Source organism: Corylus avellana, chromosome 1, assembly GCF_965113065.1.
Source record: "Corylus avellana chromosome 1, dhCorAvel1.hap1.2, whole genome shotgun sequence".
NCBI classification, from domain to species: domain Eukaryota; kingdom Viridiplantae; phylum Streptophyta; class Magnoliopsida; order Fagales; family Betulaceae; genus Corylus; species Corylus avellana.
This window is the reverse complement of record NC_142490.1, coordinates 4,627,021-4,746,478: the sequence shown is the minus strand read 5'-3', so window position 1 is coordinate 4,746,478 and position 119,458 is coordinate 4,627,021. Positions and strand designations below refer to the sequence as shown.

At 34.8% G+C, this 119,458-nt stretch overlaps 10 protein-coding genes across 15 annotated transcripts; 5 read left to right on the top strand and 5 right to left on the bottom strand.

The window, feature by feature from the left end:
- Positions 1-6,654: 6,654 nt before the first annotated feature.
- LOC132170228 (protein ALWAYS EARLY 2) lies at positions 6,655-21,982 on the top strand. Of its 2 annotated transcripts, none has more exons than XM_059581128.2 (20): positions 6,655-6,877; positions 8,101-8,226; positions 8,697-8,795; positions 9,068-9,130; positions 10,047-10,124; positions 10,897-11,065; positions 11,710-11,957; positions 12,088-12,451; positions 13,437-13,514; positions 14,333-14,613; positions 14,802-14,867; positions 15,854-16,177; positions 16,269-16,447; positions 16,551-16,833; positions 18,119-18,325; positions 19,161-19,310; positions 19,775-19,885; positions 20,009-20,224; positions 20,868-21,158; positions 21,435-21,982. In XM_059581128.2, exons 2-20 carry the CDS (start codon positions 8,122-8,124, stop codon positions 21,597-21,599), a joined length of 3,477 nt encoding a protein of 1,158 aa, XP_059437111.2. In that variant the 5' UTR covers positions 6,655-6,877; positions 8,101-8,121; the 3' UTR covers positions 21,600-21,982. The 2 variants fall into 2 exon arrangements, with proteins under 2 accessions (XP_059437111.2, XP_059437110.2); XM_059581127.2 differs by having other exon boundaries at positions 19,775-19,918.
- Positions 21,983-22,669: 687 nt separating this feature from the next.
- Positions 22,670-36,331, bottom strand: SNF4 (sucrose nonfermenting-like protein). Its single transcript, XM_059581416.2, has 13 exons — positions 35,376-36,331; positions 35,097-35,184; positions 30,430-30,612; positions 29,440-29,574; positions 29,251-29,310; positions 28,685-28,774; positions 27,526-27,663; positions 26,931-27,072; positions 26,694-26,861; positions 26,107-26,170; positions 25,943-26,012; positions 23,417-23,534; positions 22,670-23,336 (listed from the first exon to the last, which is right to left on the bottom strand). The coding sequence occupies exons 1-13, from the start codon at positions 35,498-35,500 to the stop codon at positions 23,245-23,247; spliced, it is 1,473 nt and encodes a 490-aa protein (XP_059437399.1). The 5' UTR covers positions 35,501-36,331; the 3' UTR covers positions 22,670-23,244.
- A 3,357-nt stretch (positions 36,332-39,688) lies between these two features.
- On the bottom strand, positions 39,689-52,604 carry LOC132170729 (cysteine-tryptophan domain-containing zinc finger protein 7). The gene is made up of 13 exons (XM_059581815.2): positions 52,056-52,604; positions 49,827-49,899; positions 49,598-49,719; positions 49,157-49,516; positions 47,495-49,056; positions 46,612-46,964; positions 44,092-45,980; positions 43,817-43,974; positions 42,596-42,756; positions 41,629-41,789; positions 40,485-40,713; positions 40,012-40,362; positions 39,689-39,917 (listed from the first exon to the last, which is right to left on the bottom strand). Exons 1-11 carry the CDS (start codon positions 52,146-52,148, stop codon positions 40,516-40,518), a joined length of 5,130 nt encoding a protein of 1,709 aa, XP_059437798.2. The 5' UTR covers positions 52,149-52,604; the 3' UTR covers positions 39,689-39,917; positions 40,012-40,362; positions 40,485-40,515.
- Positions 52,605-55,389: 2,785 nt separating this feature from the next.
- On the bottom strand, positions 55,390-59,639 carry LOC132172999 (cullin-1). Its single transcript, XM_059584564.1, has 9 exons — positions 59,592-59,639; positions 59,132-59,316; positions 58,361-58,460; positions 57,587-57,772; positions 57,412-57,459; positions 57,126-57,326; positions 56,961-57,038; positions 56,169-56,249; positions 55,390-55,714 (listed from the first exon to the last, which is right to left on the bottom strand). Exons 2-9 carry the CDS (start codon positions 59,260-59,262, stop codon positions 55,634-55,636), a joined length of 906 nt encoding a protein of 301 aa, XP_059440547.1. The 5' UTR covers positions 59,263-59,316; positions 59,592-59,639; the 3' UTR covers positions 55,390-55,633.
- A 2,305-nt stretch (positions 59,640-61,944) lies between these two features.
- Positions 61,945-66,455, top strand: CYCH;1 (cyclin H;1). Its single transcript, XM_059583132.2, has 14 exons — positions 61,945-62,235; positions 62,628-62,678; positions 62,810-62,888; positions 63,017-63,135; positions 63,227-63,300; positions 63,550-63,670; positions 63,811-63,879; positions 64,112-64,153; positions 64,528-64,605; positions 65,240-65,298; positions 65,543-65,627; positions 65,820-65,908; positions 66,012-66,083; positions 66,211-66,455. Exons 1-14 carry the CDS (start codon positions 62,176-62,178, stop codon positions 66,212-66,214), a joined length of 1,002 nt encoding a protein of 333 aa, XP_059439115.2. The 5' UTR covers positions 61,945-62,175; the 3' UTR covers positions 66,215-66,455.
- A 1,439-nt stretch (positions 66,456-67,894) lies between these two features.
- On the top strand, positions 67,895-71,200 carry LOC132171742 (uncharacterized). The gene is made up of 3 exons (XM_059583133.2): positions 67,895-68,019; positions 69,862-69,922; positions 70,963-71,200. The coding sequence occupies exons 1-3, from the start codon at positions 67,957-67,959 to the stop codon at positions 71,187-71,189; spliced, it is 351 nt and encodes a 116-aa protein (XP_059439116.2). The 5' UTR covers positions 67,895-67,956; the 3' UTR covers positions 71,190-71,200.
- A 7,434-nt stretch (positions 71,201-78,634) lies between these two features.
- On the bottom strand, positions 78,635-79,019 carry NF-YB4 (nuclear factor Y, subunit B4). Its single transcript, XM_059579602.2, is given in 2 exon segments — positions 78,635-78,700; positions 78,702-79,019. Coding segments are annotated over 2 exon segments (372 nt in total). The 5' UTR covers positions 79,008-79,019.
- Positions 79,020-86,975: 7,956 nt separating this feature from the next.
- LOC132168766 (S-adenosyl-L-methionine-dependent methyltransferase) lies at positions 86,976-88,382 on the bottom strand. The gene has a single exon (XM_059579799.2). It carries the CDS (start codon positions 88,380-88,382, stop codon positions 86,976-86,978), a length of 1,407 nt encoding a protein of 468 aa, XP_059435782.2.
- Positions 88,383-92,783: 4,401 nt separating this feature from the next.
- Positions 92,784-101,383, top strand: LOC132171260 (uncharacterized). 4 transcript variants are annotated; one of them, XM_059582535.2, is made up of 5 exons: positions 92,784-92,872; positions 93,003-93,050; positions 94,782-94,880; positions 96,313-97,152; positions 98,554-101,383. In XM_059582535.2, exons 4-5 carry the CDS (start codon positions 96,316-96,318, stop codon positions 100,594-100,596), a joined length of 2,880 nt encoding a protein of 959 aa, XP_059438518.2. In that variant the 5' UTR covers positions 92,784-92,872; positions 93,003-93,050; positions 94,782-94,880; positions 96,313-96,315; the 3' UTR covers positions 100,597-101,383. The 4 variants fall into 4 exon arrangements, with proteins under 4 accessions (XP_059438518.2, XP_059438517.2, XP_059438516.2 ...); XM_059582534.2 differs by having other exon boundaries at positions 94,782-94,895; positions 96,316-97,152; XM_059582533.2 differs by lacking the exon at positions 94,782-94,880 and having other exon boundaries at positions 96,316-97,152.
- Positions 101,384-113,931: 12,548 nt separating this feature from the next.
- Positions 113,932-118,352, top strand: LOC132170715 (zinc finger protein GAI-ASSOCIATED FACTOR 1). Of its 2 annotated transcripts, XM_059581801.2 has the most exons (4): positions 113,932-114,018; positions 114,117-114,405; positions 115,654-116,050; positions 117,173-118,352. In XM_059581801.2, the coding sequence occupies exons 2-4, from the start codon at positions 114,225-114,227 to the stop codon at positions 118,140-118,142; spliced, it is 1,548 nt and encodes a 515-aa protein (XP_059437784.1). In that variant the 5' UTR covers positions 113,932-114,018; positions 114,117-114,224; the 3' UTR covers positions 118,143-118,352. The 2 variants fall into 2 exon arrangements, with proteins under 2 accessions (XP_059437784.1, XP_059437783.1); XM_059581800.2 differs by having other exon boundaries at positions 113,937-114,405.
- The last annotated feature ends 1,106 nt before the right edge of the window (positions 118,353-119,458 follow it).

The window sequence follows — 119,458 nt, the reverse complement described above, 5'->3', positions numbered from 1 at the left end:
CTAAAAGCGATTTTTGACTTAAAAGCTCTATTTTTCAAACGCAATCTCAAACAGACTCTAAATGCTATTGTTGTACATCTCTCACATAATTGGGATGACATCCTCTTTGGTTTAAAGGTTATTTTCATTATCAGCATTCTTTCTCAAACTATTCTCAACCAGCCAAACACTACAAGGCAACTTTTTATATCTTTTGTTTTTTTTCCATCATTTTATGACCCCTGCCATTCCCTTCCAACCATGAATTCCCACACATCATGGCTCGTAAATTACACGAGACAATGAATCACTGGAAGAAACGCAAACTTTCTACAACATCCAAACGTTCTACATCAGCCGAACGAATGAATTTCATACAAGTTTGCAAACAATACTCATTGAAAGAAAAGATGTTAGATATGGATATCTTGAAAAGAAGAGAACGAATTTGCCAAATGTTCTTTGGATAAAACACACTACTAAAAGATTAATTCTTTCAAGTGAAAAATAAACGTCCGCTTGTATCTATTAATTACCAAGAAATATGATCCCGACATTTAATTCCTGGTAGTTACTAATTTATACGCTAATGTGTTAGGAAGAAGTCCTTTCCTGATGTATACTCAAATATACTAGGAACATTTTTTTTTTTTGAAAGGACTACGAACGTTTTTACTATATGGTGCTTGATAATTTACGCCAATAATAGGTGTTTGTAGTGGAATTGAGATCCCCTCTAATTGTAGAAAAATTAGAGATTCTCCAATTGTTAATCGTTACTTTTTATTTTAAATTTAATAGTTTATAAAATGTTAGCTGTTTTTGTATAACCGAAGCATTAAATGTTGGCTTTTGTTTTACCGAGATTCAAATAATTTTACAAACCATTGAATTTAAAATGAAGGGTCACGATTAACAATTGAAAAATTTCTAATTTCACCTAAATTGAAAGGGATCCGGATCCGTTTGTAGTGACCCTTCATCGGCTTCAAGCAAAAAATGAATAGAATACTCCTTAATTATTCAATAAATGCAGCAAAAGGTGACCTAAATTGCAATAATGATGAGATCATAAGGCTTGTTTGGCCATTACAAGAATATTGAACAGCTCCAGTGCATTCTACGTAGGACAAAGGTTCAAATCCACACCCAAATCGTCCATTAAAGAAAAAGTACTAAATAAATAATGAAAAGGTAGTATACTTGCTTCAAGGATCTTAACGTGATTGAACATTAATTTTCCATCATTGATTAATTAGCCATGATTTTGCTACCATTTTCTATGATAAAATACAATAATATACACATTAACAGAATATGGAAATAAGCAGCGCATGCAGCAGATTTTCTTCATACAATCCATTAAACACCATTCACGTACGCCACCTACCACAAATGATTCATTGCACAGAATCTCACATTTATGTAAATTCAGAGAGTGAACATAGTTCGTGTATAAATTGAACATCGGATTGTACAGAGAAAATCATCAAGTAAAAGAATAATTTTTTTTTTTCTTTCCTTTTTCTTTTATTGTGGTTTTCTGTTCTTTAATTATTGTTGAATCAGCTCCTTTGTGTTTCTTGATTGAGTGGATGAGGAGATCTATTCTATTCTCTTGACTATTGGGTGTTCCAGTTCCACCAGTACTCTTCGATAAAAAAAAAAATAATATGAAAAGGTAATGTCCAATGAAAGTGGACAGTCCCTACCAGAGATGGACGTATATGAAGACCGGGTAGGCCATGGTTTGGAATTTGTATTAAATATACTGCAAAAAATACTAATTTTTTAAGAAAAACAATTATTTTCTGTCTTTTATTTTGCTTATATTTTCTTAACACTCAATAAATACTAATTTTATTTTTTATATGTTGATTTAATCTTTAATCTTAATATATTTTTCATCTATTTTTTGGTTCTCTGTTTTATATATTTCTCCTTCATACTTTGGCCCGTTCAATATAAATTCCTAATTCCGTCCCTAGTCCCTACAAAATTTCATTGGCTCCAAGGCAACCTTTTTATGGTATAGGGCTGTCTATTATTAGCTCTTTTTATTAATGTGTTTTGGGATTTTTATTTATGTTTTAATATGACATAAAACATAAATAAATTTTAACGAGCGAAGGCTTAAATGTTTTTTTTTTTTCTTTTCTTTTCTTTTCTTTTCTTTTAGATGACCTATTTTCTTTTCTCTTGTCAATAGCTTGTCACATTTCTATGGGACAAACTAAGTACAATCGAATCAATTATATTCCTTTTTATCTTAACCTTTGGCGCCACATGAGCCCAAATATCATATAGATGTAAAGTGTTGTAATTGGCATGACAAATCTACTTTTTCATATTGTAATCAGCATGCATATTATATAATGTCCATTACATATGTTGTGGGTGAGTCATAATAATTGTTCTTACAAGTATATATCCTTTTGCATGAGTTGACTCATGCACAATATGCTTTTATAATTAGTTATATAAAATGGAATGTTGGGAGAAAAGGCAACATCCCCCAACCGCTCCAATTTCCTTACCTTGAATGGGTCTCTGGCTTAGGGTTGGTTGGAGATTCAAAGGAATAGTTGGGAAGCATACCTCGACAACTACTAGAAACTATGAATGACAGAGACTAGCTTATTTTGTGTTGTGCGTACTTCGATCAAAATGTCTCACGATTTATTTGAAATTGTTAAATCGTAACGGGTTGAAACATATTAGCTACACAACATAATCTAGTACATTGTAATGGCTACTGTGAAAGACAAGGCATGTGACAGTGGGTGGGCATTAGGGTTGCAAAGGTTCGGCCGAGAGTGTTTTGGCAATGGCTTTGGTTGAATAGGCTTTGAGAAGATGCAAATGGGGTGTAATTTTATTAGAGTCAATTGATAGTTACAATGATTATGGGATTCCTAAATCTAAATAATAGTTGTTATACAATTCATATAAACTACCTTTGAATTTGAATTGTGTCAAATCATTTAATGGAAATAAGAAACAGTAAACTACTAAACTAGACAGTTTGAACTTGTGACTGCTTTTATAAATCAACAAATAAAAATAAAAAAGGGTAAATTGTTGGATGTGCACCCACCCAAATAAAATAACAAAAGTGCCCCTATTTTTTTTTTTTTTTTTAAAAAAAAAAAACACACATAAAAAGAAAAAAATGAAACTACAGGAGTGGCAACTGCCCCTAGGGGTGAACCACCCTTAAGGGTGCCCATGCAATTCAAGGGTGCTCGAACCACCTTGGCTACCTCCAAATCACTACTTAGGCCACTACCTGTAGTTTGGGAGTAGTCTAATCATTTTCAAACACCTACATGGAGGCGTTGTTTGACAACCCTTTTTAAAAAACAAATTTGGAATGTCTTTAGGAAAAAGAGAAAGAAAAATCAGTCAATATGATGTCATTAAGGCTCCATTTACTTTGACGTAAAATTATTTTCAGAAAATGATTTCCGTATTTTACGGTGTTTACTTCGACGTAAAATAGTGGTCAACGGAAAATATTTTCCTTTTGATCAAAAATTCTTATTTAATTTTCGGAAAATGATTTTCTGACTATAAGCATCTCATTCTTAAATCGATGGACCTTACCAAGACCCGCCCAAAACCTTGTCGGGACTTGACCGGGTCCCACTCGGAACTTGACCAGGACCCGCCCAGAACCTAATTGAGACTTGACCATGCCCCGCCAGGGACTTGCCCAGGACCCGCCCTGGACTTGCCCGGGACTCGCTTGGGACCTGCCTTGGACTTGACCAAGACTCGCTCAGGACTTGACCGAACCTGCCTTGGACCTAACCCGGACCCGCCGGGACTTGACCGAGACCCGCCCAGAACTTGCCTGGGACCCTGCTAGGACCTGCCCGAGACTTGATTGGACCTGCCCAAGACTTGCCCGAAACTTGCCTTGTCGAGTCCTGGTCAAGTCCCAGCGAGGTCCCGAGCAAGTCCTAGGTGGGTCTCAGTCACGTCCCGGGCAGGTTCCGGTCAAGTCCCGGGTAAGTCCAGGTCAAGTCTTGAGCGGGTCCCGGGCAAGTCTCGGGTGGGTCTCGGTCAAGTCCTGGTCAAGTGTTGGGCAGGTCTCGGTCAAGTCCCGTGGGGGTCCTCGGCAGGTTCCGGTCAAGTCCCGACGGGGTCCTGGGTAAGTCCCAGACTCCCAGGAGGGTCCCGGGCAAGTCCCGGTCAAGTCCTAGGCGGGTCTCGGCGGAGTTCCGGGCAAGTCCTGGGCGGGTCCTGCTCAAGTCCTGGGTAGGTCCGGCGAGGTCCCGGGCAGGTCCCTGCGGGGTCTCGAACAAGTCCTGCGCAGGTTTCGGCAGGGACCTTATTGGAAAAAATATATATATATATATATAAAAAAAAAAAAAAAAAAATCCCGTGTGCAAAGTAAACATCGTAAAATGTTTTCGACGAAAAATATTTTCAGGAAAAATAACTTTCCTGAAAATATTTTATGAAGGAAACCATTTTACATTAAAGTTGCAAATAGCTCTTTGAGGTTTTAAAACTGTTGGGGTACCATGTCAAATTATACTGTGACATGTGTAATTTAAAATAAAAATAGAAACATAAAAAAGAAAAATTACCCCTCCATTTTAATTTTAATTCTTGTTTTATATTTTTATATTTTTTGTTATAAGCTACACATGTCACAATATGGTTGGCATTGCAGCACCTTAACGGTTTACATCAAACTTTTGGATGGAAGTTGCAGCCTTATGGGCTACAAGCCTACAATCCCCCCAAAAATTTTAGAATTCTCCCTAAAATCTTTGTTTTTTTGTTTTTTAAGATATACCTTAAAAATTATTATTATTTTACCTTCCAAGCCCACCCCAAAACCTAAAATTATATTTTTGCCCCTGCGTATTGTGTTTTTGGCTTACCACAAAGAATTTTCAGTCACTTCTTAAACACTATGCAGCTCTTTTGCAACTTAATAAAATTAACTGTTGGTTTGGAATTGAGGTTTTAAGTATGATTTTAAAAATTGTGTTTTTAAAATCGCTACTTTTTAAAATCGTAAAAGGGTTTGATAAAACAATTAAACTATATATATTTTTTTATCAAATATTTGTTAGAGAAATGCTTCAGTGCAATATAATGCCCACATTTGACCCATTTTTAGTGACGTAGTAGATGGATAATCACATGAAAGGGAAGATTGAAATTTGAATTTCAATCCTCTCTCTCTCACTAAATATGGGTCAAATATGAGCATTATATTGCATTATAGCATACATCTATTTGTTATGCGAAATCGTGATTTTGATTTAAATTCGCGCATTTTCAAATAAGTACCCCCTAGCATGCTTATAAAAATCGCATATTTTTTTCTATTTTAAATTAAGTGTTTTTTAAATCCCAATGCCAAACGCCTTACGTTTTGCAATATATTTTAAAAATGTAGATTATTCTTGAGAAATCACAATCTCAAACGCACCCTAAGTGCGTGATTTTGTTTTTTTTTATTTTTATTTTAATGAAAGGCATTATCATCATTTCAAGTAAAAAAATGAGCACAATGTCACATACTCATTTTCCCACCTCAATTAATGGAAGGAGCTCTTTGCATGGAAACAAGAGGTAGAAGATGCAGAATGTCACAAGTGTTAGTTTGAAAGGATAAGTGCAAAAGAAGTGTTGGTTTTCAAAAAGTGATATTTAAAAATAAGAATTTTTAAAATGTATAATTTGAAAAAATGATTTTTAAAAACACAATTAAGTATTTGGTAAAATCTAATTTTTGCCATTAAAATTGCAAATAATGCACTTTAAAAAAAGTACCTTTTTTTTTTTTTGAAATAAAAAAGTACTTAATTACTTGTGATTTAAAAACGCAAAAAATCTGAATTTTTAAATTAAATTTTTTTAACCATACAATGCAAAACAATCTATTTTTTATGATTTGGGACAATGTCAAACACGCCATTCATAAAAGTAAGTTTATTTTCTCAAAAAACTAATATATTTTTTTCAAGTTCAAATGAAATTCTAGGAAGTCGAGAGTAACCATAGACCATTAGATTAATAAAAAAAAGAAAAAAAATGGAAAGTAAAAAAGAAAAGAAGAAAGAACTGAGATAAGAAAGAAGCATATGACCGAAAGGAGGGAGAGTTCGACCATCTCACCATGGTCAATCTAATGAAAATATATAAGAAAAGTAAAATAATAATAATAATAATAATAATAATAAATAAAGTTTTTTTTTTTTTAAAAAAAAGGAAAAATTCTATTGATTGCTGTCTAATCATGTCACTCTTCTTCAAAAATGATAAGATCGATTAATAAATTTACATAAACTTCGGCATCTCTAATTTCCATTAAAAAAGAAAAAAAAAAAGAAAAAGGGGAGTTTGAAAGGAAAAAAAAAAGTTGGGCCAAAAGTTGATTTAAAAACATACTTGGACTTGCAATTGCAAATACCAACAAAATAGCTTCCAGAAACGTGAAACCTATTGCGATATTTGTCTCCAAAAAATTTCAAATATAATCACGTGCATAACCCTCCACCCAAATCCCCCACAACACCAGTCAATCCTCGCCGTATAGATCCCCACATTAGCCACGTGTACGTCTAATACCACTCCACAATACAAACATCGTCCTCTCCCTCCTTGGACTCCCCTCACCTCCCCCCCCTCCACACGCGCACAGCACAAAACTTCAATTGGCTGTCACTCAGCGCCCCTCTTTCCTTCATATATTTAAGTTTCGCGGCAACCTCTCTGCTTTCTCTTTATCTCTCCTCTCTCTCTCTCTCTCTCTCTCTAAAACACTTTTTTGATATTTTCTTTCAGTTTCAGAGTTTTTCTCGCTGAAATCCTCTCCCTATCTGCGTATGTACATGGTTGGGTTTTCGGATCGGTTTGGAGTTCATAATCGGTGAGAGTACAGCCCGGACCTGTCAATTAGGGTTTAAATTTGAAGATTTTTGAGTTTTTTTGTCTTGTGTTTTCTGGGTTTTCGAACTCCTGCTTAAAATTTCGAATCTTTTTCGTTTTCTCGGCTTGTTTTGGCTGCTTTCAGTTTTTGAAATTTTATTTTATTTTATTTTTTGAATTGTGGCGTTTGGCTATTCGTAGTGAATTTAATTTTCGGTTTTGTGTTTGTGTTTGTGCGAGTGAGTCTCTGTGTGATTCGATTCATTTGGGGGGTTGTAGACGTTGAACTCGATTGCAAAATGCTATGTGTGGAATTGGGTTTTTGATTTTCTTTTTTGGGAGCATTTCGCAAAAATCCAACTTTTTTTTTTTTTTGGGGGGGGGGGGGGGGGGGGGCGGCTCAATGGCGACCATTGACTGATAACATGAAGACATTTGATCTTTCTTCTTCTTCTTTTTTTTTTTTTTTTTTGTTAATTCTTGAATTTGATTGTCTTTTCGAAGTGTTTTGCCTGTTTTCCGAAAGTGGGTTTCGTAAATTAGTTCTTTTGAACTGGTGCGCTTGGTTAATTTGCGACGAATCTGAATCTGGGGTCTCTGTGCGTATAGTTTGATTCATTTGTGTAGTTAGAGCTTTGAATTTGATTGTTCCGAAAAGCAGTTCCTTTGAACTAATGGGTTTGGTTTCTTGTAGAGAATCAGTATCTGGGGTTTTTGTGTGTGCGGTTTGATTCTAAAGAATTTGATTGTGAAATGTTCTTCTAAGGAATGCAATTTTTTATTCTTACCGAAACATTTCACACTCATTTTGTTGTTGGTGTTGTTTGTCTGACATTTAATTTTACAGGGGGTTTAAAAGGTAAATGGGCATTCAGATATGTGGTAAATTTGAAAAAAATTATTGCGCAAATTTTTATTTATTTTTAATTTTAAAACTAACAAAAGGGCTGCTGTGAAGTTCTTGTACTTGTTTGTGCCCCTATTGTTTGCTTGTATGCGGATCTTGCATGATACATCATTGTGGAATGTTGAGTAGCATGTTGGGATGTAATGTGATAACAATATTATTTTGTGGAAGAGAAAAGCTTGATAATTTGTAGTTAAAAGACATTATCTCTTTTTTGGGGTTGACTAGTCTTGAAAATGGAATCTGCTATACTATGTTGTTGATTTAGTTTCGTGATTACGAAAGTATTCCACTAATTTTGTTTTTGTTTATCTCAGATAGATAAATTGAAGTGTTCAATGGCCCCGACAAGAAAATCTAAAAGTGTGAATAAGCGATTTTCTACTATAAATGAGGTCTCTCCTGAGAAAGATGGTAGGAACTTGGGCAAAAGTAAGCAGCGGGTAAGTCTTGCTTAGTGAGACAATGAAAAAATATTCGGTTACCCTAGTCCTTATTCTTCTTTGTTGTGCTTTGACTCTCTATGTCTAGGTTTGGTTACACTTGTTAACCAAGTTTCATAAACCTTTGTTGGTCAGTTTTTATGGAGGGTAGAATGTAGTGTGGGCCTTTTATAAAGTTTTGAAGTATCTGATAGGATCTTCAAAATGATGGCCTCTTGTATTGGACACAATCAATCTTTGTGGCAATAGAGAGGATAATTTCAGATAGGATAGAACAGCAAATATATAGGATCATCAAATGAGCCTCTTGTTTGCATGGGAATGTATTCATGTGGGCAAACATAATTTGTTATTAAGGTCCATAAACCAACCCAGTATACAGAGATTAAGGCTTAGTTGAGTTGACTTTAAAGCTTCAAAGTGTGGATTTTTTTTTTTAAAATATTTTGGCTGCTGTATTTTATGCACAGAAAAGGAAATATTCTGATAAGTTAGGACCTCAATGGAGCAAGGAGGAGCTTGAGCATTTTTATGAAGCCTATCGGAAATACGGAAAAGACTGGAAGAAGGTATGCCTTTATTTGACATTGTGTTTTATTTACTCTTTTGGGATTTGCTTAATTAGCCATAATTGGTTGTCTTTCATTATATAAGCAGCTTCTAATTTATGTGGTGTAACTTGATATCTAATTTGGTTATGCATACATATGAAAACATTTTTCATGCTTTCTCCCCGTAATATTGTTTACAATAAAATTTTCTGTTCTAATGAGTCAATTTATAACGTGCTCCAGTTTTGTTTTTGGTCTCTTTTCTATTATTGACTTCTGTGCATATCCAGGTGGCTGCTGTAGTACATAACAGATCCGTTGAGATGGTGGAGGCTCTCTACATTACAAACCGGGTTGGTAGCATCCATTACTGTTAGATTGATTTATAACTAGAATCCGTAAAAAACAAAGCTTTCTGTAATTTAGGAGTATTATGGGTAATTATACCAACAGTTGTGTATATGACTCTACCTTTTCCTTTCCTTGCATAAGCAGTGAATATTCTTCATTTCATGCAAGCCATTTTTTAAAATTAAACACTATTTTCACCTTTCTTGTATAATCTATTGCACTTTCTTTTAATGTAATTGATTTGCATGAACTAATGATCAGGATATGACCTGGTTTAATATTTCTTTTGTTTTTTTCTTAATACTTGTCACTGCTTTGTCTTGAACGCATTCTTATAGATTTGAATAAGGGTCATGGTGCTCATTTACTTCTATTAATTGCAAGCTGGATGATTGAATCTACTAAACCTCTTGGCAGAAAATAGTTTCTTTTGCATCCTAGTTATTAGATAGTTTGGAGCGGGTTTGTCATTCAGTTAATAATTTCTTCTAGTTTCAATAGTTAGTTCTGGTGAGATTCTTGATAACTAAAGTTAATAAATTTGTATGAAATTTGATCTTAAATTCAGAAATGAAACTGGTTTGCATATGTAAGTAATTTTGGGCAAAACTTGGATGCCTAGTTAAGAAGGTAGGTGACATGAATTGACTTGATTTTTATCATTTTGTTTGGAGATTAATTCTGCAGTTGGAGTTTTGGCTTAGCTTATTCTTTTCAATGGCTTTGTACTGCTCTATCCGTTATTTTATTGTCAATGAGTCAAGAGGTTCATGATATGTATGTGCTCCAAAAATATGGCCCATATGTGTGGTCTTCTGCAAGTTTTTTAGCTCTAATTGTGTAACTTATGGATTCTTATGGTTTTGAGTGTCTTTGACTTATTGGCATTATTAACATGGGTATGCTCTTGTTTTGCAGGCATACTTATCCTTGCCAGAGGGTACAGCTTCTGTGGTTGGCCTGATAGCAATGATGACGGATTATTATAACGTCCTGGTGAGATTAGATTTAATATTTCCTGTTCAACTGAGTTTGGTCACTTTACTGTCAATCTGGTCCTGTTATATATCTGTCGATCATATTGTTAGATTCGACTTTAATTTGGCTTATATTGGTACCATAAAATAGTAGATATAACTAATGGTTTGTTGTTTACAAAATTATGTCTCTGGGTGAACATGCTAAACATCATTTTTTGGAACTGTTGTATGAGTTTCAGAATGTAAGTTAGCAGCTTTTTGGCATGTTAGCTTCTATACAATTTCGGCACTATAAATTATTTTAAATAAGATAAATTTGTTGTTGCTGGACTGCTGACAGCACTTATGTTTTCAGCTACAGTTGATTTTGTTTGTAATGTTTTCATGATGTGCTCTCTTAGGCAAAAAGGAAGTGACTGTATGTTTTCTAACTACTTTTTGATCTTTCTTTGCTGTGTTTTAAGGGTTGATTACTGTCTGATTCCTAGTTTAAATTTAAAAAGTATTGTTCCTTTCTGTTAGTTGTAAACTCTTACTGTCTGTGCTCCAACTGCTATCTTGCTATTAAATACTAGTGATAATTTTCATTTTTGCAATCTGAACCTTGGTGTTTCTATTTTCATCAATTTAAAGATGTTTTGGATAGCCTATATCATTGAATTGGGTTTTCCCTTGCAATAACTTAGTCATGAGTGAATCACCATGTTTATTGTGCTAAGTTAGCGGCTTTGCATTTTAAACTTAAGAGTATGTTTGTTTAAATCTTACTTTCATGGTCTGCAAAACAGGAAGAAAGTGATAGTGATCGAGAGAGCAATGATGCTTCAGCATCTCGGAAGCCTCTGAAACGCAAGCGGGGGAAAGTTCAACTTAGTGTCTCAAAAGATCCTTTCGAGTCTCGGTCAATTGCAACAAGTGATGGATATTTGTCTTTATTGAAGAGGAGACGGTTTGATGGTATAATTAGTTACATTATTACATAGTATAGCTGCTGGACCATTGTTCCTTCACTATTTATCATATACTTGTATATATTTTTGAGGTGCCTGTAACTTGTACTTATTTCTATTATATCAATGTAGGCATATTAGTATATAGAGAGTGGAAGGTAAAAAGAATACGTGCAGTACAAGCTTTTTTTCAAAAAGGCCCACAAAAGTGGTGCTTTTACGTTTTTTGGAGGGCTTTTTTTCGGGGGGGTGGGGGGTGGAGAAGCGCCTAATTGAAAGTAAAATGAAGCAACAAAGAGAATGATTTACATCAATTTCTTCAAAGAACAGTTAAATGAGTTTAACAGACTGTATCCTGGAATTAGATTCAGAGTGGCAGGGTATAACTAACTATCATTTCTCCTGCAGCAAGATATATTTGTCAGTTTGCATATCATGCCCATTCATTAGAATTAAGCAAAAACCCTCGTGGTTACTAACCAGCTAGACTTTCCTGCATTGTTGCTTTATTTTTTCATCTTTGCTATTTATAAGTCCGTACATAATGAACTGCACACTGAAATCTTATATAGTGTGATTCTTTTGAAAAGAGAGATCAAACTTGAATTTATTTGAAGAATTCCCCTGTTGATAGATTGAATCTTATATTAGGTACCCAGCCTCGTGCAGTGGGGAAAAGGACACCTCGGTTTCCTATTTCATATTCACATAAGAAGGATGATTCCAAATTTTATGTTTCTCCAAATAAAAGAGGTTGGAAGTCAGATATTGATGATGATGAAGTCGCACATGTGGCAGCATTAGCATTAACTGAGGCTTCACAGAGAGGAGGCTCTCCAACACCATATAGAAGAACAGAGCACACAAAATCCTCACCTGTTCAGAGCTGGGAAAGAATGGTATTTTGTTTTTCCCCTGAGTTGGGAAAGAATTGTATTTCGTTTACATGTCCCGTCATTACCTTTTTCCTTCCTTTTATTATCACGAATATGAATAATTTCTTAATCTTAATACTTTGATATGATTTAGCACATACCATCTGACATAGCTCGTGAGGCTGCCATGGATGAAAAATGGTTGGAAGGTGGTATAGGAAGTAGGAGAGCTGAAAATGGAGATTATGCAAGAGATACTTGCTCCTTGATGGATATGGAAGGTGTAGGGACGGTTAACGTTTTTCGAAAGGGGAAGAAGTCTTACAGAAAGAAAGAGAAAGTTGAAGACATTGGAAACCATCAGTATGATGATGGTGGAGAAGCCTGTAGTGGAACTGAAGAAGGACTTAACTTTGGCGCCCTTAAAGGAAAAGTTAACAATGAGGTTTCAACTGCAAAATCTAAGCGATTTTCTCCACAAGGTCAAAGGAAGAGAAGCAAGAAACTTTTCTTTGGAGGTACCTTTGTTAGTAGTAATTGTTTTATAAGTTGGTTATGGCAAGATTTTTTAACCCTTTATTTTTTTTTCAAATTCTTTGCTGGGTGGGTTTTTTTTTTTTTTAGTGGGGGTTGGGGGGTTTCTATTATTTTTTTTTTTTATTGCTATTCATATGACGACTATTTGTCCACTCAAACAGTGACTAATAGAACCTTAGTTTCCATTTTGTTTCTGAAAATTACGAATTCAAACTTTTTGTTTCTATAGTGGAGTGAAGTTGTTCCCCCTTTCTAGGAGTATGCTTTTTCCATGTTTTGAAGCTTTTATTTTTAATTGAAGTTAACGGCATAGCCACCATTTTGGAATAAGTGAATAGGTTAGTGTAGAAAGAAAAAGTGGAGGCATGGCTCGAAATTATGGGATTCAGTTTGCTGATATTGGTAAACGTGCAGACAATTATGTACGATCAATAGCCTCGTAGTTGGGGGGCTATTGAATGTTTCACCAATACCTTCTATAAAACTTGTGGAAAAGTTTCTGAATGTTTCAGAGGCATTTATCAGTAAGCTTTTATTTCTGCATATTTGATAATAGAAATATTCATCAAGATCTATCTTTCATAAATTTTATTAGAGGCTTCCCATGTATTTGGGAAACCATTTCACTGGGATTTGAATATATTTTTTAAAAGAAGCTATGTTTTGAAGCGAGCAGAGAATATGGGCAAGTCTTCTGGACTGTTAATTAGGAGGTCCAAGTTTCGAGTAAATTGGTCTATGATATTTAATAACAATAAACAGTATAGGGATTATTGCTCGATTTTTTTTGATTGATTTATATTCTAAATAGCATCATTCCACCCCCCCACCCCCCCCCCCCCCCCCATGAACATGTGTTATGTAACCATTTTTTGGTTGGGTTGAATGCTTGCTCTTGGTCAGTTAATTAGATAGCTAGATCTTCCTATAATAATGTTATAATTTTGTGTTTTGCTGTTTTTGTAGATGAAAGTACTGGCTTGCATGCTCTGCAGACATTGGCCGATTTATCTCTATTGATGCCAGCATCCACAATGGAATCTGGTATGTGATTTATGATTATAGTCTAATTTGTTTTGGAGTGATGCTGGGCATGTGTCAGTCCTCATTTGTATGTGTGAGTGAGAGAGAGGGAAATTAATTAGTTTGATTATTTGCATTTGTTTGAAGACAGAATATATGTATTGGATCGTGCACAACTAGAATCAGACAATATAATAAAGTAATTTCTTTACTTAGTGCTATATAATACAACATTTCATTGACAACCTAGTCATTTATTCCTAGAAATCAAAATTTCTAGGGAAAAATCATATTTAGTCCCTAGGGTTTAATCTAATTTGGATTTAGTCATTGGGTTTTAATTTCAAGAATAAGGTCCTTAGGTTTTGCCTAAGTTTTAAATAAGTCCCTCAATGACTTAAGCGTCAAAGTTAATTTCCCAGCTGCCACGCGTCTCGTTTGACACGCCAACTTCCATGTCAGCACCCAATGGCAATGCCATGTCATCAAGTACCAAATCATCCATCGAAAGGGGAAAAAGAAGAAGAAGAAGACCCAACTTAGAAATAAAAACCATATTCTTCGTCATCCCGATCTATGTTTGTTATGGCTCGAATTTTCGGATGATTCAATTTTTTTTTTTTAATCTTCATTTATACCTTTTAAAGGGTTTCTGTTTCAAAATTATGAAAATTGGAAGTTCATATTGGCATTAAAATTTCACTTAATGCTGTTATTGAACTTAGTTCTCAGGATTTATGCATTGTTGCTGTTCTTCTTTTGTAAATATCACTTTTCATTATAAATGATATGATCCCTTGTTTTCTCTCATTTTTTTATTGTTTATTTGTTGGATCTAGAATCATCTGTCCAGTTGAAGGAAGAAAGAACAACTTTTGATATGGATGACAAATCCAGTATACCAGAAGGTACATCTACAAGCCATTATAGAGATAAAAAAGTCCCTGGGGCAAAACAGAAGGCACTTAATGCAATTTCAGGTGTTGATGATACAACTTCTAAAAAATCAAAACTTGGGAGGGATTCCGCAGTTGATGTTAATGTTACTTTTGAAACAAAGGAACAGCTTCGGCCTGCTGATAAAACGTGGAAAAGAAAGCGCAAGCCCATGGTATCAAAGGTAACATAGGGACTGAATGTATTTGCTTCTCTATACGTATTTCTTGTTGGGGGATTTTTATTTTTTGAGGGAGGGGGGGGGGGGGGGGGGGTAACCTCTGTCTCTCTCATGCGCACACTAATACACTCTTAGTGTATAGCTATCTATCAGTTGATTTGATGATGAGCCAATTCTTGTTCAAGTTGCAGATATCAAATGACAAATCTCGAATTGATTTTCATCTAAATGAAGTTAGTGAACCATTGCTGACTGCGGTATGTGAGCAAATGCCTTTCTTTTTATTACAAGAATGTGTATTATCTCTGTGATTGATTTTTAAAAGTAAATTCTCTAACAAGTCACGATACCTCAATACTGTTTTATAAGTATGTTTTGCCTAATTGCCATATAATAATTAGAGCAACTTTGCTTTCTGTTTGGGTGATCTACACAATTACATCTGCAATTGAATTGAGCTTATCTCATACAGTTGGATGTCAGCTTGCTATGAGCTGACAATGTTACGGTGGAACTTAAATCTATCAGGTGAAAATGAGAGTAGTGCTAACATTCTTTATCTTTATCCTGCTGTAGATGCCACATCTAATATACCCCAGAGATAGTATTCCTTACTCATTGTAGATTTGACCATATATAATGCACTAGGGTCCTGCCTGGTATTCAAGCTAATTTTCCAAAAACAAGCTATGGCTGTTGGTAAATGGGCTGAACACGGAAAGTTAAAGCTACTAACTCTAGTAACAAATTGAACTGAATCTTGTGAAATGTGTTTGTTTTGTCATGGGATCATCAGTTTAAAAATAATCAAAGCTTTTGCTTCATAATGCCTTGATTTTTGTAGAAACTAAAAAGTTATCCAGTTCTCCCGAGACATTTTACTCTGCATGTAAAATTGGAGATTGTTAGTTTTCTTAAATAATAACTAGTTATACTTGTGCCAATGGATATTGGATCAAATGGCATCTCTTCCTCCAAGAAGGATGGGGGGTAGGGTCACAGGTACAGGTGCATAAGTTATTACCCATCCTGGTATCCACGAGGAAAAAAAAAGTTGTTTTCTGTTTGTCCATATGCATAAATATGTATTATCACCAAGAAACATACATTAACACTTGCACACATAGATATACATATGCATAATTATGTGTGTTCATATTTGAGAAGTCTCTGGTTATATGTTGGATGTTGATAAAGTACAAGAGGAGGCAGATGATTGTTAGCTTAAATACATGTGCTCTAGGTCTTAGCTGAAGAAGAGAGTAAACAAGTGATCAAAGGTAAATGCATGGCTCAAAGTTTTCCTTTTCCAAGACAATGGAAATCGGCCAGATCATCAGAAAGTTTCTTGGATAGTGGTCATAGAAGAGCAGAGACTGATTTAGCAGTATCAACTGCACAAGTTCCTGCTACAAGTGAAGTTAGTTTACCGACTAAACGAAGAAGCAGACGTAAAATGAGTCTACCGAGATCATCAATCTCTAAAGAGATGAAGTCTTATGACAACATTTTGAAAAATCGACATAAATACTGCGCCTCATTGCAAGACAGAGCACTCCATCTTAAAGTAAAATAGGTCCCTTCCTCTTATTTTTTAGAAACCTACCACTTTCTAAAGCTTAAAGCTTCATTATTCTTTTTTCCCATTTAAATTGCAGGAAAAGCTTTCTTGTTGCATTTCATCTCCTATGGTCCGCAGATGGTGCACTTTTGAGTGGTTTTATAGTGCAATTGACTACCCTTGGTTCTCAAAAAGGGAGTTTGTGGAGTACTTAAATCACGTTGGACTGGGCCACATCCCAAGACTAACTCGTGTTGAATGGGGTGTCATAAGGAGGTATGTTTTCAACTGAAGTTAATGTCAATACGGCTAGGCATATGACATGGAATTATTGAAAATGTTAATGACACATATTTATAGTGTTTGCTTCTAAATGCAGTTCTCTTGGCAAACCTCGGAGGTTTTCTGAACATTTTCTTCTTGAAGAAAGGGAGAAACTTAAACAATATCGGGATTCTGTGAGAAGACATTATTTTGAACTTCGTGCTGGTATTAGGGAAGGACTTCCTACAGACTTAGCCAGACCTCTATCAGTTGGACAACGAGTAATTGCTCTTCATCCAAAATCAAGAGAACTTCATGACGGAAGTGTGCTCACTGTTGATCAGGACAAGTGCAGGGTGCAGTTTGACCGTCCTGAGTTAGGAGTTGAATTTGTCATGGTAGCAGTTTCTTTCACATAAATTCATTTCAGTTCTTTCCTCTTATGTTCATATATCTTCAATATGGGAGATGTCTTTGATGCTGTTGTTTGTAAATGACATATGTGCAATTGTATTCACGTGTGCCTGACTCTGTGTGCCTGCATGTGTGTGTGCACGTGTGATACATATATAGACAGATAGATGGAGAGAGAGATTGATACTATTTGTTGCAGTAGGTGAATCCTATATAGTTCTTAGCAATTTTTCTTTTCTCACTGACTGCATACTAGGTTTATGTGCCAATGTGTTGGTGCATTTGAATTCATTTACGGCATGGGATTTGATTGCTGACAACATTTGAAGTGAGTTTAGTCTGGCTAGGGCTTCAATAGTGAGTTAGTTTATCTTATTGCCATGAGTAACATGTTATTGTGCTATATAAGTACATAAATGTCTCCACCTGCTTGCCATCTTTTCTCCATATGTTGTTAGTTATCATATGGTGCACTATAGAGCTTAGGCCATATTATTCTCTAATGAACTATCATTTTCTTTTCCTATTATACTCCCTTCTCTTGAAGAATAAATCATGGGTTTGCGTTTGTAAATGATTGCAAAGGCTGTAAGTTGCTTGTCTTTAAACTACATTTTCATTGTTTCTAAACCTTGAAATTATATTGAAAAGAATGGTGTTATAAGGAAGGATTATGGAAAGCAGAGGGCCCATTTGGTAAAATTTTGAGAAGTGTTTTGGGATTTGGGTTTTGAAAAAGGTAATAGTTGAGAATTGATTTGGCGGGGACCACATTTAAGAAAAGTTGAAAATGGTTTAGTACAATTTTGGAAGTGTTTTGTAAAAATTGAGAAATATTTTTATAAAAAAAAAAAAAAGAAAAAAAAAAAGGTAAAGTGCTGCCACATAACCACCAGTTTTTTTTAACAATATTAAGTTATTTTTTGAGGGTTTTGCAACGAGTTTTGTTGTTAGTTTTGAAGAATGTTAATGGTGGGAGCCACATCTGAAAATCCATTTGGTTAATTGGTATTTGAGAAAAGGGTTTCAATGTTTGAGAGGTGAGAAAAGAGCTTTCTAAAAGTTTAAACAGGCCCCAGAATTTTTCATTTTTCATAATTTTATGTGTCATATTTTGCCATTTTATGATTGAAATGGTGCAATAGACGGTCTGTCTAATATCTCTTGGTTATATTATGGTAAAGAAATTGCTGTCACCAATGACTTGTGTTATTGATATGGAAGCCATATATTATCTTTCTCTAATGACATGGAAATAATTCATTACAGGATATTGATTGCATGCCTTCAAATCCATTGGATAATATGCCAGAAGCTCTTAGGAGACAGAACATTTCCCTTGACAAGTTCTCTCTTATATCCAAGGAATCACAAATGAATGGAGATCCAAATATTGGAGGATCTATGATATTTTCCTCAAGTGGGCATATGGAGAAGGTTTCAAGCCCTGTGAATACTTTGGTAAAGCAGGGAAAGGTAATACTGCTTATCAGATACTCATATACGTCTATCTTGGATAATTTCAAAACTGTACGGCCCAGTACATCACAATCAACTATATATACATTTTACATTTTTTGGTTTGTCATGTTTCTTTTTTCTATATTTTTATGTTTTGGCCTTATTTTGCTTGCTCCGATTCTAGCATATTGTGATTCTGCTTTAACCTACCAAGTATGGTCACCAAAATATATGCTGCTGGACTTTGGAGAGACTAAAATCTTGGCAGTATAAGTGGGTAGCAGGCACTCATTCACGGACCACCAAAGCTACCTTTTTACCCATGCAGATCACAACGTAGGTCAAAGTGCTGACCTATCAATGGGGGAAGCTCCCAGGATACCTTTAGACCAACCAATTTATTGAATATCAGGGTTCCGTGCAGTTTTTCTGCAACCCAGTTTACGTTTAGATTATTAGAAGAGTTATCATTAATTATACACATTTTATTATTTAGTATTCTGTTTGTTAACCAAATTAACTTGTGTTATTTTCTATTCCTTGTTATAATTTTAATGAACCAGGCAGCATAACTAAAATGTACTATGAGTTGGTCCCTTTTCCTGCATGGGTTAAAAATACCTTAATTAGCTTAACTATACTTGTATGGTTCCAATGTCCTTTTTATTTTCCAAATAACAGCATCACATTATCACAACAATGTGGGAGTAACAGTTTTTACTGAAGTTAGGTCTTATTTTGAGGTTTTTTTTTTTTTTTGTCTGGGATATTCACTGCCAGAGATTGGAAGTTAAAGTTTGAACTCTAGAGTTTTCTCTGATAATATGATTGTCTCCAATATTTTGCCCAGGTGGATACAAGCCGTGCTGTTTCCCAGGCTAAGGCAGATGTTAGTGCACAACAAGCGGGCATTAGTCAGCCTTGTGTGCTGGCCCAGAATCAAGCAAGGGAAGCTGATATAAGAACTATTTCTGAGCTGACTCGTGCTCTAGATAAAAAGGTTGTACTATTTTATATTGTAGTTGATCATAGAAATGTATTTGATCTAAACAAGTTAATTCAGTTGGCACAAGGGTTGTACTATTCTGATTCTTGATTATCATGCATTTACTTGCCTTGTCAGAGCCTTTATTTGATTATTCTATCTTTGGTTTGTGAATCTGTTATAACAATGTTTTCCATTTTCTTGGCCAGTTTGCCTGGCATCTCTTAACATATTTGAGATTCTGTTCATATTGGTTTCTTGAAGGATATTTTGTTTGTTGGTGATCTTGAAGAATATATATATATATATATAAAATTTAATATTTGCTACCCATTATTTCCTAAATATTGGACATCCTCTCAGACATTAGGATCTGCCAAACTAGTTTTTGTCCATCTCTATATACAGAATTTTTTATTGGAACTCTTCCTTTGCATTTCATACTCATGCTGTGAAGCCTTTCTGTTGCTTTCGTGTAGGAAGTGGTGTTGACAGAGCTTAGGGGCATGAATAATGACATGGTGGAAAACCAAAATGATGGAGGCCGCTCTTTAAAGTATTCTGAACCTTCCAGAACGCAAATCGCCACGGTACTTGTACAGTTAAAGGAAGCCAGTGACCAGGCATGTGGCTTCCATGAATTATATTTTGCTTTACATTTTTGCGCAAGTGTGCCATTCTCTGCCTTTTTCATTGAATGTTGCTGTGTGCAGGTTTCTTCTGCTTTGCTTCATATGAGACAGCGTAACACTTATCCAGCAGATACCCTGCCTCCTTGGCTGAAGCCCCCAGCCAATTCTAGTGTCCATGGTGGCCTCACAAATTGCTTGGATAATTCTTCTATATCTCAAGAATCGGGATCTAATGTCATTGAAATTGTCAAAGGCTCAAGATTGAAAGCACACACAATGGTAGATGCTGCTATTCAGGTATGAGTACTCTCTCTCTCTCTCTCTCATGTGTTTCCATGTGAGTGTGTGTGCTGGTAAGAACTTTTTTATTTTAATTTCTTTTATATTCTCAGTTTGCATGCTATACACAACCATGTATGTATGTGGGTATCCTTTTCCTTGTTGGTTTTGAAAACTGAACAATAAATTTATGATAGAGAATGCTCAAATACACAGGCAGCTTATAGGAGCTTCTCCAAAATTTACAATCAGAAAGAATTGTGGGTCTTTTTTTTTTTCATTTCGTTTGGTCTTTATTTGGTCCGACTTTCCGAAGGTCTATTTTCAATTAATTGATGGATCCCCCATATTGCTAATCAGTAGCATGTATGCAACACACTTTATTTGTTATTTCCCAGTATGATATATGTTGTTGGGCTTGTAGGATATGTTATGTATTCTGCAGGTCATGAGTTTTTAATATTTCTGCCGGTTATGGCCTAGATCAAGCGGTTCTTATGCAGCTGTATATTGATGTATTTGAACAAACTATCCATTTTGGCACTGTTTGTTTATTTGCCTCAAAAGTTTAAGCATGTATTTGTTTATTACCTTTTTGTCTTTTTTGGATGAGAGGAAGCAGTTAGCCTAATTACACCTTATGACACAATATTCAACTCAGGCATTCACATTGAAGAAGGAAGGGGACGATGTTTTTACAAGGATTGGGGAGGCTTTAGATTCTATTGATAATCAGCAACTAACATCTGACTCTAGGGTACCAGTGGTCAGGTCTCAACAGCAGGCGAATGGCAGTCTGGGTAACCACAATCAGTTGACTTCTTGCTCATCAGAGCCCCTACTTACTAGTGATGTATCTGGTACAAAACCGTGTCGTGATTCTGATGGAAATGAGGCACAAATCCCATCAGAGCTTATCACTTCCTGCGTTTCTACGTTGCTCATGATACAGGTAATTTGGAGATTATGGTTTAACATTAATGGATTCAAGAAGCAATCTCTCTCGTGGGTTGTGTATGTGTGTATGTGTGTTATGGGACTTTGAATGCAATGCTAGTGGCAATCACTTGGTTCTTATATCTTTCTACTGCCTACAAAATATCATTTTTGGGATTACTCGTTATCATTGCTCATTGCTGTCTTTTTTTTTCAAAATTATTTTTCCTCAGCAAAGATCTATTCTTGTAAAACCTTGTTATGCTGAGTATGACTTTCCTGTAACATGCAGACTTGTACTGAAAGACAGTATCCTCCCGCCGATGTGGCTCAGATTTTAGATTCTGCTCTCACAAGCTTGCATCCATGCTGTCCTCAGAACCTTCCTATTTATAGAGAGATTCAAATGTGCATGGGAAGAATTAAGACCCAAATATTAGCCCTTGTACCAACTTGAATATTATCCTACCCTGTTTGATCTGTACAATTAACCTTGTAAGTATTATGCTGGAATCTTGATTTCAACCTCGGTTTCGGCTTTTTTCTTTCTTTCTTTTTGTTTGTGATTAGGCTAACTGGGATCAACATTTAATACTAGTGATAGTGATATTGTAATTTTAGCTTCGTTTTGTAATTTATGTTTCCTAATTCTCAAGTAGATTGACTTAAAGTTAGTAGAAGAGAATGCTACATCTTGAAAGCATCCTCCCCCCATTTCTCCTCCCTCTATTCTTTCTGTAAGGAAAATGTGACGAAGATTCTTGCATGGAACATGTGAGCCTTAATAGAAATTCTTGAATTTAGTACTTCGGACCTCTATGAATATCTTGATTTTCTTCTTGTGGCCTCCAAGTACTCTCACTTGCAGCCGAAATGCGTTCCTTGTAATTCTTCTTTATTGCACAAGAAAAGTAGTATTGTGTGGGCCGAATTAAAAGTATGATAAATACAACTTTAAATAGAAATGAAGTAATTTATTTCACAAAATGTGTATTACAAAAAGTATATTTAAGAAAGTTTATAAATATATCAAAATTGATAAATTAGCAACCTAATATATTGTCTGTCACGAGTAATACTAGAAGTCTTTCTTGTGTCATTCTAAAAATGAAGCGTTTTGTTCTAAAAATGAACTATTGTTTTAAACAGGCTCCCAACTTTTATTAACGCTCCAATGATCTCATCCTTAACAACCCTAGGAGGCAGGATCAATCTGCTCTCAACATCCTCTTCTTAAGCAACAGGGTTAAGAGGAGATCCATCACAAGCTGAAACTTTCATATGAAAAATCATTTGGCAGGGCATCCCCCATTAAATCCACCATGTCGCTTTCTCCCTCTTGGAGATGATCAGGACCATCTCTGCCCCTTATACAAATCTCTCCATTGCCTCCAGACACTTTCAGGTTAGGTAATCTTTCAATTGTGGATTGGATTAAGAACATTATTAGGCCTTCGATTTTCCTTCAAATAGATGAGAAATAAATAAAATAAAAAATTATTATCAAGGGCTTTTAAACAAGAGAAATAAACAAGCCATCTTAAATTTATAGACAATTAAAAAACCCGTGATGAATTGTCACACTTAGTAATGTTACAATAAAAACGACAACCAAAGATACTTTTTTCCTTTTTGGCCAGCGCAACCAAAGATCAGCAACTCTAAAACTGAAGTAACCAACTTTTTACGTACAGCCCACCAACAGCAAGAGGTGCCACATACGAATCACCTTTTGTTCCTTTTTTCTTTTGCCTGCCTCATTTTCTGTTAGCATTAGACACAAACATGGCAGCTGTGCCAGCCAGATGCAGGGTTGATAATAATCAGGAGCAGTGAATAAAAAAAAAAAAAAGGGCGAAAAATTGAATCCTCACAATTTACAGATTTCTTTTTTCTCTTTAAAATTTTCTATCCTAAAAAAGGGAGTGAAACTCAGAAGCATGAGGCTCGTCAAACCATGACATGGAGAGACAAATTAGACCTTTCACAATGGGAAGGAAAGCGTAGCTCAAAGATACAAGATGTCAATAAAACAATGGTACTTCCCCCAATGGCACCATGGTCAACCCAGTGATGCGCGAAATGCCAGCCAACAATTCTAGCTAACCTAGCAAGAAGTTGAACACATCACTCAATGATATTATACCTTCCACACGATTGCTGCCAGCCTCCACAATTACAAGTCTCCTAACCCCTGAAAGGATGCATGTCAACAAGCTACTACATGAAAAGAGGGGGATAACATAAAACATACTACAGAGCTAAGCAAATTACCGGGATTTGCCAACCGTTTCATCACTTCGTGCAGTGGATCAGATCGCAAACACATTTGACATCTCTGTCCATTGAAGAAGCCATGAGGAGAATTTGCATCTTGCCCTAATTGCAGTGCCTATAAATGTAGAAAACGGCAGATTCAGAGACAAGGTAACGCATACATACAATTTTTTATCTGACATGCAATTTATTAGTTTGATTCCTGATTGAAAGACACAACATTTCACATCTGGAAATTTGTGAAGAAACTACAGCAATTGCTGCAAGTCATTTGTAAGAACTGATTATTTTTCCCACGCAAATAACGCAGCTACACATTTTTAAAAATGCACATTTTGAGAATGTATAAATACGCATATTTCTCTGGTGTGTTTATATCCATTATAAATGTACTTCAAATTTACATTTGTCACCCACTGAAAACATCGACTCCAAGCGAGTTGAAAAAAGCAAGTAGAACAATTCCTTGCATTTTTGTCACAATCACTCGACTAGTACATTCCCAATGACGGTGATGGAAAATCAACATTTCTTTGAGCCTTCATGGTAAGGTAGAGAAATTTAAAAGAGATGGTAAGACCTAGCAGCTACCAGTTGGGGTGTGGATAAGCTTGTGAAGAAGGAAGCTTATCCCCAGCAAAGGAAAATGACTCATTAACGTGTTTCTCAGAAACCCTTTCCTATCCTTGGTTCAAATCTAATTTTAAATAAATGGAGGAATATATATATTGATGATGAGGAACCCTTCCAACGTAGAGCCACTTTGTGTATCCACCTATGTTGGATAAACCTTGGACTTGTGCAAAATGCCCCCTTCACATGGGTCAGTTAATCGGGTTGGGTCCAAAGAATTGTCCACATCCAAGAGGATTCGAACCTTAGATTTGATAGGAATCCCACCAAGACCAAGGTCCTTACCACTTAAGCCAACCCTTTGAGGTTTTTCAAGGATATGTTTTTTTTTTTTTTTTTTTTTTTTTATATAAGTAATGGGATTAAATACTAAAAACCCTCATAGGGTTTGAACACTTTATTTTTTCCCCCCTAGGTTTTGATTTGTATTACAAGATGTACCTGTGGTTTTGATAAAGACCAAATTGGTCCTTCCAGCCATTGACCGTTTAGTTGACTTAACGGAAGTCCACGTCACTGACATGTGTACCAATTAAAATTCGACATTTGGCATAAGTGGCCACGTCATCATTCCTAATAAAATTTTTTTTATTTAAAAAAAAAAAAAATAAAAAAATATATAAAAAAAAAAAAAAAAAAAAAAAAAAAAAAAAAGGCCACCCCCATCTGGCCGGATGGGGGTGGCCGAAACCACCCCCAAACCACCATTGGGGGTCGTTTTGGCCACCCAAAAAAAATTGGGGGTGGCTTCGGCCACCCCCATCCGGCCAAATGGGGGTGGCTTTTCTTTTTTTTTTTAAAAAAAAAAAAAAAAATTTAATTAGGTGGCCACATCATCACTGATGACGTGACCACTTATGCCAGGTGTCAAATTTTAATTAATCCATGTGTAAGTGACGTGAACTTCCGTTAAGTCAACTAACGGTCAATGGATGGAAGGACCAATTTAGTCTTTATCAAAACCACAGGTACTTCCTGTAATACAAATCAAAACCTAGGGGGAAACAAATAAAGTGTCCAAACCCTAGGGTTTTTAGTATTTAACCCTAAGTAATGTTGTATATATCAAAAAAGCGCAATGCGCCTCTAGGTACACAAAGAGTATACATAGGAAAACCCTCGTTAACCCATAAAAACCAAAGCCATAAAAGAACCCTAGACCCCAAAAGAAGCCTAAAAAAACCCTGAAACCCAACACCCATAACAGCCCTATTCTCCCAAGGCAAAGCCTAAACCACCCTACCTTTGACCCTACTAGAGCCACATCTATTAGCCTCAAAATTAATGGATATTTAGAACTAGATAGATTTAGGCAACATGACTTCCTAGACCCACTTATCTTTTGGGAGTATATTTAGGCACTTGCTTATGAGGTTTTAATAGATCGATTTTGCTGGAAAATATATCTTATGATAATAAATCTAGCTTACTCTAGTTTTTTTTTTTTTTGTATACTTGTGTACGTAGGGGCGCCTTATGTTTTTTATAAAAAGTTTCGATTACTTATAAAACAAATCTAGTTTACTGATTGTAAAACATTTAATCATGCGAATGTATCAACAGAATCATTTGATGATTTCTTCCAATGATTACAAAGATCTTTCTCATCAAATTTGTCATGCAGGGCCTAACAACATACATCAGGAAACCCAATCACCTAAACAATATAGAGTACGACACATCCCCCTCATCCAAAGCAACACATACAATTATGATAAACTTCCACTTTTCATAGAAAGCAAACATAGACACATCGAGACAATCAGGTAACAATGGAAATAAGGCTGATGCGCGTTTAACTGACAATATATCTATGTACAAAGGTAGATAACTACCATATAGCCTAAATGCCTGATGGAGTCAGATGAGTAGGTAACATTAGGAAATTACCTGATGAATACTCATTTCATCAAGATGAATATGTGCATATGCTTTATCTTTTGCCAAAGCGGTGATATCACTGAGAAGGAAATGGCAAGCGCACCTCAATATGGTTAAGGATATGGATCATTTAAATAATGCCTTTATACAAAACTAAAGAGAGAGAAGATGACCTTCGTGAATATATATCCACCAACGAGCCATTATCATCCACTATTGGTATCGAACTAACTTCAGCTGCAAAGGGAATGTGTAATAGCATAAGACAGGCAGATGATGGAGAACTATTAAAATGAAACCAGCTTGCTGCTTATCAAGTGTCATTAAACAAAAAGTGATGAAGTTAAAATCATGGAGAACAAAGAATCACATGTACTTGAATACTCTGAGCAAAGAAAAAAAAAATCCTCTATCGAATATCATTCCTCTTAAAAGTTCATTAAGGGATAAGCAGAGAAAGGATGCCTTGTCAAACTGACAAACAGTATCATTGGCACTCTCCTCCAGAAGAACCTAAAGAATAAAAGCAAACTGCAGCAAGGGAAGAACAAAGTTCCGGTATGTGATGCAGAGACTTAAGGCTAAGACTAACATGCCAATTCCTACAAGATAAAAACCAATGTGTGATTGAATTTTATTTTATTTTCCATTTTTTCAATTTTAGTCATAGACCTATTATCTAGTAAAATTTTATTATCTTTATTCCAAGAACATCAAAGCCAAAAAGCTTTTGCAGTAGTGAAAAGAGAATCAAAATCACCTTGAACCAATAAAGTTAGAGCAGCGCTAAGAGAGGCATTTGGCCTCAACATTGCAAATGGCTTTGATTCCCCAATTTTTGGAACCCACGTACCCAAAGGAATTGAACAAATCGGTTGTTGAAGAATGGGCAAGGAGCTAGAAGAATGTCTAAAATATCTGTAGATACCTGAAAATTAGGTTCATGGATTAGTTTCAAATCATTTACCCTTAAGTGGCAAACCTGGAAGAAACTTACATTTTAGTATTCCAGACAGAGAAGCAAGATGCAGTAGCTGTGGAAAAGAACTGTCCAGTGAAGAATGGATGATGGGAACCGTAGCCACCTTGTTTTGCAAAATTTTCAAAGCAACATCTTTCAGACAATCATAAGGCCCAGCCTGTGCATTACAGGAGCAATACATATTAGACTATCAGTAAGCGCACATTCCACCATCAAGATACAAAATTATTTTGAGCAAACAGACTCCAAATTCTCCCAAGCTCATGCATTTTTTATTTGACAGGGAACACTGATTATTGGGGTAGTAAACCCAATTATCTCTCTTCAGATCCCATCAACAGCAGATAAGTTAGATGCTTACAGAAGTCCCAAACTAAAGAAGTCAAAAAAGAACATGCAAATTCTGGCATCCTTAACATGTGTGCGTGTATGTGTGCTATTTTATATCCAAGTCTTTTACATGTGAATATGATAAATGCATTCATGTAAGAGCACTAACTGCAGTCAGAATGAAGTTAAGTACAAGCCTTAGGTCATACAGAAAGTGCAGAGGTAAGCAAGTCCTTTGTGTGCTACATCCTTTTGGTACAGAATCTCAAGAAGCACTTACATGAACAAGATGCCGCCGAGGGAATGATTCCCCATTGCCATCCATTGCTCCAGTAATATGTAATTTTCCCTCTTTCCAAGCTGCTATAGTATGTGTCTCAAGCTCTTCCTCCGTCAAGTTTGATCCATGATTCCCAAGCTGAAATTTAGTGGATTACACATGCTAAATGGCCTAATATATGTTCTAATATACAAGTACATGTGCTTTTGTGTTAAAATTAAAAAATTAAAAAATTAAAAAATAATAAAAGAATAAAATAAAAAAAGGGACAAGGAAAAGAGCATCCAGAAGACACACGATAAACTTAGATGGTCAAGCATTCAGTCACATAACCAAAATAGAAATAAAATCAGATGAAGACAAAAAAAGTGTAGAAAATAAAATAAAACTATATAAGCAAGTCTGTTTGATAATTCTGTACTGTTGAGTTGTGGTAGGTGAAGATGGCTATGGATCATAAACAGGAAAAATATCATGACCTAAGGATAAACATTTTGAAGAGCACAAGACACCCTAAGCATGCTATGGACGCAAGGGTTGGGTGGGATATGGGCACGGGACAAGAGACTGAAACTTCAAGGATTTTTCTAAGCATGATGTTTAAAATCATTTCCAAAATTACTCTCTTTGGCATATGAAACAAGCTACTTAGTATGTCTACCTTTAGTTTAAAGGTTTCTCAATCATGAGACCTTTTAAACAAAGTTTTATTTACCGCAGATCATAACAAACCAATTGACCAGGGGGCAGAACCCCGTCTTACCTGCGCTCACCATACAGTGACACTTGCTAGATCAGCACATGAAGAGAAAAAAGAATAGTTAAATCAATGGTCTCCCTAATATTTGTGGTAAGGTACAGGTGCTATTCTAATCTTAATTTAGAAGGTTTCACGAGACTAAGCATCATGTGCACCTTGCACATACTTGGGACCCTAGAGGGGATGCAAGCGGAAGTAAAGTTGCTAGTTTTGATGTAAACCTTCGAACATTTTACTTCTAAAATACAACAGTTTCCCTTCAAAACTATCACAGCACAGAAACATTTCCCGATGTTTCTGTCGTCAACCCTTGTATGTTTTCATTTTTAAAATACAGAAAACAATTTTCACTCAAAGCTACCACAGCACAAATAACATAGAAGTTTATTGCAGAGTTACCTCTCTCAAAATTAGGATGAAGTCCAACGCACTAAGAACTCCAACAAACTGACCCTTGCAAAGATCCCAGAGAGGAGCCACAGAAATTCCCTGGAAGTAGCTTGTATCAGCAAAGATGTACATCTAAGCTAATAATCAGCAATTTAAATGGCAAAAAGAAAGGTTAAACATCAGCAAAGATATATGTGTTAAAAGCTAACATACGAGAACACAATAATTTTTTTAAAAAAAAATGACTGTAGTTACGGTACCCTAGGAAAAGGCTAATAATCAGCAAAAGCTACAAAGCATTAATAGATCCTCTCTCTCTCTCTCCACAAAAACAGAAAAAATAAGAAATATACAGAAAAGTCAAATAAGTCATATAATAAAGAGATAAGTCAAAGAAACCTTCTTTTTATGAATAAGATAGGTCCAAGAGACTACTAATATATAACAAAAGGCAATAATATACAAAAATGTATGGGAGACTTCAGCTCCCCCCCTCCCCTCCCTGTGTGCACACCACAATCGTCTGCGTGCATAAGCTTAACTGTTCATGTGGGTATCTGTGTAAAAACAGTCACCTGTTCATAGAGAATATGAAATGCTTGCTTCACCGGTAAGTTAACATCCAGGGCAATGACCTGCAGTGTTAGACAATAAAGACTGTTGAGACAACTGAACTTGAAAGTAATGATTTTACCAAGTTTGAGGGATCAAATTCCAGTGAATTACAAAATAAATAGCTCCTAAAAGGGGTAAAGTATCCAAACCTTGCCTGACTCAGGAAGCAACTCATAAGCAGTATGTGCAGACAAGAACACGGATATACGGTGGCGAGAAACCTCTAGATCAGGTGATGATATCCTTGGAACAGCTTCTTGCAAAGTACCATGTGACAAAGTGGCCTATTTTGTATTACAAGATATACAGAAGTATTCAGACAAAATCATAACAGTGACATCAGAACCCCCCACCCACTTCCCCTTTTCATGTATGCAAAGAATCATTTTATTAAAGTTAATACTTTTTTTTATTATTAAAGTTAATACTTTTTTTTATTTTTTATTAAAGTTAATACTGAGATCCAAGAAGTGTGAACAGCTAAGAAACATTATCTTTTTTCCTTTTTTAAGTGCTACGAAGCATTATCATGATTATGAAAAATGTTCTCTAGCTCTTTGGATTGTTCTTTTGTGACAAACGGAAAGAAGCATAGTTAATTATAGATTTGACAGAGAAGGGCTTACAGTCTAAACAACTTTCTTAGGAGAATACATGTCTAGTTTTTCATTTTTATAGGGAAAAGCTATTCCCATTGCCACATTCTTGGTATTTACTTTTCCTAGATAACTTTATTTTTCCTTTCCAATTACAATACTTTAAGGTCAATCCACAACATGAAAACACCAGCATGACACAATGACAATGCTTGTCTGTATGTAAGTTGTGAACCATAGATAAAGAATGAATACAACATAATAGAATGAACATTCATGTGTTTGTTTGTTATACAATGAACACAGGTGTGTGTGTAATGACTGTTAAAAATTCGGTCCAATTCATTCCGCATGGAAGGCTATAATGGTTTACCGAAAATCCAAAGGAAAAATTAAAAAGGAAATTCATGAACCCCTTCCTTCACAAGGATGGGAAACAAATATGACACTTGGAGAGTTAGTATACTTACTCTGATGCTACAATCTAAAATTCTAGCAGCATTTTACACACAGAATTTAACTTTTAAATAAAAATTCCCTTACCACAGGCATATTGTCATCATAATCCACATCCATGTTGGATCTGCCAGGTGTCTGAGGACTAAAAGTAGAAGTAATCACATCTGGTTGACTAGCTAAAACGACGGTATTCACTAACCCATAATCCCCCCTTACAAAGGGCTGGCTCTCGTCATGCCTCCACACTCCATCAACACAAAACTTGTACTGCATATCAATGAAAACATCAATTCTGAACATCAGAAATTGGTTTGAATAAGTATCACAAGTTATATATCAACAGTAAGTATGTCTAGCCCATGGGTATAAGGGTCCCATGACCACCATTGTAGGGTGGCGACATATAAGCAAGCACTCAATAGCATTCAAAGAAATGCATGGTGCTTCTCTCTGTCCCCAACACCCATCATAGAATGTAAAACATTCCCTTCGATTTTGTGTAAGAAATATATTTTCTTAAAAAAAAATGCTAGGGGATCAGACCAACAAACACAAGTTCAATATTAAAACAAGAAAAATTGTGACATTATTTATTTAGCATAACAATGAGCACCTCTTTTTTGGGATATGTGAGCATCTTTAAACAAATTAAAACCGCCTCTTTGCGCCCATAAGAATAGACAGCAGAACCTTGATGAAATCCACTATCAAGAAGTATAAACAATATTAAGAGATATACCACACAAGTTCTTGAAACCTACAATTCCAGTGTGTAATTCATTCTACATGCATTACTATACCCATCTCGATTCCAAGGCGGATATATTAGCAGCTGGTTCCTTTCTGATTGTCAGTAAGACTAGAAATGCACAAATTATCCATATTGTATTGATACTATGGTAGAGATGGGAGTCCTCTTTCATCCTACAACTCATCCATGCCCATGGCATCATATTCACTTTGAAGCCATGTTTCAAAACGCGGCCAGTCAAAATTCTATCCTTCAGATCTTCTAACTATGTTTTTTTTTTTTTTTTTTTTTTTTTAAAATAAGCAACTTCAATATCATCCCAAGGGGTGGCCCAAGTGGTGGAGGCCTTAGTCTTAAGGTTTGCTCATTTCAAGGTCTAAGGTTCAACACCTCACAGGTGCAAACAATTTCTTGAGGCCACACCCCTGGTGAAAAGCCAGCTATTTAACCAATTCCGTGTAGGAAACTTTCAAGGGTGCGGTGCACAAGACTAAGGTTTACTCTGCAGGGGCGGGTCTGAAGGGTCTTGCCTTGGAGAGGTTCCCCGACATAAAAAAAAAAAAAAAAAAAAAAAAAAAAAAAAAAAAAAGAAGTAACTTTAATATCATTAATAAAGCGCAGAAAGGCACAACCTTAGTACACATGGAGTATACAAGAGATCTTCTAACTATGTTTGGGCTTGAGTTTATATATAATTCAATGTCATTAGAAAAGCGTTGAGGGGTACAACACTAGCACACAAAGTATATCAGAGAAACCCCTTATTAGGGAGAAAAAGAAGAACAAAAGTCCTAAAAATCAGAAAAAACAAGGACAAAAAGAAAAAGGTAGACTGTTATGCATTGCTAACCGTGTGTAAAGGGATTTGAACCTAATATTTTTTGGCTCTACCACCAAAGTCTCTCGATCTTCAAAGCTCTTTTCATTATGCTCTCTCCAAATATATCGCATTAAACACAAAGGAGCCAACCTCTAACCTTCCAAAATGTTACGGCATCCCACTTGACCTCTCCAACTCACCAACAACTCTCTCACCCCTATAGGCATAACCCAATCAACACCAAACTGATGGAAAAAACAAACTCCATAATTCTCTTGCTACCTCACAATGAAGAAGAAAGTGATCAATAAACTCCTCACTCTTCTTGTACATAAAACACCAATCGGCCACTATGAAGCTTCTCTTTCTCAGGTTATCCAAGGTAAAGATTTTCACTAATGTCAGCATCCACACAAAGATCGCCACTATCAAAGGAGCCTCAACTCTCCAAATACTCTTCCAATGGATAAAACATGATAATAGGACCTCACTTCAAACTTTCTCCTTTTGGAAGGAATCCAACATATTATATCCTCATCTCCCTACCTTACTCAGAAAGAATACAACAACTCAAAGAAAAAAGAGACCAAATCCATCTCTCATTCATATACTAGTTTGGTAAAAAATATATTTCATTGAAGATTTCCATCTTCAAACTGCATATGACTCACCACCCACGTGTCCTTACAATGTGTAATACCAAACAAATCCAAATAAGAAATCTTCAAGGGCTGTTCCCCATACCACTAATCATGTCAAAACCTAAACCTTGACCCATCTCCGCCTCATATGTAACAAATCTTAAAAACAATTCTCTCCCCTCCTTATATATTTCCATACTCCCACTTCGAAGAGTGAGGGATTTGTTCGATTGCTGGTGGTCGGGAGGATGTGCTCGAAGCGCGGTAGTATGGAAGATGATCCCTCTATGTCTTATGTGGTGTATACGGATTGAAAGAAATGCTAGATGTTTTGAGGACTCTACTAGGACTATAGAGGAACTGACTCATCTTTTCTTCTTTACTCTTTACTCTTGGATGGCCACTTGGCTAGCTCCTTTAGTAATTAGTTTTTCTGACTTCCTCTTTCACTTCTCTCCCTCCTAGGCGCTCTCTACTTATACTTCCCGTGTATATGGGTTGCGCTTCTCTGCGCTTTTGATTTATATCATTATTACTTATCAAAAAATAAATACTCCCACTTCGAAGAGCCCCGCTACCTCCTTAGAACACCAACCTCCCCTAAAACTATCATATTTAGTTTCCACCACCGATTTCCACAAAGCCTCTCTCTTCATATTGTAACGTCATAACCATTTTCCTAGTAAAGCTTGGTTGAACTGAATTAGGTTTCTTACCCCAAACCACATGATCTTATCGGAGTACAAATTTGAGACTAATTTACTAAATGGAACTTAAACTCGCACCGGTGCCGCCCCATAACAAATCTTTGAAGTTTTTCAAGCCTATTAGCCACGCCTACAGAAATAGGGAAGAGAAACAAATAATGAGTAGGCAAATTGGAAAGAGTGCTTTTTATCAAAGTCAATCTACCTCCCTTAGACTAATAAAGCCTCTTACAATCAACAAAAAGACGTTCCATTGTTTCAATAATGTCGTTCCAAATAGATGTAGCCTTGTAAGAAGCTCCCAGTGGCACACCCAAGTACTTCATTGGCAAAGATGCTACTCTACAACCAAGAATACAACTCAAACCTTCTACATCACCCACATCGCCAACAAGAACTAGCTCTAATTTAGCTCAAATTAATCTAACCCTGAAACCACTTGAAAACATAAAAATAGACATCGCAAATGACGGAGTTGTTCAAGAGTCCGAGATTTACCTAATAGGGTGGGTACATGAAATGACCTTACCTTGGAGGGGTTCCTCGTTATCAAAAAAAAAATCAGAGTATCATCTACAAGCAATAAATGAGACACTAAAAGCCCTTCATTATTCCACAACATCATTGAAAATCATGATAAGAGTCCCTATCCACTGTAATAGATATCATCCTACTCAGTGCCTCGATAACAACCACAAACAATAATGACGATAACAAATCTCCCTGTCTCAATCCAGGAGAATTGCTAAAGAATCCAGAATGAGAACCATTAATAAGAATGGAGAGCCACACCGTAGAAATACAATGTGCTATATAAGCTCTCCATTTCTCCCCAAAGCCATATCTCTTCAACAAGTATTAACAAAACTCTCAATTAACATGATTATAAGCCTTCTCCAAGTCCAATGGACATGAGAAATAATGGTAAGAAATGCTTCTTTGATGCTGTTAGTATGGATAAGAATCAGTTCGCAGCTCTTTCAAAAATTTATCAGCATAGCTTAATAACCCTTTGACTACCTACGTTTTCCATTTAGACAATTGACCCTCATTAAGGTATTGAGTTTATCCTTAATGGTAGATATCTTACATCCATTCATAATAAAAAAAAAAAATATCCATGGGCTTGAAGGCGAGTGCACAAGCCCAAGCCCTTTCCATTTCGAAAGACCAAGTCCAAGGTTCGGTTTTTTCTAAAGGGGCTCGTAAGCCCAGGACGCGCGAGTTGTTGACGAAGGTTATGCCAGAGGCTTCACCGAAAGTTGGTCCGAACTCCGGGACATCGGAGACTATGACAAAGGATTTGACGGCAGGTCCACCAATGGTTGGTCTGGTTCCGGTGATTTCGGTGGGGGTCTTTGTTCGATCTGGTCCAATGAGTTTGGCTGGCGCTAACGGTGCTAGCTCGTCAGAGGCGATCATCCAAATATCAACTAAACCTCTTATTTCGGCCTCATTTTCTACTGTGGTGGCTCGGCTCAGTGATGAAAGAAACCCTAAACTGGCGAAGAGTATTCTTCCGCGTGGCTTTCTCAACCCTTTGCCACCGGTTGCTTTGAGGACGAGCAATGTAGATTCAGGTATGGCCCCTCCTCCTACCGTTCCTAGGGTTAGGGTTTTTGGTGTTGTCTTGGATACTGGGTTGACTATTAACTATACTTGCTTGGGATTGCACAAACTAATAAATTTTAATTTTTATTACATTAAAAGTGATTACATTTTGATATTTATGTTAGAAAAAATCACAAAAATGATAGACATGAGAGCAGTTAAGACTTGAGGCTGTCTACTTGTGACTAGTATAACCATATCAATCAAAAGAGAGAATTAACCTGGTGATGTCCAGGTGTCAAGTTGCAAAGAACTTGAAATATATCATCGCATCCCTCTACCGGAGACATAGGTATACATCTTGACCACCTGTTCAGATGATAAACCCAATAAAAACCCCTATATCACACATCCAATTTATATACTAGAAAAGCCTACAAACAGAAAAGGAAACCTATACTGATCACATTAAATGAAAAACTATTCAATGCCTATAACATGAAAAATTCAGATCTGGGTAGTAATACATAGATAAAAGTATGATAATTATAGCCTCCCACCTCGTGAAAGAACCACAAAGGGACACGCTTCTTCCCCCATGACGCCACACAAATGACCAGGGAATCAAAACCGGTACCGAAACTCCACTGCTTTCATGCCCCCTATCCGGAACAGAACCGAACATTTCCACCCAAATCTTTACAGAGCCACACGAAACCGATATGAAAAAATGCGAAGTTCCACACCTCCCGACTTGATTATTCAGCCAATTCAACCACCGTAGCAATTTATCACAAATTTCACGAACCCTCCAAAAATCACACTAAAAATTCATTTCTTTTTTTTTTTCAACAGGGATCCTCCACAACTGAGCAGAGGACCCCTTATGGCTTATACATGCAGAGCCTACCAAATCAAAGCCAAACCATGCAAAACCCTATCTTTTCAGCAACCATACCATCAATCCCCAATCACAATCTTCAACCCAAAAACACTGAAAATTCCACCACCACCTCAACAATCCTCAAAACTCAGAAACCACAAAATCCGACACCTGTCAATCCCAGCACCCACTGATCAATTATTCACACCCCAAAACTCCACAAATCAAAAACCCCCCCAAAATCCCACTCGAAAATCAACCCAAAAAAAAAAAAAAAAAAAAAAGGAATTCAAAATTACTGATAATCCGAGCTCTGATCTTGACCCGAAAATTAAAATTTCCAAACCGAATCGAATTCAAGAACCCCAAATTTTGAAACTTGGCGGAGAATTAGAATGCAAGAGAGTGATTTTCTGTGCAATTAAAAAGAAATTTCGGGTGCCAAAAAAGTGTGACCTAGAGAGAGAAAAGCCCTAGTTTTGCAAAAGAAACTGAGGATGTATGGCATTGTTGGATCTTGGAATGCTTTGTGGGCTCTGAGCGAAGAATCTGAAAGGGAAAATGTCAGAGAGAGAGAAAGGAAAAGAAAAGAAAGTAAGCAAATGATGATAATAATTGCAGTAAAATTACGGAGGGTGAAGTGAGAATGTCACTGTCGTCGTTTTGGGCTCCCCAAGATTCCATAAAACCGTTTACCTTTCAGTCAACTTATTGTAGCGGCCAGACCAAAGCTAATAAGGCGAATTGGCAATCTTTTTTCGCCGTAATACATTCTTTTTACGTCAGTTTTTTCTGTTGTACGAGATATCACAGTTTTACTCTCAATTGTGCATTCGAATTTTTTTTTTTAAAAAAAAAAACATGTGTGATTTTTTGGAAGCTATAAATAGAAATAAAAAATAAGATGAAAAGAAATGTAAGGTAAATTTGGTTTTTTTTTTTAAAAAAAGTTATATGACTTTTTAATATGAAAGTATAAAAGACTAGTTGATCCAATCAATTTAAATAGAAGAGAAAAAGGAAATAGAAGATTATTAATTTCCCCTAGATTGAACGACAGGAATAAAGGGTATAATCATTAATCATATACTGCCAAGTAAGAAAATAGTATACCTCCAAAAAAAAAATATATGGTACCATCATGAGCAGTAAAAATGGGTAGGTAGAATCTAGGATTCTAGAGTGCTTGTTGCTATAATTGAATTTTGAGAATGTTTTTTGTTTTTACAAAAGTTATTTTGATGTGACATAAGTTTAAATTATTTTCAGGTGTTTTAGAAATATAAAGGGTGTATTTTTAAAGGGTGTATTTTTAGTAAAGAGTTTTGTTGTAAATTTTTTGTTTAGATAGTAATAAGAAGTGATTAAAGTGATATAAATGTGAAATAAGATTTGAATTTTTTGTAATGGTTTTGAAAATACTTTTTTTATTAAAAGTGAAAATAAAGACAAAATTGAATGTTTTGTTAACATTTTTATTTTGATAAGACAAGACAAGAGAAAAAAAACAAAAACAAAAACAAAAAGAATTAAGTAGTTTGTCGTGTCCTGAGTTGATCATCCGTATTTTTTTATTATTTACAAAAAAATAAAAAATAAAAAAAACTTGGTTTTGTAATAGATCCAAACTTAGACTTTTTGACATGTTCATACAAAGAAAGGATGAGGTAAATTTAAACTAGTGACCTCTGTTTCATAAGACGTGGTCCACAGCCAATTGAGCAACCCATCGGAGACAACCAAACTTAGACTTATCTTTTCTTCTTTGGCTGCCAACAATTATGAATTATGTAACAACAAAATTAGATGTCTTTTTCTCATAATTTCCCCATTTTGTATGTGCATTTTAAATTAAGTCTTATAAAAAATGAAATCAAGAAATAAAAAAAATGAATATATATTTATTTATTTTTTATTTTTGTACAAAATTGAACTCACCACCTTAAAGTCCAAAATTATGTGTGATGAACTTCAAAAAAGAAAAAGGAAAAAGTGTGATGAGAAAAGAAGATGCAAAGAACATCATTTTCATGCAATTTTCTGGAATTTCACTTTTCTCTTCCATTTAGGAAAGTGAGAGACAAAAGCAAAAAAAAAAAAATGTAGTGACCTAGGGAGTGAAATGGACTGCGGTGGGCTCCTCAGAAATTACCCAACCAAAAGAACCAACGGAAAGAGTGGGCTAGTTTACTGAGATGTGATGGGTTGGGGTTAGTTGGATTGGACGGTGATGAAGTGATGTGCTATGGGACCCTGAGATCATGGCCATTGATGGGTGGGCCTAAGGCTGACCGTGATTCCTGGGCCACTCCGCCACTACGGGAAAAGAGAGAGAGAGAGAGAGAGAGAGAGAGGGGGATTCTTGGGTTTTTTAAACCACAAGCAAAAGGGTTATTATTTTATTTATTTCTTTCCTTTTTTAACCTTGACCTCTACTATAGCTTTACCTTCTTTTCTTTTCTTTTTTTTTGTTGTTATTTGAGTACTTAAAAGAAGAACAGAAGAAAAAAATAATTACAAATTATATTATTGTTGTATCTTGAATTATTATTCTCTAGTTGGCAAAAAAGAGATCGAGATGAATGAGAAGAGAAAAATCAGTTTAAAACTGAACTTAATTATGGTTTTTAAGTATTAAGATAGACATTTTGGGGTTATTTATGCTTAATCAACTTTGCAATAGAAAATGCACCATTCAAATCTACAATTATCAAGAATCATTAAGATTAGTTTGCACATTTTTTTGTTGATCGATCATGTGATACCCTAAATTGTGAAATGTGTCAAGGCTCGTATTTGAAGAAATGGTAGAGCATCTACTCTTATCCTTTTCCATCTTTCCCTTTTTTTTTTTTCAAAAAAAAAAAAAAAAAAAAATCAACCATTGGATCTATCTTTACTTAAGTGGGTCCTCCAAATTTAACGGTTGATTTTTTATTTTTTATTTTTAAAAAAAGAAAGTATGGAGAATGTTAAGTCTCGCATTGGTTATGTATTAATTGAAATAAGAGTTTATAATTAGTTTAAGTAGGTTTTAAATTTTAATTATAGTGCAAATGTGACTTTTATAAGTGCTTAAAAATGATTTTGCAATATTTTCCATAATTTTCTAGTCTTATTTAATTTATTTTCCTTCCCAAGGCTAGTGGTGTTAAAGTAGAAAGCTGATTAGAAACGTTCTATTGTACAAATAGAATATCCACAATAATTTTTCTGTCGGTATTACTAAAAATTCAGACAATAAATGTAAAAATGATAATCCGAACTAGAAATGCAAGAGCTAATCTGAGCAAGTGGTAAAAAGCCCTCCCACACCAGGTTAGAATAGATGCGTCTTATAAAAAATCCTATACCTCTTGTCCTGATTTCTAACAACCCTGACCGAAAATCCGGAAATTCAAATCCTTTTGTACTACTAATAAGACATGGCTGATGGCCCCTTTGATACTTGAAGTCTAGCCATGATGTGATACGTAAATATTGGAGTGAAAACCCCACTTTGTGTTGGAAGGGTTTTCAAGCAATTTGGTCGGGTGGTTAGAGGACAGGAAGGGACCCTGATTAAAGCCCTTAATAAGAGATTCCAGTCTCATGATTAGATACTAAAAACACCTTTTCCCAAGTCATGTCTATTCCACAATCATTACTGAAAACAATGGTGCCTTTTCTAAACCATTCACCATTTAAATTCAGTGCTACGCATCTGTTTAACTACCGATGCTTCTCCAAACTCATTAAGGTTAACAAATATTTAAGAACAAAATCAATACTTCTTATATTAATTTTAAATTTTTTTTAAAATTTTTTTGTTCAATTGCTTACTATTTAAAGAAGTTATTATTCAAAACTCAGTGAACCCTCCAAGAGTTATAAGAGACACCTTCCCTCATTCTATTCTAATGAAAATCCCCATCCTTCACCGTTACGTATAGAGTTCGCACGTCCGTGCATGCATTTTAAAAAAATAAAAATAAAAAAGACCCTCCAGAATTCATGGCAAAACTTAAAACTCCTTTTGCTGTTTTCAATCACTATAATCAATGGTAAGTGAAGTATTCTGTACAGACACATGCCTTTAATTCCTTCCCTCCTGTACAAATTTTGGTATGTGTCATAATTTACTGTTTTTCCTATATACAAACTTTTCTTTTCACTTGTTTCCTTTATCAACAACTATGGACTTTAATTAGAACCAGAGTAAGAGAGACTGTGTGACAACCTGCAAAGAGTAACATGTGTCAGAATATACTGAGAGAGAGAGAGAGAGAGAGAGAGAGAGAGAAAGAGAGGGGAGAGGTGGTAAGATTACGTACCTAAAGGTAACATCATCCCCGTTATGTTCAAAAATAGATTAGGAGGAGATATTGATAAAGCTGAGCTTGAACATTCTGACAAACATACGTAAATAACTTGTGGAGCCTCAAAAACAAGGGGCAATCAGCCTCCTCAAGCAAAACTCGGCATCATTTTTATTCTCCAATTCTGTTCTTGAGCTTCATTTTCAAGAGCTGCTAAAGGCTGCATAGGCATATTACTTCCAAAAATTCTAGCACAAGTCTTGATCACAATCAAGGCTTGATGGCATTATTTAACTTGTGACTATACAGCAGCTTGATAGTATTTCTCCTCAGAAAATCATATGCAAGAGCAACATCTGTCATTACCTGCTCAGGTCCAGAAATTAGAATCGACTTCATTCCAGTTTGTCTATGTTTCCATGAAACTATTCCTCAAGCAAGGCAGCAGATACATGTCTAAAAGTTGGGGAAAGAGAACATGTTCTCACCATTCACATGAACCCTATCGCATCCGGAACTTCAACCGCTGCAAAGAGCCTCCATTGCAAGGCGTACTAGCTGTAATAGTTCCTCTACATCATGGAAGCTGAAGTCAAGGACCCTTCTAATGGAAGAGATTGCTTCCCCGTTTCCTGTGCTAGCAAGTACTACATTAGCAGCTGCAAAGGCAATCTGGGATTTCCTTGAGGCTTCCATGGCAAAATTTACATCTTGGGCCTGCATGCAGTTGCATATAAAAATCATTAATCTCATGCGTAAGGTAGTACATAACCAAATGAAATCTGATATGCCAAGATTTTTATGGAAAACAGAGATCCTGCTATGCAAGATCCAATGCACTATGGTTTAAAGACCTACAGGTAAACAAGTATGAAAAGTGGAAGTGGTACACGTCCAATTAATCTGAGCACTTGATCAGTGACACCCGATGCATCTCTAGCATTTTTATTTTTTATTTTTGATAAGTAGCAGGAATATAACACACACACACATATATATATAAAGGATAGACCTTACAAATCTATCTATGTTAATCTAAGCTGCAAATTCCCAGGTCACTTGATTTCATGGTCTGATTTTCTTCCTCTGACAGATCAAGGGGAAAGCCCATAACCATGAGAAAAGTCTACTGTGTTCTCCATGAGAAGAGTTTACATGTGTACACAAGCTAAAATAAAACATAATCCTTCCAAGGGTCAACAATTAGGTGATTAAGTACATTCAACAGGACATGTCTAAACATGGAGACATCCATTTGAATGCTAGAAGATAAAGTAAGCCATGACAAAAACTTTCCTTCAAACTTTTTCCTAATTAAAGTCCTCCAAGCACCTTAGAATTATCTTTTCAATAAGCCTGGGGCCATTGGTCAGGATAAACACGAACCCACCCACAAGGACCAAGAGGTTAACCCCTGCTCTCCCACACATGTAATGAGGGGGCTAATGTTACTTGGTTTAAAGGTCTTTGGTTAGGCACCTAAGGTTCAATTAAGCCTTATCATCCAATACCAGCAAATGGCAACATCTATTTTTGAAGATTCTTTCATCCATAGCAAAGTTTTTTTCCCCTCAAATAGGACTTTCACAATGATAAGGAAACAGACAAAAAATGATAATTGAGTATACATACAAAGTTGAGCAGCCGCACAAATTTGGGACGGTTTCTGGCAGCAATGACATGATTACCAGTAACCTGCAATGAACTGCCATCCTTGCCTACATCCATCTTGTCCATAATTGCTTGATTGTTTAAGTTATCAACATCAGAGGCAGATGATGATGGAGACTCAACTGAAGGCAGCGGAAACATAAATAAGTAAACAAAATATCAAAATACAATTCATTTCAATGACAGCTAGATCACAAACTAACTTTTCTTTTCTTTTAATTTTTTTTAATAGGTAAGCACTTGCTATCAGTTTAAAAATAAGAAAAACTCAAAAACTCAATTTCCTCAACAAACAACTTTTTAATGTCGGCTTCAGTTTCTGCACTACAAATGCCAATCCAGGAAAAAGGAAAGCCATTTTAGGCCAATTGGATTGGCCATGAACCGGGATATGCACCATAAATTAACACTTACAGTGCTGACTTGAGCTGAGCTTGGGCCTGATAAGCCAACCCAAGCCCACCCTTCGAGAAATGACACCCTGCCAAGTCAAGGCATGGCCTTTGAGGTATTACATGCATTCTGATACTTCTTTAAATCATTGGCTTACACTCCATCACTAATCAAGCTATGACCTAATTAAGGGTGAGTTGGATAACGATGGGTCCTAGTTAAAATCGTACTAATTCCATATAATTAAGAAGTTTAATCTTGACCGGATGTGCCTATATTATTTTAGGGAAAATTGCTAAATTGGTTCCTGTAGTTTGACTTTGTAACAAATAAACCATTTTTTTTTTCTTTTCAAAACAGTCAAAAAACAATTGCAAAATACACAACCCATATCTTCAGGACTCAACAAAAGAGGATTAGAGGAATTATAAAGCAAGAAAAGAGTCATCAACGGCATTTTTGTCTTTCTTTCCTAAATCTTTGTTAATCTAAAATTTCTTAATTTGGCTTCCAACCATGGCATCCTTATTCTTACCTGGAGAAACCATTTGTAGAGTCATTTGTAACTCATGTCGGTCACTGCTTGCAATGAAATGATTGGAATAGATTATTCGCATGTATGCCACTTCCATGCATTTGTATGCCAAAGCAGCAGAGGCCATGTCTTTGCATCTCTCATATTCACCAGCACAATGTCTGTAAATTTAAGAAGTTCAAAGGCTTCAACAGGCCATATGAAAATTATGATATCTAAAACAATCTGAAGGAGTATTCAACTTCAATAAGCTACATACTGAATAAATTAGATCAGCTGAAAGACTAATATATTTTACAGCAAGCATCAGACCAATATTAATTCTACAAACAAGCTATATTAATTTCTAGTTCCTTCCCCTCTTTTTTCTCTGTTTTTTCTTCTGATGGTAGATACATATATGAAGGTGTTGAAGCACTTGAACACCCAATTGCAGTTTCACCCAGATGCTTCATATTTTAGGATTTAAGAAGTGATCAAGTGTATCAAGCTTTTAACAATTTATGAGACAGCTTAGCATAGCTGACAATGTAGTTCCTGGATTTAACAATGCAATTGTCCAGTACTGGCACCTTATATTACAGTGATTTAGAGCAGTATAAACTTTAAAACAGTGTTGGCAGCATCAGAATAGACTTTGAATCAATATGCTGCTTTAATGATGTTCCATATACACCCAATTTTACCATACATCATAGACAGATAATAAAAAAAGTAAAGGAAATACAACTCAATTAAACTGTGATGCAACATTTTCTACCTAAAACATCAATCCACATACTGTATGCCACCAATTAATATTTTTTATATTTCACAAATACTTAAAATGACTCGAGGAATCACCAATTTGTCACTGTTTGGGCCTTATGACTTCCTCTCTTTGTTTTCATTCTTCTCAATCATATCATCACTACATTATTCATTATTCTGATACAGATTCATTCCAAGTTTTCCAAGTATATGACACTGCCATATGAACTAATTCTAATGCCAACAACTTAAAATAACTTCTTTGATTTTTATCATCAAAATACTGCAAAGACCTACTAGGTGAAGGGCCACTCATCTTGTGATCTATATTAAGGCTTTCATTTTTCATTTTGGTCTCCTTTGTCTTTATTTTCTTAAACTTTTATTCTTTCATTCCAAATTCTTTTTTATTCCTTAGGACGAGGAAAATGAAGCATCTTCACATGGTTTGCATTTGCATTCAGTGCTTACTCGAATAGCTTTGCAGTAGTACTATATGCTGCAGTTGATGTCGTATCTCCATATTTGGCACTCTTGCTATTACAAGGATCTAACAGCGACGCCCCATGGAGAAACTTCAGAGCTGCCTGGAAGCATACCTCAGTACTTTCAAGTCCTGACCCAGAAACCTAGAGAGCAAGTTAAAAAGTATTCAAAAAGTTAGTATAACATTAACATTTAAAGATAATAACCTTTAAAACATTTAAGACAAAACAAAGAATGAGAGCAGCAAAATATTGACAGACCTTAAGACGATCTGCAGAATGCTTAAGATCTTCTGCTTCTTTCAAAGCACTATTTGCTGCATGAGTAGAGTTATCCTTTCTTCTATGACTTGTTGAAACAGTATCCCTGATCCCATGCCTTTTACTTGTGGGATGTCTTGAACTAACATGATGAAGTCCATCTTGGTAGTCATCCTTCCCAAGATGTTGTGAATCCTTGAATGAATCACCTCCATCAGAACCATCAGCTGGCAATACACCAGAGTCACCACCATTCCCAATAGCTACTTGCACTTGATGAGTTCTTTCTGAACGGACCCATTTTGAAGATTTCTCAGCATTTTCACTCTGCAGCAGATTCTGTCTCACAACAGATTTTCCACCCTTCAGACAAATAGTATCCATTTTCCATTGTGGGTTCTCAAGTCTATCATGTTTAATTCTGTTCTCTCTTTTACGACTGTCACTCGAACATTTGCCAGCAGAAACTCTCATAACAGCATGGTTTTTCTCAACTTTGGTAGACTTATTTCCATGGATTTTGATTTTTCCCAGCTTTATGTCTTTCTTGTAAGGTGCAAAATCATGAGATTCATTCTCAAACTCATATTGCACATGATCTGACTCTTCCTTAGAGATCTTAATCCTGCTTTCATCATATTCAGAAATTGGAGTTGACTGCCTTTTTTTGGCCAGGGAAGAGGAACCATTTCTAGATTTCTCAGGAGACTTATGAGGAAAGTAATGGTCGTTAACTCTTTCCATATGATGGAAATGGTGTTTCACGCTTGGTTCATTAAAATTATGGTAATTTTGTTTGTCACTTTCAACACAATCACTCACCAAGTGTGAGTTTAGTATATTAGAAGAATGACCAGTCGATGATTTAGCTCTTTCATGTATTTTATGAACAGTCAATTTGTCCTGATAATCAAACAAGGGGGAGCCTGAAGACCCATTTTGAACCAGGGGGAAGTCTTTTTCCTTCATTAGCAACCCAGACTCGTTCCTTCCACCATCAGCTTTACCTACTAAGCCTCTTCCTGGGCTATTCATGAGAGACAGACCTACATCTGCACCGCCATCCTTCCCTGAAAGGCTCCTTGTAAAATTTTCTGGGTTGGAAATTCTCAAAGGAGAAGAACAAACCGATTCTGCAGGAGAACCTCTCAATTCAGGGAAGTTCACTTTAATTTTACCCGTACCTAAAATCATGGATGAACTAGAGGCAGCTGCAATACAAGGCTGTCCAACTTCCAAGTCCCTTCGAGAAGAATTGTTACCATCAACAGTCCACTCAGATAAATTGTATCCACCATGCCTCTCCAAACGCTGGTTCTTAAAACTTTTTCCGCCTTTGCACAAACCATTACCATCTAAGGGATTATTTTTGCTACTTGACAAAAGAATCCTAGTTACCTTACCTTTATTGCCTGGTTCACCACTGGCCATACTAGTACTGGTTTCCTTTCCTTGAAACTTTGATTCTCTGACCTTCTTTTCTTTTTGGCATTCTCTCCCACTTGACTCCTCCATCAGTATCTGTTCATCTTTAGCATGATGCCTATTACTATCTAGTTGAATTTGAGTAGCTTGCCGCTCCTTCAATTTTCTCTTCTTTCCAGCAATAGAACTCTTATCATGATCTTCCCCAGCTATAGTCTTATGAACCTGTTTCTTAGATTGTTTAACAGAAGACAATGAACCATCATGTGGAGCACCCTTTATATAAATGGAACGGATTTCGTTATATTTCTGAATATCAGTTTCAACTTCCTTCATTGACAACCCAGCAGGATCCTGGTCTTTATCAGTATAATGTGCGCTTTGTGTCTTTGCTTTCTTAAAGGGTCTAAAACCATCCAGATCAGACTGCCTCCTGCTCTTTGTTTTCAGTGACTTGCCATCACCTGCAAATAAAAAAAAAAAATGAAAAAAATCAACCATATGGCAGACTACAATAAACATTTAGGAAACGTCGGCTCAAAACAGAACCCCTAAGTAGCCATTATCAGAAATATTGCCAATACAAAACTATACGTCAGCATCCACACAGAATTGGTGGCCTAGTTTCAAATGGACCAATTTTTTTTTTTTTTTTTTGATAAGTAAGTAAGTTTCAAATGGACCAATTAAATTGGGATATCAAGCAAGATTCAAAAGTACATGGATTCAAACTATTAATTACTTCTAGTAAACAAACAAATATTTTTATTGTGTTATATAACAAATGTTGGGTAACATATATTTGGATCCAAACATCATTAGATACATATTAATAGCCTATTAACCTAGATATACACACATATATTAATAGCACCAGAATTGCAAAACATTCATCAAATAAAATTCATTAAAAATCACTAAAGAAATCAAAACATGTTTATCATAAGATTCCAAGAATTCACTATCCTAAATAAGATTTATAATGCATCAACTAATTCACTATGTACTGATACTTAAATATGGAGTTCAGGCAATAGAACTGTTTGAACAATTCATGCCAATGTTTAAAGCATGTAAGCAGTTAGTAGTTCTTACCAGATCTTTTCTCCAACTGCAGCTCCAGAGAAGATTGGCTCATATTCTGTAAACCCTTACTTTTAACAGGGGCCTGTTGATTCTTCTTTTTAAGGTTCAAGACGTCCATGTAACCACTATGCTGAGCAGCATTTGCTCCAAGTTTCTTCTTTCCACCACCAGGCACAGCGGTGAAACTGAGACTTTGGCAGTTTTGGTTAAGATGCTGGGCATTAACTGAAGTTTCTCCAGCTGCAGTTCCAACAGGATAAGTCCGCTGATTATGTTGCGTTGCAGGAACTGGAACTTGGTATAATGCATTCAAAGCATTTGTTGTCTCCTCCTCACTGAAGCTACAGCTATTCATTCCAGGCCTGAAACAGTTTTATCAGTGCAATGATCAGGAGAGAGGGGGGTAGAGCGAGAAAAGAGAGATCAAGCATTTTGGAAAATACTCTATTTTAATGGGAAATTGTTCTAACCATCTACACTGGCAACAGACTAGTTTTTTGGTACAACGAATGTAGCTTACAGTAAAACACATGTCATGACCCACTGGCTAATAGATATGTGAATTCAGAACGAAGTTCACTTATGACATGAGTCATGATCTGATCTTGCAAGCTCAATAATTTCATTTTCCAGCAAATACAAAAAAATTAGGAAATAAAGAAGAAGGACCTCAGAGCTATTGCTTCTAAAGCTTGGCCGTTTCCCTTGTTATAACACCTACCTCACCAAAAATTCATGCACTTTCATGATATCATCAATCACCAGAACATAGTTCTCAATTTGTTCATAATCATAGTTCATCAACAATTATCAGTGAAAAGTCATACAAGTTAACTTTTAATCATTATCATCACAACTGCAAAACCTTCATAAATCAAAGAAGAGAACTTACAGCCAATTAAGCATGCTACACAGCCACTTCTTTGGCAGGTGATCAGGATTTGTACCATATGGTAGAAGCCTCCACTTGTGACACTTGTCACAGCATACCCAATTTTCCTCTATGACTACTGGAGCATTCTCTGTGGGAAGGGGAGAAGGTAATGTAGTTGCATTCTTCAAGTGTCCCTTCAGATGTGCTTCAGGAAATGACAGGAAATCATTCTTTGTATTACCTGATCTCTCCTTTAGTTTCTTGCCAAATGTATATGATTCTTTCTCAAAAACCTCAGGCCTATAGTCCTTTGCCAGACCTTTACCTGAGGTTTCCTTTGATTTGTTGCTAATTGCATGGGATCCTTTCCCAGACGCCTCAAACTTATAGTCCTTTGACAGGTCTTTACCTGATGCATCCTTTGATTTATAGCTGAATGCACAGGATATTTTCCCAGATAATTGAAGATTAAAATCCTTTGCCTGATCTTTACGCCATCCCTCCTTTGGTTTGTCTCTGAATGTAAGGGATTTTTTCTCTGAAACCTCAAGCTTAGAGTCCTTTGCCTGATCTTTAAGAGGAATTCCTAATGCATCACTTACACATTCTTTCGCTACCAGTTTTTTGTTAGCTGCTGTAACACTAAGGCTATCTTTTGCCTTCCTCGAACCATTGTGTAACTTATCATCCCCTCTACTCTTGAATGGAAAGTAGCCTTCATAAGTGAGACTATCTTTTGACTCTGATGAGGAACTATCCCTCAAGCTCTCTTTAGACTTCCTGGTAGCTGCGGTATCATAATTTTGACTTCTCTTAGTCCTCTTCTCTCCCCCAAACAATGATTGTTCCTTCCCGTGAGACATTTCCACATCATCATGTTGGTGGGTGGTTTTCCTCTCACAATTCTGTTGCGCAGGAGCCACTGTTCCCCAATCAAAAACTTTGCTTCCCTTTGGCATGTCACAGTGTTCTTCAAACAAATCAAGACTTCTATCACCTTTGGTTCCACCACCTTTTTCTAGATCACGCCCTACTTTTTTATCTTTCTGAATCGTTCCTGCCAAACTATTCTTTGCAGTCTGCTTATCACCAGTCCTGCTAGCCATTGCCAAGGTTTCTTCCTCTTTTGTCATGTTCAGGGAGACAAATCTGTCCTTCGCCCTGCCCATATTGGCTTCAGATGCCATACCAGTACCATCTGCCATGTCACTACCTTTACAGACTTTATTAGATTCAGGAGGAAGCTTCAAGTTATTAGATACAATCTCCTTACTGGTTGAGGTCATAATTTTTCCTTCTTTCTTCAAACCAGCACCAACAGGATTAACAGGATCCTCATAACTCCCATTCTTCGATTCTAACGATCTCCTGTTTTTATCTCCAAACTTCTTTTTCTTCTCCCCAAGCACCTTTTTACTATGAATTTTTGAAGCAACCTCATCTTTGAAGACAGGACACCTCTTTTGAACAGGCCCAGATCTACTGTCATCTAAAAGATTTTTGTCTTCTATTAAGCAAACCAAACTATCATGAAGAGGCGATAATAGTACACCGTTTGGAATAGGAAAAGAGGTCATGATCTGCTCCATTACATTGGCATGGCAAAAGTCACAGTTAAATCATGAACATCCACACGTAGAAATACATGATAAGATAACAAAAAGGTGAAAAAAGATTCACCTTAATTATGCTGGAGGGATATTCACCCTGTTTACCAAGAGAATCTGGAGAGACCCCTTCCCACTCTGCAGGGATGCCCTCTGACACTGAAGATGGAGACATGTCAAGACCAAGATTGTTGTAAATTGAAGCCTTTTTTTCAGCTAAAACGTTGTCCGGCCCAACTTTGATCCGGAACTTCAGTGATTTTCTATCAGACTGATCAATTGGCAGTTTGAGAGGTTTCTGACTTGAGACGCAATCCCCTGAATTCCAAACTTTAGGCAAAGTGTCCACAGAAGAATTCCTTAGCTCAGGCAGTGAAAGAACAGATGAAGCAGGAGCAGGTCTCACAATAAGTGTTGAATTTCGTGGGGCACTCTGCATGATCATAATAGGCAAAGAACTCAAGTGCCTAGAATATAAAAAGGAACAAAATAAAATGAAAAACCAACCACATACCTCCAAAGGTAGGTCATGACAATGGTTGTGTTGACCTTTTTGTGGAGTCCCAGAGTGAGACCAAATAATAGGAGACTGCTGGTATGTTGGTAAAAATGAACCATACCCACCAAATCTTGCCCCTGCCAATAAGATGATCCCAAAAATCATCATTGCAGATGTGCTGATACTAAAATTTATCATATTATTGTGTTTCGGCAGATGAATCTCCCCTCAATTCAACACTTACCCAAGTTCTGTGCGGAAATTCCACCCTCAAAATCTTTCTGATACTGTCCCAAGACATCTTGAATCCTCTCATCCTACAAAAGGCAGAATAAATTGTTAATATTACATAACACATAATGCCACCAAAACATGAGATCAATAAAGAAAGCAATGACAAGAACCACTGATTGAATAAGAAAAAAGATCCATCATAACATAAAATGGGGTGTAGCAATAAGTATTTGAAAAGGCAAGCCCAGTACAAAAGCCAATTAGATATTACATCAGATGCTAAGATTGAATTTGAAATTATTTAAATCTAACCTGATACCACTTTTAAGATTAATATTTTGATATTAGGTGCATATGAAATGGTCTGGAGTCAAACATTGCCTAGTTATAAAGTTAAACTGTAAAGAACTACAATGTGGTTTCTACTCTTGAAGAATTTGCATATATCGTTTATTGGCACCTCAATATGGAATATATTCAGAAAGTACAATAGAAGTATCAGGTCGACAACCAGCTTAAGCGAAAGGAGGAGCAACACCATGTAATCTAGGATGAGATGTTCTAGCAGCATATTTGATTAAAATGAGTTCAGAAGGAGAGTTATTTGTACTTGACTACCAGATTTAGATAAAACAAATAAATAATGTTCCTCACATATCTGGAAGCTCCTTTAGTTTCATTGTGTCTCTGTGCAATGTATCTCAGTGCAGGTTGTTTATATTATTTTAAATTCTAGTCAATGTGTACCAATTTGTAAATGATGGCCATTCCATCCTCGACTATAGAGAAAAGGCTATTCCATGCTCAACATGCAAATTTGTGTCAGCACACATATCTTTTGACATATTATCTTTAAAATTATAATTCCAAAAAGGATTGGACATAGTCTTTGATAAGCTCAATAGATATTAATTACAAATAACTTCATTCAAGTTGATAGCCTTTAAATACTGAAGCATGTTAGCAGTCCTAGCAGAAACAACATCCAATATGGATGAGTTGAGGGAAGCATCCCCCTAGCTTTGACTCCAGCAAAAATAAGATCGAACTGTTAATCAAGCCAAACAAATTCGTAAATCACTTAATGCATCCAATGAAGACCAATCGTCATGACCCATGGGACGTACTAGTCATATTTGCACAATAACCCCAAAGGACTAATCACAATTGGGGCTCTCTGATAATTCTTTGAATAACTCAATTTCACCTAGCTGTTTAATGTAGGACTCTTAACACCTATCCATAGAGCATTTTTGCAATTCACATAATCCAAGGTATCACAATATCCTCTATTCAAATCCCTGACATCCTCATCAGGCCCAATGTTATGCTTCAATGATCTTAATTGTATGGATTGTGAAAGCATTACTTGGGCATATGTTAAGTCCTATATTGGATGTATATTAGATGGAATTGAACTATATAAGCAGTTATAGGGAGCCCATACAGTGATCAGTCCTTTTGATGTATCAAACAAATGTGGCTAACGTGTCTTTGGGTTGTGACAAATAACATCAGAACCTACCTAATAATGTAATGTGGCTCACAGACACAGTAGTGCAATGCATATGCTAATGAAGATAATAGGAATTTAAGTGAGGGAGATTGTGAAGTTATTGCATAGAATATGTGTTAAGTCCTACATTGGATGTGGTACTAAGTAGAACCGAGCCACATAAATTATTACAGGGGAGCTTCAATAGTGACTAGTCATTGGGACATTGCACATGTGGTTGACGTTGGTAAGAAGTCTAAAACCACACTACCAACAATGAGTCTAGGGCCAAACAAAAATAAAAGTTAATACATTCTATTTCTGTAGCTTGGTCTATTATATTCCACCACTAATTTCTAAACAAACATTCCAACCAAATAACAAAAAAAAAAAAAAAAAAACCAGCACAAATATGAGTCTGTTTTATGAGGCAAAAACACTACATGAATAATGAAAAGCAAATATTTTCCTTTAGTTTTCTTTGCAACCAAACAAAAGGACCTAAAAACCTAATGCATGTGGCATTAAGTGATCCATCAGAATTCTCTAAACCATCCAACCATCAATTATTAATTCACACTCCGCCTCTTTACAATTTTTTTTTTGGAGGGGGGTGTTCTTTACAATTGTAGCCCATAAAAACATCCAAGCACAACTTTTCGAAAGGCAATCTAATTTAAGCACACCACTTGAATTGATCAAACCACGAAAGGATCAACAAAAAACATCAATAAAAACCCTTACAAAGTAAGAGAGAGCGTCATCAATATCAACGTTTTGATCATTGTCCATGTGGGAGCAATAAGCCTCACCCTCGACAAGCTCAGTACCCCCCATCTCCACTACCACCGACACCACCAGACCCAAACAATAACCCCAAATGTTTACTCTTTCATGAAAAATCCATCCCAGAAAGCCAAATTTTCCTTATAATTTCACTTCCAGGAGAAGTGAAATTTGATCAAGGCCACAAAATATCAAAATCCTACCTCGGAAAATTCAAAACCCATAAAACCCACGAATGTAATCACTCAAAATCACCAAACTCAGGCCTTGATCATCCTAAAACCCTCAAATTTCCTCCAAAATATCAAGGGCCCTTAACTGACACTTAATCAAGAGCACAAAATATTGAAAATCCACCCCGAAAATCCAAAACCCAGAAAAACGCATGAATCAAATGCCTCCGAATCACCATTCTTGAACCTTCTTCACAATCTCTCTCGCCCAAAAAGCATTGCGTAGAAGCTCTTTAACACGCAATCTCTGTCACTGCAAGCATTTATTGTAGCACCAGTGAGGTTCTCTAGTCTGACTAGGATTGTCAACATTTCACTTGACCTCAAAATAGTGACACGTTGTCAATATATGTTGTTGAGCCGCGACATCGTATTGAAAAGAGTCTATGTTGACATCAAAATCTTCAAATAAAATAAAACTTTAATAGTAAAATAATTATTGTTTAGTAATTTTTTCCCCTCTTCCTATCTCCTCTCCTTTTCTAAATTTTATGTGACGTGATCTTTTCGTAACAAATTCAATTTTTTTTTCTTTTATCAAATGTTATGAGAGAGCCATGCATATAAATGTTTACCAGAATGAGAGGGCAATAAGAGAGTAATGCATTACTCTCTTTCTTTATTACAAAATGAAGAGAATCATATGACCCGAAGAGTAAATTATTTGTGGAGTGACCATGTCTTATAAAGTATAAGTTACTATTTTAAATTATGGGTGTCAATTCGTATTCGCGTGTCGAGCTCGAGTCATATCAAAATATGGGTATAAAACTATATAGGCCAACTATAACCTAACTTAATTAAACGGGTCAAATCCCTTATTCCTAACCTTCTAATTTTGCATTGGGTTTGTATGTCTCGTGTCGGGTTTGGGTCGTGTCAAAACACACACACACACACACACACACATATATATATATATATATATATGTCAACCATAATTAAACTCATTTAATTAAACGGATCAAACTCTTTAACTCTAACCATTTAATTTTGTGTTGGGTTTGCATTGAATTTGTGAATCATATCAAAAATTGTCAACTATAACTAATTCAAATCCACTTCCCCATCTCCCTCCCTTGGTTGACTATATTTATTCAAGGTGTTGAAGCACGTAAGACTCGAATTGTTTGAATACTGCCCACATAAGCACTCACATATCCCGCCCTATTTTAGGGCAATACCGGATTAATCCATTTGTTTTATGTTTTTTCTTTTGAAAAACAGAGAAAGTGTTGTGTGTGTTACTTTTTTTCTTTTTCCTTTTTTTTTATTTTTTTTATTTTTTTTATTTTTTATGTAAATGTGTGTTACTTGTTTTTGTTCATTCATTTACTCTTTCGTTTGCTCAAGCGTCGTTATGAGAAAAAGTTTGTTTTGAGACGTAAAGAAACCGATCGACCTAACTCATTGACAAATATATATATATATATATTAAGGCCCAAATAAAATATAAAAATATCTACGAGTATATAAAATACATTGCAATGCAACAATCAAAATGATAATAATATTAATAAATCCATAGTACTGTGGATGCTCAGAAAAAAAAATTTAAAAAAAAAAAAAAAATCAAATCGTGGATAACGACATTTTCTTCATTACATAAGCTTCATTATTTTAAATTCATATATATATATATATAGAGAGAGAGAGAGAGAGAGAGAGAGAGATAAGATAAAACTTGCATGTGATGCAAAACTCAATAAATAAATGAAATGATGGTGCAATTGTGTCTCAGCATTTCCAAGATCTTTTTACATATATGAATAATGAGTTACAAGTTTCATCAGGTAGACATCACGACTTATGAAGCGAAAGTTATAAGTCATGTCAAGAAAAGAATAATAAGTTACGGTGTAATATAAAAAAATAAAGGGGCACCCCCAAGGGGCTGGGGGTGATCCGGCCACCCCATATGCAACCCCCCCCCCCCCCCCTTTTTTTTTTTTTTTTTTTTTTTTTTTTCCCCTTTTGGGGGTGGCCGGACCACCTCCATGGCCAAGGGGGTGGTCCGGCCACCCCCTTGGCCAAAAATGGGGTGGTTCAGCCACCCCATTTTGGCCAAGGGGGTGGCTTCAGTTTTTTTTTTTTTTTTTTTTTTTTTAATTTTTTAATTTTTTCTTTTTTAAAAAAATAAAAAATAATGCCTAAAACGACGTCTTTTTAGGCTAGGTAATTTTAGAATACAAAACGACGTAGTTTAATGTTAAAGGGATTCAAAGTGAGAGAAAATAGAAGTTCAGGGGGCTTAAATGAGAGTTTTGGAAATTCAGGGGAGTATTTCAAATCGGCTGAAATTTCAGAGGGGTTTTATGAAGTTTCTCCAAAAATAAAAGATTTAACATTATATTAAGATTAATGTTATGGACCATTTTTTTTTTTTAATTATTCTCTTAAAGTTGACGTACTAGTATGAGATTCGGACATCTAACCTACACAAGGCCGCCTTATTGTGTGAAAACAACGTTATTTGTACCCTAACATATCCAAATTCTTAACCGGGACCATAAAAACATTTGTAACATTAATTTTTTTTGAGATGAAAGATTTACATTGCATATTATTGATAATTGAATAAATAGGTGGGTACACAATTGAGCAGAGAAGATCCACAGAGTATGATGGGGGCATACTAGCATAGATGACCATGCTTTCTTTAGTTAAGAAACAAGAGAATGGCTCACTCATAGTCATATATTGGCATTTTTCCTCTCATGCTTTGTTAGGTTTCCTCGTTAAGGCAAAATATTTAATTAAAATAAAAGTAAATAATAAAAATGAGATTCGAATTCAGGCACTTTTGCTCTTCGATAAAAAATAAAAATTTAAGAAATTTTTTTTTAAAAAAAAAAAATCGTAAATTTAATAATTTTAAAAAAAAATCGTAAATTTAATAATTTCATTTAATATTCTAACAAATTTTATACCAAGAACAAAGCTGTGGTAGCACAATTGCATTTGCAGCCACTAACAAAACCCTTCCACCACTGCATCCGCCGGGGCAAAATTTAAAGAGAAACTAAGCACTGAATTTAATTTAAAATGAATACCATACGCAAGGAGAAACTGTAGGCAGTTTTTACCAGTAAATTAATGAACCAAAAATTACTGAATCCCAACAAAAATGCTCAATTGTAGAAGGCACATATGTATTGATATATACACAGTAACACACACATGGACTTTTTGATTTGAGCATGGCATCTTAAAACCTATCAATTCCATTGCAAACTATTCCTCATATATTTGCTTACAAAAATCAGTGGATTTTGTGTTAACTGTTTCATCAACCTATAATAATTAATTACTAAAAGAAAATCGATAGGTTTGCCCAGAACTTCCCTCTCCAATGCTCATGCCAGCATATTTTGACAGTAGATCCTACAGTAAGTATCCATAAATCAGCACAAGCATCCAAGGGGACAAATGTATAAAATAAAAGACAGACAGCCAAGTAAACTTCCTCTCTAGAAATAAATACAACACTAAGACATGCATCAAATGATGGAACCGTCAAAAATCGACATAAAAAAAAAAAAAAAAAAAAAAAAAATCTAGTTCTTATTTGTATTTGATAAATGACTGGATGCATACAGATATCTGTTAAAAAGGGGAAACAAGGAAGAAATGAAAAGAAAAAAGAATGGAAAAGGACAAATCAACAAACATTGAAGTGGTTATACATGTGCCAGGAAAAAAAGAGGTATTAACAAACTGAACCTTTATGACACAGAGAAACTATGACAAAACTATCACATAGTGAGAAACTGTTTTGTTGGATGCCAATCTCAAATTTGAATTTTCTGTAGGCAGCAAACATAGAAACGAAGTGTACCTGATAAGTTTCAGTGTCATGGCTCTCAGCCTTTTGCTTTTCTATCTGTGCAGTGTCACCCATCAATTTACATTTCACAATCTGGAAGAGATACCAGAAAAGCAGAACATCCATGATTCAATGCGACAATTTATTCTGGAGAAAGACGATTTTTTATGTAACAAGAACCAGATTTCAGATTTCAGATCTCAGTATTAGTTTATATAGATTTATCCTTTCCTCTTACCTAGGCACAAAGCTGAAAAGCTCAAAACATGGAATTAGCAAAACCAGTACACGGACTTTGGCTAGGAAGATAAGTATAAATTTGCTTGTGATATGAATAAATCTAAAGCCGTAAAGCCAATAGATGCTTCTAGGAGGAAATATTTCATCCAATGTGTTTGTTTTTTAATCTTTTTGTGGGACTACAACAGTTAGTTCAAGTTATAACTATGAAGGCCATTTATGAAAGCACAATAAAACTTAACCTAGTTATAATAGTATTCACCTTATGCAATTGAAAATTGACCAACTTTCATAACAAATTAAGGATATATGCATAGAGTTGTTTTAACTTTTTATTTACTTGATTGAGTTATTTACCATCAACCTGGTTAGAACACTTTTCACCTTATGTGATTGAAAATTGACCAACTTTCATAACAAATTAAGGATCTATGCATAGAGTTGTTTTAACATTTTATTGAGTTCTTCACCATCATGTATCCTCACTTTAAGTCAATATCAGGAAGCCCAATGATTACTGACAACCTAATGATGGTAAACCATTAATAAAACAAATAGAAATACCTCAAGTAACTTCTCTAGGGAGGCCTGCCGTAAGTACCGACCAGCTCTTTCTCTCTCTTGAATCAAAAACCACGCAACCTGAATCATTGACAAAAAGTAAGCCCATAGTTTGTATTGAATAGACGAATTTTTCTAGCTGTTACCCTTAAGGAAAAAAAAAACAACCTTTTGAATGTAATCTGTAGATGATTTGTACCAAAGCATCTCTGAAGCTAATTGAGAGTAATAACTGGCTGCATCTGCAAGCATGAACTGCTCAAAAGTTTCATAGTAATCTATCTTTCCCTCTCCAATTTCCACAAAGAAATCCAAGACATTCTTTATCAAATCCTGTTGAAACTGTTTCCCATTCCGCTCCTGATTGATCTGGACACACGAGTTACAACAGTATTAAGCCCACATTGGAGAAAGAGAGAGCAGTTCATAAGATTAATATAGCATGTCAACATACCAGGGAAATTGCAGCATCTCTAAACTTATCATACAACTTACTGCAGACCTGAATTCAGAATGAAAGTAAAACTTAGCTTAGCCTTAACCTGAAAAGGCAAGGTGAAAAGAAAAAAGATACATGAAAACTACACTACAGCAGCAAGTACTTCTTGCATAAAAGAGAGCACACTTACCAGATTGTGAAAGCAAAGAATGGCAAGATCATTGAGTGATGGAACGTGTCTTCTACTAACGAAGTGATAATCAAGGTACTGGAAAAATCCCAACAAACACTTTGTCATCACCTTGTAATTTGACCACATTTGCAGAAGGCTCACGAGCAAATAGGCATCATATTTGTCATATAGTGATGGCAGCACCTAAGAGTACAAGTTAAAGAGGGAGATTAACAAAGAATAAGAGAACAATCAAAATTGTTGATGCTATATGCCGTACAACAGCATTGTACCCAAGGTATCAAGGGATTGCCTAGTCGATATAACCTCAGGGAGTAAATTGGGAGGCTGGTCTATACACAGCCACCTCAGCCTAAACTTAAGGCAGAAATAGTCGCCTGTTCGCCAAAGGGTCCGTTGCAAGAGCTCAGGCCAGCAATAACTTGGATTTCCAAGGCATCGCCTAGTCCTTACTTTTCACCAAGCTACCACTTCCTCCACAAAAACAGGGAGCCAAAACAATGCTTCACTACCCAGACAATAGTGCTATCAAGTTTAATTTACAAAATGGATTCATCCAAGACAACCTAAAAGACAAAGTGCATATTTATATTCCATAAAACTTCGATAACCATAAATATGTTTTGATTGTGAACATGTTGTTTGTAGTGCTAACATAATTCAAATATTTTTTTCATCTTTTAATTTTTTGGGTGTTGTGTTGGATATGAGCGTGTGTGTGTGTGTGTGTGTGTGTGTGGGGTGGGGGGGTTGGTATTGAAAGAATCTCACAATTGAAACAATGCTCGCTTCCAAAGCAGTTTTGTATCTTTCATAAAGCTCCTCTGAATATTCATAAGGTGGTCTCTGAGAACACATGGTATAAACACAGCTATCAACCAAGTGAAGGATATCCAATACATTTTCAAATCACTGCTAATACAGGAGAAGTATTCAGTGACAAATTGCAATAGAGCTTTCAAAACATTTTAATTCATGGAACATCCCTATCAAGAGCTAAACAGAAAACTTCTGTTTTCTTTCTAAAAATCAACATGCGTTTTATTTTTTGGCAAGTATTCTCAAAAATCTACATGTCATCCTAACAAATTATGGTAGTTCTTTACGTTAACTGTTACACACTTAATGACAATTTTAATTACAAATGAACACTTGGACACACACACACACACGGGTATTAATGTACATAAAAACAGCCAAGAAACCAAGAGAGCACATCACAATTTAAGAAAAGGATCCTTATAGTAATAAAACTTCTTACTTATATTAAAAAAAAAAAAAAAAAAAGTTATAGAACTTCATGGATGTAGTAAATTAATAGTGTGCAGGGGAGTATAATAAATTAGAAAGAAAACCAAGAGAACCCATTAAGATTTTCACAGAATGCGATTATAAAGATTCATAACGTGTATATACGCACCAACCAGAGCAAGCACAAGTGCGTAAGAAAAGATTGACAACAAGCAAATTAATGCGTCCTTATATCAAATTACTTAGAAAAAAAAAGAAGGAAGAGAAACCAATAAAATCAATAAAGGATACTTATAGAACTTCATATAATCTTCACCGGAGAACAATGACTTGGGCGGGTGTCCAATCAGAATGTTATTTGCTTTCACAATCCCTTCTTCAAGAATCCTCAAACCCTCATCCAGCATTATAAGCTGCCTCATCTTTTGACCCCTCACAATCTCAAATTCCACAATATACCCAGTACAAATATCAACCTATTTCATCCACAACAACCCGAATATCAATATTACGATACCTCAACCATTCATAACAACAAAAAAGACACCAGTAGAATAACACTTAACACCCACTTTCTTGTACGGAAAATTTGCTCAAATGTTGCTAAGAAAAATCAAAAACAAGGAAAGAAAAATCATATTGACGCTGACAGGAATAATGCATGAAAGTGGAATTCTTCGAAAATTTAAAAATAAAAAAGTAAACAAAAAACAAAAACAAAAAAGAGAGAGAGGGGGTTTTAGGGCTTTACCTTGAATGCACGAAGCAAAGTAGCAGAGTTGGGAGTGTCAAGAGCGGAGCCCGTTCCTTCTTTTGTTTTATGGTGCTGGCTTCCAACGGTTGGTCAATGAAACGGCACCGTTCCCTATCCTAGAGAATTTTTGTTTTTTTAATTTCTTATTCCTCGGGATCGTGCGCTTTTCGCTCCTGAAAAATTATGTTTACTTTTTTTTTTTTTTGACACGTGTCATTATTTAATCAAAGATATTAAGGTTTTTTTTAGTGACCGCCACCTACTTGACTTCAATAACATATTAATGCGATAAATAATTCAACCCATTCATAGAAGGGTAAAGCCAATAAAATTTAGGGTTTAACTTAATTTAAAAATTGTGAATATCAGGAGAAAAAAAAAAAAATTTGAGATTATGTTTTGGTTGTTTAAATAATATAAAATATAATAATAAAAAATCAAATTAAAAAATAAACAAATATATATATATATATATATATATATATATATATATATATTTGGGGTGGTTTTGAACCATCCCAAGGTGTTTGGGGGTGGCCGATTCACATTCACCCCCGACAGCAGTTTTCGCGTGGCTCGGCCACTCCGAAAATGGATGGGGGGTGGCCGAGCCACCCCTAGTAGCTGCTTGGGGTGGCTCGACCACCACCGAATTTTTCCGCCACTTGTAAAAAGTTTATGGGGTGGCCGATCCACCCCTAGAGGGTGGATTAGCCACCCCATACTTTTAGGGGCGGTATGGCCACCACTCCTATATATATATATTTTAAATTTTTTTGATTTTTAAATTTTTTTATTAGTTTGGTTAAAAAAATTGAATAAAGTTTAAAAATTTTGAGTTTAGTTGAGTATTAGTGGTTTTAAATCAAACTAAAAAAATAAAAAAATATAAGTTGAGAAGAATTCCCTTCCCAACTGTTGCTAATTTAAAAAATATATATATACATAAAGAAAATTGTTGCTAGTGCTTTTAGTTTACGATCTACATTATATCAGGCTCTTTTTTTTTTTTTCTTTTTTTCTCTAAGCCAATAAAAAAAAAAATTAGAAAAGAGAATCCTTCTCATTTTTTATCCAGACGTAAGAGAGATCCTCTATCAACCTCTCTTTATATAATTTGCACTTTCTTGTTTGCTTCTTTTTTTTTTTTCAAATACTATTTCACTTAGAAAGCTACAAAGCCATACATTATGAAATCGTTTATAGTGTCTGCTAAACTTTAAATTGAAACATTCAATCATTTACTTTCAAAAGAACAATGTCAATCCATTAAGGTATAGGTATAGTTTGCAAGATTCCTAACCATTACATTTTTTTTTTTTTTTTTTTTGGTACTATAAGATAAGTATTTATCAATTATCTTAAGCATGACAGAAACTAATTACATAATTTAAAGAGTTGATTTCTCATATTTAAATTTAGGGCCATTGTAAATTGTTAGAAAAATACAGTTTACTCATATATATATATATATATATATATATATATATGTGTGTGTGTGTGTGTGTATGTGTGTGTGTATGTGTGCGCGCGTGTTTTTTAAAAAAACTAGTGTATAAAATTGCTTAGGGAAACAATTTTTATTTTTCAACGAAATTTTTTTTCTTCAAACTAGTTGAAAGATTTCTCAAGGAATTGAATACATTTTTTTCAAAAATACTCATATTATTTATTTTATTTTATTTTAAACTAAAAAAAAAAAACATGAAACATGAAAAACAAAGTGGGTGACCGACCACCCCAATCTGGGGGTGGCCGCACCACTCAATTTCATTTTGGGGTGGTTGTAGATTTGCTTTAGGGGTGGTGTAGTCACTCTCGGCTGTTTCTGTAGGTGGCCGACCAACCCACTTTATTTTGTTTTTAATTATTTTTAATTTTTAATATGAGTTGAAAAAAAAATAGCATGAGTGTGTGTAATTTTGATTAAATTCCAATTAGAACATCTGTATTATTTTATTTTTTAAGATGTTCACACAAGGGAATAAGGAGGGAGAATTCGAACTAGTAATCTTTGCTTCATTAAGCGTAGTTCACAGCTGATTGAGCTACCCATTAGAGACAACATGCGTGTTATTATCAAACTAAAGAATATGAATAGTTATTCAATTACATTATCTTTTATTTTCGGTAATAATTATTATATTTTCTAATGGAATACGCATTTCGCGAACCAAATCAGTCCTTAACGTTTAAAAGTGTTATATGTCCTTTTAACACGTGAAATTAATAACATATACTTTTCACTTTTTTTTTTTTATATTTTTAGTAAAAAAAATATGTATTTTTTCTAGTGCTCATAAAATATATGGCAATTTTTGAGACCACTTTGGTGGACATTCTTCTCATTTTGGACGAAATTCTTGTCCTTTCCCTAAGAAAAATAGAAGGGCACGTTAAAAAGTAAAGAATCCTCTGAATGCCCAAATTCCCAAGCCCAGCTGCCATTACACTATTTCCTTCCGTTCTTTCTTCGCTCTTGGCCTGAAAAATCTCTCCGATTATTCAATCAGTTTCCTACAAATCCAAGCGCTACTTAATAATTTTCTTAGAGTAACTGAGTTAGGGTTTACGAGTCGCCATGGCCGATTTCCAGACCTCAACTCACCGAACCAAGTGGATCTTCACTCCTCCAGAGCTGGTAGGTCCCTTTCTTACTCTATTTATGCTATCATTATCGCCATTCGTTTTCCGTTTGGTTGTCGAGAAAATGTAGGAAAAGAAAATCAAAGAAAGAAAAAGAAACGACTAAAGAATATCAAGAGTCGTAGAGTTTGCTTTTGTTTCATAAATATCAAAATTCAGTGGGATTAAGGTAAAGCAGTTCTACTAGGCTTGGTTCAAGTGCGGAACTTGATTTCCTTAAGCTCTGTTTGGTTTGACGGAAACAAGAAAATCCTTTTGGCCGCAAAATAAAACCCCGCGTGTGCTTTTATGTGTGCAATAGACGTGAATAATTTTGTTAGTTTAGTTTTTTTCTTTTTCTATGTAATTTAATACTAAGCTCATTATTAGTTTTTGTCTATGATACAGGTTGAAAAATACAAAGCCGCTAATCAAAGAGCAATACAAGCATTAGAGAAGGTATGGCACAAGATTTCCTTCTTTTTTATTTTTTATTTTTTATTTTTTATCCCCTCCTATTAGTAGATTTCATAATTGTTATGTTAAGAGAAATATATCTATCACTTTTGATTAAGTAATCTGTATTGAAGTATGGAGCAACGCTTATGGAAGTAGATATTGATGGGTCATTGTCGTATCCTGAACCTCAAACTAATGCAAAAGATACTGGTAAATGCTTTTACGAGAATCACAACTTTTCTAGCTTCTCTTATTGAATTGAATGTGTGGGTCGATGTGCTTTTTGCTGGGCAAGATTTCTATATGTTTTTTTTATGGTCTCATTCTTTTCATGTTAGCTGACAAGCATTCTCGTCCGAAACCACTTAATATTGAAGAAGAGCAATATATGCGGGTTTTCTATGAGAATAAACTTCAAGAAGTTTGTAACAACTTCCACTTTCCTCATAAAATTCAGGTATGTGTTTCTTTCTTTCCATAATGAATATGAAAATATAGATAATGTTGGGTTTTTGGTCAACTTTCTGGAATTGGTTCATGTTTTGCAGGCAACAGCTCTAATATATTTCAAAAGGTTTTATCTTCAATGGTCGATCATGGAACATCATCCAAAAAATATTATGTAAGATTGCTGTTAGATCTATTTTGCACCTCTTCTTGAAGTTTCCCAATGGTCTCAAGATCTAGTATCCACCATAGAAGTTTGAATCTGCATTGCATCAAAGCATCATAGAAGTTCATGAGGAAATTATTAGAAAATTCCTTTGGACATAGTAGGAAATTGGCACTATTGGAATTACTTGGCATAGCAAATTGTTGGTGTATCGTACTCAATTGTGATAATTTTATGAAGTTACTTCCTCGTGCACAGGTTAACTTGCATTTATGGGGCTTGTAAGATAGAAGAAAATCATGTCTCAGCTGAGGAGCTCGGTAAGGGGATCTCGCAGGATCATCAATTGATTCTCAATAATGAGATGATAGTTTATCAGGCATGGATGTGCCGTGCATATTATTATTGTTCTCTCTCTCTCTCTCTCTCTCTCTCTCTTTTATTTACTTTTCTTTTTCTCCCCATATACCTCTACTTTGCAAACATTTAAAACCTTATCTTATTCTGTTGTTTTTGCAGAGTTTAGAATTTGATCTTATTGTTTATGCACCCTATCGATCAATTGACGGTTTTGTCAATGATATAGAGGTAAGCATGCTTAATCCATTTCTGATGAAGATTTTTTGTTTTCCGATTTGTACAAGAAAGCTCATTTTTTGTGACCATGTGTGTTTTAATTTTTAATTGTTATTTTTGGCACAATTCCTTAATTCTCATTTTGGTCTTGCTGTGATGGTACACACACACTCACACACACACACACATATATATATATGGCATATTTTGTGTTGCAATTGATGACAATTGTTTTGGTTCCTAGGAATTCTGCCAAACAAAAGATGATCAGCTTCATATGCTGAAGGTGAACTTTTTGTGTCCTATTTAATTTTTTAATTGAATCTCTCTGATCCTTGAACTCTTGATTACTTGACTTCCTATATCATTCATGCTTAAGTTGAAACTTGAAAAAGTCTTCATGAAACTGCTGTGGAAATGAGATAATTTGAAATAGCTAACAGTTGAGCATACACAGCATCTTAGTACATGATTACCATTTTAGAGTAATTAATAAGTAATTTGATTAATCGTTCAGTATTTCCTGTGGAGCAAATATTGTTCTAGCACTCTAATTGTTGTAGTTAATGCTTCTTTTGTTTGCTAAGAGATGCTCACATAGAGGTTCAATTGTCTTTTCCTCCTATTTATTTATCCGTCTGCTGTTTTAATGTCTCATAGGCTTTACATGAAACTGCAAGAATGGAAGTTGATAAAATCATGCTTACTGATGCACCACTTCTATTCCCTCCTGGACAGGTACTCTATGACATCTTTCTCCATGTTGAATGAGAGCATCTTTTTGCTCCCTCTAAATCTAAACACCAAGACATTCTTCCGTGATTCTTTAAATTGTACAACTGTAATGAAAGAAATCTATTACTTTGAAAAGTTCACAATATTTCTCTGGTTCTGTTTTAGTTCTAATCATTCATGAAGTCTTCTTTTTTGTTTGGAATCTTAATATATTTGTTTTTTGTTTTTTGAATGAGAGTGCGAGACTTGGGGTTTTAGTTGTATATCTTCCTCAATCTGTGTAAAATTTTCTGTCTTTTTGTGTTAGTAATATCTGAACCATAGATATTTTTATTGTATAATGATTTTAGAGCTGAATTAGTGAATCGGTAAATGGACCCATGATAACTTAACCCTTTTAGATTTGGGGAAATAGGATGAGGGCCTTAATGGTAAAATGAGGGGATGATGAAAGTTATTTTCTATATTGAAAAAGGAAAAAGACCATACTTTAGCTTTGGATGAAGGATATTGAAATATCATTTGTGAATTGTATTCCCAGGATGTCATTCAGTCAACTAGGCTCATATTGTACTTTGATCTTGTAATCTATTCTTTAATTAGAATCCTGACATTTCTTTCTATTTATATGATGCAGTTGGCATTGGCTTCTTTGCGTAGTTCGAATGAGGTGCATGGAGTTCTTGACTTTGAGAGGTTTTAAACTGCTTTGGAGTTTCCTCAAGATTATGACTAATGTTTTTGGAACATATCTTTTGTATGTATTGGTTTACCAAACCGTGATTGCACACTAAATAAACAAATCAGCTTGGGAGGAATGGGAGGGATCTGGGGTTAAAACTCTTGTTGGCATAAAAAAGGAAAAAGGAAAAAAAAAAAGAAAGAAGCATTTCTTGTCTACAATAATTAGTCAGTCTTCAACTTGCTTGCATCTTTGCAGATACCTGAGGAGCATTCTCTCTCGTCAGAGTTCTGCACACACCATTTCAGAGCTCATTGAATCTCTAAGTGCAATAGATTCCTGGGTACAGAATTTTCATACTAATTGCAACTTGAATATAAGTTTGATGATTCCTGTAACATACTTTGTTGATAGCGATACTGGAAGGCATGGGATGATTCTATGCAAGGGATGGATGCAATTCATGTTAGATAGAGAATTGTGGCCGTATTCAGTTTCATTTACCATTCTTCTTGTCTTGTGGCTACATATACAGGTAAGGAGGTATAAGTTCCCTTCAGAAAAAGATTTGAAGCACATAAACCGGAAGCTGAGATCTTGTTGGGGTCTTGGCTCACATGACGAGTACTTTCTAATACTCTTTTCATATGTAAAGAAATAACAAGTATTTGCTCAATGCCCTGGTTTGTTCTTTTTGTACCAATACCCAAATTTCACTGCTTGGCAGGAGTAAGAAACGGGAGAAGAAGTCAAAGCACAAGTCAAAGAAGAGTTCAAATGAAACACAAAATATGCAATCGTATGTTCTGCCCTGTTTGATTAAGCTTTTAATTTGGATTTGGCTCTGCATTGGTTTTGTTTCGAGTCTGCCATTGCGAAACCTTTTAAGTTCATAGTTATGGTGACTTTACTTTCTCCGGTTTCAGGTAATGTACCTTGGTATCTCACCAGGAAGCTGGTTCATTTCAGAAATCCTTGAGCAAGAATCGGTGCGTTTGAAGTGAAATTTCATACCTATTCTGTAATCCGTACTCTATTTTTTCCATTTTTGGCCATTGCTTTGTTCTGAAACCAATCAATTAAATTTTGTTTAGCATCAAAATATATCATGGGTAAACCTTTATATATACTGTTATACAATGACCGGACTCTAGACTGTTGCCACGGGTAATCCTCTCTATATAACTTATATTGCGACCATGTACCAGACCGTTGCCGCAGTTTGATCTCCATTATATCATATGACCGAGCACCTGGGGAGATCTATAATTATTATATCATTATACATAATATATGCATCCATATGCCAATGATCACTTTACTTGTTAGAACTTAGCTTCTCATAACAGGGCATGGTACCATAAGAGCGGACTAGCCACGGAGCTTGGATACAGTTTCCGGATTAGAGATCCATGGATCACAGGCAGTATCTCCCCATGGCCTTTTGCCTCTGAAAGCGTCCTTCCTTCTCGATGCCCTGGCTACTATACTGACATGACATTGTTGATTCATTTTTAAATTAGTTTTTGTTAAAAGAAAAAGAAAATCAAATGGTGGATTGGTAATGCGGTATCAACATAGTAGAATCTATTAACATTAGGGAATTAGTTTTTGATACAACCTTAATTTTCCTAAAACTCGTGCCATTCAAGCAATGTAAGTTACATGGTGGGCATATGTCAACTCATCCCCATCAAAAATAAGTTAATTTCGTCAATTAGATAAGCAAAAAAACCCTGTTTGGAAGTCACGGAGAGTGGCCCGCATAAACCTTTATATTAGGAGTGTAGGACAAAATTCAACCCTCATAGTATATGAGAAGGTTTCTACCGATCAATAAAAAAGAAGACTTCAAAGGAGTAGTTGAATTGGTTGAAATCACACGTTATAAAGCGGAAGTTTCTCTTCTCGTTCTACTCCCTCTATCCTAAGAAGTAAGAGCATTCGTTTAGTATATATATATATATATATATATATATATATTCACATTTGATGAGTGAACAATAATCACCAAATTTGGTGAGCACTGTAACAACTCACCAAATGTTTTTCCAATTTAACGAGCCGGATGTAGCTTATTTTGGTTCTATTTTAGTATTTTGACTAGCCAAAATAATATTTAGGTTATTTTGATTAGTCAAATGAAAATGTTCTAAAATCTTTGTAACTGTGGCGGTTGGTTGAGGGGAGAGAGAAATTGGGAGGATATAACCTGAAAAAAGTCCATTTAAAAATTGATGAAATCATGAAAATATAAATGGGGGGCTTGAATGAAAAGCAGGATCAAAATTCAAATATTGAAATTAAAAAAATTGAAAAATTGGATCTTAAAATTAAAACGAGACGAAGTCACAAATAATATTAACGTCTGCTTTTCCCAAAATGTTTTACTTTTAGTTTGCAATTTGTTGATTCTTTTCTTTTTTTAGAAAATTAGAATAAAGATTTTAGAGGATTATCTGATTATTTAGAAATAAAAAATAAAAAAAAGTAACCGAAGAGGTTTTTTTTTTTTTTTGGTAAAAAAAAAAAAACAAAGAAAAAGAAAAAGAAAAAAATTTTGGCCTGGAACATATTGGAGAAGTACAGAACGGATTAGAACGACGCCGTTACAATCTTCTTCTTAAACCCAGGAAGCACCAACGAAGAACTTGAAGAAGCGAAGAGCTTAAATGGCGTGCTTGCTCTCTATAAGCTTTTCCACGCCTCTCTGTACTCCACCAATCCTACTTCAGGTAATATTCTTTTAGTGGCAAACCTCTCATTTTAAACCCTTAGCTTTTATCAAAATGTTGTTCTCCAAACCCCTGTTTGGTTGCTGAGAAAATGTCAGAGAACTTTTTAATGTCTAGGAGACTAGGACACGAAGAGACCCACATACACCCACCAAAAAAAAAGAAAAAAAAAAAGAAAAAAAGAAAAAAGAGGGGACCTTTGCCTAAGTGATCCAATTACAGCTACTGAGATTTACTTATTTGGCTTCCTCTTCTTCTTCTTCTTCTTCTTCTTCTTTCTTTTTTTTTTTTTTTTTCCTAAAAAAAAAAACTGACACAAACAAACTCTCAATGGGATGGTATTTATTTCTGGGTTCTTTTCTGATTCTAGTTATAGTTACTTTGTCTCTTTCCAATTGTTCTTTGTTTCTGTAAGTCTTTCTAATTGTTCTTGGAATTTAACAATGAAAAAGTTTTCGTAAATCGCCACTTAAAGTTTAAATTGAGTGGAAAAAGTAAAATCAATACTTCAGGACTGTTACTATGCATAGGCTAAAACTCCACTTTAATAAGTGAAGCTCGACACCTGAAATATTTAATTGAAACGTGGTATATTGACATAGATAAACTTTGAACTCAGGACTTTGATTTGATATTATGTTAGAAATTATTGCTTTATCTCAAAAGTTCAGCTGATAGTATCGTTTAATCAGTACTTTAGCAAGTTTTGCTTTAGCTAGGCCATGTTTGGCTGCTGAGGACCAAGAGGGAAAAGTAAAGTAAAAGTGGAAAAGGAAGGCTTTCTAATTCATGAAAACTTCGAATCAATAACAATCATAAAAAAAAACTTCAAATAATTAACTTAATTAAGTGGTTCGTGATTAAGGTTCTATATCCATGTGTATCTTTTCCTTTCTCACATATTTGAGCTGTAACTGTAAGTCCTCCCCCTCCCCTCCCCCCTTTTTAGAAGCATGCTCTATGACAAAATATAGAAGATGGAGACATGGGAAATGAGAAAGCAATTTAAATCTTAAATATGAAGGGCACTTAGTCCTGGACAAGTATATTTGTCATTGCTTATCCTTAGCAGCAAATAGTACGAGGCTGGCATGATACATCAAAAGAATTAAGCTTCATTGTCACCTTTTTTATTTTTTATTTTTTAAGTTGGTGGTGGATCACAAATTTTTGGTTCTCTAACCTTTGCACTGGATCACACAAAAACCTGAGTTTTGTGTTATTGCTACTTAATGGTAGGGAAACTAGAAATATTTATGCTTTGTCAAACAAATGTTGTGTGCAACAGTTAGTTGTTATTGGTCTTTGTATATTTGAGTGCTGTTTGCTACTATGCGTGACTGATTGAGTAAATGAGTGTTTTTTTTTTCCTTTATCTATCAAACACGTGGATCACCTTCTTGTAAGCCACTGGTGCTGGGTAACTAACCAGGTCATTGCATCTAATTCATGACTCATTGATTTCTGTAATGGCTTGAATCTATTATTATTTTTCCTTATTTAATTCTTTCAGTTATTGTTGATGATGGCTGGCATAATGGCTTATAAAGATTGCTCAATTACCAAAAATCAGTTTCCTGTATCGCTAGATTGATTATTAGTCAATTACCAAAATTTAGTGTTTTGTATCACCAGTTTGATTTATCCTAACTATAGGGTTTCCCTTTAGGCCGCTGTTCAAATTGTATTGATTAAAGTAAAGAACTATCTCCTAACTGATCTCCTCAATTTTCAAAAATTTCTCCTTAATATTGTTGCCTACAAATATGCCTCGTTTGATGTTTTACTAATGGCATAATGTTTGTCTGGTATTTTTTGCTGATTGTCGGGATCTGACTCCAGGAGGTACATCCAAGAAGATTATCTCTGAATAGACTCTCAAGCCAAGCAAATGCCAGAACAGGTTTTCTTTCTCTATCCTCATGTACTGTTTATGCCTCCTGTTTGCATAATTTAACGCATGATCATTACTTGCTTTTGATTTTTATCCTGGCTGAACTGTAGTCCGGCACTCACCTTTGTTCTTTGAAACTGCATGCATTTGAAAGAAAAAGAGGATTATCATTGGTTTCTAGTTTAAAATTCGGTTACCCTATGAGTGAATTAGCTCATGGTTTACCACTTTAAATCATAAAAGCTTGAATCCAGGCATTTTGTAGAGGCATAAAGGTTTCATCTTCATGCTTTTACTTACTGAATTCTGCCAGTGTGGAAGTATATATAACTTTCAGAATGTGCTTAAGTATTAGATTGCTGTATAACTTGTCTTTTAACTGTAATCATCTTCTTGTTAGGAATTAATTCAAATTGGCTGCTTAAAGCCAGAGTTGAAAGCATAATTTGTTTTCCTATAAATCTGCATCTATATTTTTTTTGGTGCCTTGATAAAAGTGTCCATTATGAAGACATGAACATACCATAAGACCAATAAGTTGATTCAAGATCTCGCTATCATGGAAAATGGAAAAAGGTGGGAATCTTGTGAAGATAATTTTGATGTGCATCTATTAAGCATAATAAGATCCAGCTTAGGTCATATTAAACTGTCTAAAACCTTAAGCTTCTAAACCATAACTTGCGTGGGGACGTTTTCAGTTCAAGCCCTACATTAGGCCTAGAAACTCTGGCCCAAGTTTGCCCACTTGTTGAGAAAGTTGGAAGTTCCTTAAAACAAGTGCTTATCTTCATTGAACGAATTTCTGTGGAGCCAAAAAGGAAACTTGCAATCACAATGAATAACAGAGAAGGGTAAAATGTTTGATTGTCTAAAATACTAAAAATGATGGTTTATTATTGGTAGGAGGACTGATATCAAGTTGCAAAAATGGCAATTGATTGTAGATGCTATAAGGCACAAGGTGTAGGATTTCATTTACATAGAACATTTGAACATCCTCATTTGTGCTTGTCTTTTTAAGCTGATGGTGTGAATTACCTTTGCAGCACCAACGCCTCTTGCCACCTGCAATGCTAATGATAAAGGCATATTTTCTGTGAACCGGATCTATCAACATCACTTTTTGACACCCACAAGATGTCGTTCTGAAATTGATTCTTGCCCTTGGAATGTAGGTTCTTGTACCAATATGGTAATTGCTGGTTATTGGGTGGGACCTGATCTTGATGATGGTTGGGGATTTGTTGAAGCTTTTGTCAATCAAATTACTTGATTTTTGGCTTATTTTCCTTACCTTACTAGATGAATGTTGAATGGGTGGAACATGGGGCTATTATGCATGCCAAATTGTTTTGCTCATGAGAAGATTGTGGTCCGAGCAGAAGTAGAAATATCTTCTTTATAAAACATCCAATATCATTGGCAAATATTTACAAAAAGTCCCAAATAGGATCCTATCCATTTCAATGTGTCAATAATTTGTCCATATTTTCTTATAAATTCAATAGATCAACAATTAAATTTGTGGTGTCTATTACTGACTTATGTGAAGTCTACATAAGTCCATATATCTAATGGTTGATTTGTAAAATGAGATAAGAAAAATATGTGAAAAATATTGACATCAAATATTTCTCTTTATTTTATGGTCATGATTTAAAGTCGATGCATCTAATGGTATATATGAAGTCAATATTGACACATCTTTTAAAAAATTCAAATAATGTGAAAACATGTACACAATCTTGGTAAATAAGAGTCTTTAAATGTCAATGTACGCTATTTATAATAAACACTAGTAAAAGACTAAAAAGCCTACAAAATTCAAACTATTCTTAGTGATTGAGCTATACACCAATGCAACATACGTCTATTACAACATTGCGTATATTGGCGCCGATATTCACTTCTTGGCATTTCTTTTGGGCAATATCGGTGCTTAGTGGCCGGAAATTTTACTGAATTGGTTTTCTATCTTATACTTTCGTCTACAATGAGCTCAAAGCCTCCATATATACATGAGTAGGGGAATACCTCCGATGAACCAATGAGTAATGCTATAAATTTATCTTGTGTCACAATAAAATAATGTGGCATTTAAAATTATGATTAATCATACGATTGATCACTATTAAATTTTTATCAAATGGTAATTTTAAAAGCCACCTCATTTTTATAGTGATATAAGAGAGATACAACAACTTCTAGCATTCCCAATTATTATATAAACGATAGACTTTTTTTCTTTTTTCTTTATATAAATGATAGGCTTTATTTTCTTTGTTTTATAGGTCATGGAAGAAAAGAAAGCGTTTTCGGAAAAGTTTCAAGCTTAAAGGGCAAATTGGGAAGACCTAGAAGATTTGGTTATGTTTAACGAAATAAAGGAAATGATTAAATCGAAATTTCTTAAATTGAAGTCGAAATTAGATTGGATTCAAATTTGGATTCTGCACATGTCTCGGTATTTTGACCATAACTTTTAACTCAAATCTCAGATTGAGGTGATTCAAGCGGCATTACAAAGCTAACTCAAAATACTACAAATCATTGTGAAATAACATTTTCCTAATTCGAACTGACGCTATGCCAAAATCACATCGCAAGATAGAAACGCAATTCTGGACGAATCCTATTCCGATTTGGACTTAGGTTTTGTTTATTCTAATTGAACTATGACTTAAATCTCCGAATTTCCTAGGATTACTAGGGCTTCTAGGACTCTTATAAGCCCTATAAATAGACCTATAAGCCTCACAATTTAATACACAATTTCAAGGAGACAACTTTGGGAAGAGGAATTGGAGGCTACTTCAAAGAGTCATTTTTGGTTCTTTCTTTCCCTTTTCTTTTATTTTATTTTAATTATGTATAACTAACTTTTTAGGAGGACCAGATTGAAGCCCTAATTATGTTTATTTAATATTTCAATATTGATGCCTTTGTGATAATCATATTGTGTTGCTTAACTTGATTAATTTCTGTTTTCTTAAATTTCTCATATGTATGTGATTGACCATTATATGCATATAGTATGTATTAGTTAATTAAATCAATTTGGATGATCGAGTCCTGGGTTTAATAAGAGTAACAAAAGAAATCCACACCGAGTTCTTGGGTTAATCAACATGGAAAACCGGGAGTAGACACCCATGCCCTAGGCCTCATGTATTTGTTGATTTCCACAAATTTATGCTTTCTTAAAGAACAACTTAATAGACACCCATGCTAAATCCTTTAAGAAAGAAAATAATTAGAGTAGACACTCATGCCTAATTCATTGCTTAGGGAAATCAATAGTTTAAGGAGTAGACACCCATGCTTAATTCGTTGCTTAGGAAAATCAATAGCTTAAGGAGTAGACACATATACCCTTAGGTTGGCAAACATTAAGTATTCATAGTATAATTGGATCATTGGCATATTGTTATATTTTCTAAGTATGATTAGTGGTGGATATCAAAGCCCTATCTTTAGCTTTTCATTTATCTTTATATCTTTTTATTTCTTTTTCACAATATCAATTTAGTGACAATTTGATATTTTTATCAATTCTAAAACAAAATCAACAATCTTCGTGGGATCAATCTTGTACTTGTTGCCTTATACTATCGTTTGATCTTATGCACTTGCGACTAAAATGTACTAAATATTATTTATTAATTTATGTAGTATTTGGCACAAAATTGACGACCAAGGCCTCAATTAATCTTCTGAATCTAAATTTTGAGGATGAGGATAAACCTGAAACCCAAAGAAATACAACTTCTCCTAAAAAAGCTTTACAAGAAAGCAAGCGGAGAATTAGAAAGCGACATCCCTGAATGCAACTTATACGGCGAGAAAGAGCCATGGGAAATATGGGAGGAGGCAATATTAGCATCGGCATGCATGCAGGGTGGTGCCGCCGCCGCCGCCGCCAAGTTAATGAACCAAAAAGAAGTTTGCGTCTTCACAAAGGTAAAAAAGAAGACCCTCAACAGCTCACGTATCGACCGGACGGTGGGAACCGGCGCGTGGAAAGGGGAGGACACCGGCGTCACGATTTATGGTAACGCGACTACTAATGAAGGAACTACTACGAAGCTTGTTGGAATCAGAAAAAGGTTTCGGTATGAGAGTAAAACAGTCCATCATGGCCGCTGGATCATGTATGAGTATGCCCTTCAACCCTCCACGCTCACCCATGCAAAAGTAAATATTCATTAACCAATTTTACTTCTTTTTTCTTTTATTCTTTCGTAAATTTTTGTTTCAAAAGTTGGTTTCTATCGGACAGAGTTTTCTTTCAAATTGGGTTCGAGGAACTTCCTTCAATCTTGTCTATAAAAATGACATGTGTCATATTTTAATAACATGTGACATGCAATGAGTTTTTAATATTATTTATTCCAATTTTGTCCCTACTATTAAAAAACATGCATATCTCACATGTTCAAATGACAACTCTGTCTGTTTCTAAATTATGTGTTACCATCTCATGAGTTTGTGACATATTTCTTAAAATAATAAATGATGCATCATTTAGAAACCAATTTTTAAAAATAAAATTTAGAATGTGTAGCAGTTCTCTATTGCTTTTAGAGCACTCATGAATAAAGTATAATTTCAGTTGACTTCAATGTCCTTATTTATGTTCTATGACTTGCATGCAGTTTCAAAATTATGTGCTTTGTCGGATGAAGAAGATGGAGGGATCAAAAAAGAAGAGGAAACCTGAAGAAGAAGAAGAAGAAGAAGAAGAAGAAGAAAGGCTAGATCAGATCCTAACACTGAACCATATTAGACATCATGATGATGATGATGAGGAGAATAAGAGGTTGACCAATATTGGACATGATGATGGTGGTCATATATTTATTGACTTGTCTGACTCTGATGAACAAACTGTCGACAATATTATTGAAACTAGTACATCAGTGCCCGTGGATGAGAAACAATCCAACGATTCACCGGAATCGAACTTTGACGACCATACAGACTGGGCAAAAGCATTCGCTGCGGAGTTAATAGAAGGTCAATCACACCTTCTGCAGGAGCTAGAGATTAAGATGTTGCCCAATACTGCCTATTTTCTTGATAATTCTATTAATTCCCAATTTTTATAAAAATGATAAGTTTTCTTTTTTTCTTCTTTTGGTCCGTAAATTAATGAAAGACAGTATCAAAGATTTTTTTTTTTTTTTTTTGTACGGACAATGGGATGTTTTTATCAGGACAGTACTTGTCAGTCGGACAAAATTGTGACGGAGGTATTAAATCGGTTTTATTGATAACATAAATATCCAAATTGAAAAATTGAAAACTATAACTATATTTTGAATAATCGAACAATATAACGTGGGTTGTATGCATTATTTTATGGTTTAGTTCAGTTTGGTGTCACCTTGGTACCAAGGGTTTATAGTGTGCAAGACACAATAATGCATATTTTCTTGATAATTCTATAAATTTCCAATTATATAAATGATAGGCTTTTTTTTTTTTTTTTTTTTCATTATAATTATAATGAGAGCCCCTATGGTCCGGATACTCTGCAAAAGGCCCATTTTACGGCCCTCAATCAACAATTGCCACATCATCCATTTAACAAAAATGCAAAAAATAAAATTGAGATCACCTGACCGAATCAAAACGACAAAAAAGGGAAAAAAAAAAAAAAAATCATACCCGGTGAACCCAGAAACCCATGCCACGATGACAAAGACCCACAAGTCTGAGCCTCAAATCCACCGTATCCGCTGTGACCCGATTCAAACCCGTCGTGACCCGCCTCAAAGCCCGTTTCTAATGCTTCAAAATTCGTTTTTAATGCCTCAAAATCCGTTTCTAATGCCTTAAAACTCGTTTTTTGATTCAAAAACTAAAACCTAAAGGTGAAAAGTTAACTCTTAAGGATTTTATCACCTTAAAGGCTAGAAACCGCCGCCGGAGAGAGGTGAGCCACGCCGTGGGTGGCTGGCCTGGCCAGCTGTGGGTCACGGCCAGAGTCGCCAGACCCACGACCCACAGCCATGGCCGTTTCTGCAAGACCCTCTTTTCTTCTTTCTCTTTTCATCATCCAGTGAATATGGTTCTATTTTAATTCTGTGCAATTGTTGTGATATAGCTGATGTAGCAATTGTTGATTGGGGGCTGTAAAAGGGACCTTTTGCATAGCATCCATACCAAAGTTTAATTCAATTATAATATGTGTTGATATTTGATGCTGACAAATAGTAGGTGGTATTTTTGCTCATTGCATACGTACGCACGACAAGTGCTCGATTCTGTTTCCCTATGAGATTCACCTTGCTGCACATGATGTACGGTTAAGTGAAAATCCTTTGGATTGTTTCCTTAATTAACATATCCTTCACTCTTGCCGAAGTGCCAGTTTTCACTGATCACAGACAAGCAATTAATGTACGTAGTCTGAGAATGTTATGAAGCTCGATACCGTAAATCCATGGTCGGAGTCCATGGAAGCAGCTCTGCATTCTTGTTATCTTGTAGTTGGTCCCAGGTTGCTTTGAGCTTTTCGAAATTAATTAGTCTACCAAGAAAAACCGTCACATATATAGTTGATAATACTGCTTTGCTTGCATTGGTATAATTGCTACTCCTAAATTTTGAACTTTTCAATATTGTCCTTTTTAAGGAACATGCACCATCAAAACTAACCAAGAGGATTCAAAAAAAAAAAAAAAACTGTTAGAATATTTTTCGTATATTTCATAATTGAGTTGATATCAAATATTCTTTATTTATTGGCTGATTGTAATCAAATCTCCTAATTACTGTGCTTGTATTTAGACATTACACTATAAATATGAACCTTTGTATTGTAGACAAATTAAGTCAATAAGCACATGCAATGTGTCTACCCCTTAAGGGTATTCTGAGTGATGAACGTAGCTAGGTGACAAATTTTTTGTCTCTTTCTCGCTCTTGCTTTTGCTCAAATTTCCACATCATCATTATTTCTTCATGGTTTCAGAGCCAAAGGTTCTGGGATTGAACATTGACTCCGTCAAATCACCTCCCATTTAAATTAAATATTTCACGTGTTGGGCCTCACATATTAAAAGAGAGTTTGAGCCCATATGTGAAGGGGAATGTTAAAGTATTGATTAAATGCTTAAATTTACATATTCCTATGAGTTTAAGTTTTTTGAATAGCTGGTAATTTAATTTCTACAAAAACAATGTTGACTTAATTTGTATAATACATATATGGTTCGGTGGTTGGTCCAAAAGTATTGAGGTTTTCAAAATTATTCTATGCACAAAAGCATCACTTAGTACTGCAATGTCATAGTCTGTTTTTAGGTTTTTTCAGCTTCTCAATCAATCAACTATACTCTAATAATATGCACATCACTCTCTCTCTCTCACACACACACACGCGCACACACATTTTGAGACATTTTCTCTTGTTTTATATAGGTAAACATAATTTAGTGGGAGGTATTAAGCGAGCCTTTTTCACGAGTTAATCTTTTGGAAAGAAGAGAAAAGGGATTAGGGGAAGGAATATATCAGATGATAGTTGAGAAGTGGTCCCAAGAGCTTATACAGAAATCCTAGGCTAGGCTGCATGTTGAAACCCTAACTCTGACAATTTTTTAATTTTAATTTTATCAGTAGCAGTACTACTTTACAATTACCTTTAATTTATGGGGAAATTACCCTAATCAATTTGCATAGGGTGAAATATAAAGCATGCCAGAGATTGTGTTGATGTTCACGATAAATCATGTTATGTGTAAATTAAAGCCACTTGATTGTTTGTGGTCCCTTGTTCTAGGGTTACCCAAATCCTAAACCTAGTATATGTGCAATGTCTACCTACTTTGACTAATTAATACACTTATATTTTGATTATTATATCAACCTCCGTTATAATATTTGCACGGTGTCCCGGAGATCTAGTTAGGGCGAAGCCCTGGATCCCTCGATTATCACAAAAAAAATAATAATAATAAAATAAAATAAAATTCTAGGGCAGTTTATTCAGAAAAATCCACTGAAATTAGTTACTGAGAGAAGTGGGGAGGTTATAATTCCCATTAGAGGAGATGATCAGGACTATTGGATGTTTGAACTGAAATTAATGTTCTTCACTTCTCATTCTCTTCTGCATTCTCCTTTGGTGATGAGATAAGTTTTGTACTGCCTTGCTCCCAAAATAGCAATATCAGTTAAAGTACAGTTACTTGATAAATTGTACTAAAAAACAGAAACAAAAGAAAAAGGGAATGTGATAAATCATACAGATTACAGTGGAAAAGAATTTCAGTTTTGCACCCCCCTTTGATCCCAAATATAAGATTAACCATATCTCATTTGCCCATGTTCTTCAGTACTCTCGATCTAACGAGAAAGTGAGAGAAGTGCTCAATAGTATGATAGAAAATGTTGACATGAATTCCTCTTTAATTATAATCAAGCTTGCTATTAAGCAAGCCAAGTCTGTATGATGTAGAGAGTTCGAGGATGTCTTATACAAAACATAAACTGCAAATTAAGTGCAAGACAAACGGCATATATTGTTTATCATCATCACCTTCTAGAGAAGTTCCTGTCTTCCTTCACCAAAAGAAAAAAAAAGAAAAAGAGTACTACAAAATAAAGAAAATGAAACGTTAAGTGGAGCAGAAAGATACAAATCTTTCATCCACATGATCTTATTCATCATCATCAAAGAGTAGAACAATATATATATATATATATAGTTCAAGATGGTTCTGCTTGAGAGTTGCCACCCTTCTCAAAAACTCTATAGTATGATTCTTCATGGTTTGTCTTGAGAAGAGTTGGCTTTGTTTTGGTTGGCTTTGTGCCTTTCAGCCTCCCTATATTTATATAAGTAGCGTACAATAGCCTCAGCATAGTTATCGAACCCTAGAGTGCTGAGAGCCCAACAGATGTCATCCCCGTTGACAGTCTTGCGATTCTCCTTGTGACACTTGTCAGATGCCTCAGCAGTAACAAAACTTATGAACTCAGTTGAACATTCCTGCATGGTTTGCTTGGCTTCCTTGGAAATCTTGGCTGTTTGGGGAAGGATTTGCTTCATGATCCGACCCACGTTTGCAATTGGCAGCATACTCTCTTGCTGATCATCATCCATATTTCTCCAACACAGACACGTTGCTCTCTTTGATGATCAGTAGCTCACCTTATATATAGATATGTCAGCTTGCATGTATATATATATATGATGTTTATGCACATGCAATATATATATTATGTAACCATTTTTAATATAGAATTTTTAGAGCAACTCTACATTTGAAGTCATCATTGTTATTTCTAATTAAATAATCTAGATTTTTTCACAACCACATATTAATTAAAGAGATGCAAAATTAAAGATCTTTAGAGATGGTAAGAACATTCACATTGGGCTAACCAAAATAACTGTAGCAAAAATTAGCACAAAAAGAGTCTCATCCGACAAGTTGGCAACTTTGGCTAAGGAAATAGCTAGTTGCTACAATGCTCAGCAAATGTGCTGAGCTTGCAGAGCACTGTCGTAGTTCAACAATGCATAAAAACTAAAAAATAAAAAAGCTTATAAAAAATACATATGATTTTCTCTCCTCTAGTACACATATGATTCCTTGCAGACACCAGATACTTCACCTGCATCGGTTGTTCTTTCTTGTGGGTCCTGTTCTTTGAAAGTTTGTCTATTGGCTAATTTAGATATTTGTGATTCAATTGATTACAAAATATGGTTATTGTTTTCACTAGTTTTTGTGCTTGGTTTAATGGTTGGGGAATTAATTTGCTGAAATTAATATTGCAATTAATATGTCTTGAGAAGATTCATGTCCCAGTTTAATTTAAATAAGGGTAAAATCATATTTAGTCCTTATGTTTTCATTTGATTTGGATTTAGCCATTGAATTTTTAATTTCAAGAATATGGTTCTTAATTAGGTTTTGCATAAATTTAAAATATGTTATGAGAAAGTGGCAGAGGGACCTATTTTAAACTTGAGCAAAACTTAACAACTGTATTAGTGAAATTGAAAACCCGAAAACTAAACTCAAATTAGATGAAAACATGGACTAAATATAATTTTTTTCCTTTAAATAATGCATGTTAAACTTAATGATCATGGAATTTCAAATTACAATCAATACTAACTTAATATAAATAATGCATGTTTAAACTTATCATTCCTCAGAAGTTCCTACCATCGACCATGTAATTGCTATAAGTGTTTAACGAGGTCCAGTTGGAGTTGAGAATGAGTTTCTCGGTCTTGAAAGATAATTCATGTTTTGGAAAAAATGAGTGTTGGGAAAGACAAATTTTTAAAAATATGATCATTAGAAAAAGACAAAGTTTCAAAAATATGATTGTTGGAAAGAATAAAGAAAAACTATATAAATGAAATAGTGAAGATAACTAAAATGCTAAGTCGGACGTAGGTACTGGGATGATAAAATTTGAATTATTTAATTAGAAAAATGGTTAAAAGTTTTATGAATTCAACAATATATAGGATTAAAAGTGTCTTAGCTAGAAAATCTAAAAAGTCCTAATAGGTAGATATTACTTGTTCAAGTACCATCATATTCATGGTCATCATGGTATAATGATGCATTGATGTAAGTGCGTGCGCCTAGATGACATGATCTTGGTGTTATTGCACCATGGCCCCAGGCACTGGGAGGTCTATGGTTCAAATATTTACCACCTAAAATTAAAATAAAGTTGTGCTTACTTTAGCCAATATTAAAAATTGGGAAATGTCATCAAACAGGTTTTAGCATAAATGTAAGAACTTGAAGTATCCAGATCATCAGAATTCTGCCCTGCCAGGAAAACAAATAATTAGTACATAAGAAGTATGGATCTAAAAACTTCATAATTGTTATGATCAATACAAATAGGTTGAAATTAAGAGCAATGTTATTCAATAGACTGTTATACAACTATCATACAACTTGATGACGTGATGACAATGAAAATTAGCACTTAATTAAAAAAAAAGAATTGATTTGCACTGCCACATTATCTCAATTGTATAGCAGTCGTATAATAATGTACTAAATAACATTACTCTGAAATGAATGGTGTTGCTAAAGATTAGTATGGCCTAACTTCTTGCTTGAGTAGTGATTTCATCTACTTAGTCATGAATCATGCTCCAAGTGATTGTAGAAGAGGCCTACATGCATTCCAGCTAGACTTTAACTAAATCATTAGGGGTCATTTATTAATGTCATATATTTAGTAAACTGTTATACGACTGTTATACAACTTGATGAAGTGAAAATAAAAATTAGCCCTTAGTTAATGATGTGACAAGGTGTTGATTTTCATTACCACGTCATCTCAATTGTATGCATGACAGTCGTATAATTAATAATGTAGTAAATAATATTACTCTGAAATCAATGGTATGGCGTCGGTAGAGCTCAGCGTGGCCTAACTTCTAGCTTGAGTAGTGATTTCATCTACTTAGTGAATCATGTTCCAAGTGATTGTAGAAGAGGCCTTTTTACCTACATTCCAGCTAGAGTTTAACTAAATCATCAGGCTCGTTTGCTAATGCTTTTTAGAAGGTGTTTTTTTAATCGTAAGTGTTCTGTGTGTTGAGTTATTTGTTAACGCTAAAAAAACAAAAAGCAGTGTTAAAAAGCATTGACAAACGAGCCCGTGATTTTGAATTCATCCATCAGCAGCCGTATCCTAGATATGAGATATGGTCCTTTTAACAAATTTAAGCCCTAGAAATCCGTATACATTATAGCACAAATGGTCCCCTCTCCATGGCCACCACCCCCACTTAGACCTATATATATAATCTCTAACACGAATCTACTATTAAAATAAAATAGATGTAGCCCAAATTAATCTTCTAGTTTAACACCTAATTAAATAAGTGGACGACACTTGTGCCCATTTCATGTTCTGTTATGGATCCAAACCCAACAGTACCTAAAAAGAACTGATTATTTAACCCTTTTGACCAAGTGTGCGTTTGGTTCACAATTTATTTAATTATGTGTTTTTTTTTTTTTTTTTTCTTCTCAATTTGGCGGCAAATAATTTCCTTTATGAATTTAGGATCTGTTTGGGTTTGCGATTTGAAAACGTGAATTTTAAAAACGTAATTAAGCGTTTGGCAAAAATCAAAGTTTGACCTTTAAAATCGCAGTTTAACCTTTAAAATTGATTGTTTGAGATTGCATTTTTAACATTTTTTGTCTATAAAATTGCAATGCCAAACACACCCTTAAATTTTTTGTTAGGTTTTGGTCAGTTCTAGCAACTATATATGTTTAACTTCTTAGAGATAAGATGATAGGAAATAATTAGGCCTCCTATACAATCAACAAGTTAATTAGTGCCACGTAGGGAATCATTTAGATTAATTAAGATGTAAATATGGAAGATTTATAGTTAATTAAAATAGAACAATTATTTAGAGGAACTAAATTTTAGAGGCTCAGTATATCGTGCATGTTTATGATTGCAGTTCCATAATTAATTAATTGATGCTTTAAATTAAAGGTTAATTAATTAATTTGCACTATATATATAAGTGATCTTCTTGTCGATCGTACATAGCTAGCCACTTTAAAAGTTGAATTTTGATTAAAAAATGAAAGATTAATTTCTGCCTTTTTGAAAATAAAGTGTGATATGATTATAATTAATTTAATAATCCCCGTGGCATGTTAATTAAAAATTAATGGATATATAGACAAATGGCAATGAGGAAAAGTCAAGGAGTTATTCAACACAAGAGTGGCTGTGCCACGTACGCTCCGCATGCCATAAATTAAGGCAATAATCAACGTGCCATAAATTAAGGCACTAATATGAAATTTATAGTTAATTAATATAAGCTTTGACTGAAATTAAGTTCACATTAGTAAAATTGTCCGATTGGGCATAACATATATGGAAAAGGTTATTCATGTTGTATTCAGCTGTTGTCAGTATTACTAGGAATATGATCCTCTTTATTGAGTAATAACGATCCAGAGAAAAACGCATATCATATCTGCAGTACTATTACTCTAAAAGTGCACTATTACGATCCCAATAATATTGAATTCAGCTATTGTCAGTATTATTGGGAATATGATCCTCTTCATTGAGTAGTAACGATCCAGAAAAAAGCTGTACTATTAGTTTAAAATGACTAGTAAATTTATAGCTTTTTTATAATTACTTATAAAATTTAGTTTCACCTATTAAGAGCATGTTTGTGATTATGTTTGAAAAATATAGCTTTTAAGTCAAAAAACGCTTTTTTGGTAAAAAGGTCTTTGCCAAAAGTGTGTTTTGCCCATTTTTGGATTTTTTGGACCTTTAAAAGCGCTTTCAATTTTTTTTACCAAACTGACACTTTTTTATTTAAATAGATTTTTTTAGTGTTAAAAGTACTTTTAAGCCCCACAAACGCACACCCAAACATACCCTAAATAAGCAATATATGACTTAACACTTATATTGAACATCTCTTATAAACTACTCACTCGCTATATGACTAGTACTCATATGCCCAATATGGGATTGAGGTTACATGAGCAGCGGCGCGCAACTTTAAATCTTGAAATTGAGGGATCTTATTCCTTATTACTGCTGGTGCATACAAAGTAGTTGGAGTTTGCACAAGACAACTTTATACTTTTGTCATTTAACCTTATCAAGAGAGTAATGCCAATATTCAAGCAAACTTATCACACATATTTTACGTTAATGGTGCATTTTAAGAGGCATTTTTATGTTAACAACTTAAAAACAATAAAAAGAATGCTACTTAATTAAAAAACATGTCAGCTTAGCCAATTTTAAATAGGTGTAAAAAGTAACATATTTAGGTAGAAAGAATATGAAAAATCAAGCATTCCCCAAATCTTTAAAACTAAATCCTCAAGAAGACACACCAAATCTAATCATTTTAGTCTAATTACCCCTAGTTGATCTATCATCATTTCAATTCTCATACCGTTGGATTGGATATGTGCATTTGCTTTTTCATATGCGAATGTGTATAGCTACCCTAAAAGAAGAGTATATATATATTCGAGTAATCCCAAAAGAGAAAACCTCTGGCACAGGTCAGGATCATTCTGATGCTATGATTGGCATTTTACTTTCACTGACTACTTCCCAGCAATCATTCGGCTTAGTCAAGTTAATATATGTGAGTTGCTTTGCAAATTTATTATATAATATTCTATATTCAACATTAATGTTTTACTTCTTGCTTACCAAAATAAGCTTGGCTTGTGCTCGTCACATGCTTAATAAAATATATATACCTAGATTAAATAATTCCAAGTTGTATAAAGCCACTCTCCCCTAGCCACCGTCTAAAAGTTAATGCCAATATATAGTGCATGAATTAATTAACCATCTATGGTATTGGTTCAATAGGCCTAAGAAAATTTTCAAAATAATTAGATGTACACTAGGGCATAAGTTCGAATGTCGTCATGAAAATCTCATAGGTCTCACTGATATTTTGATAAAGTTGTATTAGGTTATAGCTCTTGTACGGACAAGTGCTACCACACTTTGGTCGCGAACTTCAGTGAACATATAGTGTTGTATATTAAATCTTTAATATTGGGTCTTGCTTATCAAAATAAAGTTTGGCTTTTGCTAGCCACATGCATTAGAAAAATATGCTTTAAGTATAATATAAGTTTGTATAAAGTTTGAAACTACTAGCTAGGGCTCCCCTAGTGCATATGAAAAGCATATTTGAACAAATGGGTATGGGCATTGAAGGATCCTTGAGGAAACCACTAGAAATTAAAACTTGCAAGAGTGTTTCGAGGACATCATGATGAGGAGAATATATTAACCATTTTAGCTTCTCCTATCTCTTTTGTTAAGATTCCCTTTTTCTAATAAATTCCCACTTGAAAGTTGAAAGGTTCTCATGGTTTAATTAATTTATCATCTCCCGAGTCCACCATGCTTTTGTATGGATTAGGATGTTGATGAGATTATAAACGTGTCATTTGGGAAATGTAGCTGCGGTTTTTCAATTATGATTGAATGCCATAAACTAAGCTAAGTGCTGCGCATATCTTTGCATGATAAATAAATGCAATATTTCTTGCTACTTTGGCTCTTCTTTTCATGCTAAAGATGTGGAGAAGATTCCAAATGAAAAAGACCCTAATCTTTTTTTTTTTTTTTTTTTGGGTGGAAAGTATTTTTGTAAAGAAAATGTAATGGAAATGGAAGAATGAAAAGCAGAGAGAAGAAAGATTGAAAAAAGGAAGAAGCTAGGGTTACTTACATTTCTCTCCTTAAACTATAATTCATTTACATCATGTGATTAGTCAAAATCATTAAGAAAAAGGTAAAATTAAAATGATGACAATACCATAAGTTTAAAAACTAAATATACATAAATACCCGTTTGATTTTTTGAGCCATGGTAACACAAATGAAGAACCCTTAGTGACCGATGTCAAAAGTTGGACGATCTAGGTCTACCGTTAATCCTCTAGGCTCTTGCTACTTTGTTGACCCTTCTTATTGCTCGGGCGTTGGCTTCAATGGACAATAAATATTGACTCCTGTACAGTGAGATTGACGTTTGAGAAAAGTTCCAAGCTCAACCCGACGGTAAACCAGAATTCTAAGCCGACCCAAGATTTTTTACTATGCTTAGATTTTCAAACATTTCGAAAACCTCCAAACTCCAACCTGAAGGGGTTGGTAACCAACCCTAGGTTGTTAGAGGGGGTTAATAACAGACATTTTAGGGAAAAGAAATCTCTAGCATTTGTTTATTCTTGCTATATGCATAGAGTTGTTTAAACATTCACAACTTCTTGTCCTCGCCCAACTCAATACATGTTGTATATAATAAGAGAAATGTCAGAGCATCTATCTCGGTCATTTTCCTATTTTTCTTCATACTTCTTGTTTTTTAATATCAACCATTAAATTTTTAAGACCCACCTAAGTGAAGGTGTGAGTCCCTAAAGATCTAATGGTTTATTTTTTTAAAAAAAAGGAGGATGAAAAAAGATAGAAAAAGAATCGGAATCATATGATAAAGCTCAAAAACTATGCTATGATACTATGGAGACAATCCCCAAAATCTAGACATGCATGATATGGCCATTTCCTCTTAGCCCATTGGGTAAAGCAATATAGACAGAAGCTCCAAAGGGGGCCTTATGAGATAATCTGAGAGAAGCCTTGATTTCAACTTCCACCAAGTTGGAATTTATAATTTGTTTAAGGTAAATTATAGGTCCTTCAATGTAGCCATGCGCCTAACTTATGTTCAATGGCAAAAGACAGGTAGGTGGGTTGGCGGCCATGGCCCCACCCATGCCCTAAAAAAAGTCCACTCCAGCCCCCAAACAAATTACATTGCATTTTTAAGCCCAAACCCAAGCTAGCCCCCTAGAAACTTTTTTTTTTTAAAAAAAAAAAGAAGCAAAATCTATATGGTAATTCGGTCCCCCAAAAAATTATATAGAAAAGGAATATAATCCTTGAAATAAAAAAAGTTTATAGATTTTTTAACCCCAAAGCCAGAAGCCCTTAGGCTAGCCACCATTTGAAAATTAAAAAAAAATATGGGACGGCCCTACTCCTTGAAAAATAAAATTATATAGAATAACCTTTCAAAACATGGCATGACACGTTTTTACACTTTTTTCGCCTACTAAATAATAAGCTTCATGTTTTTTTTTAAGTTAATAACTTTTGCTTAACTCGTGTATAAACTTCTGTCAACTTATAGGAGATTAATTTATACATGTAAAGACAGAAAATTGAACTAAGTGATCCAATATCATAGAAGAACAGTATGTCATGGGTTTATAGTGCATACTGAGATGCATAGGTACAAAGAATTTTAACAAATTTGTGATTATTCCAATTACTAGACAAAAGAAACAACATTGAAAGTATGGCAACAAAAGGCTTTATATCACATTGAAGTGATTTTCTTTCTCTTACACAGTACATCAAGCACCACAAACATGACTGGCTTTACCAACATGTGAATTGATAAACACCAGATCAATAGTACAAACAAAAAAGCAAGAAAATGTAATAATCAAATAGCTCTTGGAGGTTTCTCTAACAATGCAGAAAGATAGACCTCATCCTTTGATTTAGGAGCAATAGCCCACTTGTGCTTCTTGTACCTGAACTGCAGGAACATGTACATGTAGTCATCCAGATCTTTTCTATTACAGAAGAATCTGTCAATCCATAGCAACCCTCCCGGCCGTAAAATCCGATCCCAATCGAACAGGATAAAATCCATCAGCAGAAGGTCAATCCAGCCATCCATAAACCCAGTTGTGTGAATCAAATCCATTGTGTTGTCAAAGAATGGAAGCCGTTGATTCAATGTCACATGCAGAGGGATTAAGCCTCTAAGTGCAACAATCTCATTGAAAGGAGCCCCAAGGTTTAAAGCAGTTGAGACAATTGTAACATTATGTTCTCTCATCCTTGCAGCAAAGCTCCCTGTACCAAAACCAAAATCCAGACCTATCCTTATCTCCCCAGGCTTGATTGCCAAAACATCATTTATCAGAAAATCTACAGGAAGTGAGCTATTAGTCACCCATTTTAGCTTTTCCTTTTCCATTTCAAAACACCCGGCACACTTCGAATAACCCCGCTTCGGGTTCTTGCTTGATAAACACGCAAAGTTCCTGCATTGGTAGTTGCTCCACCTTACATTTCTGTCATCTGGCAATCTCCATAGAGACTCATTGATTGAATACGGCTTCTGGTAAACTTTCGAGGCCCGTGTCAAGCACCGCCGTCGGGGCAAAGGATCGCAACCATTAACCATGAGCTTCTGAGCTAGGTTCCAGTCATCATCACAATAAGAACCAATGTCATAATCCATGTACTCTTCCAATTCTTTCTTAAATAAAACACATGCATGCCCAATTGTGTTGTATATCCTCTCTGTTCCATATATGTTAATCTTCCCAAGTCTATTCTCTTTTGGGGTTATGTACTTCTTAATCTCCTCAATGACAAAAGTATTAATCAAAGGCTCCTCCTTCACTGTGGAGTTCCTAAGCCCTTCAACCCTAGGTAGACGAATCTGTCTAAGAGCAATGTGAGCATTATATAGAGGCCTAATCACCTCCAATTCCAAATACTTCTTATACTCCAATCTTGTGATATTATTTCTAAGCAAGACCTCTTTATTCTTCTCCATTTCTTGTACTTTCAATTCCAGCTTTTCTTGCAAACTTTCCATCTTATTCAGCACTTCCCCAATTCGATCTGACAAAGCTTTTATGTCAAAACCATCATAAACATCCTTCACCCCATAAAATTGGTTGCATATGGCTTCATTTCGCAAGAAAAATCCGGCTGAGTAGAACCTAATGAGACTCGAAATGCTTACAATTATCACAAGCCCTCCCAATACAATCTGAAGCCAACCCATTATTCTGCCTAGCCTACATTTGGGAAAGCATAGTCTCCCCATTTTCAAAGTGATTTTCTTCTCACCAAGTTCTAATTTTTTGCCTCTTTTTTGTTCAGATTTTCAACCTAATCAAAAGCCAATATTTAGTCATCATGAAAATAACTGAATTTAACAATCAAATACAAGAACAAAGAAAATGAAGCTGAATTTGGACCAAATTACTGAGGTTTAAATAAAAGCCAATATGCATAATCAAATTTCAGAACTTACCCAGATGATGATCTGCAGAAACAGGCATCAATTGAAGCTGAATCACTCTTTCTTTGCATCTTTAAGCTGTAAAGTTCACAAAGATCACATATTTTTTCTCACCAATACTTCACAAGCAGCTTCTTCTATCACTTAGAACTTCAAAAGCTGTCCAAACTTTCTCTCAACAAAGCTTCACATTCTCTGTTGTGTATGGGTGAAAAAAATAAAAATAAAAAATCTTTCTTTCACTAATAACTTCAAAAACACTCTAGAATTTGCTATGATGCAGATCTAAATCTAGCCTGGTCTGTTTCCCGTTGTGCTTTAGAACTGGAAAATCTTGAAAACCAAGCTTATGAATTTAATTAGATATACTACAATTTGTGGATTTTTAAGTAGTTTAATACAGATTGCTTCTTGATCAAAAGGCTATACAAATGCACGAATCTCGTGAAGACCAATTATATTTTATGGTAGTAAATTGAGAAATCCTATATAGTTCAATTTTATATATCATATAAGAGCGTTGACTGTGAGAGTTGAGTGCAATTTGGCTGTAAATGACGATCTGGGTCAGCTCGAATTGCTGCCACCATGAGACATCTTTGAGTTTCGACCGTTAGAGGAGTCTGGCCACCAAAAAAAAAAAAAGAAGGGTCCAATAATCTTCAATGATTATCTTGAAGAAATTTGCCTAACATATATATATATATTGCCCACCCTCCAGTCCCACACCATATCCACAGCTTGGAGTTATGCTTAGCGTTACTCCAACATGGTGGAGTATATATATATATTGCCCACCCTCTTCTTTTTCTTTTCAAAGTCAAGCTTTTATTTTATTTTATTTTATTTTCTCTAGCTTTTATTTTAAGTTTGAGAGAATGTGGCGACTCATGCAGCCAGTTTCTATGAGGTTGATAATCTTATCCTTGAAGGGGATGCTATTAACATTATCTTGGCTATTCAAAATCCAAGCCTGTTTATGGATTGGAACTTTGTTAATGTAGTAACGGATTTTAGACTTAATTTGCTTGCTTTTCCTGTTTGGAAAGCTGTAAAAATTCTAAGGTGTGCCAATTTTCGTGCACATTCTTTAGTTAGATAGACCGCTTCCCACCTTGTATTTGGAAGCATTCTCAATTGGTCTCACATTCTCACTTCCATTAGAATCAAGAATGGAAAAGACTCTTCTTTGTAATCTCTTTCCTCATTTGAATAAAAATAAATAAAAAATTGAGAGAATGTTAGAATATATATTTTTAATATTAGGTTAATACTAGAATATTTACCATTTGAGGTTAATTGTAATAAGGAAAAAACTTTCTTCCAAACTGGGTCGGAGGAATTTCCTTCAACCTAGTCTATAAAAGTTGAAGAAAATTCTTTCAACCTAGTTTGGAGGAAAATTTTCTCCTTGTAATAAAATCTTAGAGATTTGATTATCATATTATTCCCTCACTTACCACAGTTTCCCTATAAATATGAACATTTATATTGTAAACACAGTCAAGTTAATAATAGCAAAATGTATCCCTTGGGGCAATTCACAATGGTAGACGTAGGCTTCTAAGAGCATTCTCATTTGGTGTCCTATTTTGGAAAAATCCTTACTTTAATAAGCCAAAATGCCAAAATGCATGTTTTTTACTCTCCAACTGACTCCTTATTTTGCTGAAAAATTTGGGGAGCATGAACAGAGCTCCCCCTAATAGGGAGCACTATTCACTCTGTACAACTTAATAAAAATATCAAAAGTTCGGCATTTTGTCTCCTTGCAGGAATAAAGAGATCATTTTAAAAATAATATTAAAGTGATAGTAAATTCTTAGTTTGGAGAGAAAATTTAGAGAGTAGGATGAAAATGCTATAATCCTAACTACCCCAAAATTCCTTGGGTCGTCCTTTTTTTTTTTTTTTTTTTTTTCCCTTTTTTAATTGAATAAGGAAGGAATTTCATGAAATGATCTTTTTCACTCTTGATCCAAAAGGAAGAATGAGAGGACAATCTTAAAAACGAAAAAGGGGTGGGCTCCCCAACAATAGACCCAAAACAAACTAAAGACGAAAACAACAGAGAAATCCTAGTAACAAGTTGAGAATGAGTCAAATAAATGACTCGGCCCATCATCTTTAATTTCTCTTTGTTTTTGCTTTTCCTCTCTATATTTTATATTTCCCATAAATATTTTTCAAAGGGGTTTTGCTTTATCTACAAAGAGCCTTTATTCAGTTTCTTAATGAAGCTCTTAAGTTTATTCAAGGTGTCAATTGTGTTTACTATTAAAAAAAAAGGTAAAAAAGTAATAATAATAATAATAATAATAATAATAATAGTAAAAGCATTAACTCAAATTACTATCTCAAAGATTTGAAGATAAGAAGCATCCTAAGACGACACTTTAAAGTACTCGAAGAGGTAAGGGGCCCAAGGGCTCCCTCGTTCCTCCCCTTCTTTCTATTTATTTTGCAGTCAAAAGCGAAAACAAAAACTACTTCGGCTTTTTTGGCACGATGTCGTTTACTTCTTGTTTCTCCTTCACGTTCCCTTTCACATTTGCTTGTAGAGTAACTTATTTTTCATACTCATTTATAAATATTTATTTAATATTAATTAATTAATGTGTTGTGCTTCTTTTTTTTTTTTTTTAGTGGTTAGCATAAAATGATCACGACTAGAAGCAAAAATTTTCAGACTGGATATAGCAATTGGTACTTGAATTTTGATGATTAAAATATTAATTAAATAATTAAATCTATTATTATTTTTTAATTTTAACTACTAATTATTCTAAAAATGTAATTAAACCGATAAAAAAAACATAAATTCAATCATTTAAATAATATTTTAACACTATAAATGTTTTGTGTCGGTATTATCGGATGCAAGTGATTCCCTTAATGTAAAGATCAATTTGGCAAATCCAGTAGAAAAAAAGAAGCAAAATTGCAGTTAAATTACTAAAGACGTCGGTCCATATTGCACATTTGTTTGTTTTGTTTTTTCCCAATTCACCTTTTTTCTTGTACCAAATGGGAAAATAGGCATAGCCTTCCAATACCAAACAGGTTGAAAACTTTCGTTTTCTCAATGTGTGTCTGCAAAGAAAGCAGAAAGGACCCCACGGTTTTCTTATTCTGACCTATATTTGTAAGATAAGTGTGCCCTTTAAGCACACATTTATTACCAAAATCATGTTTTTGACGGTAGGTTAGTATTAATTTACCCCTGCAATCATAATTAATAGCATAGAGTCCTAATATAGCATGACAGCATTGCAAGTATAGGTATATTAAGTGTCATTCTATCATCTCCCGACATTCATCAGAAACTCCATCTCTTTTCGAGTTGGTCTGCCTCCAAAGTTTAAATGGGTCGTATTTCACTGCGAGTTTTGAAACATTCTCTTAAACTTTTTTTTATCAACGTGATACAAATTTTTGGTATAATTCACCTTTGAAAACCGGCTTCCAAAAGGAGAGTACTTAAGAACTTATATTTACACGGTTAAGATTGCACTTAAGTCATGTGAGGCGCCGACATCTATACTCTGCAGCCGACGTCCATAATAACCCACTATCGATACTGACCTGATGGTAGCCATTTATTTTTTATTTTTTCTTTTGATGACTTTACTCACCCATTAGCATTGAATGTCAAACAATTTAAGCATACAAGTAGATATACAAATTAAAATCGCTACCGTATTTTCTTTCAATCTTTCGGATTCATTATTTTCAATTTGAACTCATAACATTTATTCTTTTATAGTAAATTATTAGAGTGCATACAATGTCGAAACATCTCAATAATAAAAAAGTTACAAAGTGAAACTAAGATCTATCAATATCCAATCTACATCAATGGACCAAAAGACACAAAATCTAATAGGTTATGATCATAGAGGGTGACTCTACTAAATCACTAATCTATGAACACTTTTATTTTATTTTTTATGGGTATACAAGAATCTTCAAGCATATGGTAATAAGGTAGATAGATCCCACGAGAAATGATGGGGGATTGGAACATGAGAAGAAGTCCACTAAAATGTATTTTCTATGGGTATTGCTCATAGAAATTTTTTTGATGTAAAGTTTCTCTCTCAATACCTTTCTTTCTCTAAAAACTAGTGAGACATAACAACAATTTACTTCTCCTCTTGGCTTATATATTATCGAGAGAAAAACTTTGGTTTCTTTCTTACTATTCCCTCTCCCTCTCTAGTCTCTACATCCCTTTGGCACCCGCAAATTCAACCTCACACCCGTGAGAACTGAGCTCTCTCTTCAACGAGGTAATCTTTCTCTATCTCTCTCCCTCGTTCTTTTTTCAACAGTGTCTTGGGTACTTGTTTGGATGTGTTTCGTAGTAAAGTTATAGAATAGTTGTGAATCAATGCATAACATGAAAACCCATTTGCCCAGGCTTTGTTTCCCACGTGGGTTTTTGACGTTTCAAGCTCTGCCATGGAGGTTAGTGAATACTCAATCTCCCCTTCTCTTTACTTGACTTCAATACTGTTAATCTTTTGTGATGTCACTTTATGCATTGTTGCTGTTGTGTAGATATATAATGTGTTTGAATGAATATCAGTTAATTCTTTGTGGGATCATGAGAATGGTTGATACGAACTCTGGGTTTCTCAATGTTCGGTTTTGATGTTATCAGTTTAGCTGTAATTTGTTCAGAGTAACACGAAAGACTTGTTTAATTTGCTTTCATTTTTCTTCTTCTTTGAACTCTTTTGGTTATTTGGTTTGTTTTCAATTTTGACATGTTCAAATGTTTTTGATGTTGAAATATTGTTGTACAATGGATCTGGGTAGATATATATATTTTTTTTGTTCTGGGTTGGTGACCTCGAAATTCTCTGCTATTTATGTTTTCCTTTCTTCTTCTGATTAAGAATATTTTGCGCCTTGAGTTCATATATTTGGAATGTGGCCTTAACTGGGTGATCACTATATGTAGGTCAATTCCCAATACTATGTTTATAGATTAAGCATGTTGGCCTGGAGAGAGAGAGGGTGATTGTGTTGCTCATTCTGGACAGAATTGAGCTGTGGATTTTATTGGGTGCTCAGCAACTTGATCTTTTCTTGCAATATTGGTGGTTGTAGATTGAGAATTTCCTCTAATTGGCTGAAAAGAGAGACCGTTTTCTTCTATATTTTCATTTTTTATTTTTGTTAATTAAGAAAGCTTCTGGTCGTTCAATTGCCTTCCAGTTGGTTCTTGATGGTTTCCCTTCTTCTTGTTGGGTGTTTTCTATTTCTTACTATCTTAAGAATACAAAAGCTTCATTATGTTGGGTGCTTTGGTTGAAAGAAGTTTATCAAATATAACTATTAAAATATTAATTAAATGATTAAATTTGCTGGTTCCTATTAGCTTTAGGAATAAGTGTTGATTTAGTATGATATCAAAGCATAGAACTTGAGTTCGAAGCTTGATTGCATAGTGCACTCCCCATTTTCAGATATATTTGTGCTTCTTTTTCACTTTAATTATAGATGGGGAAACAAAATCTCTCTCTGCATGTTTGGCTTGGTAGATTTTCTTGTTTTGGAATTATTTCTTCACATACTAAAAATTTCCTTACTGCACCTCTTCCCACTGCCTCAAGGGATTGAAGTGAATCACAAGCATGATGTCCATACTTATCCGGAAAGGAAAGCAAATGCATGTTAATGAGAAATGATAATATGAAAGATACTTTGATAGTTTATTCAAATGATTAAGATATTTTGCATTGACATGAAAATGAATATTAGGCATTTTATGGTATATACATGTATTACCAAGGACACCTAGGTTGTTTTTCCTGAGTTCTCCCACTCATTTCCAAAGGTATTTTCCACAAATTCAGGGGCATTTTTGGGTACTCTTCGAGTGCTTTGGAAATAATCATTTGGGTAGTATGTCTCTCACAGCAATAGAGAGAAAAAAGAAAAAGGAAAGTAAGTATGTATTTTTGTTGGCTATGCCAATGAAAGATGAGACCCATCGTAGCTCAAAGTTTATATGGGCACCTCTAATATGAAGGTATATATGTTTTGACAAGTAGACATATTTCACCATTTGGACACCGCCTGTAATGTTTTGAAGACAGTAGAAAATAGAATTTGCAAAATTCGTTACCATTTTCCATGGTGTCATTTATAAATGACCTTTTATGAAGTTATTTTTATCCCTTGTTTCAGATTGTGAGGAAGATCATTCATCCCTTCCTTGGAAGCAACCTCACAGCTTCATCGGGGTTTCTTATAAGATGGGCTAGGTGAAGAGTTCAAATTCACCTGGTAAGCTGGTCCAAGGTTTGTTCTTCGATTTTTGAGAAGGGTTGGGGATTCAAAACTTGATGATGTTTAATCTTGCTCTTATAAGTAAATGGCTATGGCGTTATAGGCACGAGAGAGAGGCTTAGTCGAGAGTTGTGGTGGATTCAAAATTTGGAAGTTCGTGGGGGTGGGTGGTGTTCTAATGAGCGTTTTGAATTGTATGGGGTAGGGTTATGGAGGAATATCAAGAGGGGTTGGGAGATGTTTTCTAGCGATACTAGATTTGAGGTGGGAGATGGTTCTAAGATTAGATTCTAACATGACTTGTGGTGTGGGAATAAGGCCCATTAAGGAAGCTTTTCGGGATTTATATAGTATTGCTTGCATGAAGGATGCTTCCATAGCGGTTTATTTGAAGCTTTCTAGTGGCTCCCATCAATAGAAAGTAAACTTTATTAGAGCAGCTCATGATTGGGAGATGGATATCTTTACTTCGTTATTCAATTTTTGTACTCCCTGAGGGTAAGCCGGGGAAGTGAAGACAAGCTTTGCTAGTCCCCTCCTAAAGAGGGTTGTTCGATTTTAGATCCTTCTACAATGTCCTTGTTCGTAAGGATGACACTCCCTTCCCTTGGAAGAGTATTTGGAGGAAAAAGGCTCATTTGAGAGTGGCTTTCAATGCTTGGTCAGCTGCACTAACGAAGATCCTTACCATGGATAACCTTAGAAAGCAACATGTCATTATAGTCGATTGATGTTGTATGTGCAAGAGGGACAGGGAGTCTGTGGATCATCTTCCTCTTCATTGTGAAGGTTCTTGTGCCTTATGGGATGCTATCTTCAATTGTTTTTGGATGTCTTCGATTATGTCTAGATGAGTAGTAGACTTGCTTGCTTGTTAGAGGGGGTTATTTGGTAGCACTCAAGAGTGCAGCTGTGTGAAAATGGTGCCTTCATGCATTTTGTGTTGTCTTTGAAGGGAAAGAAATAATAGAAGTTTTGAGGACAGTGGTGGAGTTTAAATATTTTTTCTTTAATACTCTTTACCTTTGGACAGCTGCATTTGTCTTTCCTAAAGTATTTAGTTTTCATGATTTTCTTATTCTTTTTTCTCATTCTAGCTAGGTGTTTCTCTTGTATACTTCCTGTGTACCTGGGTTGTTCTTTTCACTTTTTAATGATATTTCTATTACTTGGAAAAAAATTGAATTCTTGAGCCCACTAGATAACCATTGGGACATTGTGCTTCCCATTTCAATTCTATTACGCATCTATGTTGTATTTTTGCTTGTTTTCTGGTTTCAAACTATTGGTTTGTAGTCCGTCCAAGTTATATTATACATCTGCAGCATATGTATTTGAGCACATCATTCATGTTCCAATTTTCTCTCTTAGAAGTCCCAACTGTTAGTTTTTGATTCACCAGTCTCATCTTTCTTTGTTTTATGTTCAGCAGATGGAGTCAGTTGATCTGGATCATGATGGTATTGAAGAAACATCTGATAAGCAGTTATTTTCTCCAAGCTCTCCGGATAGAACTGATATATTTGGAGATCCACAGGTGAATACACGAGTTGGTGATGATTACCAAGCAGAAATTCCTTCCATGATGACAGAATTTAAGCGTCTTCAGCTTCTAATGAACCCTGCTGATTCAGGAGCTGTGGTTGATGTTTCCCAGTCCTTTTTAATGGGTTTACCTATCCCAATCACATGGGTCCAGGAAGTGGATGACATTGAAAATGAAACACAGGGATTTCGTAATAATCATGATGAGGCAGTTAACCCAAATGGGCCAGTTGAATTGAGAAACAGAGCAAAGTTACTTATTAAGTTGAAGAGGAAAGGTTCAGCAATCAATCTTGAACCCTTGGCTGTTGGGTTGGACCACGAAAAGGAATCAAGAACTGAAAATGTTGGAAATATTGTGGCAGGGAAAACAAGCTTAGCTGGACAGCATAAAAGCAAAAGATATTGTCCAGTTCCAGGTTCTAAATGTGACCCCTGGAATGATGCTGAAGTGAAGAGTTTCATCCTTGGTTTATATATATTCGGGAAGAATTTTGTTTCAATCAAGAGGTTTCTAGAGAACAAAGAGTTGGGGGAAATACTGTCATTCTACTATGGGGAATTTTATAGGTCTGATGACTACCGTAGATGGTCAGACTCCAGGAAGGTCAGAAGTAGGAAATGTATAACAGGACGGAAAATATTTACAGGATGGAGGCTACAAGAGTTGATATCTCGTTTGCTTCCCAATGTCCCAGAGGAATTTCAAATTACTTTGCTGGAGGTACTTCAAGTTCTCTTCTATGTTTGTGATAGATATTTTGTTTCAATTATAAGTGTTAGAAGAGTTATTTTTGTCAATGACATTCAATGTTAAAATGTTTATTAATTTGTTATAAAAATGGAAATCAGAACTTTTTTTTTCTTTTTTTTCCCATTTTGCAATGAGCTTAAAAGGCATCATTCTATGTGAAATATATGCAAAAATAACCAGCTTTATTTCCATTTTTAGTGCTAAATGTGCTTCATATCATCTCGTAGTCCTATATAGTTTCAGTTAATGCACTAGATTTACCTATTGGTTTTGTGTGTTAACTCTTCTGCAACTGGATATAAAAAAAGCACTACCGTGTTTTGACAATAGAGTGGATAACTTAGTGCAGGACTTTTGTCATGGAAATTTGTTTCTCACCTGTTCAATAACTTTTTATGCATTAAAAGCAAAGCAAAATAAATAAGAATGCAAAACTGTAGACAACTAGAAAAGTTCTAAAATAAACAAGATAAATGCAATTATAGATGAATATATAATGATTATCAAAGAGTTAAATAACTTTACATCCTTTGTCCAAAAATTGTCTTACATTACAGAAGTTCTTTTTGTTATAATTAATTATGGAAGTTGTCTAAGAAAGTTTGGGTCATCGTTTTTGGGGATCCAGGTTGCAGATTTACCACAAAAAGGGGTCTCACGATTAGATTGCCAGTTCAAAAGAGGTCTAGATTAGGATAATAGTAACTTTCAAGTCAAATCGTATACCAGAATAAGAATATATAAATAAGCAGAATTGAAATATGAAGTATGAGATTGGAAAGGAGGGATTACGTAAGCCTTGGCACATAAATAACTTCTAGCTATGGGAGGACTAACGAGATGGCTGATCAAGTGTAATTTTTAACTGCAGTTCCATCTAAACAGGCCTTCGTTTTTTTTTTTTTTTGGTTGTTGGGCTTGTTAATTGTAATTGAGGGAATCTGACTTTGATGAGATAGCATTGTTTATGTACAAGGATAAATGCCGTTTGGAGTCCTATATTGCTGAACTTAGGAAAGGAATCCATGACATGATGAGATAGAGATGCATTTGGAACCTCATCATATGTATCAGACATTAATTTCATCTTATCAATCTATGGTTGGTTTCTGAAATGGCGATTCACCTTTTCCTAACCTGATGGTTCCTAGAAAATAAAAGCTTTTCCAAAATGTGTAATTAGGAATCCTCTTGGGTAGCCATAATATGCTGTTTAGCTCAGCTTCTACAAATATTAGGTGGCTATAACTCATTGTATTCGTATATGAGATTACTGTGTTTAGACCTTGTCGTGTGTGGCTATATACTTCTCATTTCTTTGACAGAGAACTATTATTTCCTTAATCCTCATTTTTTGCTTGTGATCTGTAGGGATCCAAGTCATTTGCAGAGGGAAGAACTTCACTAGAAGAATATGTCTCCTCTTTGAAGTCGACTGTTGGCATTCTCATTCTTGTGGAAGCTGTTGGCATTGGTAAGGGTAAGGATGATCTCACGGGACTTGCCATGGAGCCTGGAAAGATGAATCAAACATTTCAAGTTTGTCCTAACCTACCAACTGGCAAAGCTTGCTCCTCTCTTACACCAAGTGAAATAATAAAGTTCTTGACCGGAGGCTTCCGGTTGAGCAAAGCCCGGTGTAATGATATTTTCTGGGAAGCTGTTTGGCCCCGTTTGCTCGCAAGAGGATGGCATTCCGAGCAACCTAAGAATCAGGGTTATGTGAGTTCTAAACATTGCCTGGTTTTTCTTATGCCTGGTGTCAAGAAGTTCTCAAGGAGGAAACTTGTGAAGGGAGACCACTACTTTGATTCTGTTAGAGATGTTTTGAGCAAAGTGGCATCTGAACCAAAACTTCTTGAGCTTGAAGCTGAAGGAGCTACACTCCAGAGCTGCAATGAGAATGGTTGGGTTCCAGAAGTGACATCAGACCCAGATGATCCATCCAATCATCAGCGCCATTGTTACCTTAAACCCCGAGTTTCTACTTGCAATCCAAATCTTATGAAGTTCACAGTTGTTGATACTAGTTCAGTCCGTGGAGGAAAATTTTCTAATGTGAGAGAACTGAGATATTTACCAGCTGAATCTACAATTGCTTCCAATCTCTCCAATCATTTGAAAGATGATGAAGGGAAATTCTTTAAGAATTCACTGGATGAGTATAAGGTATATGCTTCTGATATGCCAATGAATGTTGAAAAGAACACAAATAAACTCAACAACCACAGTACGGGTACATCTGATACAAGTGGTCCAAATGGTTTGAAGTTCACTGTTGTTGATACCAGTTTGCTCCATGGAGAAAAATCATCCAAGGTGAGAGAAACTAGATATTTGCCAGTTGAACTTAAAAGTACTTCCAAGCTTACTAGTCTTTTGAGAGAAACTGATGGGACCTCCTCCGAGGATTCACTGGATGGGAACGAGCTGGATGCCGCTGACATTTTGTTGAACAGTGAAAAGAATATTCTATCTGATAGTGATGACACAAACCAAAAGGAAATAATTAATAACTCAGATACTACTGCAAACAAAATCATGGAGGGCCACCAGGATGAGAAGGCCACTATGTCTGATGACAGGCAACTGAAGATGACTATAAAGCACCAGTTTAGTCGGAGAGTAAAATCTGTCCATTCAAATTATGTAGCTCCTGTCAGCAAAAGGCGAAAATTAACTGTTTGTGCTAAGGCAAAAAGAGAACGCATTGTTGAGGACTTCTCAGAAGGCTTGGAGTTGAAGGAAGCAAAACCTTTTTTGGCATTAAACTCACCAGATGCAGGCAAGAATGTGAGTTCTCAAGAGAAAGTGTCAATTATGTCTTCATCTAAAGGCAGTCCAGATAAGATGAGTGGGGGAGGCATTCTCAGTGGAAATTCTTCTGGCATGGACTTGTCCTATGGGGAAAATGAGAAACATCAATCCCCGCCATCACTTGACCTGAACCTACCTCAGGTTCCACTGAAGTATGAAGAAACAGGTGACATAATAGTGGACGTCAAAGACGACCAGGGCATAAATGCAGATGGTTCATGCTCTCCATCTAAGACAATGGAGCTGGTTCCTGACACATTGAGAACCTCTATAGATGCGGGCGCTGCCAAACAGCAGCCTAATATGAACCCCAGGAGACAAAGCACAAGAAACCGACCACCAACCGTCAGAGCATTGGAAGCTCTTGCAAATGGGTTCTTAAGTGTCCAAAAGAGGCACAGGAGCACGGAAGTTCAGACACGAGAAAATCCATTCTCTAGTCCTTCCCGCAAGGCCCGAAGCAGAATCAAAGTAACTTCAAATCGTGGTAGCACTAGTACTAAGGCTATAGAAATGGAGGAAAAAGAGGTGAATGAAGCCTGTAATGCTAACAAACCTCTTGATCCTAGTGAAAAAGATTGGCTCACTAGCTACTAGGATTTCAAAAGCAACCCGTCATCCTAAAGTTTTTGAGGACAATCTGGTGAGGTATGTTTTTCGTACTTTGACTTGAAAATGGTTCTTAATTGCTCTTGAACAGCCACTGGAGGTCCGGAGCAGCCACGGTATCTTTGGGGAGTCTCATCTACATTCCTATGAAACTAACCAGTCACTAATCATGGTGCACCAGATCACAGTGCAGACCACTCTTTAACCAAAAAGCTGAGGGTTTTCTTAGCAGTTTGCCATTTCAATGACAACAGTAGAGGAGGTTAATTTGCTACAAGACATTCGGCAGATGTGTTGCTGGTAGTATTTGCAATGCAAGCAAATGGTCAAAGTCTTAATGATAACTGGGGTGCTTTGGGAAGGCTGTTTGGATCTGATCAAGCTGCATATAAATAACACTTGGCAATGGCTGTTAATGGATATTTGCCAAAATAGGGAGCTCTAGAAGGCTATTTCAAGGAGCCATCTGCCGATCAAGTTTCTGTGTTTGCTCAGTTGAGCATGTTCCTGTGCTCAATGGAGTTGTGTTATGAAATTCATTCTTCTTGTGACATGTTAAGAAGTTGTAAGCAATTAAATTTTCTTTGTAATTTTATTGTTTTGACTGGACACATTCAGTCCCCTCTTATGCTTACTTGAAAAAAAAAATTTATTCAATGTATTCCTCTTTACTTCCTCATTTAGCAATGCTCTGTAGCATGAGCATACTGCTTTCAGTATGTTGATACAAAGTTGCATGTGTATGAAAAACTTTTGCCTAATCTAAAGAATTTATCCTTGGTCCCATTGATATGTTGCTTTTTAACCACTTAATTTCCCTACAGTAGTCCCCAGTCCACTAGCTCTCTAATCCAACTTCTTTCTTTTGCTTGCAAAGTATCATGGAGCTCTTCCCCTCTAGGCCTTTTGGAACACTTATCCTTTTCTTCTTTGAAATAAAAGAGTAATGCTGCATATTACACTCTCATTACACTGTTATCTCACTATACTAATGTTACAGTATTCATTAGTCTTTGATTTTTTTTTGGGCCCGAGGGAGGAAATTACATACTCCCCATCGAATTAGTAGACAACCGGCAATGTCCTTCAAACTTTTAAAATTTTCTTCTCCAAACTACCATAAAACTACAATGTACCCTTTTTGTCCAACAAAAAGAAAAAAAAAATGCTCCCAAAAAATTCTTAGAAAGACGAATACAATTATAAATCCAGAAGAAAAAAAAACAACCCATTGGCGGCGGGTCACCTTTTTTTTTTTTTCTTCTAAACTATTATTTTTTAAATAAAATAAAATTATAAGGGTATTTTTGTCATTTTAGGTAGAGAAGTTGTAGTACATTGCTTTTGACTTAAAAGGTTGGAGGAATATTGCAAACTACTAGCCTATTTTCATAGGTATACGAGGAGGTTTGTAACTTGTAATACGTAACATGAGTCAATAACAAATTAGGAGTTACGTGTGGAAAAGCATAAAGTTCATTCGGCTGTGGGCTTGAACACGCTTCATGGGCTGGAAAAGTTGAAGTCAAGAACCAATTATCTATTTTTTTTTTTATAATATATATATAGAGAGATATATATTAAAGTTGGGCCCTGCCCAGCTGCCTGGTTCGGACAGTGATTGCAGTTGGCCCACAAAGTTGTCATGCATTCTATCCTCTCCTCTGCTACTCAGCGCTGTCGCCTGTCAGCCACGTCTTGTGTTTTGGGTTTTGTCTCTTGTTTTCTTTCTTTGTCTTTACAGTTTATAATCCCCCGGCTAAGAAAAAAAAAAAAAGTAACAAGTGGGGGAATGATGTTTATTTGACTTAATTAGCAACCATTTATGATGTTTTCACATTCACTTGATTTGGGTCAGGTACCCATGCCTCCTTTGGCCTCAAAACCTTTTAGGGTGTACGTATCAAATTATAATAAACCATCTTTGATCCCCACACACCAAAAAAAAAAAAAAAAATTCGGGATTAGTAATAAGAAAAACGCGTATTAGAAAGGCGGCTTGTTATTAAGGAGAATTGAGTATATTTTTTATAAGGTTCTTGCGCTTTATTTTATAGAAAAGCTTTGAACTAAAAGTTACCTTTTGATTATTCGACGAAGAAGAAGCGTGAAGAAGTATTTTTGGAGGGAAATTATTTTTGACTGTCTTGATAACTAAATAGAGTTTTTCTCTAACCTTGTCTATAAAAATGTTATTTATCCATTTGCATGTAGAATATTTATGCATTTTTAATAGTAAGGACAAAGTTAAAAGAAAATTAATTAAAGAAACACGTATTCTCACGTGTTATTTAAAATTACATGCAAATGAATACATGTCATTTTTATTGACATGTAAGGCGACGTAATTTCACATAATTTTAAAATTTACAATTTTTTTTTTTCATTTAAATTGCAGGAAATCATAATTATGGGAATAGTGGATCATTTATAGCTCAAAATCGCCACGTTTGCTTTAACTAGTGAGTTTCTTTAAACACTGCTGGCTTTAAACGTCCTAATTCAGTGGGGTTTTTTTTTTCAATAAAATAAATAATAGTTTTAGCGGCATTTTCTCTCCTTCTCTCTCTCTCTTTTTTTCTAAAAAATAATAATAATAATAATAATAAAAAGCACCGCTAATTTAAAATAATGGTGTCGGTCCTTTTAAAAAAGAAAATGATTTTAACGGCATTTTTTGCGACCACTACTAAAAAGGAAGTTAGTAAAAAAAAAAAAAAAAATTTTACTAAACATAAACACAAAAACAAAAAAAAAAGAAAAAGAAAAAAGAAAACTGTGATTGGCTTTATCCGAAATACGATTCACAATTTCGTGAACATTTCCGGAATCTAGAGAGATTTGTTTTGGATGTCTATCCACGTCAATAATGTCAAAAACGCTTTCAACTTTTTCCTTGATAACAAATATTTCAACATTTCGAGGAAGTTTCAAAGAGGAGAAAAGGTTTTCTCACCTATGCTTGTTAATCAAATGATTGACAATTTTGGCATTGGCTCCATCAAGCAACTTCAATCGGGGCCCCATTTGTCTCACTAATGACAATAAAAACAGCTTATGATTCACGGATCATAACAACATGCACTAAGTTGTTATATGATTATCATAAACAGTCACATCATCTCAATTGTGGCAATTTACTAAATAGCATTATTCTTCTTATCCTTGTGGAAGTTTGTATTGTTTTCCATTTGAGACAGAGTTGCACTGCTAATTGTATCATATCACAACGAATAATGTTATTTAGTAGACTGCTATACGATTACTATACAACTTGATGATGCGACAATTAAAAGATCAACACTTGCGAAAATAAATAGCATTACTCTTCTTACCCTCGTGGAAGTCTGTATTGTTTTCCATTTTAGACAAAGTTGCACTACTAATTGTATCGTATCACAATAAGTAATGTTATTTAGATCATATTTGAGATTGTGTTTGAAAAATAGAGTTTTTAAGTAAAAAAATATTTTTTTGGCAAAAGCTTTATTTTTAAGCTTTTGTCAAAAAAAGGGTTTTGGCCATTTTTTTTTAGTTTTTTAGACCCTTAAAAGCGTTTTCAATTTCTTCAAAACAAATTTTTTAAGTATTAAACGCACTTTTAAATTCCTCAAACGCAGATCCAAACATGCTCTAAGTAGACTGTCATACAACTTGATGATGTAGCAATAAAAATCAGGAATAGATCAGTCCCAATTGTATGAATAGCATTGTTATTTTTTATTTTTTCTAATTATCTTGCTCTTGTTTGAATGGAAAATATTGTTTAGTATGAGATTTATGCTATGGGAGACTAGTTTTGGTTAAACCATTATTTGTTGCATGCTTTTTCCTTTTTAAAGGACACCCATTTCCTTAGTCATCCCCTTGTGAGACAATGGAATCTGGGGATCTCTTTTGAAAGCAACTTTCTGACTGATCTCTTGCAATAAGGATGGTGCCATAAAGCAAATAACTTTTTTACATGTGGAAAGAAGAGACCATACAAAAGCCCTCACCAACTTTCTAGGAGGTGTGTCAAGATGCTCTAAATAAAGTATATTTATTTTTTCCTCCCTTATGTAGACCTTTTGGGATGGTGGGATGGTGATACATGTGGAACAAGATCACTCTCATTGAGTAGTCTTGTCACATTTGGATCATAAATTACAAATGTAAAAAGGAAATAATTGCATCACTTCTTGCATGTTCAACCCATAGGCCTATAATTATTGACATGACTTGCAAATTCAATATGAAATTAACAAGTTATGGTTAACGGGTCTCACATGTTTAATTACATTAGTCAAGTTAGAGTTGACATAACTTGAACATAAAACGCTCATTTAGGGTTGTCAATTTTTTATATGAACTTAAAAATAGTAGATTAGGGTTTACAAGTTTAATCAATTTAATTAAATAGGTTGAATTATAATTGACCTATAATTTTATATATATAAATATATCTCGACATAATTTAAACCCCGACACGAATAAGAAATGCTCTGAAAATTTTATGTGCATGTGGTCTGATATTAATATGCTCAAGACTTGTCAGGTTCACTGCTTTACATATATATTTCCTATCTTAATTATTTCCTCTATTTCTGTAGCCCCTTTATAGGATCCAGCTCATTCGTGGTGAATAGCTCTTTTTGCTTTTTCGGCGAAAAGATATCATTTTTGCTTTTTTTCAAAAAAAAAATAGAGTTGAAACTTTTACTTGATGTTACATGTTCCTTTATAGTGAATCTAAAGTGTTGAGAGAGAGAAATATATATATATATTTTCTTCTTTGTATGTCTTTTTTTACTTTTATTTTCCGAAAAGAACAAAAGAATAGGGTTTACAAAAACTCACCAACCGTTCACTTTAAAAGTCCCTTTGATGGGCAGCTCTTCTGAGCATCCCCTTTGAAATTAAATCACTATAGGCAATACTAAATTACCTCTTAATTGGAAAGGTAATCATCATCATCATCATTGCCATGCACAAGAAAGACAAACTTCCGCTCTACTCACAAATCCAAGGTAATTAAAAATTCTAATGACTTTTTTTTTTAAAAAAAAAATTAATACATTAAAAATGAACATGAAGCCAAAATGCAAAGAGAAGTGCGGAATTCTTTTTAGGGTTGGCAAAATAGGTTGGCAAGTTGGGTTTGAATCGACCCACTTGACTCGCCAATTCGACAAGTGTAAACTTGAACACGAACCCGTTTAGCTAAACGGGCATAACCCTTAAATCCGGACCTAACCCACGAGTGTCCTAACATGACGTAATTGACCTGCGACTTGTTTAACCCGTTTTACTTAACACAACACGATATGTTGACTTGTTTCAACTTGAACACGACCCGTTTCAACATGTATTTATTATATTAAAAAATATATATGATTTTATAAACGGATCAACTCTAATCTTATAGCCTGATGTCAGATTTGCAAGTTGTGTCAAAAATTTACAACCCTAATTATGATGCCAAAAAAACAAATGTCTTATTAATTTATAGAAGGTACATATCAAACAATGGCTGTCATTTGTGTCCTTAAGCAACTGTTTTGGATGACGTATCATATAGACAAACCATAATTTTTTAAGGTCATTTTTTGTTGTTCCCTTCCTTTCAAAATTCCCAAAAAAGAAAGTAATCAGTTCATATATTCCTCTCTAAGCAACAAAACTACAGAAGCAGTCGTCTCACTATAGATATCTTGACTAAAACCCTACAGCTTAGCCCATGTTTGATAAAAATTCTAGTTTCTGTCCCCTCCTTGTTTCCCATCGGTTATCTTATTTTCACTTTAATATACTTGTTTGTACGAAGATAGCGTATATATGTAGGGACAATAACGTGGGTCAGAGAGATTTCCAAATATATATATATATATATATATATATATATATATATATATATATTGAGATGAATCGGTGCAAGTGGACTATATATTTTTTATTATTACTTTTTTTCACTTATACCAAACATTTTTTTGGTAGTAATGGCAAAGCTTACTCGGACATTTAATTTACAACCTTTTTTTTTTAATAACTTTTGACATGTATTAACATATGATTGGTACGACTAAAAATTGTGGTCGAATCGAAAGCATTTTCGGTTGATCAGGAAATCCTTCTTTAATTTTCGTAAAATAATTTTTCATTTTTAAATTAAATCGTAAACTATTTTTCGAGTTTGAACTTCTCCATCGGAGTTTACTAGACATCCACTTGAAGTTGTCAGTTGTTTTCCTTAGTCACTCATTTGTTGTACGAGCCAAACGCTGAAAACACTATCCAATGAAACAAACGGAGCTTTAAAGGAAAATCAATTCCGAAATTATGTTTAACAAAACATTTGGCAAGGTGGCACATCAAAGCCCACTTTTTTTCTTTTGAAAATTTTGTTTGGAAACATTTTCATTGAACTCAAATTTTCTCAAAAACTTAGAAATGAGACATGAAGAAAAGACACTTTTTTGGTAACTGATGAAGAGATGACAGAGTAGAGAGAAAAAAGCGATGTAGAAAATAATTTAATGGACAAATTTGTCAACACGTCCTATAAAACTAGGTAGCAATAGCACATCACAGTCACTATTTCTGATTAATTGACTGGAAATTATTAATAGGATTTAATTAATTAAATAAATCACTTCTTATTGCGTGAATCATCTGTGGATAGATACTAATTAATTTAAAATGTATTATTATCTTTGAATAATTAAATAAATTGAGAGATAGATTGATAGAGACCCCGTGAATTTTGAGCCGTACGATGAGAAATAAAGAAGTGTAATAGACCGATCAACTTTGATTTGATTTGTTATGCAAATCAGTGGTGGTTTTGTTAGATCCATGTGGTCTGAAAAAACGATGTACTGGTGTTTGTTGTTTTGTGGTTGTTAAAATGATGTTTAATTCAAAGTTAAGAAACCCAATGCTTAAGATAGAAATAAAATAAGATCGATCTTGTAGAGTTATAGGGACTAACGCCAACATCAACAGGTTTTTATGGCATGTTTGGATGGACGTGTTTGAGGGGCTTAAAAATACATTTAACACTTGGAAAGTTTATTTTGAAGAAAAAAGTACATATTTGATAAAAAAAAAAAATTAAAAATGGCAAAAGTGTACTTTTGGCAAAAACTTAAAAATGAAGTTTTCGCTAAAAAGCTTTTTTTTTTTTTTACTTAAAAACTCTATTTTTCAAATACAATCTCAAACATGATTTAAGTACAAGACATTTAAAACAAAGGGTAATTTGGTCTTTTAAGGGATTTCATTAGGGTTTAACGGCAAAAATTGACGAAAAGAGTAAATTGCATCAAATTGAAAGTTCAGGAAGGGTGAAATTGAGAGTTTTTTTAAAATTGAAGAGCCTTTTCAAAATACGTGGTAGTTCATGAGTCATTTGTGAAATTTCCTCTTAAGAAATAATATTTAAATAGAATAGTAAGAGTGAATAAGTTAAAATAAAGAGCTGGACGTAAATGCTTTGAAAAAGCTAATAGTTAAAATAGAAACAACTGTGAGTTTTTAGGTAAAATAGAGAGCAAATTTGTTGAGTGTGATGTAAATTTAATAGCCCAAATTATGTATGTGAAGGAAGTAGAAACATTAAGGTTATCTAATTGTGCATTAGATATATATTAGAATAAAGTTGAACAAGATTTTGATCTATATTATTATATATGAAAGATTAATGACCTCTACTTTATAAAATATGGTATTCAGTTGATTGAGCTATCCATTAAATCATATGTGTTATTCATGACCATAAGAGGCCATCATAGGAACAAATTAACTATGAATTTTGACATCAAATTAAAAGCCTATATTGGATACAATTTTTTGCCTATTGAGTGGTGATTTTTAGCACACCGGCGTGCTTGAACAGTAAGCACACCGGTGTTAAAATATTATTAAAATAATATTTAAACAGTAAAAAAAAATTAAAAAAAAATAATATTTTAACACCGGCGTGCTTACTGTTCAAGCACACCGATATACTAAAAATCACTATTTAATAGGCAATAATTGGCAAAAATTGTCTCCAAAATAGGCTTTTATCTAGTGCTTGTATTGCAAACTAAATCGCCTGGCAAGTAGTTTCTGGTCAGGAAACTTAAACACAAATCTTTAAATGTAATTATAATATTTTACTATAGATTGGAGTTTTGTGTTAATTACCAAACAAAAAACAGCAACAGCCAAAAAGCTAAAATCCTGTTCAAAATTAAGAATGAAACTTCAAGCTAATAATAAATTGTAGCGACATACTTTACAAAGTGATATATAACATGACGACAAAGTGTTAATCAATAGCATACATGTCACTTTTGTAGTTTTTATTTTGTTTCGAATAGACAACTTGCATACTTTTATTTTTCTAAATATTCATCTAAAAGCCCAGACCTACTCATTTAAAGACAGTAATTCGGCTATGATAACATAATTAAGCTCCCACTTAATTTGGGAATCTAAAATAATTTGTTTTACTCCTTTTAATTAAGGTCGGCAATTTTTTATACGACCAGTAACCAAATACGAATCTAATATAAAACTAGTAGATTAGGGTTGAGGGTCTGACATGTTTAATTAAATAGGTTATGTTATGAGTAATTTATATAGTTATATAGTCTGATTATATATAAGTTACGTACGTGTGACATTTAAGGCGGACAATTTTTGATACAATCAACGAATCTGACATTAACCTAACACGAAATTAATAGACTATGGTTGAGGAGTCTATTATCCATATATATAATTAAATAAGTTAAATTAAAATTGACCTATATAATTTTATATTAAACACAACTCAAATCCAACACAGGAGCATGAATTCTTACTACCAACTATGTATACCCTCTTTGTCTCTCTCTTAAACACACGTAATACTAAAACTTGATAATAAAAGCAAAAAAACAAATAATAATAAAGGAAGTAAAATTTCATCTTATATATATAATCAAGTAACAAAGAAGAATGAGAAATCAAGGGTGATGTGGACAACTTATATAGCCCAAAAGAAAAGAGAGAGTCCAAGATTTCAAGCTCAGCTAATTTTCTGTGTTCATACCAACAAACACTCCACATGATTGCAGCTGCTAACATGTAGCCACGCAAAAGTCCCATCACCATGCAAGTACGTACACTCTGTGTGTGTACCATTTGCAAACAGACAGGACAGAAAGAAAGAGGGGGGAAGGTGTCAAGAAACATTCAATTTCAATACGGCCTTGCATGGACCATTTGCAAACAGTTCCATCCATGATAATTTGGACATGAGCATTACTGATCGATGAGTTTCCTTTTTCTTATTTCTTTTTTCTTTTTCAAGCTTTTTAGGGTACTTAGAGCTTAGAAAGCTCTGAAAGCAACAGTGTATATACAAGATTAGAAGACGACAACATGAAGCATACACGTTGCATTTGTAAAATATATCTTCTTCTATGTTAGGTAGCAAGCAGCAGCATGTTTCAGAACAAATTGTCAGATGATCACTACCTAATTAATTTGTTTATCATATTTTAACTCATTTAAAACATTTTTCAAACATATATATAGATTGGATATTAATCATGAAGTAAACCCCCTATTAAGGAATTCATAGAGGTAGGCATCTAATAGTACAGGCTATTAGGCTGAGCCAATCAATCTTATTATTTGTTATGTCTATCTCATTTTCAGCTAATGCATATCTTTCTCATTTTTATTTTTGTTATTTAGCTCTAGAGTACGATTGATTTATCATATTTGTTATTAGTTGTTACTGTGTATAACAATGATGAATAATATTAAATCAAAAAGAGAGAGAACAAGAGAGAGAAGAGACACAAATTTACGTGGTTTAACAATGTGCTTACGTCCACAGAGAGACGACTATATTTTTACTATTAATGATTCAGAGTTACATCACAACATATATATATATATATAGGAAAAACCCTGAACCCTAATTGTATTGATGTATGTTGAAAATCTCCAAGATATCGCGACGGTCACGGAGCAGGAACTTAGCCTTCTACTAGTGTTAATATGAACCACTAGTTTCAACAATATTCATGTCACAACACTTTATTTTTTATTTTTTAAATAATTAGTCAATATTACGAGCCACTTAAAATTTGTGATAAATAAAGGTCGGTTTGAGTTTGCAATTTCAAAAATTACGATTTAAAAATGTAATTTTTAAAAACATAATTAAGTGTTTGACAAAATTGCGGTTTGACCTTTAAAATCGCAGTTTAGCCTTTAAAGATTGTGCGTTTTCAATCGTAGGCCTGTGGTATGAAAACACAAATTTTTTACTTTTTCAAATCACAGTTTCAAACAATTTAATTTTTATAATTTAGTTTTAAATCATACATTTTATTTATAAAATCACAATATCAAACGCACTCTCGACCGTAAAACTATAATTATTATTCTAACCCTACTTATAAAATTTTGGTAATCATTGTCTCATTGATAAAGAGGCATACCATCATCCCTAAAAGCAACAGCGACAAAGACCAAAAGGCCCCTTGATTTCACTCAAATGTCGACAACATTCCTACACAGTCTGACCGCTTGGAAAATACGAAGCTAGTGCACGTGAATAGCAGAATTTTTGTATTATTGTCGGGTCCTTTTCGAGAAGGATTCGATCAGTGCCCGCCCGTGACAGAGAAGGCTATTTTGGTCAATCAAGGGTTCAGGGCGGCTGAGAATGCACAGTGGCAGTTTCGGTGTTTTAGTTTAGAATAAGTGGTATTTTTGGAACATAGGTGCTTCTATAAAAAATATCGCCAGATAGGACAAAATTGCCACCAGAAGGTCTCGGTCGGCCATAGATTACTAAAATAAATCCTATCGTGGGGACACAAAATAATAATATGCCGAAATGACCCCTGAGGTTATAAAACATAAGTAATCGTCAAAAAAACACTGTTAATCATACCCTTAATAATAATTTTTTTTTAAAAAATATATATATAGAATTTATACAAGCACTTCCAGATCGGAAATTTTAGTCATTTACTGTTCGAATTGGAGGAATATCAGGCTTACAAACAAATTTTACATAAAATTTTTATAAACTGATGTGGCACAACATGATTTAATATAAGATAATTTCAAATTTTGAAAAATCTAATCGTGTTATGCCACATCAATTTGTAAAAAAATTTTCTGTAAAATTTGTTTGTAAACCTAACACTCCCCATTACAATTTAATTTAAATTCAATAGTGATTAATTATAAACTTAATGAAAATTTTAAAAGTCACATCATTTTTTGAATGACATAAGAAAGACGTAAAAGTAACTTTTAGCATTACTCAGTTTTAAAAAGTATATACGAGAGAATTCTGATGAAACCCGCTTGTTCAAACAAGTGGATAAGTCGCCCAAAAACGCGTTCAAAATAGGTGGGTTTTACACCTTAGTTTTGTCTTTTTCATTTCAATTTTAAAATCTCAAAATTTTCAATTCCATGATTTTATGACCTTCGTTTTGGATCAGTTTCAATCCAAAACCTCTACCATAAGATACAATAAAATAAAAAGAAAACAAAATTTACCCTCTAATATATAGTAGCATCACCCAACCACGACCATAGCTAGCTAGGTGGTGCCTAGCCATGACGCCCAGCCATGGTCAGCTTGGGTTGGGCTGTATCTATCCAACTAGGGCCCTACCTAACCTTGCCTCCGTGGCTAGGGAGGGCAGCAACCCAACAACATGCCTGATTGCGTCAATAATTTCTCTCTTTTTTTTTTCCTTCGTATTTTTTATAAATTTAATATATTAATTATTAGAGTTGAGGAATTTATCATTGACTTATACGAGGTCCACATAAATCTATAAATTTAATAGTTGATTTATATAATGATATGATAAAAATATTAACTCCAATTATTTCTCTTCTTTCTTTTTTTTCTGTTTCAATTTTTCTTTTATCCTAGTGGCCTAATTTCATTTTTAATTCATGTCATTTATTTGACAAAAAAGTAAAGGGAAGTTTTTAAATTAGAATTCTCTCATCTTTTTAAATATTTAAAATGCTCTCTCTCTCTCTCTCTCTCTCTCTCTATATATATATATATATATTTAAAGTAGTGTCATATATCATATAATTATCTTACAATTTGGAGGTAACAGTCCCAATTAATCTTCTTTTTTTTTTTTTTTTAACAAGAATTGATTTAATTTAATGGTTAATTGAGTCTTCCACCTCAACATCATGAAACAAAAAATGTAAGTTCTAACATTACTTGTAAATTTATACGAACTTAAATAAGTAGTGCCGAGTTCATTAATAAATGAGTAAAATTTATGTGAGTGAAAGTTCAAATTATTATTCATGAATATTAGTCTTCACAACAATAGTCATTTCTCATTCAAATATGAGTTTTATATGCCCAAAGATCATGTGCTTCTAAAACAAACAATGTTATTTTTTCTTTAGGATGGACATTTGAGCCAACATCTACCAAACGTGATTTGTAGTCAATAATATTGTTTTTGGGATGGACAAATGTATAATTCCAAATGAAAGGAAGTCAAAATTAAGAAATTTATATGACCTAATTAATTAATTAATTAATTAATTCTAAGTCAGTATGACCCATATACATTACATCATGATAAGAACTACAAAAGAAGATCATAAAGACCATAAAAGACCAATGGAGCACTAGTATTGAGGAATCTTTTCAAGGGAAAAAAAAAAAAAAACAGTGATTGAGGCAATGAGGGGAAAATTAATGGCATTTAACCAAACAAGATTTGGTCAACTGATCAAAGTTAATTGAGATTTTAAGCTTATTTGAGTTTAATTAAACTAACTAAACAAGATTTGTTTCAAAGCTTTTTTTTAAAGAGTAATGCTAAAAACTTTATTTCCGTCTTACAAATATCTCACAACACGACTACGATATTTATGAGATAAAAATATAGTTTTTAGTTAACTAGTATTATACGATTGTTATATACTGGGATATGACGTGATAGTGAAAATCAGCTTTAAAGCTTGTAAAAAAATTCAAATGACTAATTTTTACTATCACGTCAATTCCAATTAAATATTTTTACTTTTGAATTACTCCTTTTCAAAAGACACACTCAAAAAAAAAAAAAAAAAAAAAAGATAAAAAAGAAAATCTTTTTCAAAACAAAAAGGTCCCCCTATGTGCTCTGACGTCCAGTTACTATTTCTGTGATTAGCTTAGCATGTAACTTAAGCAAGAAGATCGTAGAATGGCATTCCTGTAAAAACCGAACATTGTTAGGGGCATAGATATGTCGCCACATCCAACAGTGTCTTAATAAAAGCATATTATATATTCAATTATCCATACAAGGCCAAAGAAGACCAGGTTCTTGTGTTCTTCTCGTGGCAGCAAGAACTCTCTTCTCTCCACCAGAAATGAAGGAGAATTTCCTGGTTTTTGTCTTCCTATAGCTGCAACAAATCCCCCCTCTTTTCTGTTTTTTTATATTTTGTTTTATCATTTTGTATAAACAAATCTTCCTATATTGCAGCAAGAACAATAAAAGAGAGAAAGAAACAAGAGAGGTCGGAAAGGAGAGAAAGACAAGAGACAAAAAGTTTCAATAATAGCAGCTCTTTTTTATCTTTTTCTTCCTTCAATGTCAAATATCACAGGCGGTGATGGTGGGAGCTTCTCTTCAGGCAATACTGGTGGAGAAGAAGTTCACCAACAACGACAAGAGCTGCTGAATCACTTCAACAACAGCAGCAATGGTTCCACCACTAAACAGCAGCAGCCTCCTCCTGTCAAGAAGAAAAGAAACCAGCCAGGAACACCAGGTCATTTTCATCTATTTCATATATGCAGTATTTATTTATTTATTTTTCTTTTTTATATCAGCTGGGAAAAATAGAAATTTACTAGCTTCCTGGCTCTAACATGCTTAGTCAAGAATAATAGTGCCTTTGATTTTAATTTTAAAACATTTTTTTAGTAATTTGATCCAAAAGGTCAAATGGGTTTTTGAGATTTCAAAATTTTAATGAGTTTTTGGCTTGCTACATGCTAACATGGCATGTGCTTGAAATTTCATGCCCATGCCCATATGTTTCTGAATAAAAGGACCAGAAGAAAGGCTGTGGATCAGAAAGATTCCAGTCTGTTCAAGGTAGCCATGAAGTAGCTAGGTTTAATTTCAGACTTTTTTTTTTTTTTCTTAGTTTTACAAAAATGGTGAATTATTGATGTCTAAGTAGTTGAAGGGGGTTCAATTATTGGCTTGGGATTACAATCATTGTAGTAAACTGTTTACCTGCCTGCCTTGGCCTCCCTCCTCCTTTTTCTTTTTTCTTGTTTTTAACTGTTTGAGGTAAGAATTGCATATATCCTTCCTATGGAAGAACATGTGTTGTCTCTCTCTCTCTCTCTCTCTCACTCTCACACACACATATCTATGATTCACTTATTTTAATTTTTCTTTTTCTTTTTTGATTTGCATAAGCTTGATGCATGCCACCGCCCACCGGCCAAAAAGTTTAAAGACTAGTCTTATTTGAACTCAAAAAGTCTTAAGAATTCAATTGAGAAATTAAGCATGGAGAAATAATCACCTCCAAAATCATACTATGAACCAAATTTAAAAGCATGAAGCCGGCTAGCTACCAAGAATTCAAAAACCATTTCTTCAAATATATATATATATATATATATATATATATGCACATCAACTTTGCCATTGCTTTACTTATATTGGTTCCATTTTTTCTTCTATATTTTCAACCCTTCTCCAATTAATTCCTTGAACTTTAAACCACGCCCCAGGAAAATAAGTTATACGACTGTGAGATAACTGGGATAAAGTGGTAATAAAAATCAATTTTTAGATTTGTTTTTTTTATAAGCACTCGTTGATTCAAACATTAATTTTCACTTAGATAACTGGGATAAAGTGGTAATAAAAATCAATCTTTAGATTTGTTTTTTTTATAAGCACTCGCTGATTCAAAGATTAATTTTCACTGCAAAATCATTATATACGAAGAATACGAATTAATTTATCCATTTATATAAAATCTATGTGCATGCAGACCCAGCTGCTGAAGTCATTGCTCTATCACCAACCACCCTCATGGCTACAAACCGATTTGTATGCGAAATCTGCAAAAAGGGATTCCAAAGGGACCAAAACCTGCAACTCCATCGACGAGGCCATAATCTGCCATGGAAGCTTAAGCAAAGAACAAGCACAGAAATCAGGAAGCGGGTCTATGTTTGCCCCGAACCGTCATGCGTCCATCACAACCCGGCTCGCGCATTAGGCGATCTTACGGGCATTAAGAAGCATTTTTGCAGAAAACATGGGGAGAAGAAATGGAAATGTGAGAAATGCTCCAAGAAGTACGCGGTCCAATCCGATTGGAAAGCTCATTTGAAGACCTGTGGCACAAGAGAATACAAGTGCGACTGTGGCACCATCTTCTCCAGGTTGAAAATTTATTCAAACTATTTCTTTATAAAATGAGTAATGCTATTCGGTAGACTGTTATACGACTGTCAGATAATTTGATGACGTGAACTAACAGTCGTATAATAGTCTGCTAAATAGCATTATCCTTATAAAATTGCTTGTGCTTCTCCGGGTTGAAAATTTACTCCAACTATTCCTTTATAAAATGAATTATGGTATTCAGTAAATAACTATACAACTGTCATATAATTTGATAACGTGGACTGATAGTTGCATAACAGTCTGCTGAATAGCATTATCGTTATAAAATTGCTTGTGCATGAACAACTTGAACCTCCAAGAGATCTTTCATTAACTGGGTCGTTTTGCAGATTGTCCTGTGAATATAGTTTTTGTTTCTTATGATGAGAGACTTTTTCGTGTAGAAAGTGCTTGCTAGCTTTACTTAAAGTCTTAGTTTGACCAAACAACTTAATAAAGCTGTCTAATAAGCTGAGGTCCTAATCATTCGTTTATTTAATTGTCATAGGGTTATCATATACAATAAACTTGATACCTTAAAATAATAGTATTAAGTTACCTCTTAGAGCAGTACTCCTCAACAGCTTCTTTTAAATTTATTTAGATTTAGAAAATCAAGCTACTTTTTGTTTTTGTATTTAAATACACTCTACAAATAGAATAAGAGTCCTCTCAATTTCACATGATTTACAGTTAGCGTATCTAACGATGTAAATGATTTCATATAATTTAAAGTTTTAAAAGACGTGCTAACATTGACTTCACATACATCGTTAGATGCACCAACTTTAAATAAGCATCATAAAATGGATAGTCAATTAAAATAGAGAGAACCTTATTCCTTACAATAGTTTTATATATGTCATTTAAATATGAAAAATGTTAAGGGTCAATAAATTCTTTATATTTGATCCATATTTTCCTGCAAATTAAATAGATCAACCATTAGATTTGTGAGGTCTATCCACAAATTTACTGGTTGATTTGTAAGATGAGATTGGTCAAATATATGAAAAATATTGAATCAATGCTAGAGGAAAGAGAGAGTTTTTTTTTTTTTTTTTTTTAATAAAATCTCTCTCTCTCTTAATTAAAGTACTACTAAAACTGATATGCAGGAGAGATAGCTTCATTACTCACAGAGCCTTCTGCGATGCCCTATCTGATGAAAACAACAAAGCAAAGCAAGGATTATTGTCAACCATGGGCGCAAGCTTACAAGGCCAAGCTGTCTCCGACCTCATCTCCTCAATACCCATCAACAACAACAATCCAAGATCATCAAGTGGGTTAACATCAGGATTCGACCAAACTGATCATCATCATCAACATCATCATCATGATGCTAAAGCCCCACTATCATTGCCCCCAAAACCCTTGAACAATATGACTGCAGGAAATCTCTTCGGCAACAATCCAAGAAGCCTCTCTTCTCCCTCCCCTCATTCCCTCCAACCCGGCATGAATTCTTCATCCATTTTCGAAGGAAATGGACACCTATTCCCCGGCTCCGCCCTCATGTCTGCCACAGCTTTGTTGCAGAAGGCGGCTCAAATGGGCGCAACCGCAAGTGCTAGCGGCATGAACTGTCAATTGATGCAGAACAACTTTGTAATTACAAGCATGGCGCCGCCATCATTCGGTGCAATGCAGCCGCCCCAAATGAATGACCAATCCTTTGCAAACCAGTTCATCGACCAAAAAGGCGGCCAACACGAAATTTTGCCGCAGTTTCTGAATACGAACGGGGTGCTCGATAACTTGGGACTTAGCAATATGGCAATGTTGAACGGTCTACTTGATCAGAACAATGCACTGCTGAAGAACATGAAGCATGACAGTAGCATTAACGGTAATGTTAACGTATTGCATGGTGGGAATTCAAATGGAACAACGGTAAGTAGGGATATGACGACTCTGGATTTCTTGGGGCTGGGCGGAGGAGCATTGAGGAGTGGGAATTCTTATGAAAAACAGCAACAAAAGCAAAAAGATCAAATGGGGTTTGAAGGAATTGGGCAAAGAATTCAGGGGTTGAGTCACTTTCAGCAACAAGCATTAATGGAAAAATCCATATGGAAGGTTTGAGATTTGAGAGTACAACATTGTTTTTTCTCCAATCTCTTCAAACACCGGTCCACTTCCCAGAAAAATACTTAATTCCTAGTCCTTGATGTAATGAATTTTTCCCCTCTATATTTTCTTACCTTTATATTTTTTGTCCCAACTGACAATATTAGTCGTGAAAGATTAATTAAAAGTGCCTTGCTAAAGAGTACTGGGGCATATTGAATTGAACCTTAGACGTGTTAAATATTTCTGAATGTTACTCATACAAAAAAAAAAAGGAAAAAAAAAAATCAACACTGAGAAAGCTTTAGAATACAGAGGAGAAGAGCAAGGAAATAAACCAAAAAACTGGTGAGAGGTTGCCCATTTAGCAGCAAAGTGACTTTAAAAGCTTTCCCAAGAAGGAAAATGAGAAAGCTGGATTGAAGTGTCTCCAACAATAGACTCTATCTTCCATTAATGAGTGCTATCAGGAATGTTGATTGCTTGAAAAGCCATGAGAGAGTCTCCCTCCAGAAAAGAGGCAAAAGAGAAATACTTTTGGCCGAACTGATAGCAATGGATTCACTTTCAAGAACTCTGTCGAGGCATGTGTTTAAGGCACTTGGTTATCAATGTTTATGCATTTTTTGGTACGACTTGACCGGCGATGGATTGCTTGCGAAATAACAAAAGCGTCAAAGGGTCCCGGCCTGGGCCAGAGACTCTCCGATGCTTAAGTTAGCACTTTTATGAGGAGTCAAAATATAGTATGAGCTCAGATCTTTTGAGAATGATTTAATCCATCAATTTACCTCCTTGCATTGCGTCCTTTTATTAGGTTTTATGTAACTGCTATTTGTCGTTACACGTACATTTCACGTTCCTCTTGTAGTTGATAGATCATGGGTTGTCCACATTCAGATAATGGTTGAGAAATAATGAAAGATGGTTTGAATTATTGTAAAATTTTATTGTGGCGGTAGCTAATTATCTTTATGTGGCTGCTTGAATAGGACCCATAGTAGATTTTATCCCCCAACAATCACTAATCACAACTGAAGCCACAAAAATTATTTCTAATTGTCACATCAAAGTTTGCTTTAAGCTAAGCAGCCTTCCAGAAGAGGAGACCAGACTTCAAGATTTGAGATGGAAGCTTCCCAAGCATGCACTTGGTTTTTGAAGGTGAGATTAATTTGATTACCGAAAAACCAGATTAAATCCATCACAATAATAGCAAATAATAGGAAGAGCCAAACTTTAGCCTTGCAAATGCAAATGATCCAAGATTGGAGAGAGAGTTCAGGGGGAGGCACGTGCAAAGCGCGTGCTTGATATCAATGAAAATAAAT

Bases quoted from the DNA above. Each gene is read 5' to 3' on its own strand.
- LOC132170228 (XM_059581127.2), top strand. From the start codon at position 8,122: ATGGCCCCGACAAGAAAATCTAAAAGTGTGAATAAGCGATTTTCTACT. The intron at 8,796-9,067 runs GTATGCCTTTAT...GTGCATATCCAG, and splicing joins ACGGAAAAGACTGGAAGAAG to GTGGCTGCTGTAGTACATAA. The intron at 11,066-11,709 runs GTATAATTAGTT...ATCTTATATTAG, and splicing joins GAAGAGGAGACGGTTTGATG to GTACCCAGCCTCGTGCAGTG.
- SNF4 (XM_059581416.2), bottom strand. From the start codon at position 35,500: ATGTTCGGTTCTGTTCCGGATAGGGGGCATGAAAGCAGTGGAGTTTCG. The intron at 28,775-29,250 runs GTGACTGTTTTT...AGCTACTTCCAG, and splicing joins TTCATATTCTCTATGAACAG to GGAATTTCTGTGGCTCCTCT. The intron at 26,862-26,930 runs GTAAGTTTCTTC...CCTAATTTTCAG, and splicing joins TCTGTCTGGAATACTAAAAT to GTATCTACAGATATTTTAGA.
- LOC132170729 (XM_059581815.2), bottom strand. From the start codon at position 52,148: ATGGGGGGTACTGAGCTTGTCGAGGGTGAGGCTTATTGCTCCCACATG. The intron at 49,517-49,597 runs GTATGTGGTTGG...ATGATCATGCAG, and splicing joins GTCATGACCTACCTTTGGAG to AGTGCCCCACGAAATTCAAC. The intron at 45,981-46,611 runs GTAAGAACTACT...TTTTATTTGCAG, and splicing joins GCAGTTGGAGAAAAGATCTG to GTGATGGCAAGTCACTGAAA.
- LOC132172999 (XM_059584564.1), bottom strand. From the start codon at position 59,262: ATGAGGCAGCTTATAATGCTGGATGAGGGTTTGAGGATTCTTGAAGAA. The intron at 57,773-58,360 runs GTGAGATTCTTT...TTGTACTCTTAG, and splicing joins AAGCGAGCATTGTTTCAATT to GTGCTGCCATCACTATATGA. The intron at 57,460-57,586 runs GTAAGTGTGCTC...TTCTGAATTCAG, and splicing joins TTCTTTGCTTTCACAATCTG to GTCTGCAGTAAGTTGTATGA.
- LOC132171742 (XM_059583133.2), top strand. From the start codon at position 67,957: ATGGCGTGCTTGCTCTCTATAAGCTTTTCCACGCCTCTCTGTACTCCA. The intron at 68,020-69,861 runs GTAATATTCTTT...ATCTGACTCCAG, and splicing joins CTCCACCAATCCTACTTCAG to GAGGTACATCCAAGAAGATT. The intron at 69,923-70,962 runs GTTTTCTTTCTC...TTACCTTTGCAG, and splicing joins CCAAGCAAATGCCAGAACAG to CACCAACGCCTCTTGCCACC.
- LOC132168766 (XM_059579799.2), bottom strand. From the start codon at position 88,382: ATGGGGAGACTATGCTTTCCCAAATGTAGGCTAGGCAGAATAATGGGT.
- LOC132171260 (XM_059582533.2), top strand. The intron at 97,153-98,553 runs GTACTTCAAGTT...TGTGATCTGTAG, and splicing joins TTCAAATTACTTTGCTGGAG to GGATCCAAGTCATTTGCAGA.
- LOC132170715 (XM_059581801.2), top strand. From the start codon at position 114,225: ATGTCAAATATCACAGGCGGTGATGGTGGGAGCTTCTCTTCAGGCAAT. The intron at 114,406-115,653 runs GTCATTTTCATC...ATGTGCATGCAG, and splicing joins AAACCAGCCAGGAACACCAG to ACCCAGCTGCTGAAGTCATT. The intron at 116,051-117,172 runs GTTGAAAATTTA...ACTGATATGCAG, and splicing joins TGTGGCACCATCTTCTCCAG to GAGAGATAGCTTCATTACTC.